General features: G+C 50.6%; 4 protein-coding genes across 4 annotated transcripts; 3 read left to right on the top strand and 1 right to left on the bottom strand.

Moving 5' to 3' along the window:
- Positions 1 to 22,573: 22,573 nt before the first annotated feature.
- On the top strand, positions 22,574 to 27,036 carry CCN5 (cellular communication network factor 5). Its single transcript, XM_086474894.1, has 5 exons — positions 22,574 to 22,633; positions 25,027 to 25,243; positions 25,858 to 26,109; positions 26,289 to 26,482; positions 27,013 to 27,036. Exons 1-5 carry the CDS (start codon positions 22,574 to 22,576, stop codon positions 27,034 to 27,036), a joined length of 747 nt encoding a protein of 248 aa, XP_086331020.1.
- A 5,434-nt stretch (positions 27,037 to 32,470) lies between these two features.
- On the top strand, positions 32,471 to 33,526 carry LOC104346806 (P2Y purinoceptor 1). Its single transcript, XM_009951674.2, has one exon. It carries the CDS (start codon positions 32,471 to 32,473, stop codon positions 33,524 to 33,526), a length of 1,056 nt encoding a protein of 351 aa, XP_009949976.2.
- Positions 33,527 to 47,059: 13,533 nt separating this feature from the next.
- KCNK15 (potassium two pore domain channel subfamily K member 15) lies at positions 47,060 to 51,575 on the top strand. Its single transcript, XM_086474686.1, has 2 exons — positions 47,060 to 47,342; positions 50,662 to 51,575. The coding sequence occupies exons 1-2, from the start codon at positions 47,060 to 47,062 to the stop codon at positions 51,573 to 51,575; spliced, it is 1,197 nt and encodes a 398-aa protein (XP_086330812.1).
- Positions 51,576 to 63,664: 12,089 nt separating this feature from the next.
- On the bottom strand, positions 63,665 to 115,152 carry RIMS4 (regulating synaptic membrane exocytosis 4). The gene is made up of 6 exons (XM_086474687.1): positions 115,056 to 115,152; positions 80,159 to 80,300; positions 66,967 to 67,079; positions 66,209 to 66,310; positions 65,813 to 65,952; positions 63,665 to 63,883 (listed from the first exon to the last, which is right to left on the bottom strand). Exons 1-6 carry the CDS (start codon positions 115,150 to 115,152, stop codon positions 63,665 to 63,667), a joined length of 813 nt encoding a protein of 270 aa, XP_086330813.1.
- Positions 115,153 to 123,812: the final 8,660 nt, after the last annotated feature.

Below are 123,812 nucleotides of genomic sequence, written 5' to 3'. Positions count from 1 at the left end.
GGAAAATGTCACACGATGAACCAGCGGCTCCGCCCGGGGGACCGGGACGCGACCTCGGCTTTGGTTGCAGTCTGAATCCAGTGCAACGGTATTTTTTTAACCTAAGAAGGACTTGATTGTTCAGCTCAGGAGTGATCGTCCCTCAGCCCCTCTCCTGCCCGCAGAGCTGCTGCTTGGTGCCGCACTTGTTCTGTCCGATGGCTCTTCGGACCTGTTCGGTCCACCATACACCTGCTTTCAGCTCCTGCAAAGTCATGCCCAGCATTTCATTTCTTATTTTTAGTGACCCAGACATGTTTTACACCGCTCCTGTGCCTCCTGCCTTCCTCCCCCATAGGTGATGATGCACATGGCAGCCCATGCCGTTGAGGGACAGTGGGGCAGAAAGTGCTGCTCCTCCCTGCCAAGTGTGGCTTCTCGTGCTGGAGAAAGCAGAGCTTTCAGGCGCTCCAGTCTTGAAACACCCCCAAAGGCACAACCGTTTAGCTAAAGGCAAATCTAGAGTGAGCTTTGAGGAACATCCCTTGAGGCCTGGCACTGCCCCAGGGTGAGATGAGATCCGAGCTGCCTGGAGGGCACTGAGCAGGCAGGTGATGTTTCCAAAATCACTGCAGAGACGGCAGGGCACAGCTTCGTTCTGCATGACTGGAGTTCACCTGCCCAGGTGAGGCTGTCCCCAGACTGCAGGCCCTGTCCGTGGGGAGCCTTGGAAGTGGAAATCACTATATCAATGTAAAATACTATCGTCACTTGTGCTGGCGTGTAAGCAGAGAAAGTGCTTGGGGCTGTAGGCGTGAACGCTACCACAAATAGTTGGAAAATAAAAGTTTCTTCTTCCCCAGCTGTGTTTACACCAGAAGGACACTGTTTGTGGAAGCTGGCAGCAGGGTATTAGCTACGCAGGAGCCCTGCCCGCGGGGACAGGGAGGGCCGGGCGCTCCTCCAGCCCTGTGCTGTCACAGCCCCGCTGCCACCCCAGCAAGGTGACACGAAACAGCCCAAGGGAGCGAGCAGCCTTGAAAGCAGGGGCTGCAAGCTGGTGCTGGGCACTGCTTAGTGAACACAGGACATGCTACAGACTCAGTGCTCCACAGGGAAATGTCACCGGCGTCCCTTGTCACTCTTCCCCAGCTTTACCATGAGAGCAGTGATGGAATTTCTGCCCCAAAGCCAAGTAGGCATTAAGAAAACAGCAGTTTTTTAGCTCGAATCCCAAGGTCATTTGGATACGTGCACTGCAGCGGAGCCCGTGGGAAAAGCACATGGCTTGGCTGGGGAGGAAAGTTCATCAACATGTTCTCTTTTATTAAGCACCACCTTTCAGAGATGCCCTGACTGCATCCATACTGTAGAGACAAAAGCACATTAGGCGCAGTTAACTGGTAAAAACATTCTTTACAAAATAGCGACTGTCAGGGGAAAGCGTCTGTTAGCTGCCAAGCGCGGTGCCAGCACTGGTCAGGGCTTTCTGTGGGATGGAGCAGTGCTACGCCAGGCTCATGGGGAATCAGTGGGAATAAGCAACAGATATTTCATGTGCTAAAACTTGTGATTTCTGGAGCCACAAAAAGGTGAGGTTTTCCAGGCTCCCAAAGCTTTGCAAGCACTGAATTTGGGTAAAACTCGCCTGGGTGTGCACAGAGGGTCTGGGCAGAAATAAAATGCTTGAGTGTGCAGATTAGTGACTAGGTGTGAAACTGTCCCTGGGCAAGGTGAGCTCTGGCTCGCATGGGACATTTCTTCTCTACATCATGGGCTTTTTTTTTGCAGCCACTCGAAAAATACCTATTTTGCCTGGAGAATGTCCCACAGCATCACATATTTGAGGTCTGACTTCTGATTCAAAGCATCTGTGGCATAAATGGTCCCAGTATGAACACGTGATGATTTCTAATGGTCTTTTGTGGGCGCAGCCTTGCTCGGTGTGTCATCTACACTATGATGAGGACAGAGGTCCCTCAGAGCCTTTATTTGAGATTAAAGGAAATTACAGGGCAAAAACCAGCATGTGGGTAATTTTCTGCCAGGAGAAGAGTTGTTAGCAAAGGTCAGAAAGAAGCAAATGGAGCTGAACTGGCCCCACTGACTGGGAATGGTGCAGTAGGGGTTTTTTGGTGTTTTTTTTCTGCTTAGCAAATACATGTGCACCGCAGACTCAGCTCTTTCCAGGAGTGTCAACACCAGGACGGCATAGCACATCCATTGCACACAACTGTGTTGCAAAGCCTTAGAAATAAGGCTTGGGCTGATTTTCATTGACCTGACCCTGATCCACTTTATCCATCTTTACCACTGGCTTAATCAGGTGGTTGCACTAACTACTGTGCTGTTGACATTAAATGGATGTTTTCCTTTGGAGAACATCCCATCTCCCTGCAGCCAGAAGGCCGAAGAACAGCAAGTCTGTTATTTAATGGGTGATGGTGACTTCCAACCTGGACCTCTGTTCCACCCAAACCTTGGATATTTGTGTCAGCCCAACACTTCAGACCTCATTTGCTTTCCCTTCCATTTTGGTCATAGTCACTTGTAAAGACAGACGGCCCTGTAGTGGGTTCAACTTCGAGGAACGGGGTTTTTGAAGTGGAGACGAGACTAAAACCCTCTGTCCCTTGTGCACGACAGATGCTTCCCGAATCCTCGCTGTCAGGAACAAGCAGCAAACAACAGCCTGGGAGGAAAACATAGTTAGGAAGGGCCCCGGTGTGATTTTGCTCACTCGGTTCATGTCGCTCTGCTGAATTGGGAGCCTCTCCTGAGCCTTGCAAGCAGGAGGAGAGGCAGTCCCAGGCATGCAGGCAGGAGGGTGCACATCTGGGCAGCTGCAGGAGCACCACCTCTGCTGCTTCAGCGAGGGATCAGCGCACACACTAACAGGGCTGGGGGATGCAAGAGGCACCTTGGGCTGCGTTACCATGTGTGGAAGCCACCACAGGCTAGCAGGGATGGTAAGAGGGACAGGGTCACATCTCATGCTTAGTACAAGGCACCACAGGAGGATGCTCTGGGACCAGCCCTGGGGGAAGTGCTTGCTCATCTGCACAGCCTGCCCATGGCTTTGGTCTCTGTTGACTGTTTATCTTTTGTATTTTTCAGAAAATTTTTGGCAGCAAAGTAGGGGTAAAACTGATCTTGGAAGCTCTTCCAATGCTTATTTCCCAGGAGCTATATTTAAACATGCTCCCTTTCTCTTGCCCCCACAGGTTAATACCAGCTGTGTGTCAGGGTTGCTGACACCTGCAAACAGCTTTCCAAAAATACTAAAAAGTGTGCTTATGCTGAGCTTAGATTTAAAAAAAAACCAAAAACCAAACAAAAAACCCCCACAAAACCCCCACAATTTTCTGTTTAGGTTTGGTTTTTTTTTGTTGTGGTTTTGTTTTTGGTTGGTTTTTTTTAACCAGATCCCAGAGTGTCACACTACAGCTCATTCTAAGTGTCTAAGGGAGGAAAAAGTGTTTGGATTAATTAATTCCACCAATAAGATGTTACAAATGCTGCTGTCGTGTATAAACATAACATACTGCTATACTGGTCGTTTTTGCAAGAGTAGACGCTCTCAGCCCAAACATCCCCTGGCTTCTGCAAAATTTTTGTTTTTGAGACAAAGCCCTAACTTATCTCAGCATTTCCCATTTAACTTCTGCAGCTTCCCCGCAGGGCAGGGAAAACCTCTGCCCTGGGATGAGCCATCACCAGTCCTCAGGCTGGAGTCACTGGTGGGAAATCAGCTGTGACCTGCTTGGTTCCTGCTGGGGATCACGGGACCCTGTGGCCAATGGGAAAGGCAAAAACCCAGCTGAGGAGCCACCCTGCTCCCCAAAGGGAATTCGTTTCCCTTCTGCTCCCAAAGGAGCTGAAAGCAGGCCTGATGCGGGATGAGCGGCCTCCAGAAGCAGGTCCTGCATCGCACCATGGTCCCAGGCAGACTTTCCGCTAGCTCTCCTTCAGCAGGGAGCGGGTGACAGGCTTTTCCTAAGGATATTCCTGCAACTGCAGCCCCAAGAGCATTAGAGCAACCACAGGGTGCCACCGAGCAACTCCTCGGAGGGCTGACAGCTACCTGGGGGCACCTGCCTGGCGCTGCTCCCGCCTGGCGCTGCTCCCAAGGAAACCACAACCCTCGCTCCACTAAATGCAATACTACCCTGAAAACAGAAAGACCTATTAACCTCCACAGTGGAACCCCCCCCCAAGATGTACCCTAGGGTAAAGATGAGGCTATCCTGCAAATAGGTTGCATTTCCCCATTCCGGGGCATTTTTGAGCAGCACAGAAATGCCCATCTGGCTGATGATAACATGCCCAGCACAGACACACAGGCACATCCCGGGATGCAGCCCCCAGCAGAGCCACGTGTGCTGCTGCAAGCCTGCGCTGATCCCCTAACCAGATTAAGACTGTAACACAGAGGGTCAATTTGCACCAAGCATCAGGCCAAGCTAATGTATTTCAACCTATTCGGAACATCTCCTGGACCAGAAGGTGTGCTTGACTTGAGCTATGGGGAAAAATCAAGCTGCCCCAGGGCCCACAGAACAAAGGTAGAGCACAGCTTTAAAGATGATACAGCACAGAAGAGGCAGAAAAACACAGTGCCAGTGCCTTGGGCTGTGGAAAAGATCTTCAGATCACAGGGTGCCGATGGACTCGGCGCCGGCAGGCGAGGACAGCACAGTCCCCGCAGCGTGGGGTGGCTTCGCCTTGGTGGGTGCACCACCCTTCCAGCTGCCCTGCCTGCTTTGTCAGCCTGTTTCACACTATTACAATCAAGTATACAAGTTCAACACCAAAGGTAATTATCACCACAAATGGAAGCAGGGTTCACCTTGCTGTGCCATGGAGATGAGGTGCAGACAACTTGTCTCCTCCTGAGCCCTTGGGCTCTGGCTGCCCTTTGGTTTCTCCTGTGGGTAAAGAGAAGGAGCAGACTCCATCCAGTGGAAAGACATAGCCCTGTCCTTCTTGTGTCAGTGCTGTCAAAAAGAGCTGAGAGAAATCTGAACCAGCAGCGGCAGCTAAACCAGAAATCTCGCTGGGATGTGACCTCTTCCCAGGTTAAGGCCAACATCATTATCAGGCAAGATCATCCTGAGGAGGCCAGGAGATAAAGGGGGGGGTGGGGGGGTGTACAAGGCTTCCCTGGCCAAGAAACCCACCAGCTTCACCACAAAGGGTGACACCTCAGGCACTGGAGAAAGGCTTTGCTGCCAGGGAATTAGTGAACCTGGTGCTATTTGCAAGACCAAAGTCACCTGCTCACCAGTAGCTGGTTGGGATGATGAGACGTCCCCTCTCCTGCCCTGCTGTCTGGGTCAGTGCCCAAAGACAACTGCCACGTGGGACAGGAGACCCTCCTGGTTCCTACACCCCAAGGGCGCCCAGCCCAGGCACACACCAGCCACTCCCTGCCCTGGTCTCTACAAAGGGAAACCCAGAGACAAAGCAAGATGTGAGCCAGGATCAGGTCCTAACAGGTCCCCACACCACACTGGGGCAGGTCCCAGCGCAACTTGGTCCAATTCCCAGCAATATGGAGGTGGGGACACGTTCCCCTGTTATGCTGTTCCTTAGATAAACACATCCCCTATTGAAGGCACTGGGTGTAATAGGGCTGGGACTCAGCGCTGCAGCTCTGCTGCCCTGAGCCAAGACTCTCCGGAGCGCTCAGGAGCCGAGGGTGAGGTAGGGCAGAGCCATCCTCACCGCTTTGCAGGCAGAGGAACCAACCTGTGAGGACAGAGGGGATTAGGACCTTCTTGCTTTGCAGGGGTCGCTGCCCTCCCTGTAGACATCATGCACTGACAGAGACAATGAGACACACACCCTGCACCCAGACTCAGCCCAGCCTGGCACTATATGCTTCTCCCGAGGGTTTTTAGCACCATCTCCAAAGGCACAGCTCACCTGCAGGTCAAAACCTCTGCGGGGGCAGCAGCACAGTGTCCAGGCTGAGGCTGGAATACAATCCCCATACCCCACTCAGACCTACCTGACCTCTTGTGCAGAGCTGGACTAGCCCTTCTGGGCCTGGCTCGAAGCATCCTAAGCCCACAGTGCAGCCCATCGCACTGGGACTTGCTGGGGAGGAGCGGAGTGAAGTGTGCTAAGCCCCATCTGGAACAACTCCCCCACGCACTCCTTCCTTCAGCACTTCTCTTGAGGAAATTCCACACCAAGCAAGGGGGTCAAGAGCAGCGCAGTGCGGATACAGCTCCGGAGGCAAAGCACAAGCCCAGCTGTGGCCAGTTAACACGTCTATTCAAATCCACTTTTTGAACAAGGACCAGGAGACACATGGGCTGACACCTCTGATTTTATCTCTGCAAGACAGGGCCCAGGAAGCCAAGGCTTGTGAAGTTTTACATGTACACAAAGCTTTGCAGCCCCAAACCCACGGTGCTTCCCAGCTCTTCCTCCCATTATCCAGGGCTGTGTTGGGAGCAGATTTCCATCCTCACAGGCCACTCCAGCCATGAAGGAGCTAGATCAGTTTTCACACCCTGTCCCATCGCCAAATACTGTCTAAAAGTTGCAGAGTCACTGCATTGGGGCAGAGTAACAAGGATCTCAAACGAATCCTCTGGTCGGGGGTTGTATGCACACTTGGCAGCTGTGACCAGCAAGAACAAGCTTCTCCAGCCCCAGAGAGACTCTGTGTGCCCAGGCTTCAGCTGCACGTGTTGCACTGGGGACATGCTGACCTGCCCTCCAGCCCCCAGCATAAGCAGGTAATTAGATTACAAGTGCTTGGCCAGACACTGCCACCTGGGCCGCTAAAGGACAGAGAGGAACTGAGGACAGCGTTTCTCAGAAGGGTTGTGATGCCGCAGGTCAGCACCACACACCCCATCTTCACTGCAACAGCAAAAAGAAAAAGAGAGAATGCCTTTGCCTAAATCCGACCTTCTTCGAGATACTTTGGTTGGGACTGAGCAGCAGAAACCAGCAGCATAATATTGCCCCCCTCAGACTCTTTCTAATATCACAGCCTCAGCTCATGAGCAGGATGCTGTCACAGCAGCCCAGCCTCCCCAGCCCACAGCACAGCTCCCCTGCCCGGGATAGGCAGGGCCCAAGGGGATTTGGGAGCTCCCAGCTCCTACTGAACCCAATGCCATGTCTCACCTCTCCACAGGCTGCCCAGGCAACACCTTCTAGAGCCTGGGTTGTTGTTTTGTTTTTCCCCCCAGGGAGCCATAGGACCAGCTTCGTGCTTCTTCAAGGGTTTTGACTGAGCTCACAATCCTTCATTACACAGTCATTTTGGGTGGGATTGGGGGAAGAGGGATAGGAGCAGGGCTGGTCAGCTGCTGCAGGGATGTGTGAGCCACTGCATGGGGCAGGTCACACGTGGGGAGGTGCTGCCTGTAGGGCCCCTCAGCACGAGGGGGAGAGGACATCCCACCTGTCCAAAACCTCACCACACCAGGGATTTAATGCTGGGTTATTCCACATGCACAGGCTCTGACCAAGCCATTCTGCTCACGCTGTAGCACAGCAGTGCCAGAGCTGGACGGGGTCTCTGGTCTTCTCAGCAGCACTGATGGACCAGGGCTGAAGAGCCCATCCTTGTCCCATACCTTCATCTCCACCCCAGTCCAGACCAGACATTCAGATCTGTGCTCAAACCCAGATGTTGGGCCAGCAAGGGGAGCAGCACAGACCCAGACGTGACAGCCACATCCAACCAAGAGCACAGATCACAAGGTGATATCACAGCGATGAGGCAAGTCCCAGGGCAAGCTATGAAGTCAGTCTGCCCGTCAGGGCCAAGATCAGGTCCAGGAGCACCAGGCAGGTCTGTAGCATTGGGGCAGGGCTGACACCAAGCCAGGAAGACAGTCAGCAGGTTGAGGTCAGGACCAAGGGCCCCACAGGCAGGCACCGCTGTGGCTGTACTGGAGCCCAGCAGTCCTCCAACACAGCTCAGGAGGAGCCTGAGGCCCTGGGCTGAGCTTAAATACAGCTCCTGGGCCCTGGGTGTGGGGTCAGGTGGGGCTGGTCAGGGCCGTTAAGGCCCATTAGTGTTCTCGGGGCTCTGACACTTGCAGTGACACACGCTGCAAAGCCAAGCTGGCAGATTGCTTCCACTCCCCTGCCACCCTGACCCCGGGCGCAGCAAGACCCTACGGAGCTGTTAAACCTGGCAGACAGCAGGGCCTGGGCCTGGCATCCGTCCATCCCTGCTGCTCCACCCTGCCTGTAGGTGGTTTTGAGTGATGCAGGAGCTATTTTCATGCACAGATTTAAGATCTGGAGAGTGGAGCAGTAATGTTAATTGTCCTCCCTGGTCCCAGCTCAAGGTTGCCATCCCAGGATGACCAGATCACCCACCTTGCAGTACCAGCTAGGGTCTGGCTGATCCCAAACTGAGGGTCACAGCAAGCACACGGGGGGCTCCTGGTCCCAGGAGACGTTCACTCCTCAAACTGGGCTTGCAGATCACCAGCAGAGGTATCAATGGCAGGGGCTATCGCATCGGGTGCTATTAAAAGGAGAAACAGCAGATAGAGAGAAGGGCAGGTGAAGGGGAAAAGCAGCAGAGGGAGAAGGGGAACAGGCAGGCGCTCCCACCCATCTCCCCAGTACTGGCTCCCAGCAGGGATGGTGCTGCTGGGGTGCACAGGGGGGGCTGCCTGGCTGCTGCTCTGGTGAAAGACGGCTGGAAGCCCTGGGGCAGACTGGGCATGGCCTCCTGCTCCAGCAAAAAATGTTTGAAGAGAAACCGATCCTCACTGTGTCGAGCTGGAAATTTCTGGAGACGCTTTAATTTATCTAATCCAGGGCCCTGACCCAATTAATATTCTATAGGATCTCCTGGAGCTCTTGTTTTGTTCAGTTCGTGGCTTCAAGGGCTGCAGAAGAAATTGAAAACAGATTATTGGGAAGAAAACAGCTTCAATTTTTAGACAGCTGTCTCTAGTGAAATTGGCTTCGTTTCCAACCATTCCCCAAGCGTGATGCAAGTCTGGCTATAAAAAGTTTTTCCCCAGTGGCAGTGGAAAAGCTTTGCTTAAAAGCGAAAGGTAAATATCCAGGAACGGTGCTGAGCGAAGGAAGAACAGGCTCGGCCAGCAGCCCGCCGGCCTCCCCCACCCCCCAGCGCCCGCGGGGACCGGGCGGGCACCCAGCGAAGAGGCAGGGCGGGGGTGCGGGGGGCAGCCGTGGAGCCCGGGGCAGGGGTGCGGGGGGGTGCGGGGCCAGGCGTGCAGCCCCTCACCGCGCCCGGCCGAGCCCGAGCAGAGCGGCCACGAGGGGGAGGCAGAGCCCGTGCGCTGCGGCGGGGCCGGGGCTGCGGGGGCTGCTGCGGGGTTGGGGGGCTGCTGCGGGACAGGGGGGGCTGCTGCGGGACAGGGGGGCTGCTGCGGGACAGGGGGGGCTGCTGCGGGGTTGGGGCGCTGCTGTGGGGCCGGGGGGGCTGCTGCGGGGTTGGGGGCCTGCGGGACAGGGGAGCTGCGGGGCCGGGGGCTGCTGCGGGGTTGGGGGGCTGCTGCGGCGCCGGGGGGGCTGCTGCGGGGTTGGGGCGCTGCTGTGGGGCCGGGGGGGGCTGCTGCGGGGTTGGGGCGCTGCTGCGGGACAGGGGGGGCTGCTGCGGGGTTGGGGCGCTGCTGTGGGGCCGGGGGGGGCTGCTGCGGGGTTGGGGGGCTGCTGCGGGGTTGGGGCACTGCTGCAGGGCCGGGGGGGGGGCTGCTGCGGGACAGAGGCGGCTGCTGCGTGGTTGGGGGGCTGCTGTGGGGTTGGGGGGCTGCGGGACTGGGGAGCTGCGGGGCCGGGGGCTGCTGCAGGGTTGGGGGGCTGCGCGGTTGGGGGGCTGCGGGTTTGGGGGGCTGCGGAGCCAAGGGCTGCGGGGCTGCGGGGGCTGCTGTGGGGTTGGGGGGCTGCAGGGTCGGGGGCTGCTGCGGGGTTGGAGGCTGCGGGTTTGGGGGGCTGCGGAGTCAGGGGCTGCTGCGGGGTTGGGGGGCTGCGGGGCCAGGGGCGGGGGGGCCGGGGGGGCTGCTGTGAGGTTGGGGACTGTGGGTCTGGGGGGGCTGCGGGTCTGGGGGCTGCTGTGGGGTTGGGGACTGTGGGTCTGGGGGCGCTGCGGGTCTGGGGGCTGCTGCGGGGTTGGGGGGCTGCAGGTTTGGGGCTTGCTGGATTGCAGGGGCTGCAGGGCCGGGGGCTGCTGCGGCACCGCCACCTCCCGCCCCGACTCAGACCGCAGCTGCAGCCGCCCGGAGCTGGGGTGATGCGGGGTGATGGGCCCCAATTCAGCAGGGAATGTCCCTGAGAGAGAACGCTGCCCACTGCCCCCCGGGACCTTCGGTTTGTCCTCTCGGCCTGGTTGGGGAAAGGAAGGTGAGCGTTCGAATACACACGTTGTGAGTAAAGTCCTTTGAAGGGCTGTTTTCTCCGCCGGTGTCAGCCCCAATGCTGAGGCTGTGTCCCATTCCCCCTTCACACCGAAGACATCGGTTGAGGACGGGAGATTGTGCAGGTCAGCAGTGGGACTGGACAGAGGGGAAAGCCTGGGAAGTCCCTGTGGTTCAGCCCCCATCTGTAAATCGGGACAGTCACCCCGCTGTGCCTTACAGAGGGACCGTGTTAAGTAGGAGAGGAGCTCACAGGGATGGGCTGCCAGTCCCCGTAGCTGTATGTCCATCCTCTTGTCAATTGTTCCGGTTCAGCCCCAGTTAACACCATGACAGGTTGCTGACCAGCACCAGGTGGGGTCAGGCTCCTGTTTCCACCACAGGTTTGGTGCCTAAATGGGCCTCAGAAGCACAGTCAGCAACGAAACCCCATCAGCAGGGGTGTCCTGTTAGCAGCCAGGCATGATCCGCCAGCCCACGACATTGTCACACTCTGCAAATCAATGGCCCCTTTGGATACTGCTGACACACCGCTGCTGAAAGACCTGAACATTCGCTGGCAGCAAAGAGACCAGGCACTGGTGGGACCAAACATGTCTGGCAGGGAAGAGGCAGCCAAAAAGCTGCAGAAGAGGTGTGCTGGCTACCAAGGGCTGGGGCTATGTCAGGGCCAGGAAAGCAGCTCGGGGGGGGAGAAAACTCAAGGAAGCTTCTTGTGGAGGTTTTTAAATATCATCATGCCATGTTCAAATGCAGACTTTCCAGTGACAACCAGGAGAACTGCCTCTCTGATACAAAAGTGGCCCAGACCGTGACTCATTATAATCCAGTGACACTTTAAACACCTAATTTCCAGCTAACCAAAGACTTTTGAAAGAACAACCTGAGGTCAACTCAGTAAGTTGTCACTCTATGGAAAACCAGTCCTTGCAATAATCAGCCTTTTGAGGGTCATTGCACGCAGGGTGGCACCTGTGGCACAGCAAAGCTGGTCCCCCAGTACTGCCAGCGTGCTCCATGTGCTCTGCCAGGCCAGTGCCAGCGACACTCCCAGCCGGTGCTTGTCTGCCTTGTGGCTTTCCAAGACAGACCGAGAGCCCAGGGCTGCCCGCTTGCCCCGTTCACCAAGTAGAGAAAGGAACAGGGAGGGCTGAGGAATGCAAACCAGGCCAGAGGACTCATTCATCCTCCCTGCGCCCGGCTTTGGCGCGTTCCAGCAGTCTTACTACAATGCAGCATTTTGTGTGCTGCAATCCATCCGTACACACGCCTGCCTCTCATCCTCTGCCAGGACTTACTCTCCCAAGGCACCTAGAGCTGAGTCTGTAATAAATCAGGCAGCAGCCTCCATCCAAGACACGCACACCCCAGTTTGCTCTGCTGAAAAATGAGCGCCTAGCTTTTCAGCTGAACACCTGCAGCAGGCACACAGTCGCGCTGACCCGGGGTGCAGTATTGCCTCCCGAATGAAAGGCACGTTACTGTTCAGACGTTGTCTCCCTGGCCGGTTTGCTGTGCTCTGGCGCTTTTCTTTTCCCCATACAGGGCAGGGATCTGGCTCCCACATCCTGATCCCTCAAGCTCTGAGTGTCCTGGTCTGGCTCAAGTGCTGTCAAAGTGAGTTTGAATCCATCAGCCTCTGAATTCAGTGGTGCAGGTGTTGAGTGTGGCCATTGCGCTTTAATGAGCTGGTGAGAGACCGGCAGCAAAATCCTCCCAATGCACCAATGGAGGCTGGGAGGGAGACCTGGGAATGGGCACATGCAGGGCATGATGGAGAGATGTACTCCTGCTCAGCCACAGGCATCTGGAGAAACGGCTCCAGCGGGAGAGGTGGGCGCAGGTGGATTTTGCTCCTGCAGTAGCACATCAGCAGATCCAGCCCCAGGTGTGAGCATGGCTCTGTCAGCTACAGGAGGAAAAGTTTTGCAACAAACAGCAGTGCTGCTCAGAGATGACTTGCTGCACTGGGACACTTAGGAAAGTCAGGAACGTGACTGGAGCCAGGATGTGCGGTGCAGGAGGGTGGACACACTCCCAGAGACACCCAGTGAGAGTGGCCAGGTCAGCAGCAGCAGCAGGGTCAGCACATGGTCCCACCGCAGCACGAAGCCTGCAGGGACAGCTGCCTAAGGTGGGGAGCTCACAGCCTCAGGCTCCCCATGCCGCACAGGAGGGCATGGCCCCCTCTTGGGGAAGCTGGAGCCAAGGTCAAACTCATCTGGCTCTGCTTTGCGCACTGCTGAGATCTTTTTTGTTGAGTTTATTTTCATGCAGATTCTCAGAATGCAGAGACAGGCAGGAAAGCGAGAGCTGAAAGCAAACAGGAAAAAGGCAGGTTCCCTTGATTTCTATTTTTAATAGTGCAAACAACATTAGTGTCATTATATTTAGAAAAAAAAAAAAAAATTCGGAGCGTTTCCTGCCTCCACTTTCAATACCTTCAGCTATTTCCTTGCAGATGTTTCCAGGGGCCTGGGCTCAGAGGCAGGAGGGGTGAGGCTGGGCTCTCACCCTGCAGAGCAGCCCAGGGAGGCAAAAGTCCTGGGAGAGGAAAGCTGGCTCGAAGCAGGTGCCCGTGGTCCTGCATGGAGACAGGGAGGACAACCAGGCTGTGGAGGATGTGGCCAGGTCCAAGCAGAGGCTGTGTGTCACTGCAGAACCTTCAAGCTGCCTCTCCATATGTTGTAGCACCTTTGGTGCCATCAAGGTGGCATAAGGGTGAGTGTAACGCTGGGGAAGGCACAGCGGCACTGTCACGGCACAGGTTTAGGGAGAGAGGCTGCAGCAGCCGAGGCTGGAGACGTGGCTCTGCCCTGCTGTGGGGACCTTGGGCTGAGCAGAGCATCCCTGGGCCAAGCTGCTGGACAAGGAAGCTGGTCTACAGCAGAGGTTGTGCCACCAGTCTCCTCTCATGCCCAGCACCACCTCTGTGATGGGAATCACATGCGGGACTGGTGAACAGCGGCAGCAGCAAAGTGAGATCTCAAAGCCAGGGTCGCACACAGAGGGTGGCTGATGTCCCTCGGAGCCAGAGCCTCTGCTCTCGTCACTTCTCCGCTCACACGTACCAGGCTGGCTCGCCTTCGCCTGCGCAGCTTGGAGGATCTTCCCCTTTGCTTTGACAGCTCTCGGCTCATTGCCTCATGCTCAAGGACTGCGGTTTGCAAAGTGTTTGTGTTTAATTCTCATACAGGCGATCCAGAGCGTGTTTTCTGGATGGCAGGCCAGCAGAGTGGCTTTGCCTGCGCAGGCGGCAGACCACATCTCAGCAGGACCAGGGGATGCAAAGAAAACCAGGGTTTGAATGCGGTCAGCTTCTGGCAGTGGAGAGTGCAGCCAACCGCTGGGGAAACGGCTCTCCTAACCCCAACTATGCTGTGCTAGATGTGGTTTCCAGCAAAATCACAGCACAGGGAGACCAGGATTTCTCCGTGTGGCCTGGGGAGCTCCCTGCCCCAGGAAGGAGAGAGATAATGTTGGAAATGTGGCATGGACAGCATGCATGGCAGCCAAAAGCACTTTAAAACATCCCCTCCAGCCTCAGCTGTTAGCGAGGGCTGAAAAGCAGCCTGGCTGTCCCACTCACATACTGCTTCCCATGCTCTAAGTTGCTGCCTTGGCAGTACCTGTAAGAGATGTTGCCCTTTATTGGGCTCAGCCGGATCAGGGAGAGCAGATGTCTGTCCTGGCCCACAGTGCCAGGGCTTCCAGGCTGCGTTTTCCTTCCCGGATCTTGGTCCACAAGAGGAACTGCCTTGTGAGATGCTCCTTGGGAGCTCTGGCTGACTCCAAACCAGAGAGGGAAGCTCCTGGGAGAAGCCAAGCCACAGTCAGGCTGCCATCGCCAGTCCTGGGCAACCAGGTGCAGACAGCCCCATCAGTCAAAACCTCCTTTTCTGTATTTCCCTCTCCAAAGCCCTGCAGCAGGTAGAAACCCAACCCTATAAGGGGTCTTGATTTGAGGACTACATGAAGGATACCCTGCAATTCCTAGTACAGCCCAGCCCATCCCAGTCCCCAGCATGGCTGAGGGCAGGAGGCAGTCTTGCTGCAGCTCCATCATGAGCCGCTGGGCTTTTTCCCAGGGTGGAGGTGATGGCTGCGGGTGGGAACCTGGCTCTGGTGACCCCCGGCAGGAGTTCCTGCTATTTTTCACTGGGGGCTGCAGGGATCTGGGCTGCTGTCAAGGCACACATGGTTTTCACAACACTGCCCTGCTTGCCTTGCCGAGATGTCTCTGCAATGGTCCCAGAGGTCTGCGGCCAGCTTGGCAGGGCAGCAATGCTTTCTGATGCTCGGTGGGCTCCTCTCGTCCCAGATTGTCAGAGCTCTCAGAGGGAACTCACCAGCAGGCTCCTTGGAGGAGTTGTTCCTGGCGGTGCAGTCAGAGCCAGGGAGATGCCGGTCTCTGTGCCAGAAACAGAACTGGACAGTTATGCAAGCAGAAAAGGCAAGCCGTGGCGAAAGGGACCAGCCCAGAACAAGCAGATGCTAATCCAGAGCCTGACACAACCCAGTGAGTCACAAGTCATGGATGGGCTTTTTTTCCTCGCCCCCCTTTTTTTTAAGAAAATTGTCAAAAAACTCTAGCCAGAAAAGGAAAAACTTCCAGAACATTCTCCCTTCCCATGGCCAGGAGGGCTGTGGGTGCAGGGACCCCACACAGGCAGGGCTTGCACAGCTAAAAGCCAATGGAGACTCATTAAATAAGAATCGAGGAGTTTTTCTGCAACTGCTAATCAAGCGTCCTGTGGGAGCGAGGTGGAGTGGCTGCAGTGCAGCAGCATCAGGTGGTGGCTGTAACTTGCAGCCTCACTGCCAGGTAAAGATGGAGCTGTCACCACCGGTGATGGAGACATCACCTTGTTTGAAGGGCAACTGCAGCTCTGAGCCTGCGGAGCAGCTCAAGGGCGACGCTGAAGCATTCACCACTCCAGCTCCTTCTGCCCTGTGGTGCCAGGGCACAGGTAGTTCTCAGCCCAGGGGCTCCATTCATCTTCTTTTCCTATCTCTGCCTCTTTGCCATTGTGGTTTCTGGGGATGCTCTCCTGAGAAGAAGCCTCGGTGGTGGGAGGCTTTCATAGTGGGGTTTTCCAGTCTCCCTTTCCTCACCACATCAGGGAAACCACCAGTTCACGGGAGAGCCCCATGCCCCAGGACACCATCCCCCAGCCTCTGCTTGCTTTCTCAGGAGGAAATTCCTGCCACCTCCAGATGGCCGCAGCTTCGCAGGGACTTGCTGCAGGGGATCTCCCAAGCTGCGCTTCCTCCTCCTGATCTGCTTTTGTGGGTGCAGTTCCCCAAGACACAGCCATGCCCTTGAGGAGGAAGCATCTCTCCCGTGCAGACACCATGCTTGACATAGCTTGGGCTCAGCCAACAAGAGGTCCGAGGACACTGTCCCCTCCAGCTGTCTTCCTGTGGTCCTGCAGGTCTCCAGCACCCCCCCTGTGCCTGTGCAGAGCCCCTGCCTGGGCTGCACTGGGTGCCAGCCCACTGAAACTTCCCTACACCGTAGAGGCCAGCATAAGCCAGCCTAGCTGTAAAGGGCCAGTCTTGGCTCTTGCTTTGAGATCAGAGCACAAAAGAAGCCCAGCCAAGCAGGCTGGTTGCTTTTCATTAGACTTGGGACCTGCGTGAGGCAGCCGCCTCCCTGTTCCTTCATGGGGGATTCTCATTAGGGGCCACCGGTTTGCAATTAGCACGTCGCCGCTCTCCCACCTCCCACGGCAGCAGGTCACCCTGCCCCATGGGCAGCCTGACAGCTCGGTGAGAGCGCGCCCAGCCAAACACCTTTTACAAATCATTCTGCATAGTTCACATTCTCGGCTGGTTTATGGGCGTTTTAGCTCCTCATATTGATCAGGGCTGGAGCCGAAGTAATTACATTCATCAGAAATAATTTCCCCTGATTTTGAGTCATATTTGAGCTGGTGCCCACCTCCTCCGCTCGCCCCGCGACACAGGCAGCTCTCTTTGCTCGCTGGTACATACTTTCCAGGCGACATCGCTGCTTTCATAACTGTAGTGAGACCAAGAGGTTTGTTTTTCTCAACTGGATCACACACACACACTAGAGGTTTCAGTCATGTCTTTATTGACTTGGCTGGGGATGTGGACAAAAGGAGGTGGTTTATGTGAAGTGCATGCTTGGGAGATGTCTCCAGATGTCTCTGGCATTGGGAGGGGGCATAGGGGAAGGCTGGGGGCCTGGGACCCTCTGCACATGGAGGCATCACTGGCCTCAGCCTTTTTAGTCTTGCTTGGGAGATGGAGAGCGAGCCCAGCCCTTGCTTTATTCCTTGGGGTGAAGGTAGGAAGCAGGACTCACCCCCAAAGCCTTTGGCATGAGCCCTGGGGAGTAGCAGCAAGTCCCCTTGCCAACTGTTTTTGGGTGGTGACCAGTCATTTGGGTTTTTTAAGTGCTGAGTGTGAACGAAGCACTGGCGCAAGACAGGCGAAGTGGTAGCTCTTCAGTCCTCCACAGACCAGCCAGCCACGCTGACGTGTCCAGTGTCTAAGCTGAAAGCTGCTCCCCTGCATGGGCCAGACTCTTTCCAATCAGCAAGGATGCTAAGAAGTGCCTGCTGCATAAGGTCTCTGGGAAGGTCCCAGCAACAACCAGGAGTTTGCAAGGAGACTGTGCAGAGCATCCACTGGAGATATGCCAGCCAAGGTGGGTTGTCTTTGCCCCAGGTCACTGTCCCTCCCCAGCACCATCCTATCCCAACACCATCACCCTCCCTTGCCTGCACACAGTCCTAGCACACTGGATCCACCCTGATCCTGCTCCAGCTCACAGTGCTCCTGCTGCTGGCGAGCCAAGACCAGCCCTGGGGGTGTGAAGGGCTGTGACATTTGGGAACAGGCACAACCCGTGTCACCCAAACCTCTTCCAGCACCACCTGCTTCCCAGGCACGACACTAGCTGCTGCATGGGAGCAACACTTAGATCCTCAAAGGTCTTCCCAGAGTCACAGACAGCAGGAAGGAAACAGAGATGTCACTTAAACTCTCCTGCTCTAAAGCAGAGCTGGCTGCCATTATAAGGTGAGTTTGTCGAGACCTAAAAGCTTCACTGGCTGTACCTTAGTGCATGCCTCAGTTTGCAGCCTATTCGATGCTGCAAGGATCATGGCAGCTGCGTGAGAACACATACCACACTTGAGCAAGACAAGAACTGAAGGAAACACGCTGTCTATTTTAGCCTGAAACCACAAGAAAAACAGAGATAGTCAAAAAGAATGAGCAATTTGATCAGGAAAACTGAGTTAGCCACGCTGCTCCATGGAAAATACCAAGGGCCTGTCAGTAACCACACAAGGTCAGGATCTGGGCTTTATATCTTGTCTGAAAGACAAAACTTCTAGTGAGATTTTTTTTTTAAAGAAGTTTATGTTTGATGATGTTTGATACCAAAAATAAATTCTCAGAGGATCATAATGTTTGATATGTGATGATTTCTGACACTGTTTTCCAAATAATAATGGAAAGACTCATCTGGCTGAAGTTTCCAGGCTTTGTTTTACAAAAGTCTTATTCTTTGGGTTATCTGAATGTTTAACTTAGGGGGACAATTATTAATTGCTCTTGTCTGGGCTGCAGCAAAAAAAAAAAAAAAATCACACAGAATTACTGCCCAGGCTTTGGTATGTCTATTAAGAAAAAGCATTGTCCTTTCACAACAAGGGTGGGCTGTACTAATGAGAAGCCCCTTAGTCTGAATGATGAGATCTCACTATAGTTTTGGCTAAGCAAGGCCTTTCTTGGTTGTGATAGTCCATTTGCTCCCCGTGTAATCGCTCAGCTCATTTCTCTTGGCAATGCTGGGATCTGAGACCAGAACCAGCACTGAGTCCCATTTATCAGCGCTTCGTTCTAACAAAATCTACTTTAAAATGCCTGGAAAATGGTGAAGGATCAAGCCCCCCATCCGAAAAACCCTTTCTACTTGGGAGAGGGCAATGGCCAGCTGTTGCTCGCTCCCTCGCTGCCCTCACCACATCGGCTGGGAGCTTGGAGGGGTCAGCTGGTCCCAGATGAAGCCGAGGTTTTCTGATGTAGTTGCCTGACCATCAGAAACTGGACGGCAGCCCTGAATTCTTTTCTCGTAAGTCACTTGGACGGGCCCCAGATGGTAAATACTTTCAGTCTCTCCTAGCCCGGGTCTGGGGTGGAAGCTGTGACCTCAAGGTAAAAGATTGCCTGGCCCGTCCCTCGGGGTGGCCAGTCCTCCCAGCTCGGCTCCGCTCTCCAGTTAAGGTGTGGGAACCAGAGGGAATAAAAATGGCCAGACAGGGATGGAAATGGCCATCACCACCTCTCTCGGCTCTTGCTGTTTGAAACTGGAGCCGAATTCATTCTGGGGAGGAAACAACTTTCCCATCCTGCCAAAAATGAAGGTATTTCAAAGTTTCTCAAAGCCAGGGTGTTTCCAAAAGTCTCATGAAAACCAGCCAGCAGCCACCCCAAAGTGTCCAACAGCTGAGGGAGACCTGAGACGTCTCCTTTTCGGCTCAAGGCTCTTGGCTTTTCCAAGCTGAGCATCTGTCTAGCTTTCCCACCAGTGCTGTCCTCCCTCCATGGACGGCCCTGCTCCCCTGAAGTGGGGATTTGAGCCATGAGTGCCCAGAAGCAAAGGGAATGTTCTCCCTGCCAAGGTACAGAACCGGGCTCACCCTAGACCCATGATTTCACTGTTGATACAAAGGGAAACAGACCCAGCAAGGACCCAGGGCAGCCTAGGTGCTCCCCAGAAAAGATGGATGTCCAGACCCTGGTCTGACTGCAGCCAGCTCTAGGGAGGATGTTCAACACACAGCATAGAGTAAGCAAGGGGAGAGTCCTGAGCAAAGGGGATGGAGGGAGAATATGGTCTATATCCACCACAGATGGATGCAATTTCAGCTGAGCAGGGTGCGCAAATGAGAGCTTTGCAGTGTTATTCACAATGGCACATTAAATGGCACAGACATGAAAAATACCAGCAGTCTAAAATGTAAATTCACTGGGTCAGTTCCCTCATTTCTATAGAAACAGCAGAGCTTGCCAGCGGCTAACTCAAAGGAGATGTATTCGGATCCCTGTATCAACTATTTTCTTGCACAACTGACCACAAGAAAAAAATACAATCCCCCAAAAAACCTGACAATAATACCATGGAAACAGCATAGCACAACATATGGGCTTAATTACTAGCTATGAAATCACATGTATGGTACAGGACACATACGGGGTACGTGCTCCAGGGGGGAAGGTTATAACTGAGTATTTACAAAATGAACTGCTGACGTGCTGCTCTCGTGCAGCTTCACAAATCAAAACCTGCAGAAGGGCTGTGTTGTTTTGCTGGGCTCTGCCTGCAGCCCCCATGCTGCTGGCACGTGGGACCGGGGAAGCTGAAGCCCATGTCACCGACAGAAAAGCCTCCTCGGGAAGGCAGAGTCACTGTAGACTTCGGGTACCCCTCCAGCCGGCTCCTCTGAGCACCCCAAAAATGAGTGAGGTACCACCGGGTGTTGCCAATGCCATCTGAAGTACAGGCAGCTGGCCAGGCACGGGATGATGGGTTTGTCACCTGTCTGGCTGCTTGGCTCGGTGCTGCAGCTCTCTGTTGCTGCCTGAGCTCTGCTAGCTTCCTGGTGATGTCATACCATCCCAGTGATGTCACTTTACTGCAGTGACATCACAGTGACATCAGGTGGGGGAAGCGAGAAGCAATGTCCCCTCTTGTCCCAAGCTGATGGAGAGAGTAAAGAAGGGATCCCCACCCCAAAGAACCAAACCTGTACCCAGGAGAGGGCAGGCAGGGGAAGGTCAATCGCCAGTGGGCTCCCCTGGGCAGCCCTGAGCCCCAGACCCTCAGGCAGTGCCCCCCTGCCCCCGAGGCCTCACACACGGGCTGTTGGCTGCTCCCAGAGATGCTCACTAAGGGCGAGGAGAGGTTATTATTTCCCTTACTAGACTGTCACCTGATTTCCAACTGGGAAATGAAGTCATGCCCATTAATCAGGAGTCCCTAATAAACACAAGTCTGGAATAATGAATTGAACTCGCTGTCGCCCTGCGGCAAGGCTGGATCAGCGCTTTGACGGCTCTGGAGCTGTTGCTGATAGAGGCACTGCAGCCGCCTCCGGGGTGTCTGGCTGAGCTGCGGCATCTGAAACGTGGTGGCCGGTGGGAGGGCACCAGCTCCAGGGAGCAGAGCAGAAAGCAGCAGCGTGAGATGTGGCTCTAACCTTCAGTACTGAACCTTCTGGCTTATAAGTGCCCGTCATCAGTAGGGCCTGAACGTCCCTGCCAGTGAGGATGGAGCAGTGTGTGGTCCTCACGCCTTCCCTGTGATGGGCAGGGCTTGGGTGATGCAGGGAGCTGGGGCTCCTCCGCGATGAACAGGGACTCCAGTGCCGGGACAAATGATAGCAACCTTTGGAAGGTGGCCTGGTACTTCCACAAGCTGCCATGACCTTGTTAACAGACTGATTGCAGCTAACGAAGCAAAACCAAAGTGGAGAATCGGGGTGGTAACAGGAGAGCTCTGACTGCACACTCCTCCCTGCTGGGCTGTGCCCTCCCTGCTCCGTGCCCTGGCTTCCAGGCTATGGCAAGTGGCGGAGCTGAGGTTGGGATTGCTGCTCAGGTGACTGAGGACCTGTTTTGCAAAAACAAAAACAAAAGGAAGGGAAAAAAGGGTGGATGGAGGCATGGGCATCACTCCTAATTGCATAATTTTTGTGCTCTGCTTATACAGCACCCAGCGCCTCCTGGGTGTTTGCCAATGTGTATCTTAATATATGGGATATAGAATCAGTTCTCGTCATGCTGGCAAGATATGGAGAGTCTGTGCACAGCCTCCAGGATCCGTCCCTTTGGCCAGGGCAGGAGCAGCGCTCCTGGCCCCCAGACCACGTCCTGTGGGCAAGAGGGGTGCAGGAAGGAGGCGGGGAGAGCTGCAGGGCATCCCTCATCCTTACGTGAGCTCAGGCCTTTCCTTCAAGCTCTGGACTCACAAATTGCCTTTCTTACATCCCGCGATAAGATCTGGGGGATGGGAATGTGAAGGGGCTCAGTTTTCTGAAGGTCTTGAGATGTTTAATTTTTTCTTTCCAAAGAGCCAGGCTTGACTGCCCAGACAGAGCAGCTGCAAGGAAAGTTTGCAAAGGGCAGATTGAAAAGCAATAAAGCATTGGGAGGCAAATCCTGAGCACCTGCTCCTCTTCCCCAAAATTGGATTTTAATTTCTCATGATCACTTAGGCAAGCCATAATTTTTCAGGAGCTGAGTGGGGTTTACAAGGCTTGAAATCAGCAGTGCTTCTGCAAGGGCCAGTCTGCAGCCCTCTCTGCGTCATGTACCCAAGGCAAAGATGTGCATCCAGCCCCCCTGCTCCAGCAGCCTCCCCGGGCAGCTGCAGCCCCACGCAGGACAGAGGATGCTGTGGTAGCAGCACCACCACAGCAAATCCCTTTCCAGCTCTCGCTGTGCCGGAGGAACGGAGAGGGAAGCTCCCCTGTAGTGCCTGGAGAGCTTGCCTGGCAAACTGCTGCAGGCTCAGCTGCTGGCAGTCAAAAGCAAGTCACGCACTGTCCCCAGCGACAGAGGGACGGGCTCCTGCCCTTGACTTCAGGGCTCTGCACAGCACGGGCAGCTCACCCCTCTCCCACAGCCTGCCATGCACTGAGCTTAGCTTAAAATATAAAGGTGGGTCCCCTGCTCCTGCTTAGTCGTGGCAATGTCCCAGAGTAGATGGTGGCCCCACCAAACCCTTCAAAACCCGGTGGGAAGACACCGGCTTTGTCTGGGCAGGCCTTGATCAGTAGGAAGTGGCGTGGATCTTCCCTCCCAGCCTCAGCTTGCAGCCAGGGGCTGGTTCACCCCACCAGCCTGGCTCCCCAGCCCCTCTCCTGTGCTCCCCCAGCAGAGCGTCCCTTCCCTTCACTTGCTGCCTCGGTGGGCAGCTCATTCTCACCTTGAGGGGAGTGGAAATGGCAGCTGGAATGTGGGCTGGAAAAAAAAAAAAGAAAGAAAGAAAAAAAAAAAGAAAATCTTGAGGCTTGTCCAAACCTGCTCATGTTTATATTGGAGCCTGTGAGTGACATCAGAGCAGGGAGAGTATAAACACCAGCAGGACCTAGTCGGGGCTTTAAAACCTGCGAACACGCCTCCGCCTCCAAACTGCCTGGGGGGTGATGTGCTGAAGTGGCGGAGGGGAGAGCAGCATGAGGCTCCAGCTGGAGAAGCAGCTCCTCTTCCTCTCCCTCCTCTGCATCCTCTCCAAGGTAAGGCAGATGGGGCCCTGGGGTGGCTTTAGCCTTACTGGGGGAAGCACCCCGTTCTTGCAAAGGGAGATGCAGGGAGGACTGGGGTGTTACAACGAGCCGGCTGGCAGACAGGCTGTGTTTATGCAGTCCCACCGGGGCAGAGCTGTGATCGGGAGAGACATTTGCAACTAAGCAGCGGGGTCTTAACATCCACGGGCCAAGGGCGTCCTTCGTGCAGGAATGACAGCAATGCGCTCTGTTTGCTCGCCCATCCCTTGCAGCGCTCCCGGGGCTGTGGTATGTGGCCCTGCGAGCAAAGGAGCAGCAGCGGAGGAGCAGCAGCTCGGTGGTAGCAGCTCCTGCAGACTCCTTGGTCCTTGCCCAGGCTCCCGAGGCAGGGGGCCAAGCAGCGAGCACCAGCCCCAGCATTACTCAGCTCTCCCCCTCCCTGGGATGCAAAGCCAATGTCTCCGACAGGATTTGGGTTGTCGTGGTGATTTATTTTTCTTTCTCTTGGACTCTGCGTGAAAATAGTTGCCTGTGCAGAGAACAGGAAAGTTGAAAAGTTTGGGGTATATCTCAGCTCCAAGTTCTTCTAATTGCTGCTTGAATCCCAAGGCAGACCTTCTGCAAGCAGGGACATCATGGCAGCATCGTGCCTATTTGACTCCTTTCCCAAACAGTTAAGATCTCTGACAGGAGCCAAATTGTCATCTAAAGACAAGCTAATTACAAGGAGCAGGGGGAAACGGAATAATGGAGCTGGCTTGGCTAATCTTCCTAAAACATTGATTTGTAATAGCAACTTCCTGAAAGATGAAAAATGCCCTTGGCTGCCTGGGTAAGCTGTGACAGAGAAATGACTCCTGCTTCGGGTGCTAATGAGTGCCTGGAGAATCACCAAGGGCCCTCGTGCCTCCAGCCCAAAGCTGGCCACCCCAGCCAGTCCTTTGGTCCCTGCTGTGAGTCTCTGGTTTCTCCCACACTAATAATGCTGCTCATTGATAAAACTAGAACAAGACCCAGATTGCCCAGCTCATTTCAGATATATTTTATTTCCTGGCACTGACATTTCTACAGGGCCATAAAAAACCAAACTGAACCGCTGCAAAAGGGGAACAGACAGCACACGAGTACCCACTTTCTCTGTCTAACTGGTCATGTCAGACCTGACGCTACTGGGAGAAACTAAAAGAGAAAAACGGTCTAAAATCCACATGGTCCAGCTAAGCCCATCGATCTCTTGGCTGTCTCAGCAGACACACCACTATCTGGACCATCACAGGGCTGAATTTTCTGGTTGCGCGTTCGCTGAACTGCTGCCTGCGTTGCACGTGCTGGCTGTGGGGCGAGCAGAGCGGCAGGGCTGCCCGAGAGCGGCTCGGAGCTGCTGCGGGGGGCTCACACGTGTGCACACGCTGTTAGGCCAGTACTGGCAAAGAATTCACCTCCGAACTGCAGAGCCAAATCACTTGGCTTCAGGCCCTATATGCAACAGCCCTGTCAGATACGACATGAGGGGAGCACAAGTGCTGCCTGCAAAAGCTGTTCGTGCCAGGGTAATTGTGCAAGCAGAACGAGCCGTGGATATAAACACCTACCTGCCTGGGTGAACTCCTGCAAGGCACATCCCTGGCAAACAACCGGCTGAGCAGGCCAACAACTGCGGTGTGCAGCTCTGCCGAGGTGATTACTCAGTCTAGCTGGGAGGGGAAATGTAGCTCCCTGTCCTCAAAAACGCGGGACAGGTAGCACAGCGGGTCAGGCCAGGCAGAGGGTGCTGCAGGCAGGGACAGGCAGAGGAGGCAGCTGGACCAGGAAGGAAAGCAGTGATGTTCACTTGGCTTCAGTTCCCTCCCTGCCCATGCCTTGCCCGGTTTCTTGGCATGAATGAGAGCTGCTAAGACTGTTCGGCATGAGGTGCTGTGCCCTCACCGTGTACATTCAGCCCCTGCAAAGCCACGTCTCCGGCTGGGCACAACCCGCTGCCTCGGTGGCAGGCACAGGGGCAGGCTGCTTGCCCTCCCTCCCGCAGGGCTGCTTAGGGCAGCATGCAGCTGCCTCTGGGGCTACCAGCCCCATTAAATAACCACCACTGCCTGGGATGTTTGCCTCGTAGCTCCATCCTCCTCCCACTGTGTATTCAGAGCAGTGGTGCGTTTGCGTTCCCATCCTGCGGAGTGCTGGGGACCCCTGATTCTCCCTGGTTTTCCGTAGGTGCCCATCATACTCTGCCCAAACAGGACAGCAGATTTCCAGGCTGCTTCACCATATTCCTGTGGATTTGCAGAGCTTCCCTCCACCAAAAATCTGCCCTCATGGTTGAGAGGTTATCTGGCTGCCCCAGTGAAATAGCAGCCGTTAGCCAAAAAACGGCCTGCGTGGAATCAGTGATGGCTTTGCCTCTGCAGGTGTGTGCCCAGCTGTGCCGGAGACCATGCTACTGCCCATGGGTGCCACCCCACTGCCCCCGTGGGTCCCCCCTGGTCCTGGACGGCTGCGGCTGCTGTAAGATCTGCGCCCGGCGCCTGGGAGAGCCCTGTGACTTCCTCCACGTCTGCGACCAAAGCCAGGGCCTCGTCTGCGACTACAGTGCAGCGACCATGGGGACAGGAGCCACCTGCAACTGTGAGCACAGGGGTGTCTGCTCCCCCCGGGATGCCCCTGTGCCCCCAGCCCAGCTCCAGCCAGGGCCCCGGCCAGTGCCAGACATCCCACAGCACTTTCAAGGAAGCGGTTAAGGCTCCAAAAGCAGCTTTATTGAGGCTGATGCACACAGCCTGGCCATGGGGCTGTGCTGCAGCTCCAGCCAGCTCTCGTGCCATTTACCAACTGGGGATTCAGGGTGGTTTGAGCAGGGATGGACATGGGGGTCCCAGGGTTGCCACAGTTACCCTGCTGGGGCTGCAGCCTGTGGGTCCTGCAGAGAAATTTCAGAGAAAGTTTTTCTAGCTTGAAAACCCTGAAAAGCAGGGTCAGAGCTGAAGGGCAGTGGGTTTCTTACCAACTAGTGAGCTGCTGCTTTGAAAAAACAGAGATCAGGAGAGGAGGCAGGAAGGGGAGGAGGTTGAGTGATGCACACACTGCCGCAAACCTGTGTCTGCCGCACACACCTCTCAGTCACTTCTCTTGCCCCCCTGTTCAGTCCCTTCGTGCCAGCCCCACAGTTTCCTGCAGCAGTCCCCTCTGCCATCCACATCTCTCTGTCACTTTGTCCCTAACGGGCTCCCTGTCGCTTGCAGTTGAAGACAGCGAGGAGGGCTGTGAGGTGAACGGCCGGGTCTATCGAGATGGGGAGGTTTTCCAGCCCAGCTGCAAACTCCAGTGCCGCTGCCTGGATGGGGGCTTCACCTGCATCCCGCTCTGCCAGGAGGACATCCGGCTGCCCACCCCGGACTGCCCCTACCCACGGCGTGTGGAGGTCCCGGGGAAGTGCTGCCCCGAGTGGATCTGCGAAGCCCAGGGCCAGCACCTCCGCCGGGATGCTGGGACAGGTAAGATGCAGGACATGCCCACGCAGGTCTCTGGGGATGGTCCCTTCACGCCAGACAGTGAACATCAGCAGGCAACACCTCACTGCACATTTCTCTGCCATGCAGGGCCAGGCCCGCAGGGCACGCTGTACAGCGCCTGGCTCCAACCACCCTTTTTCCCCTCATCTCTTTCCACCCAGCCCCCGGGGCAGCGTCCCCGCCACTGCCATACCCCTGCCAGGAGTGGGGCACGGAGTGGAGCGCCTGCTCGGTCACCTGCGGCGTGGGCTTTTCTACCCGCGTCTCCAACCAGAACCGCTACTGCAGGCTGGAGACTCAGAGGCGGCTCTGCATGGCCAGACCCTGCCCGGCTCTGCCGGCAGCATCCCCAGCGGTAAGTGAGGGCCTTGGTGAAGCTGGTGCCCCTAGGCAACAGGTTTGACTGAGGGAAATGCCAGCCAACGTGAGCCATGGGACCCCCCCATCACCTGTGGGCACCCCATCACCCCGCCTCAGCCATGTGTCTCAGCGACAGATAAACCCTCTCCTGAAACTTCACTTGGGAAACAGCTGTTGGCAGGTTCAGACCTGAGTTTTGCAGTCTCTGGATGTCTGAATCCAAGAGCACTGTAGATCCCACATAACCCTGAGCCACACAGGTGAGCTTGACCTGCCCCTATGGCCAGAGGTGCATTTGCAGCTCCTGCCTGGCTCCCTGGGAATGCCTGAGAGGTGGCTCTGCCACCCCTTTAATTAGCCCGGCACAGTCCAGCGCAGACATGGTGCAAAACTGCCTTGCTCGCATGCTGCCTGCGCTTTCTGAGGCCAGGCACTTGCAGCACCACATGCCCCTGCTCCCTAGATGTGGGGGACACACGACCACCCAGCTCCACCTCCCCATCACTCTCTGCTCTGCCTTTCCAGAGGGGAAGAGGAGGTCGTTTGTAGCTGTGCCCACCCTGGTTGCATCCCGGAGCCAACGCCTCATCCCGGCAAAGAGTCTGGCACAAGCCCACGGCACTGTGGTTTTGGTGGAGATGGAGGATGTGTCCCTTGGGAAACTGGGGAAGAATTGGTGGACTTTGGCTGCAAAGGAGTGTGGAAATAGAGAACGAGATCCCCGTATCACCCACCACCTGCGCCCTCTGTGCACCCCACTGCCCCAGGCAAGGTTACTGGGCAGCATCCCTGAGTTTCTTAGGCTGAATGAAATGGGAAATGGGGAAACCCTGCCAAGGTGAACCCCATCCAAGAAACCAGGAATTGGTCCTTTCCTGGATCGGTGGGGCTTTTGGAGAGGTGATGCTGCTCCTCCACCACGTCATGCACACAGCTCTGCTCTGCAGGGGCTGCGAGAGAGACCATCTCCAGCAGCTGGAAGCCCAAATCCCCAGGGGGAACCCTCACACCCTGCCCCGCTGGGGAAGGAGCTGCACACCACGAGTCACCACCACGCCAGGCTGAGCAGCTCGACCGTGCACAAGCTCAGCCATGCCACGATATCCACCCTGCAACCCAGCAGCCACCTTCCTGGGCATGGGCAGAGGCATCCTCCTGATGGCAGCTCTAATTCACCTTCCCCGCATCTCTCCAGAATAAACACGAACCTTCCTGCTCCGCCTGGCCTCCTCCTTTCCAAAGCGCTGGCGGTTTGGCAGGGCTTCGGCAAGCGAGGAGCTCAGACGCAGGAGACACCGCTCCGCAGCACCAGACATACCGCCTGCCATCCAAGCACATACCCCGCGAGCCAAGGCCAAAAGAAAAGCAGGAAAAAGAGAAAACAAATCGCAAAGATGAGTCGGGGCCGTCTCCTGATGGGCTGGAGCTGCTCCAGCTAGGCAAGAGTCAGCGCAGGAGAGCTGCTTGGCAGCTCTGCCTCTACTTTCTCACAGCAATAATCCTTCTGGGTGATCGAAAAATGAAACCCAAATGCCCTCTAACGGCCTCGCACAAACGTGCAGAGGGAACGCGCGTCCCACGGCGGGGAGAGAAGGGCAACTGGAAAGGAGCAGTGGTTTAGGTGATGTGCTCAGATGAGATCTGGACAGTTGAGATGTGTATTCGTGGAACTGAAAATAAAGATGTGCTCATCTAGGTGTGGAGCTTGTCTGGGTCTGTCTGGGCAGGGTGAGCCTGGCTCCAGTGAGCCCTGCTGCTCATGGCCAGCTTGGCTGCTGCAGGAAAGTCCTCCAGCTTGAAGACAGCCCAATTCAGGCTGTTTAGAATAAGAAAATAAAAAAGAAAATAAAAAAGTGAATCAAAGCACTGGAAACATCATTACAGTATATTGTATCCTGGATTAAATTCCGCCCCTTTGCTTTTACCCAGCCGTAAGCTCCATCTGCTCTGCCGATGGGACCAACCCTGGCCGCAGTGGCACCTGGGTCTCCACTTGTTGCCAGGTTGTGTGGGAGAGCACAGCGTGGTGCTGGCTGTGTTACTGCTGAGTCTGCAGCCCCAGGCACAGACCAGGCCATGCCTCTTCTCAGCCTCCATAAAAACCAAAGCCCAAATTCTCCCCCTGTAACTCATCCCTCCTCCCGCCAGCCCCACACCTCCTCTGCTCACCCCAGACCAGGATTTCCCCAGCATCTTGCCACCACCATCACCATCTGACTGTCCTCCCAACCCAGGCCAAGGCAATACCAGGGCAGATTTGGGGATGCAGGGGCAAAAGGCTGAGTGGCAGAGGGAGCTCCCCTCTCCTGCCCAGGGGAAAGCCTCTCCACAAGCAGCAGGAAAGGCAGCAGGGCCAAGGCAGCCACTCACCCACTCCCCAGCCCCTGCAAGTGCTGAAAATAAAATTAATGTCAAGGATGCTTTTCAGTCACCTCTTGGGGGAAAAAAAGAAAGAAAAATAAATCTCACTGCTCATGCAGTAAAATATTGCTTACAAAGAGAATTATTTACTGTGATCATCTGGTGCTCTGCCTGAATACAAATCGTTACTTCAGTTTGATATGGGGGACGTGGTGAATCTCTGGCAGGTAGCACCTCACAGAATGAATGTGGGCCAGTCCTGCAGCTTTTGCTGACTTTTTTCACTTCTGCAGTGGCCATGCCAAAAAAAAACGGTGACATGAGCCTCACGTAGACTTTAAAACCATAACGTTCCTCGACTGATGTGGGTAAGACACAATCTGTGTACTGAAAATCCTTGGTTTTAAGCCAGTTCTTGTTTCAGCATGTTGGGACATGGCCACCAAGGCTGGGTGAGCTGCTGGCAGAGAGTGCTGCCAGGGCTCTTACCCCCTTCCAAATCCTGCCCAGACACCTCTGGGTGATGCTAAAATTCAGAAGGTCACTTTTTAAGCAGCAATCTGTAATTCTCATCTCAAATAGAAATGACTCAACACACCTCTGCTCTAATTTTCTTTTTTTTTTTTTTTTCTGCAAAATGTCATTTCTCCCTGATTCACTAAGCAGAAAACATCTAAATAATGAATTAATAAATCTAAATAAATCAGAGTTACTTTTCCTTAAGAATACAGGGAAATCAACTCTTGCAATTTGATTGCCAGGCTCACCATATTTGCTCTTCCCTCTAAAGCCCTGCTACCCTGGAGGCCTGTGGTTATTTGAGGATCACATTTATTGTGGTCTCCGATACAGCGGGTCCTGGACTCTGCCTGCTCTTGTGGGACAGTAGATAAATACTCTGCCATCCACAGATGATTGTGGTCACCTGTAAAGATGAAAACCCACCAAAACCAGAAAACAATTCACTCCTGTCCTCAGGACATACTGCCCTTCTGCACACATAAATGGCATGCGATTTGACAACCATATTCCCGAACCAGCAGTGAGCAACAGATCACAGCTCATTTCAGCGCCAGCACACGCAGCAGCTGAAGGAGAAACCGTGCGCTACTGCATGAGCAAACAACACGTATCAGATTCTTTTTTTCCAAGCCATTCTCATGGTTGATGATTTTTAAAAGCATGGAGTTGGCTGAGAAAAGGCTGGATGAGCTGCTCATTAAAGCTAAACCTCCCTGAGCACAAGAGTGCAGTGGTAAATAAGTAGATCAAGGCCCTTTTTTAGCTGTTGGTGAAGAGCCTTGAACTGGTTGCCTGAAAGCCCATCGCTCAGGCTACGTGTTTGCTCCTCGCAGGAGCTATCCCAGCCCTGTGCTCCCCCACTGCCCTGCACACGCTGGCAGCAGCATCACTGCCATGTGCTGGAGCCGGGCACCGGAGGGGAGCAGCCTGATATGGGATGCTTGGGCGAAGCTGGGCAGTAGCACTTCTATCACGAGTGAAATCATGGGTCAAGTGAACACCTTAAAGACACGCGAGCCATGCATGAGAGAGGAACCAGCAGGTCTGTGCCACCAGCAGGCCCAGGAGGGCACGGGCTGCAGCCAGGCACGGGCAGTGCTCCCTGTGCCCTGCTCTGCTCCTCTCTTCCTATGGCAGGAGGCACCCAGCCCCAGGCCATCATTTTGGAGACAGAGAAAGTTTTGCCCACGCTGCTAAGAGCAGCTTGTGACCCTTCCCACGATTACAACAGCCTCACAGCCAGCTGCTGTCTCTGCCTCAGTTTTCCCAGTAGTGGATGCCCTGGGACAAAGGGGACCACTCCTCGTTCCTCTCTGCATCTTGTTCCTCTCATCTCGCTGCACTTCCTCACCTCCCTAAAGTTGCTCTGCAAGTGCCACCCCAACCCCGGGCTGCAGGGGCAGCTGAAATGCATGCAGGTGAAGGGCGCAGGAGCAGGGCAGCACGGAGGACTGCCTTCCTGAGGGGACAACCCCCATGGATCCCCTCCTCTGTGGCTGTTAATCCAGGAGCACAGACACACCAGAGCTTCTACAAACTTCAGAAAAGCCATATCCTAACCCCATGGAAACAGCTTTTAAGCTTCACTTCTCAGGGCACACCTGCAGTGGCTAGATTTTACCATGTAGGAAGGAAATTACAGCCTTTCCCATCATTTATCTGCCCTAGCAAACACTTTTTGGAGTCAACACACTGACACAACAAGTGTTTACCACCATCCCATGGCCTGGGCTTCCCTACGCTGGCCCTGACCTGCCGTACCTGAGCATGGTCCAGCAGAGATGTCCAGCTGCTCCCAAGGAGGGAAGGACCGCCAGGATGGCTCAGCAGGACTCCCTCCCTTCTCCCCCCCACCCCCTGTTAGATGAGGTATCAGCATCTTCACACCCCCTGCCCTAGGTTTAGCTTCAGGAAAGCAGATGGCCCTTTTGCCAAGGTCATTTCCCTACGGCTTGCCAGTGTAAACCTCCTCCCTTCTGATTGTTGACCTGTTTACTCCTGTGCCTAGAGATAGTTATTTTTGGCCTCATTTATGCTGTATCAGCTGCTCAGCTACGCAAACAGGGGCTGTCTTTCCTTGGGGGTCCTCTTTGGGGGCACTGGTTTTAGCGCTTGCCCCAACCTCAGAGTATCTGGGTGTCTTCTGCATGACATCCCCTGTGACAGGGAAGGCAGGAGAGGAAGGTCACAGCCTCTCTCACAATTCTTCCCCGCATGGGTCAAAACCGTGCAAAGGGGTTGGGGCAGGGAGGATTTTTCTGTCTGGGGAAGGATGTAGAAGTAGGCAGCAAGAGCAGGTTACACCGTGTGTGGTAGGGAAGGTGCAGCTGGGGATCACTGCTGCCTGCACTGGGGGCAGGCACCCGGGCACACCTCTGCCTGCGGGCACTGTCTGCGGCACCGGCTGCCTGCTGGAGCGGGGCTGGCAGCACGAACCCCACGGAAAGCTGCCAGGCTCTGCCTTACCCCCACTCCCGGCATTTCTGGACGGACAGCACGGTCTGAGCAGTGGGGCCAGGAGAAAGGCTGTCAGCAGTGGACGTGAGGGGCAGCTCATGGGGTGCAGCCTTCCAGCCCTGAGTCTGGAGGGATGGGGGGGTTTCTCTCCACCCCGAGTGGGACAGAAGCAGGCTGAAAGCTTTGGCCCCCATCATCAGACATCTCCCACCCGCCTCGAGGCAGAACCCTTCTCCCGCCCTCCCTGCTCCCTTCCTCCCTCCAGGCACGCATGGTGTCTGAAATAGCCGGGGGCCTGCGTGTCCCTGGCGCCCGGCTCAAAATATCTCAAGTGGGCTGGCGGCAGGCGCCGAGGGAGTGGCGGAAGCCACCGGACACCGAGGCTCTCCGCTGAGGCGGCCCTCGGCACATCCTCCCCACGCTCCGGGGGAGAGCCCTGCGCCCCAAACCCCCCGGCCGGGCCCAGCAAGAGCAGGGAGGCGAGGGCAGCCGCAGCCTGCACCAGGGAACACGGCGCTGCCCCGCATCTGCCACGAGGGACGGGCACCGCTTCCCCGGGGCACCGGCACCTCCGAGCGCTGCCCCGACCAGCACCGCCCCGGGAGCAGCCACCCCAGCGTGGGCAGGGCTGCCGCAGCGCCCGATGGCCACGGAAGGTCTCGCCCCGCGGCCCAGCAATGGCAGCGGGGCCCTGTGCCCCGTGGACGCCGCCTTCGCCCAGCGCTTCCTGCCCGTCGCCTACCTGGTGGTGATCCCCCTGGGGCTGGCGGGGAACGGGCTGGGGCTCTGGCACCTCTGCACCGGGCCCCGGCAGGGCGCCCGCCATCCCCTTGGCCTGCTGGTGGGCAACCTGGGCCTGGCCGACCTGCTGTACGTCAGCACGCTGCCCTTCCTCGTCAGCTACTACCTGCGGGGCAGAGTGTGGCTCTTCGGGCAGGGCTGGTGCCGGATCACCCGTGGCCTCTTCCACCTCAACCTTTACGCCAGCATCGGCTTCCTCACCTGCATCAGCGTCCACCGCTACCTGGGCATCGTGCACCCGCTGAAGGCGCGGGGCAGGTGCCAGGGGGCCACCTCTTCGGCATGGCTCAGCACGACAGTCTGGGCGTGGGTCATCGTGCAGGTAGCTCCTGATTTCACCTTCAGCAAGATGGACGACACAGGGACGCGGTGCCACGACACGACGGTGCACGAGAACTTGGGCATTTATTTGCCATACACCGCAGCCATTACCGTGACTGGGTTTGTCATCCCATTCCTCATCATCATCGGATGCTATTGCCACGTGGTGGTAGTGCTCTGCAGGAATGACACTGTAGACCTCAGCCTCAGGAGAAGAAGCATCAAACTGGTGATTGTTGTGATGGTCATCTTCTCCATCTGCTTCCTCCCCTACCACATCTTCCGAAACCTCAACTTGTTGTCTCGAGGCTGGCAGTTGCGAGGGTCCTGCACACAGGCTTTAAAGAACATCTACATCTCCTACCAGGTGACCCGGGGCCTGGCCAGCTTCAACAGTGCCCTCAACCCCCTGCTCTACGTGATGACCAGTGAAGACTGCATGTCACGTATGAGGAACATCTGCCAAAGAGCCAGTCAGTCCCTGGGGTCCACCTTCAGGACGAAAAGCTCGTGCCAGTCAGATGAGAAGAAGATGACCATCATTCTTTGTGAAGAGGAGGCTTCTGATGAGCTCTGAGGTACCTAACACCCCCTCCAAAGAATGCACCACTCCAGTTTGCGTTTGGCTCCTTCTCAGGAGCAGTCCCCCCACCTTGATGCCTGTTTTGCAAAGAGATGGTCACCAGCTCCAGTCTCACACTAGAGACAGGATAGACAGGACTGCTGTCATCAGAGAGCAAACTGGGACCAGGTTTTAGACCAAAGCTACTCAACCCAACCATTTTGCCTACAGAATGCCTGGAGGTGGAAAGAAATAAACATTGTGTTTACTCCAGTCCTGAAGTATTTCTCAGTCCAGTCTCCAATGCAGCAGTCTGAGCTGGTTAACAGCCCCCTGGCTCCTTGGCCACTCATCGAGCTCCTCAGTGAGTGAGGGACAGGGGTGAACGATGCCTTGTGTCCCCCCCCCGCTTCATCCCCTCTCTCCCCCTGGACATGGGTTTGAGACAGGATTCCCTCCTTCCCCTAAGGAGAGGGCATTGGTAATTAACTACCCGGGTCGCAGGACAGCTGAGAGGGTGAACTTTTGCAGGGGCAGAAGTGCTTTGGAAATGGAAATATTCATAAAAATATCAGGTTTTAAACATATGACTAAGCTGTGCCAGTTCCTGGGTTAGTTGTTCCTGGGTGACTGAGCTGCTTCAGGATCTGTGTTATCCTCTACTACCCACCTCCTTTCACAGAAGAAAAAGGAATTTTAGCATTACTCACCCTCTTTTGGAAGAGCATATAGCAGACAACAACAAATTGGCATTTTAAAGTATCTGGAGGCTGTTGGTTGAGGGTGGCTTTTTTGCAAGGCGAATGGCTGCAGTAGCCTGGACTGCTGCTTTCAGCAGGCAAATCCCAGGAGAGTTCTGAAATCTTCAGGTGGGTGGCTGCATCTTGCTCTTGCATTCAGCCTTGTGAGGGGATTAGACATGTCTATTAAAACTCAGACATTCAAAAAAAGAGAAGCAACACTGGTTCAAAGGCTTGCGAAGGCAAGATTGGATGGCGAGGGCAGTCCGTCTGTCATCGCTGCGGGGGGTCGTGGGGATCCCTGCTTTGGGGAGAGCAGGGGCTCCCAAGCAGCAGTTTGGTTTTTGCTTTTGGTGCTCCCCACCATGAACGTTTTGCTCCTTGTGAAAGGAGCACTGTGATTTGCAGCAGCAGATCTTGCAGCTCAGCTGAAGGAAGTGGATTGTGAGTTAAACTCAGCCCGCTCTGGGAAAGTGTCGACCTATGGACTCTGCGCTCTTTGGACCAAAGCCCGCTATTTATCATGGTCAGCTGCTGCTCGCACAGACCCACCTTTGCTGCTGCGCAGAGGGAGCCGCGGCTGGCTTTCAGACAGAGTTAATATGTCTAAAGAGCAAATAAACACCTAACGCTTTCGGTTGTGAGCCGTCTGGCTGGTTTTAAAGCTTTATAGGAACACTGGAGCCAGCTGGCCTGCGGGCTGCAGCGGGGGCCTGCCTGCTGCCGGGAGCGGTGGTGAGTTTCCCAGGGCTCTGCAGATGGGGAGCTGCTGGGAGTTCTGCCTGGCTGCATGGCAAGACTGCAGGCAGCCGGCGGAGAGCAGCACTGGGCCAGGCATGCACTAAGGCAGGTCCCCAGAGTCTGCTCAGCACCTAGCAGGGGTCCAGCAAAGCCCTGAAACTTTCAGCCCCCACCTCATCCAGAGGAAACCCAATGGCAGAGCTTGAATTCCCAAATGAGGTGCTCTTCTATCTCTGCAGTAGGGAAGATCTTTGGGAAGTTAGGAGCAGGTCTGGCCTCTGCTGCTTGCACTCCCCAGATCTGGGCTTCTCCAGAGCTCTGAACTCTTCTGCTTTCCTGAAAAAAATACCCACGCCTCCAAAAGCTGTCCAGCTCTTCTGCGTTCACACATGGATCCCATCCAAGATTCTACAGCTCCCCACAGAACCAGCCTTGGCTTCCCACAGCCCATGGGAGCTGCAGCACCCCATCACTGCACCTACTTTGTGCATGATGGATTGAAATAAGGCATCACGGCATCCCCAGGAGGGAGAGCCGCGTGGGAAGTGCCAGCAAACTCTGCTCTCACCCCCTGCATTGCTGTGACCAACTCTGTCTTCTCCAGTGCTCCCTCATGTCATTGTTAATGATGATTTAAAGATCTGTATTCTGAGAAGAATCTCTGAGCCCCAGGGACAGTTGCAGCCATAAATCTGGTCATTTTTCTCTGTCCTGCATCTGTCAAACCAGCAAAAGCCATTAAGCATCCGTGTGTTGGGATGATGGCCCTGAGATAGGGGTTTTTTTGGTATCTCAAGTCCCCTCGATTCTCATGTTGCTTCCCCTTGTGAATTAAAGGGATGAGCTCCTTCCCTTTATTAGCTGAATGTGTAATTAAGGGCCAGCTGCTGGCACATGAGCCTGCATGGCGGGCTTCTGAGGCTGGTGATGGAGCAGAAAAGCAGCCCTCCTTCCTCCGGCCCTGGCTGTCAAGGGAGGCTCCTTCCCTTGCAAAGAGCGGCCGCTGCTCTCTGTGGGACACTGCAGGTGCATGGTCAGCGCTGGGGATCACAGGATCACAGAATGTCAGGGGTTGGAAGGGACCTCAAAAGATCGTGTAGTCACACCCCCCTGCCAGAGCAGGATCTGCCCAAAATGTGTGGGCACCGCTGACCCCTCAAAACCTCCCCAGCATTCTTTACCCCCTGGGACCAGAGGGGTGGGATCGTCCCTGGAACAACCAGCATGGGCAGCTCTTGCTCTGTGCCGGTCCCCGCTTGTGGCGCGGGGAGGCAAGGACATAGGGCACCTTTAGGCAGTGGGTGAGGGGACAGGGAAGGTGGGGAGCTGCCATAGTCCTCCTTCCCCTTCTCCCAGCAGCTCTGCCAGACATTGGCAGGGCCATGCACGAGCATTTGCTGCTGGCAGGAGGGGGTCAGTGCCCGCTGGAGCTGCTGTGCCACGGTTGCATCCTGAACCAGGTGTCAGCCTCGGTTCCTGGCTGGCACAGGAGCAGGGAGAAGAGCTGAGCAGAAGACCTGCAGCAGCGCCTGGGTCGGCACCCACCTGCTCAGGGGCTGGCTTTGAGCAACATCCTTTCCCCTCGGCTGCAGAGACCTTCCAGCGCTGTCAGGTGCCTTTACACGAGCTGCACACCCTCACAGGGTGAGACGGCTCTGCAGGAAGAAATAAATTAATTTCACCTCTTTTGGGCTCCCGGCTGAATGTTCCTTTTTCCCTCCCCTGGCTATCTGTTGCTGCACTTGAAGATGCCTAAAACCAGGTGAGAGGAATCCCACCTGTACCATCTGCTTTTCCACAGATTCTCTGGCACAAAGAAGTGGAGCAGCCAACTTGTCTGAAAATCCAACCCGAACACAGATTTTTAACTCCCTTACCCAGATTAGACCCAACCAACAAAGCAAACACGGTGGGAACTCTCCTGCTGACACTAATGAGATTTGGATCAAGCCTGGAAATTTGGCACCATTTCTTGCTTCATTAAATAAACCCCTCTTGGTTGAGGATTTATTGCAAACACAGTCAAGATTTGTTAGGTTAAAGAGAACTTTTGAGCTGACAGCCCCGGGAAGCCGTTCAGGCAGAATTAACAGGCACACATACAGATGCACAGATGCACAACCGCTTTCTTTCCTTAAAATGCAAAACCATTTTTCTTGACATGCAAAACACTACACGAAGAAAATATCGCTATCAGCAGCAGCTAAATGCATAGCACTCAACTCTGTTTAATTCTTTATTTCACTTTGCAAGGGTTTCTAAAAAGAGGTGGTGTTTCCAGAGGCACCCAGCAAAGCAAGGGGGTGAGAGGCTCCTGCCTGTGAGCAGTGGGGAGCAGGAACAAGCACCGAGTGCCACAAGAGCCACAGAGACTCCCTGAGTTCAGCAAAATGATTGCCAGGCCTTGTTTGACGGCTGCTGGCTGCAGAGGTGCCAGATGTTAGCCCGCTGGAGGAGGAGGATTTGCTCTCACTGGTCAATACAGAGCTCACGGTGTGGATACATGGCCTCTGGCTGAAATCTGTCTCTGACCAGGCTGCCCACCTCACTTCAGGGGGGTTGGTATGGCTGGTAAAGCCCTGTTTGCCAAACACGCGTGGGTTGGCTGCTCTGCGCTGAGAACCTGAGCTCACACATTTGTGTCAGGGATTGCCACAGCCTGGGGGAGTGGGAGCTGCTGCTCGGACAAGGGCTGGGGGTGCTGAGGACATTTCTGCGGGACTGAGGAGGCGCACAGGGTCCCCACCATGCAAACAGGGCATCTCCATAACGCGAGAGCCCCTGGGCCCAGGCGGAGGTGTGAAGACCACGTGCGAAGCTGGAGGAGAAGCAGCGGGAGCGGGAGGCTCCCGCAGGTCTTGGCTCCCCGTTACGCCTGCACCAGGCAGTGGGACTTTGTGGTGCATCTTTTACAGCGAGGTGGGAGGCTGCAGTGTGCACACAGAAAGGGATGAGTCACTCGGGTCACTAATGAAAGGTCACAGCATCCTCAGATTCAGCAAGAGGCATTTATTTCTTCAGCAAAACAATTTCATTGCTAAAGTACCTTTGGCTACAGGGACAACAGACCTGACAGGTTATCTTATTTACCAAGGATATTGATCAGACTGGGGAAGGAATAGTAAATGCAATTACTCCAGGTAACCTGGGAAAAAATGGTAAATATACCTGGGACTGGGTGCCACTGCTGAAGATTTTAATAAAAGACAAAAATCTGAATCTTTGGCTCTGCTATGCAGAGTGTTTTGGCATCTGGGAGACCAACAGCTTGTGAAGAAGAGCAAATCACATAAATAGAATAACATCTAGCGTGACTGTGTGAGGCCATCAGTCTAATATTATTCCTGCAGTGCATGCAGTTATAAATAGGTGATGCCATGTAGCGTGGGACCTGGGGAGGGCGAGAGCTGAGGAATGCACTTGCAGCTCGGCAGCAGCGGCACTGCGCAGCTCCAGCTGTAACACGCATTTGTATGTGCGTTACGGAACGACTGCGGCTGCACCCTGCAGGCAGGGATTTGTCCTGGAGTTCTTGGTGAGCCCAGGCTTAGAAGAGATGTGCCATTTTTCAGAACATCCCTTTCAATATCCCCCAGCAGCAAGCCCTCCACACCCCTTGCCATCAGTGCTGCTCGTTGCTCAAGGCAGGGGTCAGCACAGAGAGCAAAGCAGTGAGACACCTCTGGGAGCTGCCTTGTTCACCACGACCTTGTCTTCTGGGCAACCTGGGAGGAGATTATAGTTTGAATTTCACCCAACACCTCCGCTCTGCCGTGACCAGGAGATACTCAGGTCAGATCCAGCTCCCTGAAGAGCCTTTCGTGCCAGGACGCAGCCCAGCCAGCATGAAATTCTTCTGCTTGTTTGGGCACATGGGCAAAAAGTTTACCCTAAGGAGCATCAGAAAGCTCCCAGGCTTCTCAGTAGCACTACACTCACGCTGTGCAGAGGACATCCAAGGACAGGAGACAGATTAACTCCATCCTGGCTGCCTTTGCTCTGACGCGGAGATGCTGCTCAGCAGAGGTGGGGGAGAACCACACACCACAGCTCCCAGTCAGCTCTTACCGGCCCAGACCACCCTGCAGCAATGCTGTGCCTCTGGTCCAGGCCGTTTAGGGTGAGAAGGTCCCATGGCAATGGGAAGCTGCTGGCACAGAGGAGATCTCAGAGGTAGGTTTGGTGGTGGTAATGCCAAGTGCCAGGCACTCTCATTGAATGAAGGGTTATTTGGTTGGGGAGGCAAAGATCCCCCTATAAAAGGGTGTGCAATGCTGGGATGGCAGCACAGTGCTGTGCTGAGAGCCCAGAGGAGCCAGGGACACAGAGAGCTCTTGGGATGCAGCTCCTCCAGGTGCCTGGGGCTGCCCAAGACCCCAGCAGGTCTGTAATACCAAGTAGGAGATGCTGCAGCTTCCCCAGGGCTGCTGGGGAAAAGCATCCGTGTGCAATGCAGAAACAACAGTCCCATCACCATAGTCACTATTCCACTGCACCGAGCTGAGAGGTGGGGAAGAGCTCTGGCAGGTTTGCCCCAGGGCCAGCTGCAGAACAGAGACACCACGGGGCACGGCAAAGGAGAGGGGCCCTGCGAGCTGGAACATTGGGGAGAAGTCTGTGCTTTAACCCAGCTGTCCACAGGGATGAGCATGAGACATCACTCCATGGCTGGATTTTGCAGCCACAGCTGGTGGTGGAGGAACCACTCTCTGGGTGGGTCAGTGCCCCTTCCCCCTGCTTGCTAGGTCTCCATTTCATAACTCCTCACCCCAAGATTTACTGCCAGTAGCTCTGGTTAGTCCCAAGAGGAGCAAAGCCAGCAGCACGGAAGGCAAGAGGAGAGTTTATTTTCCTTTCCAGTGCCACATGGGTGAGGAGCAGAGGGTGATTCACGGATGAACCTGAGCAGCAGACAGCCTGGGAGTACGGGGCAGCATCCTCTCCCAAAGGCACAGCACAGGTGAGCGACGGACTTGCGGTCACATCAGCACCTGCAGATCCCAGGCTGGGGGACAGCTCGCAGCTCTCAGTCTTCCTACACAAGGGGGAACATTCACATGCGGTTCCCAAGCCAGAAACCCCAAAATGGCCATGCCCTGAGTCTGGCTCCTGGCCCTGTGTGGACATGCCCTGGGAGGATGCCCAGATGAGCATCATGTCCTGTCGCTGCTCAGCACCTCAGTTCCCACCCCAAGAGACACACAAACAAGGGACCTAAAAGTCAACTAAATATTTCAGAACCCAGAGAAGCCTCTCGTTTATTTTTCCATTTAGCTCAGGTGGTTTGCCTGCCTTCAGAAAAGCTTAAGTGTTAATTTGATTCCCCGTAACTGATTCATGGCAGATCTGGCGTCCCGATGCCCGGAACAGCTGCGATTCCTGCACCACCGTTTGCTCTGCCCCAGGGACACCACACAGTCCCTGAGCACGGCTGGAAAGAAAGGGCCAGGGCTGGGCAAACAGCTGGGGCCAGGCACACACAGGCAAACATCTTTGCATTTGCAATTCAGAGAGAATGTGTTTCATGTCCCCAATTAATCCTTCCACAGAAAAGCCTGGAGAGAAGCAGCTGGAAAATCTCTTCGTATAAACAAGTCAGTAAAATCTGCAATTTTGAGGTGGAGGAAGAAATATGTCCCTAACACGGTGCTTTCACCGCAAGAGAAAACAAATATTTTCATTTTGTTATATTCATTCCCCACCGGGAACCTGCTGTGCTCTCAGGCATGGCGCGTCTGGGAGCATTTCCACAGGGCAATTCACAGCTCCCTCAGCTGGGAAATCGCTTGTGGCCCCAAAGCTGGAGCTGCTTCTGGCCAGCGGAGTTTGGTGGGTGGGAACAGCCCACGGAGCATTGCTAGCAGGGAAAGAAAAATGCATCGAAATAAGTTGGTGCCTGGCTGGGAAGCTCAGTCAGCATCTCATTGCCGGTTTCCTGAGCTTCAGAGGCAGAACAGGAAAGAATGTCTTGAGTTTTACTAATAAATGCACTTTTCCCCAGTTGAAGTACTGGGACCAATTTGTTTCCTGCTGGGCTATTTTTAGCATCGAAACAAGCCATTTGCTGTAAACTGCCTGCCTGGGAAAGCCCCGGGGTGGCAGCCAGGGCTGCCGCATCTCCTGCACTGCCATGTCACCACGCTGGCTGCTGGCACAGCCAAATCTCACCTAGAGCACGGCTCAGCTCACCGGTGGGATGGGAGCCACCACCGTTCCTCCCTCAGGCACACCCAGGCAGGGCCGCACACGGCAGCCCCAGCCAGCCTGCGGTGCCCCGCAGAGGGACCCGCTGCCCTGTGGCTCCCGTGGGAAGGAGGGTGCCGTGGGACCCGGGCACCCGGTTAATGAGGACAGACACCTCTGGCACTGAAGCCACCCGCAGGGCTGCCAGCAGGGGCCACAGCGCTTACCGGGTGCCACGAGTGTCATGATGTGCCACACAGCGTGCCAGCATCCATCGCTCGCCCAGGGGTGTCCCACAGGAACCCTACAGAGGTTCAGGACCCATCCCCACAGTGCAGTGCCACCATGGCAGGGGCTGCCTTGCAGGACAGGGGCGAAGCTGTCACCAGGGCACCCTCCAAAAGAGCCTCGCATACTTGCCATTCATTCCCAGACCCTTTGCCTGCCCCCCCGCCTCGCCCTTCCTGGCAGCCCTGCGGGCTGTGTTGCAGAAAGTCATTTATAGCACCGCGAGGCTGCCGGGGCGGGAGCAGAGGCACGCTCAGGATCAGGCCCCGCTCTCCGCTTGGCCAAGGGTTTGACGTGGCCGTGTTTCTATGGTGAGTCTGCAGTCACGGCCATGGCAGCTCATCTCCAGGATAACCTTCTCAGGGAGCGGGACCCTTCTTCAGACATGTTCCCAAAGCCTCTCTCCTTTGTCACGGGGCGGGTCAAGTGGCTCCTCGCAGGGACCAGCCCACCCCGGCACTGGCGGCAGCACCATGGAGCCTCCCACCCCTGAGCCCCAATCCAAAATGGTTGCAAGCTCTGATTTAATAGGCTCTTAGCAAATATTTCCACAAATTATTAAGCAGGGGCATTATTATTTTATCTTACTATTTTATTATTAAAGCTAAGATACTCAAACCAAATAAATGAACCAACTAAAGCGTCTGAGATCAAGAACTTGCTAAAGCAGAGCAGCACCTTTCCCGCCTGGTTGCGGGCCAGGCACTTTATGGCAGGTACTTTGTGCCTGGCCGATGTTCAACTGACAGCTTTCCAAGCGTATAAAAAACTTATTAGGCTGAAAATAGAGTTTGTGACCATAAACTGTCAAGAGCACCGTCAGCATTTCCAGCCCAGGTCTGCTTCATGTACAACCACTGGCAGATCAGGCTGCCGGGGGGAGCAGGGCTGAGGAGGATTGGGGCTGTGCAGCCCCTTGCAGGACCTGTTTTGGGTAGGAAGGGTAAATGGGGAAGGCTCACTAAGGGGCCGTGGAGTATCAGGAGGAGGCATGGCCAAGGTTTAGCACGGCTGGTACGAGGCAAGGCGGCTGAAAACAGTCATACGTGGAGCTGTGTCCACCTGCCCTGGAGTTTGAGACCTGCAAGCCACATCCATGGCGACCACACGGAAGCATTGGCAACCAGTTTATACCCAACGCTTCATTAATGCCCTTGCTGAGCTTCCACATTACAACGCAGAGCAAAGCGCCTGCAGCCGTCTGAGCTACAAAGAGTCAGGGAGGGAGGTAGTGGGGAAACCCCAGAGCTGAGAAAGCCGTGAGCCTCCAGTAACCCCGAGCGTGGCCTGTAGGACAGAGACAAGTTAGCTCCTGCTAGCAGGAGGAAATTTTACAGGAAGATTTACGGAGTCATGGGGCAGAAGCTACATCCAGCCTGGATCCGGTCAGGGACTCTGTCCGCAGAAGAGGGCATCACCGTGTCTCCTCATGCGGGGAGGAGAGATCGCTCCCCGTGCCCGGCTCACAGTGCCACCTGGCTTGGGACAGCCAAGCGGTGCTTGGAGTCCCACTCTCCTCTGGGCAGCTGCAGCTGGTTGTTATTCACATCTCGGTATCTAATCCTTTTTAGAAATGAACTAATCCATCGCTTTAAAAATATCCTGTGGCACCACGAGGCTATAATCTCGGTATTAAATGGCATCAAAGCCAGAATGGCTGATGCTTTCACTAAGGCAAAAGAAAACATCTATTTGGTCTTTAAAAATAACCAAAACAAGCAGAGCATGTCAGGATGGTCCCCAAGCCCCCGGAGAGCTGGAGCACCTCACGGCCGAAACCTGGGGAGGGGGGTGACGCCTGCCAGAGCCCGTCCTCAGCCCTGGCTGCCGCCCGTGGGTGGGTGGGCAGCACGGCCGGAGGTGCGGCAGCAGCCGGTACGGCACGTCCCGTCCCGCTGACGTTGACCCCTCTGCTTGGCGACCAGGAGCTGCCTGCGCAGCCCAAGGCAGCGCCAATGCCTGAAGCAGCTTGAGCAAAGCTGGTGGGATGCTCCCACCTCTCCCCAGTTCGTCAGGCTGTGGGACCAACTCAAACACACCCACACTGCTGGTCCCTATTTAGCATCTTTCATCTGAGACGGTTAAGCAGCTTTGCTTATTTCAATCCATTAAAACTAGAAAAGCTTTTTAATAAATTCCCTGCCAGCCTGGGATCAGTAGATGTGGGCCAATTAAACACATTAATTAGGCACTGATTTAAACACAGATGAGGTTTGACTTTGTTTACCAACCTCAGAAGCAAGCAACTTCTCAAAGTTCACCTCCAAAGGACTGAACAAACAAGGTACGTTCGTTCCCGGTCACAAACACCTTACAACAGAAACACATCACTTTGACTTCTATTTTATTTTCAGAGCTCTTGCTTTTTCTCTGCCTCCCCATGCAATAAAAATGAGACATTTAATCTCATAACGCAACTTCTCACTGGAAATCAATGATAAAGTACATTATCTTGCCTGGCCTGATCCTGCGGCTCCAGCCTGACCTTTCTCAAGCACAGTGAAGTCGGGGGAAAGACAAAGGTTGAATGGAGGGAGCTTCCCAGTGGGGAAGCGTGAAACTTTCCTCCTCCCTGCACAACAGCGCTGTGACACAGTTTGGTCTTGCTCGTGCCCCTGTGCTCGCTGCGTGCAGGAAAAAGCAACGTGTGAGCAGCAAGACCACAGAGCTGGCTGATTTCAGCACTGTCTGAATCATGGAGCCCACGACCCCATTCAGAACACGAGGCTGCGTGTGCTGCTGCCGCACAGTCCTGGTTTCATCACCACTGAAGTTGTTACTGAGGGTTTCCTGATTAGGAGATGGATGCTGCTGTCCTCGTTCCTTCGGAGCAGCATTTTTTCCACAGGAGCCTGTGGCCTGCCTGAGGTCAAAGAAAAGCCCCAAAGGAGAAACCAGTGATGTCCCAAGCCCCCGTGGCAGAGATCAGCAGTCGTTTCATCGTGGCCATTGCTGAATGAGAGCCTCTTCCAACTCTGCTTCATCAATGGCATCCCCATTTCCAGAAAATGGATTTGCCTGAATCTCTGTAACTCCCGACACAGCAGGGAAAGGCCATGCCAAGGGAAGGCCTCTGCCACAAGACACTGCCAGGTGAGGATGTCTTCTGGGGTCGGCAGAAGACCTCGGAGCCAACCAAGGTCGACCCACCACAAGACCCAAAGAGGACAGGGCTAGCAGAAATCACCCTAGGAAGCACTGAGAGCTGTCCATACTCCAGGAGTGGAGATGGCCCCTCCTGCCCCAAACAGCCCCAGCCACAGGGAGGGTGAGATCCCATCCACAGACCCCCTCCCTGTGTAGGTGGTGCTTTGAGAAGGCCGTGCTCTACCATCTCTGCCCCAGCACTGCTGGCTGTCATCACAGACATGTTTGGAAACAAACTGGAGGATTTAGGTAGTCCATGACCATCTAAGATTGGTGCTGCTGCTATGCAAGTAGCTCGTGCCTATCTTCACCCACGGCTGGAGAGCACCTCCCATGGTTTTCCTTGAACCTGCACTGGCATGTTGGCCCCACATCTGCACAGAGCAGCTGGCTTTGGATAACACGCTCCAGCAACAGCTTAATGCTCCAAATATTACCTGGAGACCCCAGAATTTGACCTGCAAGGCACTGGAAGCCCCAAACCTTACTTAAAAGAAGTGTGACAGGCACATGGTGATGTGAATCACCATAAGGTCTTCCTCTGTAATGAAACCAATGGGAGCTTAATTAGGAGCACTGTGTCTTGTCTTCAAGACGGGAGGTCATTGCTGACCAGTGGAAAAAATTACCAGCAGCTGGACGGCAGCAGGTGAAGTGTATCTTCTCTAGCAGGCGGCCCCTGCACTGCTCTGGGCCTGGAGGTTTGACAGCATCCCAGGCCCCGTTAGCGGGGCCACAAATGACACCATGGAGAACATAAACCAGACCCATTCCTCCAGTGAAGGCTTTGCCACGTGATTTAGGAGGCTGCAAGTGCTACGATGTCGAACAGCAATCCACCGACAGCTTGTGCTGCTGGTGATGGATGCTGGAGCCTGCGTTTTTTTCCTTAATAACAACTTTCACTAATGGTGCTGGCACGGAGGCTTGGCAGGGAGGAGGGAAGTGGCAAGCGTCCAGGGTGAAAAAGAGTTCACGATTACAGCAGGAAAGGGCACCGTGTCCCTCGTGCTGGCCATGGAAATGCAGAGGACAGGGCTGGAAGGGGCTGCAGGAGGGCAACGAGTCATCCCCTGCTCGAGGAGAGCATCAGCTGTACCCAGAGCACTTTCAGCAGACATCCAGACATCTGCATCTTATTTTTAAACTCCTCCAGTGACAGGGCTGCCACAATCTCCCCAAGCAATCTGTTCTGGCGTTTCACTGTCTTCATGGTTAAAAAGTTTTTCTGTCCAATTCAAACCTCCTTTGTTGCAATTAAAGCCCTGAGCATCTTCTCCTCTCCAGAGAGGGAAGAGAGATGGATGAAGCGGGATGTAAGCCTGCTCGTTGGTTTGTTTTCCTTGTTTGTTTTATTCCCAGTCAAAAGAGGGAGAGTTTATTTCTTGAAGGAGATACCGTCTCCTGCAATATATAATTCAGAGAAGTATCTTTCTATTTTTAAAAGTGAAACATAAGGGTTACATAAAAGCCCAGGAAACCAGTAATGAGAAACAGGGGCTTCACCTTGCGGGCTCTGCCTCCTACCACAGCCAATTTCCCCGCACCTCAGAGCTGACCTGGGCTGCCCGTAGCGAGCTCCGCTCGCTGCCCCCCACGCCAGCACAGGGCTGGTGGGCCCCGCATCCCCCCGCGCCTGCAGCCTCTGATGGACACGCCAAAGGCACCGGCAGAAACGCTGCGCCTGGTTATTCCGCTCCTTTCTGCTCCCTCAAAACAGCGCCGGACCCAGCAGGCCGGACCGTCCGCCCCGGTGACCGGCTGGGACAAGCAGAGATCACGCAGAGAACACGCACCGCGGGGCGCTCCTCGCCGCCGGGGCTGTGCGGCCGCCCGGAGCCGGACGGAGCCGCGGAGGCGAGGGCTGCCCGCCCGGGGCCGGCCCCGGGGCTGCGGGAGCGGCGCCAGCCCCCGCACCCCAAAGGCCCCCGCGGTCAGGCCGGGCAGGCGCTGGCACAAGGAAGAGCCCCGGCCGGGGAGCACCCAGCCAGGAGCGGCTTCGGGGACACGGGCCGCTACTAACGGCACCGCCGTGGGGTGACGCGCGGCCTCGCTCGGGCTCGTCCGCAGCCCGGGACTGCCGGCGCCGGCCCGGGGCTGCCTGGCTGGGTGGGCTCGGGGCGCGCAGGAGCCGCGCGCGGGGCGAGCGGGATCCCGCACCGGTGCCCGGGGAGACGGTGCCCGGTGCCCGCAGGAGCCGGGGCGCGGGGCGGGCGGCGCGGGGGAGGACGCGGGGCGGGCGGCGCGGGGGGGGACGCGGGGCGCGGGGCGGGCGGCGCGCGGGGGGGACGCGGGGCGGGCGGCGCGCGGGGGGCGGCGCGGGGGGGGACGCGGGGCGGGCGGCGCGCGGGGGGCGGCGCGCGGGCGCGCAGGCGGGGCGCGCAGGCGGGGGGCGGCGGGCGCGGGGCCATGCGGAGCCCGGGCTGAGGCGCGGCGGCCGCCCCTCGCCATGAAGCGGCAGAACCTGCGCACGGCCGCGCTCATCCTCTGCATCTTCTCCTACCTGCTGGTGGGCGCCGCCGTCTTCGATGCGCTGGAGTCGGAGGCGGAGAGCGGCCGCAAGCGGCTGCTGGAGCAGAAGCGCGGGGAGCTGCGGAGGAAGTACCGCTTCTCCGCCGACGACTACCGGGAGCTGGAGCGGCTGGTGCTGCAGGCCGAGCCGCACCGCGCCGGGCGGCAGTGGAAGTTCGCCGGCTCCTTCTACTTCGCCATCACGGTCATCACCACCATCGGTGAGTGCTGGCACCCCGGCGTGCGTCCTGCCCCCCGCCGCCCCCGGCACCTCTCCACCCCCGCACCCCTCAACCCCCGCACCTCTCCATCCCCGCACCTCTGCGCCTCCACAACCTCCCGCACGCACCTCTGGGTGCCCCAGGACGGCCCGGGGCGGGCGTCGCCTGCACGGGAGAGGCAGGTCTCACCCTGGCAAGGCTGGGACATCCCTTCGGGCCACCCGCCGAGCTGACCCTGTGGGACCCCCGGTGCCCAGCGGTGGGAGAGGTATCCCGTGGGCGGGCTGGGGGCTGCCCGGTTCTGGGGGGTGCCGGGGGTACCGCTATGGCTGGGGTCACGAAGCGTGACGTGCACGTTGTCCCAGGGAGGCGGCACCACGGGGTGCTTCTGGAGGCACCTTTGGGGCAGGCAGCTGCCGAAGTTGGCCGGGGGTAGGAGAGCAGAGGTGGGAGCCGCGTCCGTCCTCTGTGCGGTGTCGTAGCCAGCCAGCCAGGGCGAAGAGCAGGGCAAGAACTGTTGGCTGCTTTGCCAGCTCGAAACTCTGGCTCTTTGGCTGTACGAGACCTGTTTCAGGGAGCCAAGACAGCCACCAGGCACTGAACCCCGCTCTGCGTGCACAGGCGCCTGCAGAGAGATGGGTGTCAGTTTGCTTGGAGGGGAGCGATTGAATCGCATTAAACCCGCGTGTAAACACACTGACCCATACTAAAGCCTGATGCCCTGAAGTGGGGTTTGCCCACTTCAATTTTGCAAGAGAATGAAACTAAATTGAATGAGGGTTGTCTTAATTCTAGGTGAGATTAGCCACATGGGAGTTGAGCGTTGTTTAATTAATCCACTTTGATTCATCTGTGCCCCCTGAGCATCCCGTGGAGGCAGACAGGCATGGGATCCTGTGCTCGTGTCACTGCTTGTGCTGGGATTTCAGTCAGCAGACGTGTTTTGGAGGCAGGAGCCCTGAGGACAAATCCTGCCCTTCCACAGCCAGCAGCCACCTCCTCATCTTTAGGACAGGGCTCAGCCTCGCTGGGGGGCTTGGGATGGGTGCAGTAGCTGGTAGCTGAAAGCACTGTCCCTCAGGACAAGGGCTGGTAGGATCAACTGTGCTGCGTTACTCAGGGACAAGAGGTAGCGGAGGGGCAGGTACCCTACAGGCCCTGCCCAGGGGGTCCCTGTGTGCCCCTGCGAGATGTGGTGTGGGGTTTGTGCAGCTGGCAACGCATGTGGGCAGCAAACAGCAAAGGGTTCAGGGCACAGTTAGTGTCAGACCCCAGCAGGGGGGTAAGATGAATGGCTTCTGTGAAAATCTCCATCATCTCGTGACAGGTTATAGCTCCATTTACATTATTTTTCTGTTGACTGTGACAAACAATTGCTACACTTACCACACACCCCATGTGATAAATAATTTCAGCCTAGGTGCCATATTTCTAAAACGCTGGCAGGTCTCTTGATATTGGGCTGTGCTCCAAATCTCAGTTTTAACATTAATGTAGCTGTGTTTACTCTTTCTAATTCCCTTTGTCATTTTGAAAGCATCAGTCAAATGCTCTTTCAGCAGTCTCTCAGGGTACAACAACTGTTGTTCCACTTACTGCTCTTCTGAATCATTATATTTACCTCCTCATTGCTGTCATTGTATTATCTTGTAGCCTAGGACCTGATAATCACACTCAGTTATTAAGCTTGGATCTGAGTGGGTTTTTTTTTGCCACTGCAGTCTCACGTCTGCTCTGTGTTCTGTGAGATGTGGCATGCAGGCATTAAGTTTATCATTTTTGATTGTGTGGGTTTAGCAACAGACAGAGCAATTAGAAACCGGTCCCCTCCTGCCTGCTTGCAGTTTGGAGCACGGCACGGTCGAGGGTAACGCTGTCCTCAGCCTCCCAGCCCTGTCCCATCACAGGAGTTCCCTGGAGAAGGAGGTGTGCTCGGGAGCCTGGGACGTGGTTATCATCCTCTGGTCTTCCCATCGCTGCATGCCAACAGCTTCTCTAAGAGTCCTGGAAATCCACTGGCAGCAGAGACAGAGGTGAAGCCAAGTCACAGCTTTGAACTGAGAAATAAAAAAGGGGGGGGTTCCCCCACATCTTCATGCAAAAGTCACATGGCTACCTGGAAAAAGTGGAAATATACAGAGCTGTTTGCAGAAGGCCACGCAGCAGTGTGGGAAGGAGCTGATGCTGTTCTGCAGGTGCCTTCGGGGATGAAGTTTCCAGCCCTGGTAGTTTCTCACAGGAACTCAAAAGAAAGGCTTGGATGCCTTTGGATGCCATTACTCCCCACACTGCGTGACTCCCTTGCACTGAGTTAGTTACTCATCCGCTTAGGTCAGAGGCCATGGATTTCTGTTAAGCTCGTGTAATTAAGTGAGGTGGGTGCAGAATCACTGAAGTCCGGAAGATTGCGGTGAATACCTCATTACGACTCACGGTATAATTGTGTGTGTCCTTGAGTCACAGCTCTGAAACTTGGAGCAAGGTGGGGAAATTAAATCTCAGAAGGCGTTCAAGGAGAACCGTGTCCTCCTTGAGCTCTTTGTCCCGAGGACAAGGGCTGACAGGGCTGCGGTGGCATAAATACTTCCCTGCATTTAAAACAGTACAACCCCTCCTCCCCAGTGATCCAGCAGTGCTTTAGGTCTGACGCTGAAGTTGCTCTGCAGAAGTCCTCCCAGACTTAGCTGCTCCTGCAGGGCCTGATCCTGTAGTGCAGGGCCCTATAGCTCCTCTCCAACAGGCCGCGCAGGAAATGATCACGCAGCCGGGAGTCAGAGATGCCCGTGACACTGGAGGGGTCAGGGGGTGGGAGGGGCCGGAGCAGGTGACGATGGCCCTGCAAGGACAGTTGTGGACGGGACTAGCTGGGCACATACCTTCCCGCAGGGTGACCTGGCGCTGTTGGTCTCAGCATCCTGCGGAGCCTCCGTCCCCCCTCGCTGAGGGGACTCAGGTTTCCCTGCCGACCCTGGCACAGCATCATTGCCCAAAACTGCCCGTGAGCTGCGGAAGGCTTGCAGACCCCAATCCAGCTCTAGGGCTCCGCTTGGCCTCCATGATCTCATACAAGCTCAGGGGCTGTCAGGAGGATACCTGCTCTCTTCAGAGGCCAAATGAAGTTCTGCCCACATGATACTGCGATGCGCCGTCACCCCAAAGGACGTGGCATGCCGTGGCCCCCTTAGCATTGCCTGCAGATCTGTTACTGATGCGTGTTCCATTTTCCTCCCATTCTCCTACTGCTCCTTTTGGTCCCAGGGCAGCCTTACCGGCAACCCCAGCGAGGGCTTGATGCCTGCCTTTCCTCTTTCCTTCGCAGGCTATGGGCACGCCGCCCCTGGCACGGACGCTGGCAAAGTTTTCTGCATGTTCTACGCCATCCTGGGCATCCCCCTGACGCTGGTCATGTTCCAGAGCCTGGGGGAGCGCATGAACACCGTTGTGCGGCTGCTGCTCAAGAAGATCAAGAAGTGTCTGGGCATGAGGACAACCAACGTCTCCATGGAGAACATGGTCCTAGTCGGCTTTCTGTCCTGCATGGGGACCCTGTGCATCGGTGCAGCAGCCTTCTCTTATTTCGAGGGCTGGACTTTCTTTCATGCCTATTACTACTGCTTCATAACCTTGACCACTATTGGCTTTGGAGACTTTGTGGCTCTGCAGAAGAACGAGGCTTTGCAAAAGAAGCCCCCGTACGTGGCGTTCAGCTTCATGTACATCCTGGTGGGCCTGACCGTCATCGGCGCTTTCCTCAACCTGGTGGTGCTGCGGTTCCTGACGATGAACTCGGAGGATGAGCGGCGGGATGCTGAAGAGCGTGCCTCACTGAGGAGAGCCCGAAACAACATCCACCTCAAGCCAAAAGAGGACAGCCGGAGCAGCAACACCATTTTTCTCCCTGTGGAGGACAGGACAAGCCAGATGAACCTCATCCCACTGATCCAGGAGGACGCGGAGAGGCAGCGGCGCCAGTCGGCCAACTCGGCGGCCGCGGTCCCCTCCTTCTGCACGTGCCTGTGCTACAGACCTCAGCTGTGCGGCAGCCCCGTGCCCTCCCACCCCGAGACCCTGAGCTGCCACACCAACCCCGTGTATTACAACTCCATTTCCTACAAAATCGACGAGGTCTCCCTGAGCACACGGGGTCAGACCGGCTCTTCCCCAGGGAGCACTTTATCGTCCAACAGCCCTCGCTGCCGGCAACACCCCCGGCTGCGGAGGAAATCCATCTAGGAGCGTGTGCCGAGCCATACTCGGTGCTTGAGTCTTACTGTGATGACAAATTATGAACGGAGTTGTCGGGTCCTTCTTACTGCTCTCATTTCTTCTCTTCCTCTCCCCTTTCAGCTGACAGCCAGCCCCATGCAGGGTCCAGCAGGAGCCTTTAAACTCTGTTGAGAAATAATCGTTCCTTTTTGCAGGCACTGAATGACATTGTTAGTTTTAATTTGCTTTTTCCTCCCAAGTAGGTTCAAGCATCTGGGTCTGGCAAGAGGCCCCCCAACATGAAGGCCAGCAAGCTGTATGTTTGCTTTCCCACCTCCCTGCTCCCTAAACGGCGGCGCTGCTGCTCTCCCACCTTGCTTAACCTTGGCTGTGGCCGCTGCCAGCACATGCCTGTTGCGACATGGGCTGGATTGCACTTGCTGGGAGCGTAGGAAAAGCAAAGCCCGTGTTAGTGAGCCCTGCGGGGCTGGGGATCTTTAAGTTGTCCCCTGACACCGGGCGCAGGTAAGTCGGTGCCACGCAGCAGGTTGGCGGCTGGCGGGTGGGCAGGGAGAGGCGGGCAGGAGGGGCTGGACTGCAGTTCTGCTGCTCAGCACGCGGGGACAGCTTCATGGCACCGCACCTCCAGGTCTAAGCCCAGGCTTGTGGCTCGTGTGGTACTTTTGGAAGCCAGAGGTGCGTACACTTGCCCAGTTACCCACCAGCGCACCTTACCTCGCTATTGGTAGGTCCTCCAGGCTGAGCTGGATGGTGGGATGCATTCACAGGGGGAGCTGAACTCCTCCAGCCCTGCTACAGCCCTCCTCTCTGAGAAGCCCAGCCTGGGCCAAGGGCACAGCCCCGGGGAGAGCCTCCCTGAACCCTATAGAGCCACCTGCCAGGGGGTTGGTCCTGATGAGTTCACTACCTACAATCACCCTTCACCACCTTGCATCCAGCTGGCAGCCCAGCCAGTGTCCTCCTCCCAGTCCCCGCAAGCCCATGGGGTTGCTGCTGGGGTTACAGGAGGTGGGGTGATCCCATCCCAGTGTGTGCCCCCAGGCGGGGTGTGGTACCTGCACAGCCCCACCTGGGAGGCTGTTTCCAGCTGGTGCCCCCCACCCCCGCGACATGGCCTGCATCCATCCTGCTTTGTCTGCAGGAAAGCAGGACTGGGCTCTGACAGCAGCAGCAGCTGTTCCACTTTTTTCCCCCAATAAAGGGACATTTCCACTCTTAGTTCTACCTAAAATACCCTCTGAGGGGTTTTCCTGGAGGAAAAATCCCCTTTTCCTGATGGGGAAGGCATGCAGAGTGGCAGCATTGAAAAGGCCTCAGGGCAGGCTTTGCTGTCGCCTCTTTTTGTTCTGGGCAGTTTAATAAAAGGTGAATCCAGCTGATGGTGGTTGGTTATTTGTCAAGAGGGGGAGCAGAGGGATGTGTCCGAGCCCCAAACCCCAGCCCTGCCCGGCTGCAGGGGTACGCCAGGGCTGGCTCCCCTGCCACGGGGATGTGGGCAGTGTTTATATCCAGGGGTATTATCCCTCCCTGTGGATTTTGCTGGGATGTTGGAGGGCATTGGAGGGAGGAGGGGGGCTGGAGTGCTGTCCCAGAGCTGGGAAGCAGCTGGGTCTCATTGCCCATCGTGGGATGGTGTCTTTGCCCCCAGCACAGGAATGCCCTGGGTTCCTCCACCCTCCCTCACCAGTGACCTTCACCTTTCCAACCTTTCCCTGGTGCTTGGGCTTCCCTGGAAGTAGCTTTGAGCTTTGATGTCAGCCCGAATCTGTGCAGGCTTGTTACAACCAGGACTTTCTTGTTCCAGTCTGTAAAATAGCAGGGATTTGGGCTTCAAGACAGGTCATGCCCAAGCAGGGAAGTACAGGGATGGGGTAGGACTTCACAACCACTCTTGGCGTGCGACATGGCCGCAGTAGATCCATCCTGCCTGCGTCCGGGCAGCACGACTCTGATGCAAGATGCTCAGCCCTTCCCAGCCTCAGTCTGTCCCCTTGTCCCATGCGTGGGCAGGGAAGGGACAGTGATGGGGCCAGGAGCACAGTCCCGGGCTGCGCAGCCTGGGCCACCCAGGCCAGGAGGGTGGCGCAAGTGCTGCTGGGCTGGTTTGCGAGACCTCCTGGGTGCTCCCCAGGGCCCTTTGGGGTGTGTGGCATCTCACAGGCAGGAGGGCAGGGGGTGGAGAGCCTCCCACCGCCAAAATGCCCTGGCTGCAGTTCCTCCCCGGGTGCTCAGCAGCTGCACCACTTTGCACCAGTGGCCCCAAATCTGGACCAGCTGTGGAAGCCTCAGTTTCAATAGAAAGGGGAGGAGGTGGGGAGAAAATGAGCTGTGAGCACATAGAACAGGCTTAAGAATGAGGCTTTTGCTGCCTCCTCAGCTCCTCAGCGCTGTCATTTCATGCTGAGCCCACCAGCTCAGCCCCTTTGTTGCCATGTCCCATCTCCCCCAACCCTCACCAAGGCTGTCAGCCCGAGGCTTGGCTGTGCTGTGGTGCCCTTGCCATCAGAGCCCTGCAGCAGACGGAGATCTCTCCATGTTGAACCCGGGACACCCTCCGAGTGGCCAGGATGGAGCTGGCACCTCTCGCCCTCCATCCACCCTCATGGAAGGAAACAGCTTCAACTCCTGCACAAGTCAGAGCCCACGTGGCATCACCACCATGAAACCCATCTCTTGTGGAGCTGGAAGTGGGAGAACCACCACAGCTTGGAGGCTGAGCCAGCTTTGCACTCTCTGTCTGGGTTCAGTGCGGCGCTGCCCGTGCTTGGTGCCCCCATGCTCACACCACAGAGCCCCCCAGGCAATGATGCAAAGGCAAAGCCCAGCAGAAGCACCGGGGCCGGTGGCATGACACCTGCACCGCGGAGCCTGGCTCAGGCGGAGGATGGAGCTGGTAACGAGCTGCCGGCTCAGAAAGCAGGGCACCCGCTCGGGTTTATCGCTGCCTTTGTGCATCCCGAGCTGCCAGGCAGTGCTGCTGGGGAGCTTAGTTGCTTAGTGACTGCCTTGAGCCCCATCTTGCTTTTGGAAGCTGGTGATGGTCTGAGGGTGGGAGATGCCGTTCATCCCCAGCTGCCACGCTGGGCTGGGCTGCCCCGGCCTCCCAGACACTCGTGCCACTGGCGAAATCCTCCTCCTCCTCCTTCCTCCACCACTGCTTGCCCAGGGGCTGTAGCTGGGGTGGGTGGGTGGCTGGATGGGGAGCTGCCCTGCACCTCAGTCCTGCCCTGATGACCTGCAGAGGGAATTGGAAGCATGAGAAAGACCTTTAAGAAATTCTCAGTGAACTGGAACTTTATGATCCCTCGTAATTTCCACGGGAAAAGGGCTTGCAGCAGCTCCCCAGGGAATGCTGCCTGCTCTTGCCACCTCCTCCTGCAGACCCCCGCAGCAGGAGTCACACCAGAGTCCCAAAGCTCCCCACCTGAGAGCTCACAGCTCGAGGCCATCCAGGACCAGGCAGTGGCCGCACACCCAGTAACACCCACGGGACTCCTTCCCCAAGGGTCCCCAGGCTCCCCCTCCACCCGCACTGACTCCAGTGCTCCCAACACCTGGGCCAGGCGTAGTTTTTTCTGCCAGCAGCATCTCCACCTCCAGGGTTTCAAAATCAACCTTGAACAGCCAGTGTTGACCCTGAAGCATCTTGGGAAGAAAACAGCAGGAGCAAGCGGCTTCTGATTGGGGTAGCGAGCAGAGCACGAGCTGAGAGCAAGCTTAGCCCTGTGCCTGGCGATGCCCATGGCCAAACTGCATCTGGAAACAGCAGAGGGAAATGCAGCTTTGAAGGTGGGGTTGATTCAGAGAGGACCCTTCCATGGAGAGCACTGGGAAGGAGCCTGGGACAAGGCTGGGACACACCAGGCTGAGCTGCTCCCATTCCCCATCAGCAGGAGAGGGGATGGGCCAGCTGAAATCTTAGGTTGAAGATAACGGTGGTGGCAACGGAGAGGGCAGAGACACTCCACAAAAAACCTCCAACACACCATAGGAAAAAAAAAAGTTTTATTATCACCATTATCAACGTTTTCATTAGCTTAACACTGAATTGTAAATCACTCAATCATTACATATTGTCTGAATAAAACCTACAGACAGGAAAAAAGTACAGCAGAATCCTCTCCCGACTACGAACGAGCTGCCGGCATTCCACCGGCGCTGCCGGGACGGCATCCCACCTTCCACCCAAGGCAGCCCACGCACCTCACAAGCGACTCGCTACAGCGGCAAGCAGGCTGCCCGGCTCCACTGCCTGTGTTCCCCCTGGCTCCGCGGAGATTACATCTCACCAGATGATGTTAAAAACCTCTACAAAATTTTGGACAGGGTTACAGAGGCCAAAGAGAGCAGATCAGCTGCCCCTGCTCCTACAGAAAGGCAAGAGAGGTAGCAACCATACAGTGCCCCTGCCAAGCTATCGGTTTTCATGGAGCAATTAATGAAGTTAAAAGGTTTAACCCCATTAAAGCGGATTTCCCTACTGTGGCCAGGCCCCTGGGCAGCGGGGGCACAAGGCGGAGTGCCGGCACGCTGGCGCTGGGGAGGTGAGAGCGTGGACGGGCTGGGGGGTGGTGGGTCCATCCTCGAGCAGAGGCCAGCTCTGCAGCACCGCCCCGGGGCGCCCCGCGGGCAGCGTGGGATGGATGCTTCAGTGCAAAGAGATGCTGCGGGCAGCCTCGGTCCCCTCGGGTTGGAATAAGGCCTCATACCGAGAGGGAAGGGAGAACCCATGTCGGGAGCGACAGGTGCAGGGGAAAGCAGAGGGAAGCTGGAGGAAAGCTTGCTGGGAGCTCCCCTTCTCCCTGGCCAGCACAGAGGTGCCTCCCTCCCCGTCCCTGCCTTCTCCTGGCCATCCGTACGCACATCATGCCTGCGGGGGCTGCGGAGCCCCCGCAGAAGACCCCAGGCTCCTACCAAAGATGGGAAACGAAGGACCCTCCCGTGGTCTGAATTCAGGACTGACACAAAACATGGGGAGGACACTGGCATCCCAGGTGGGTGGCAGGCCATGGCAGTGCTGCGTGAGGGAGTCTCGGGTGAGGCACCGCATCCCCAGGATGCCCTTCCCAGCCGGCGCAGGGAGCAGCCTGCAGCTCGCAGGAGGAAAGCAAGCCCAGCGCTGGGGGAACGTGCCTTGGGTTCACTCTCCAAACCTCACTCTTCCTCGCTCCAAAGCGAGCCAAAACCAGCTCCAGGTCAAGGAGATGGAATCACCAAAGCAGAGGCCAGTGAGCAGCACTGGGTAAAGAGCAACAGCCCCAGAGAAAAAAACCTGCTGTGGGATTTAAAGTTCCAGGCTGGTGTTTAGGGGGATCTGAAGCCCCAGTGGGCAGCTATCCCAATCTGTGGTGCCCTAGCAACTACAAAAACCTAGCTCCTGGAAAGCTTGTGGGCATGGCTTCAGCAGAAGGTGCGCCTCGATTCTTCCCTCGGGTTGTTTCTGCCCCCATCCCTGCTCAGTGAGCAGAGCTCACTGCTGCCCACACCGCGTGTACCCCCACGGCCTCTCTGCAAGACAAAACCCTCTCCTGCCCGTGCATGGGGGTCTCAAGCCCACAGGAGGCGCCCAGTGTGCAGTGTAAATGCAAAGGCCGCCTACTGACCCAGCAGAGCGGGGTTTAACGATACAGCTTTGGTTGCCATTTTAGCTACTGGAAAGTCACGAAGGTAAAATCGTTGGGTCGTCGCCTGTTTGCTGGTGCTCTGTAAAGGGCTGGTGCTGGCTCCTTCTCAGATTCAGCCGCTAAAGTGCAAAGAACCAAATGCTACAAGAAACTCTCCCCGATTCCTCTCCTCCACCAGGATGAGAGCAGCTACCACGGGCAAGGGAGGGCAGAGGGGCGTCTACAGCACGAGAAGAGCTGGAGGCTCCCCAGGAACAAGTCTGATGCTGCTGTCGTGGGGGAGCAGCTGGGACTAGCGATGGATGTGTGGCTGCTTGGTCATGGGGATGGTGGTCACTGAGCAGAGAGGCGTCTGGCAGTGTGAGTCTAAGACTCGTTAGCCACAGTTTGAGAACACCTCATCACTTGCAAACTCCGTGGGGAATTACCACGTCCCCAGACGCAGGCTGGAAAGCCAGGCAGACCGGCAGACACAGGCAGGGCGCAGCAGCAGCACAGCTCCGGGGCTCTGCCACGGTGGGTTTCACGAGTGTCCCGCAGACTTGGCTGCTGAGTCTTGCGTGGGCAAAGGGCTCACACCCAGGAAGGAGACACTGACTGCACAACCAGCCAGCCCCTTCCGAGGGATTCCGCCTCCCTCGGGGAACCTGGCTTTCCCGAAAGCGTTACCGTGCGCTGTGTGCCTGTGTACACTTGTACAGACACAGACACACGGACATCCACAAACACACAGGCCTTGGCAGGTGTGCACCGGGGTGAACATGAAAAGGCTTTCACTGATCATCCTCTTTTCTAAAGGTTTGGCTCAAATTGGGTAGCTGCAATTACATTTTAGACGCTTGCTCCAGGTCTCCATACGCCCTGGACTTCTCTACCAATGGCACTTTGCATTTACACATCTCTTTTTCTTCTCATAGCATTTCACAAAAAACGGTGAATTATTTCATCATTCACCAGGGCTCCCAGCATCACCGGGCCAGTGACCCGCTGCCTGCACGGCCAACGGACTGGCAACCTTGAGAACAACACGAAGATTTTTCCTATGGGAAATGCTGCGAGAAATCCACAGGCAATGAACTGGGATGCTGTTTTGAAGCTGTTTTATTTTATGCTCCGCATCAACGATAGAGCTGACTTAAAATCCAATATCCTGATCCTGCCATTTTGGAAAAATCTTTAGATGAGCCCAGCAGTAGCCAACTTCTGGCGAACGGCACGGAACAGCCTGTTCCTGTTTTATACGTTCATCTCCCGTGATCCTCTGCGAAGGTGCAATCTCTCTGCCTTGGGTGGAATTTTCTAACAAAATGGACAAATACCACCTATAAAATGGACAAAATAACCCACAAAGCCTTTAAAGAAGAGCAGCTTAATCTGCTGCTCTGAAAAAAACCCCTCCCTTTAGCTTGCCCCTGGTATCTCGAGGAAAACAGGCAGCTGTCAGGCAGAACTCATGTGGCCCAGAGTGCAAAGGCTTTTTTGCGTTATCAGGGCTACAGTGGCAGTGGGAACCATTCTCATTGAGTTACAAATACTAGATAGCCTAAGAAAAACAGGGAGATTGAAACAGTCATGAAGTTTATATTGAAACTGGTTTTTACCTCTGTAGTATGAAGTCACCTACAGCTGTTTCATTCTTCACCTAAGAGAGATTTCATGTCGATGGGCACATATACTCACAGAGAAGTCTATAGGATGAATATATCTCACAAGGCAACAGCCCAGTCTTTGTTTTTTTACCATCAAAGTTAATATGGATCTTTTTCAAAAGTGACGTCATTGAGATTGAAGACAATTATAAACTGTATCAACAATATGTACTACAGCCTGCAAGTCACAATCTGTGCACACCCAATGGAATATATTATTGCTTGTTAGCCTATTAGACTTTCTTTATAAAAAGATTTTTATACAGAGTACAGGATTATGACAAAACTAGCTAAGTAGTTCTCATCTTGAAAATACAACATCAATTCTTTCAACAAAGGCTTGAATAGTAGCTGAGAGTTAATGAACGATAACAAATATTTACTAATAATTTTATGGCCAGTTTGAACAGAATTTCTTATAGGACTCTTTTCTGGTGTTTATTTACATATGCCTCTTTTCTTTTGGAAAAAAGTTGATAAAATAGAACAAGGAACATAGAAATCAAAAGAATGAGTAAACTTCATACCAAGAACATTAAACATTTTTGAAAACACTAAATTATGTTATCTGTTAAAAAACATACATCATTTTGTCTTTAAAGAAAAATATTTTTTCCTGTTTTAAAATATTACCAACAGCATGTAATAAACTAACTTAAAATGAGTTTCATAAAAAAGTTGTCTTGCTGTCTAAACATTGCTAAACATGCTTAGGTTGAGATTCTGTTAACTGCCTCAACATCTTAAAAACGGCTCCTTTAAAGGAACCTGTGATATTCATACTCCAGAAGACCTGCAAATTTAGCACAGTACGTTGATAAAGGATCCGGTAGCTAGAAACAGTAAATAAATATTTTCATTCCAAGCAAATAATTCTGCAATGTCCTTTGAAACAATCCATGGCCAAGAAGTGGGGATGTACTTGGCGGAACAATAAAGTCACCTGGCCCTCACCCTGCCTGTGGACACAAACGCCCGTGCAGTGCAAAAGGGATGCTCCAGCCCAGGCGGCTGCAGGGTGAGGACCCATGGATTGAACTGCAGAGTGAGGACCTTGTGTCGGCTCTGTGGCACCCCAGCTGTGTTGGGGCAAAGGGAAAGCAACACCAGGAGACTGGGAAAATATCACATTTTTTGCCTGAACAAACCAGGACTAACCACGGTCACGGCTGCTTTCTGCTCAGACCACAAAGAGGACAAAGCCGCGTGCAAGGCATGGTGTCAGTGCTCTGCTCTCCCTGTCTGCAAGGGATTCCCGCTGGGGAGAGACCATTCTGCTCTCAGGGACGCTTCAGCATCAGGATTTCTTTGTTTTCCATGGTAACAGTAACGCAGGTAACATTTAGGGACTGTGTGTCCTGGGTTTTTTTGGCATTTCATGCACAAGGAACAGGGAATGAGCCCTGAGCTGGGCAGGTATTTATCTCTCCTCAGTCTCATCCCTCACCATTGCTCACAGACCAAAAATACCATGATGCCTTTAAAACTTTATTTTTTAATTTTTTTTTTTTTTTTTTTTTTTAAGTCTCCTGTTCTTCCTCTCTCTCCCCCTCCCTGACTATAACAAACAGCTGGACTCAGACACAGGAAAACACTCAGGACTTGCAAAGGGGACCAAAGTTTAGTTTTCAGCTGCTCACCACTCTAGCAAACTGCTACTTTTTACACGATGACACTGGTAATCCCAACTATCAGATCACATCACTTCAGACAGAAACCGGCAAGTCAAATTTGGGGGGGGAAGGTTAGGCTTTATAAAAATAAGCTATTCTAAGCCTGAGACTTGCCTTCAATGCTATAGTGGGAGTCTTTAAATTGATGGACAACTAGAAGACTCCTTTTTTAACTATAATACACCATGGTCAGTGCAGGAATTACGTGCATGAGTGAAGCAAGAATTTAAGACTGTAGGGTACCATGCAACTCTCCTGGCCTCACTCTGTGCCCCACGGGTGCTCTCAGAAGGGCTCCTGTGAGTCTGGTTTACAAAGGGAGATCATCTGCACTAGGCAGTTCGCGTGACTCCGCTGTGCATGGCAGCCAGGGGTTGCACCGTTCGCTTACTGGGGAGAAACAGGACTTGGAAGTGAGTAGAAACAAAAGCGAGAACCACTGGATTACAACCAACCATGTAAAAAATGCAGAAGAAAACAGGACGGAGCAGACTGTTAAAACTGCCTCCAAATTTCAGAATCTGAGACGTTAACAAAAATAACAGAAGTAGAACTGTAACTTTTTTTTTTACCCTGACAGTGACCTTTTAGCATGATTAAAAACATAGGGAAGATAGTCCTCAGTGTTAAGTAGTCCTATTGCACCTAAACTGATCATCATTGAGCTTGCAGAGCGTTTGGAGGGGCAGGATAGAGACACACGTGGCATTTGCCAGGCATACAGAAACTGAGCTTTTCAACAGACAGTCATTAAACAAAGTGTTCGGGGGGAATATTTTTGGTGTATATAGTCTCCTACTCCCCATTAAAGACTACAAAAATGTTGCATTCATCTTACTGCACACAGGAAAACCATGATTAACTAGCTATTACTGGTAGATAATGTCCAAACTAAGTACCAATATAAAGTTTTCGGCATAACTGAAGACAGAAGCCCTGTTACGCAGCTTCCAGGTCTGGCATGTACCTGGAGCTCCCCACGGTCCTTTTAAAGACATAGTTATTAAAAGATCCTGTGCTACAAACCACTAAATCTACCTAATCTATTCTAGTTCATACACATATTGTACAATATTGCCTAATACTCACTACATACCAAGAGGAAAAGATGCTGACTTGAATTACGGTAAATGTGCTTTTTTTAATTGAAAAAAAAAATAAAAGAGAGCGCCACAACATATTTTGACCAGCATGCAACAAACTTTCTTCAGCTAATATATAGAAATTTTCTAATACGATTAGAAAAAATAATTAGTGAGAGGCCAGAGACTTATTTGATCAAGGAAATTAAGAGATTTATCTAAAATGTTGAGGCTTTTGCCACTAAAGACTCAAAAAACTCTTCATTCTATGTCCCTTCTCCTCCCTCCCTCTCCTTTATATTATATAATTTTTTACAGAGATTATTGTAAGGCCTGTTATTTTTGCACCTATCCTGTTAATTTATCTCAAAATAATTTAAAATGCCATAGACAAGCTAGGACCAAAAGCAACTGCTTTTACCATCCACTCAACACTCATGCTTTTATTCTAACAAAGCTGAGGTCCACGTGCAGAAATAAATGTTCAGTATGCCTCTACTACAGGTCAAGAATCTGCTCATTCCTAAACGTAACATGGGACCTTCACTTTTAAATCACAATTAAAATACCTCCAAAAGCTTATTTTGAGACAGCAGTCATCAAATCCTCATTAAGAATTATGACAAAACCTAGCCAAAACAGGTCTATCAACAGAAAATCTTTGGTGATTCTCTGTGATTTTGGATAGTAAGTTGTTAATTGTCTGAAGGATCTAGCGCGCTCACGCCAGCACACGACTCTGCTGACAACTGCTGCTGCAGCTCAGAGAACGTGTTTCACTGGCTTCATCTACAAGTCTCGTTTACATCAAGTGTTGCACTTTAATTAACAAAATATACATGCGGTGACCACTGCATCTTCAGATTCCTCACCCACTACTTCGCCATACTTCGGGGATTGCATCTCCTCTTGCAGGACACTTGACAGTGTTTGGGTACTACCGAGACTGCCTAAAGCACCTTGCTCTCCACAAGGAAGGTTACATGCTCTCCAGCACCTTCTTGCCAGATGACAAACCGAGGTTTCTTTCTTCTGCACTCCCAGAAACCTCAATCTCCTCTCCCATGGCAAAATAAAACAGTCCTGTTTCAGGTCAGTCCACAGCACAACAGGAAGGGCAGCATCTCCAGCAGATATGTACCAGTACAAAGGAGATGGAAGAAAAGCAGGAGATAGAAGACATCGTGACTGAATGACGCACAGCAACAAGTAAGGGAGTCAGTAAATTGTAGAACATTGTATCTGACAATACAAAACATATCTGAAGCTGCAAGTCTGATGTTCAGCTCACACTTCTAGTGTTTGTTTTTTTCTGAGCAAAAATGCAGTTAATTAGCCTGCTAAATTCAAACTCTGTTCAAACTGTCTGGTCTAAGTAGGTGCTACTTATTCTCCCACCAAGTATGCTTCATCAGCAGTGTTAGACAAGTAATGCAGTAAAGACACTTGCTGGTAATTTGGCACAGTTTGAAAACACAGCGACAACAGTGTTACAGTTAACATGACTCAGTGATAGGGAACTGGTTCTAAAGAAAGAGTTGCAGTCTTTCTTGCTCTTCCTTTCAAGAAGAAAGACCTTCTAAAAAAAAAAAAACAACCAACCCTAACGCTTCCTCTTAAACTTTCTGGTCCTACTCTTTTTAGGTCAGAAATTGGCCTCCGAATTTTTCAGGTACTTTCTCGTGAACAAATCTGTGTTAGAAATTCCCAAGATGTACAGTTAAGAAAAATACCTTCCTTACTCCCTGCAAATGCTTTCAAACGCTGCAACCTTCCAGAGTTAATACTGATCTGAAACAAGGGTCCAAGAATGACAGCGAGAGAAGTGAAACAAGAGGTGTATGTCTAATTTGACAACTAGGACTCATGCCCCACGGCACCTCCTCCTTGGATGGAGAGGGCACAGCGCCCTCCCCCTCGTCTTCTGTCTAAGGTCACTGGTTTATCCTCCTCTTCCAGCTCCACAAGAACTGATTGAACATGCATTGCGCTTGAGGTCAGAGTTCCAGCAAACAAAACCTTGACAGCATGTTTAAAAAACAAAAGCAGTTCCCCTTCCTTTACTCACTAAGACCTGTCACAGCAGGGTCCCACTGTGCTCTCCAGGGAAAGCTGTGAGGACTGACGCAGGAGCGGGCCTGTAGTGGGATCTACCATCGAGGAGGTTGGGAAGAGCTTGTACCAGCCGATTGCTAAAGTTGACAAATCCAGTTCTTCCAGGAGGACCCTGGCGACTCCCATGAAGTGCTTGCGCTCCATGCGTCCATAGTTTCCCCAGACTATCACCTTAGGAACAAGAGGGGGGAGCACAGTTAATCCTCCAGCTGGCACACTTGCTTGGGAAGCACAAGCCTGATCAATCCTCCTTTCTACTCATCCAGCTTCCCGGGGCTTTACTACAGCTCGAAAAGAGCAGAAAGGTTCACGCTACCATCAGGTGACGTGAAGCTCTGGCTGATGATTTTATTTTTTTTTTTAAGCAGTTTTACAAATCCTAATGCTATCGGACTTTTTTTCTCCCTCCATGGAAAAGAGGTGAATGTGCATGTGGATGAGACACCATTCTGCTGTTCTACCTGCTGGACGGGGACAGCACCTGCACAGAGTATCCCCGGAGCTGCAGCTCCAACACCCGCAGGTAAAACCTGGTCCTGGCACAGTAACAGGCCTTGGACACCACAAAAGGTGGCCTGGGGCAAAAGGGCAGGAAGGGCTCCTGATCTGGAAAAATAAACTGACAAAAAAAAGGCGAGCAATAGCTTGGGTCAAAAGCCAACAGTTGGAGGAAAAGAGCATGTCTTAACTTCTGCACTCGGAGCTTGTGAGGCAGGGCAGACGGAGACAAGGCACAGCTACTCACCTGGAGAAAGGGCAGGAGCCGTGGGGTGGCAAGTGGGACTGGTGACGCAGGGGGCACGCATGGAGTGGCATGCAGGGGAAGCAGAACAGACTGCCGAGAAAGGCTTGCAGACGCAGAGGAAGGTCTAATGAAAGAGAGCTGGCAGACGAGCAGGGAAAGCTGAATCACACTTACAACACGATGGAGACCAGTGGGTGGAACAACAGATGAAGTGAGGGTCATGGGCTTAGGCATGCTGGAGGTCTGCGCGCGACCAAGCGGCCCTACGTGGCTCAAGACAAAGGTGACGACTGACTCCAGAGCGAGTCCGTGTTCTGAAGAGAGGACGAGTACGATGGGTTATGACAGTGACTAGTGATCCCTGGCTAATCCTGACAGCTGCTTTCCCTAGGCTCCAAATAACCAGAATATTACAATTTTCTGTAAAATGAGGTAGGAGAGACAACAGATGTTGACTAAAAGACAAAAATTAACACCCTATGTCAGCATGAGATGGAGCAAGCCACTGCACAAAGTTGGTTTGGTGGCACGGCCGCTGGCAGAGCGCCAAGCTCCTCATTTCATTCTTTTGGAGTAAGTGCCTTTCCTGGCAGCAAGGCAGCAGGTAAGGAAACCCATGCAAGGCAAGAGCAGCCCAACCCAGGTCCCACCCCATTTCAGTCAAAAATGGGCAGTCTCATTGCAACAGGGGAAAATGCTTCTCATCAAGTTAAATAAGGAAGAGTTTGGTAATGAGAAGGATCCAGCAGGTTAGCTGGCAATTGATAATGCCAGTGGAGGTAAGCAATAGAAACTCACGGATTAATTACATCAGTATCACCAGTGGATTTTAGCCAGGCTTTATTGGACGGAAATGATTTAGGTATGAATTAACAACGCACATCACTCTCTGCTCTGGAAACATAGGTGCAGAATTGAAAATATGAGTATTGCAGAAAATATATGGCAGTAAAAGAGGTAGAAAAAGGTAGGATATTTGATTGGGTGATGGCCAAAGCAGAGTACTCTGAATATGTATAAACACAGAAGAGGAGCTATGCCACAAGATTGTTTAGCATCTATAGATACTACCTATCTCCTAACTGGGCAGGGAAAAAAAGAATTAAAAAAATAAAAATCAACCTTTTCCTGGTAGGCACTCATGTTACCTGGCAAAGTGTCAAATAATAATCAGTTTGAGTATGAAAAAAAGGTTTTGCTTTCCTCTCGTTACGTTCAGATCGAGTGCATTTGGTTCAATGAAAACATTGGCTTTTTGTCATCTAGGTTAATTACCCAGCTCCCTTGCCAGTCATAGTATCTTCCAGCAGAGGTGGAAGAGACAGATGGGCAGACCTGAGACTTGCTCATCTTACCTGTAATACTTTGCCCTGGGGACTCTCAGCAAACAGTAACACCTGATTGTACAAAGGGTCTAACGATTTGCGAGCCACTTTTGTCTTCTTTTTCGCAATGCACACGCCATTCTCTAGCAGGTAAGCTTTGATGTAAGCAGCTGGAAAAAATAAATATGGTCAAATATGAAAAAATCTTCATGCTCACTTTAGAAAAGACAGAGTGCCATGTCTCGGCTATTTCTAAAGAAGGCAGTTACAGCAGTGAAAAGGTTTGCTCAACCAGCCTTATTTTCAACACCGCATACAGACTGCTTTTTTCTGCAGAAGCCAAGCGGAATTGAATTTTTTCCTATTCACAAGCATCGCAGGAGGCTGGGCCTCAGTGAATTACTCTAGGAGGTCAAAGCATACTACCTGGCAGTGTTTTGGAGCCGGGTTTTGGTGTCAGTCCTCGAGCCTGAATGATATCCACTTCTAGCTGCCCATTTCGCTCTTGCAAGCCAATTTCCACATCCCCTAAAGATGTCAAAATAGACAGAAAACATTCAAAACAATACATCTGTGGGCTACTAAAATGTAAAAAAAAAAAAAACCAAACCAAACTTCATGTCACGCCTCCTACAAGCTGTAACACACTGTAGGCCCTGAGTGCCTGATACCCTCCTGCATTACTCTGGAGCAGCTCTGCAGTGATTCAAGCCCGCAGTTTCAAAAGCAATCTCTACTGTGAGCCCTCTAACACGGCTTTGGTGACTCAGCCGCACACTCTTCAGGGCAGCTAGCCTCTCATCTCTCCCAACCTGGAGTACCTAGAGTTGCAGGCTGATTCGGAAAATGCAATTATGGTGGACCACAAGAAAATCTTTAGAGAGCCCTGTGGGCCTTAGAAAGCAAGAAAAACATGAAGACGCACAGGATGCATTTTCAGGATTTAGCTGTATTTTAGTCTATGCCTTTCAGACCTGACATAGGAAAGCGCAAAGCTGGTGCTCTCCTACTAATGCCGCATTCGCAGCAATCAGCAAAACCTTTCAGCCAAGCTTACTTGATTTAACAGAGAAACGGAGCTGGGGAGTGGTAGAGCAGCAGATGCTGGACACATTATTAGGTGGCTGTAGGAGCAATCTGTTCAAGATCAAATTAAAGCCACCTAACATCTTTGTGTTCCTTACCCATCGAGGTGGTGGCCAAGGTCTGACGCCCAACAAATTGTGCAGGGCCCATGCTCCCCAGGAAGTCGCTGAACTGCCCAGCAGATGCCAGATGGACTCCACTGAAATTCAAGCTGCAAAAGAAATTGATTTTGGCAAGTGGTTAATTTGCATTTTAAAGCAACCTAGCAACTAAAGAACCAGATATAATACATCCTTGAAATGAATGACATCTACAGAAGCCTTTTTCCCTTGCAAAACTCACTGATTTCCATGCAGTTTAGTTACATGGAATCTGTTTAAAATCCCTTTCCTCATAGAAAAAAAAAAAAAGAGCAGTAGTGGTTGCAGTACACAGTTGGTTAATACTTGTTTAACTATAACTAGTTGACTGCAAGGAAAATCTCTGCGATCTCAGGCTCATATGCAGCCTGTCGCCTCTTACAGGTAGCATTATAGTCTAAGCATATTCCTAGCATAGCTTATAGGGTCTCTCCTGGTAGCTGTCCCTTCCCAATCCTCATTTCTGGGGAGGAAATAATGCATCTAGAACAGCAGTTAAAAGCGAGATGAGCAATCTCCTTGGGACTCAACTCCCTATTAATTTATCACACGCACACAAAGCAATCCATCTCCTCCTTGACCAGAGGGCCCCATTTCCTACCGCTCAGCACCAGAAGCATCCATCACATCCACTGTGGGGTTTTCATACCTGCTCCCATGACTGGGCCTGAAGTGACCACAAAGAGGACCTGAACACTGGTGCAAGGCTAAAGGGACAACAGCCTCGAACACCAGCAACGCCTCTGCCACAGTCACTACAGCAAAACAAAAGTTGCTGGGGGGACAGAGCCTCCCAATCTAGTCACCAGGCACCTGAGGCTGGTCTACAGCTAGGCTACAGGTGCTGGTCGCTGTGACACGGGTGAAACAACGCAAAAGGGTCAAACCCTGTGGTCCAGTGATACAAACCATGATTTTCCCATCTGCACCCTGATTTACGCAGCAGTTTCAGAGGTTGTGGGAAAATTCGCTGCGAATGGTAAGGAGGAGGCTTGGGGCCACCACTCGACACCTACGTTTGTCCTGCAGGCATCTGCCAAACCATGACACAGCTGCTGAAACACATGTCAGGAGCTTTGTGCCGTGGTACCCACGTACCGCACCGGGTTTTGCGCTCTCCATCTGGGAAAGCCGCTGCATGCTAAAGTCAGACACAATTACGAACCTTCTGCACTTTTCCAAATACCCTTAGAGGGGGACGATTACCCATGTAATGATACAGCTCCCTGCTTCCCCAAATTCGTTTCTTAGAAAGGATGCCACAAGGAGGCTGCACGTTTGGTACAAGCAAAGCCAGAGAAGAACCTTGCCTGCAGGGCGGGCTGGGGACCACAGGCTCTCAAACAGCCTGAGTCAGCCACAAAGATGCATTGATTCCCCTCTGCAAGAGAGCTGCATTTAAAAGACTTACAAAAAAATAATTATTTTTAATATCCCATTTAGCCAGAAGAGTGCTAATTTCAGGTTGGGATTTCAGCGCTCATTAGCTATTTGCAGACCTGGTCTCAGCCCCATAGGAATATTTATTTATTCAGATGAGGAACAAGGAAGCCAGCACACACACCTCAGCATCTCGCCACCCATGGGACTGAAGAGGACGCGTGACTAGCACGTGTCCTCATGACAGGTTCACGGGGTGGCTCAGCAAACTGTGACAGGGGCAGTGAATTAAACAGCCAGACTTTTCCACGGAGCTCTGCACCTCCCCCCTACGCTGACCTGGCTCTTTGAGAAACCTGGTTATTGCTGCTACACAGGTAACTGCTGAGCCATCAGCATGGAAAAATCTGCCCTTGAGCTCCTTACAAATGTCACCTTTGTGGAAAGGGATGAGGGAGGAGGGTGTCTTGGCATCCTTAAGACAGGCTTGGGAGGAGCTCTGCACAGGGTGGATTTTCCCTGGTTTGGTGTTTTTTCACCCTGCATCCACTGTTTGCACAAACACTCCAGGTGATATTTTGAGATACAACAGAAACAGCAGGATTTATATTTGGCATTAATTGCAGAGAAGGCTTAAGATGTTCCTCGGTTTTCAGTGTCATCGACTCCTCTGAGGCACAAAGTGCATCCCCAGTGCCACCGTCCATCCCGGGGTCAGAGGAAGCATGTGGCTGTGCTCTGCTCCCCTAACCCCACTGCTGTCCCATCACCCAGCTAGCATCTGCCTGCCCCGATGGGGCAGTCCTCTCTGGAGAGCAGCAGCCCTAGCCCAGGACCAGGGCAGAGATGCTGGATGTGCAGCCAAGCTCCCGAGGACAGACTGCCCACAGAGACAACCCCACGGCTGGTAAATCTGCAGGGACAGGGACATGTGACGGAGAAAGCAGGGGAAGGGGGAACGCGTAGCCAGACAGGCTTTATCAAGCTCATGATTTGCCCATAGAAGGAGGGAAGAAGTGAGTCCTGGTGCACACAAGGACCAGCAAGACTCCTTGAGCCTGCTGGCTCAGACATTTTGAGCTGCCCACAGAGTCAAAAAAGGATGAAAATTAGTGCTTACAGAACCCAAAATAGTTCAAGAAAAAGGAGACTTGACAGAGAAAGACATAAGATTCAGCAGAAGATGAACAGACCATCAGCCAGAAGGTAAATGTTTTCTTTATTCTCCTCAACTCATGGAAGATAAATGGGCCAAGCTCAGGTCTCACTCCTACCCTGGGGAGTATGTGACCTGAACGAGCACGTAAATAACAAGCTGGCAAGACAACTCACAGCCATTCAGGGAAATGTTCACTGCTGTGCTCAAAACAGATGCTTGGGCTCATTAACAAGATGCTGAGCATCAGGACAGGGGAGGGGAAGCCCAGCACTGTGAGAGTCCACAGCACACCCAGAACCATTTCTCAGAGCCATCTCTCTCCAAGGCGAAGTCTGGCCATGTCACTGCAGTGGGGACACAAAGCTGGGAGAAGACCACCCACACAAAAATCCACTCACTGCAGGAGAGCAAAGAAAAGAGCCCCTTGTAGCCCCTGAATACTCAAAATGATTCACAAAACCTGCCACAGAAGACCATTTCCCCTTACCTGCTGGGCAAAGAACCATGCTGAAGGCTGATGCCAAATATTTTTCTGTGCTTGATGCTCGCATGGAGTGAAGCCACCCGTGCTCTTGCACATCAGCTCACCCCTCCTCTGGGCAACGCTGCTCCCAAAGGCTCTGCCCAGCAGCTGGGGCAGCTCAGGAGCAAACAAAAGCACCTGCTGATGCTGCAGCCTACATCAATGATACTCCGTTGTGAAGCAAAACAGCAGGACAGCACGAAGAACAGCGTTAAAAAGCACAAGAGCTGTTGGGCTAAAGGTGAACCAATAGCAACTGGAAGTGTTTACAGCAAAGCAAAAGTTGCTGTTACCTCCACACAGGTTCAGAAGTCAGAGGGCTCGGGATGACCTCAAAATCATAAACGCTCCTCAGTGCAAATTACAGTGAGAGGGCAGGACATTGCTGCAGGGACGCCAGGGCTGTGCCACGAGCATGAACCCTCACAGGTAGAGCTGTGGAACAGCTGCTCAAATGAAGCTGCTGCTTGGTAGCACCAAGGCTGAGCAAGAGGAACAGCAAAAGCCCACTTAAAAATGCAGGCCAAGGTCAAGGCTCCGGCAGTTTGGGTAACAGCCTCAGTTAATAGGTTTACTAGCACTATATGAAACTCAATATTGAGTTAGACAATTAATGTCCCCTGTTGTTATATTTGACTGGGAAGAGAAGATGTAGAGAATTAATTCTTTATTAGATTATGCCATTAAGTGGTGGGACTGTCTGCTATGTTGCACACAGCCTGACCTTTTGCAGTGCTTTATTAGACATTGGAAGCAGCAGCTCTAAATCAGGCTCCTTGGCTTTCACCGATTCCTGGACATATATTTGGGTATTGCCAATAACTATGGAATGGAAACAATTTCTGTCTGGAAAAATCATAAGCTACCTCCAAGAAAGCCACTGCTGCTCCCTTGAGAAGAGGGGGAAGGGGAAAATAAAACTGCAGAAATTTAGTATGGATGTGAATTAAAAACAGCAGGAACATTTAGCTGCACTGGCTAAATTTAGGATGCTCAAATCCAGCTCAGTGAGCTCTGTCTGTCAAGTACTCAGAGAGAAGCTGGGATGCCGAGGTGAGGGGGCTGTGAATGGTGTGATTCTGAGATCGGTGGGACAGACCTTCCTGATTCACTCACTTGCTTTTCCTGCAGCTGAAGCAGGAAAAGAGCTCCAGGGACTATTGCAAGTTCTTTCAGGTCTTTAAACACAGCCCTGGTGCTCCCAAGAGCGCTCTCCTGCTACTTTGCCGCATGCTGCACACTCAGCACACTTTTCCCGCCTGACCTCTGATGAAACTGAGCCATTTGTCACCTGCCCTTGATGCAGCAACGAGCTGTCCAGCTGAACCACCAGAGACTGGCCGTGCTGGCAGGGAGATGTCCTCCCAAGGGGATCTGCCGCAGGTGACAGTGGCAGCTCCACCCTGGGTGACAGCCAGCAGATGGGTTTCACGTGCACTGGGGCAACCCTGGAAGGCCCTTCCCCTCCCATCACCAAACATGCCTCTCCCTTAAAGGGAGAAATCATTACAACCTGGTTATCACCAATACAAGAGGTCTCTTTTTTTTATTGCCATCTAAAAAGAAGTGCTAAAAATAGCTGGAGGAATAAAGAAAGAGCATGTTGCAGCTGACTTGCAAATAGGAACTGTCATAACCAGCAGGGCCCTGGGGACGGGGGCTGTGGCAGGACCATCTCAGGCTGACAAACAGCCACACGCAGAGAAGATTAACAGGTGACATTTGTCAGCCTTTTGTCTAAAGGGCACAAATCCTCTGCTGAGTGAGGGCAGCATAGCCTTTTGAACAGGGAAGAGAAACTAATTATCTCTTCTCTGGCCCTCTGCTTTCACTAATCATGATTCATGGGCTCTGCTTTGCCACAACTGAATGAGAATGATCTTAACAAAGTTAAAGATTATGGGGTTTGCTGCGGAATTGGTTGTTAGTCGAATGTGACTCTGTTATTGACCTGGAGGCACAGGGAGAGCACAGGCAGGTCAGTGACACCTCTGGGGTGTCAAGGACAAATGAAGGACATTTTGCTGGAGGACCTGCAGACCACAGCTGTAGGTAAGCCAGCAGAGCACGGGCAGCAGCAGGATGACACTCTGGGTACTCCTGATCCTGGGGTCTCCACCAACGCAGAGCAGCACCAGCAGAAACCCTCACGAACATTAGTTTTGTCCGCACAGGTACCAGCTCCGCCCCAAGGCTCAGACCAGGCTGCGAAACCCACGTCAGGGGCACGGATAAACCAGCCACTTCTAAGCCCGAGCTGTCCCGGGCACAGCGGCCAGGCAGCAGACACACCTCCCCGCCAGGCTGAAGGCAGCACGGACGCACCTAGGGACGGGAGGGGACAACCGCTCTCGCTGCAGTCGTTTGGACACCCGCGAGAGGGAGACAAGCCCCCGCAGACACGGGCGTGCGGGGCGGCAGCCGGCGGGCAGGGCCGGGCAGGGCCGGGCAGGGCCGGGCCGGGCCGGGCAGGGCAGGGCAGGGCAGGGCAGGGCAGGGCAGGGCAGGGCAGGGCAGGGCAGGGCAGGGCAGGGCAGGGCAGGGCAGGGCAGGGCCGGGCAGGGCAGGGCCGGGCAGGGCAGGGCAGGGCCGGGCAGGGCCGGGCCGGGCCGGGCCGGGCAGGGCAGGGCAGGGCCGGGCAGGGCAGGGCAGGGCAGGGCAGGGCAGGGCAGGGCAGGGCAGGGCAGGGCAGGGCCGGGCAGGGCAGGGCCGGGCAGGGCAGGGCAGGGCAGGGCCGGGCCGGGCAGGGCAGGGCAGGGCAGGGCAGGGCAGGGCAGCGCCCGCCCGCCCCCCCACGCGGCACACGCACCTAACGACCGCTCCCGGCTTCAGGGGAGAGGGGACTGCATCAGCAATTTGTTACTTTGGTGACACGTTTATATCCAGAATAAAACTGTGCGCTCACTCAGCCTTACGGACCGTGTGCTCAAACGGGGGCCGAGATTGCCTAGATGTTCTTCTTTTAAACACAACACTCATAATCCTGATTATTTAGGAAATCTTTGCAGCAGGCTCTGAAGACTGTGCTCCTGCGTGGCACGCTGTACGTCAGGGCATATGAAATCTGTCCTCTGTAGTGTAATTTAAGAGCGGCTTAAAGGCTCTTTGCCAGCTGCTTGCTTCTCTGCTCTTTCACGGTGGCAGCATCTCCTGACCGACCCGTTGCAAAGATCGGTGCCCTCCCTCTCCACACGCAAAGCATCGTGCAGTTGGTGAAAGGATGCTGCTCTTCGTACCTCTTCGTATGGAGAACTAGCTTTTCAAAGTTTGCTTGTAAACGGACCAGGATTTGAATGCCTAAATGGACAATGCCGACTTCAATATGAAATGGCACACAGAAAATGCAGGGCACCTCTGCTCATCCCTCATACCACGTCTGTGGCTCCGCTCAGCCTCTCCCACACCCCCACCCATCCTTCGCTGCACATTATCATGCAGAGCATGTTAACAGCACAGACACAGTTAGGGAAAACGTATCATTAATTTCTTTTCCTGTCCACACAGAGTTTGTCTGACCTCTTTTTCTAAATCTATTTTTAAATTGCTTCTGGGACTCTGGATGCCAGGTATACCATTACGCTGCTGCAAGCATTTGCAGAATCAGCTTGTCAAAACCTTGTAAAACTCTCAGGAAATATGGTAAGAAGGTACCTCCACAGGTCACCCAGTCCACACCCAGGTCTCAAGGCCAGAGCAGCCTTATTTATATAAGATGACAGCTGCTTGTCTAACCTGTTCTTAAAATCCCTCTCCAGAGAAATCATTCCTGTGCTTTGCTTTACTTTTTCCTTCCACATTTTTTCCCAGTCCTTCCTCTTTGCATATCAGTCCTTAACACCATTCATGATTTATCAGTTCAAAGCACAGACCAGCATAAAATTAAAAATCAAGGGCAAAAGAAATGAACTATCTTACAAGACTTTGGGACTGGTCTTGATTGTACCAACTTGTAATGGCCACACGCTGGCTGCTATGTCTATGCAGAAGAAACACAGAGCAAGGTATTCCTCTCCCACTCCCTTTGCAGGCTGGGCATTACATCCTTTTGTCAAGGAGCTCTGTCAAGAAGAGGGGTACTCTGAGAAGACCTCATTTGTGTCCCCCCTTGGACCAAATCCCCATTACTGCCTCTCTATTACACTTGCACATCTTGACTTCTGGAGACCTGCACTGCTCCACTGCTGTGGGTTCAGCCAGGTGGAGTAGCAGTGAAGCCAGATAGCTTCAACACAGCCACCCCTTGGCACACCCAGAGAACAGCTATTTTCAGAAGATACCGTTCTGTCTTGTGCTTTTCATGGATTTACTCACACTATCCACAAAACGGCCTATTTGCCATCAACTTGGGCCTTTGAAGAATACACTCTTAAAGAGGTGCTCCACTGTGTCTAATATGTACATGGCATGTGTTCGGGCCCAGAGTTCAAGAAATTACTGTTCTGTTCTCATAAATATTTCCTGAAGACTTTCTTTTTGTCCTCTTAGGGCACAAAGTTGCAATTAATAAGCAAGTTGTCTAAACAACATGCAACTGAATGGTTTGACTTGCATAGCTGATCTAATGGATTTGCTGTAGGTCTACATCTAACACATAGCTAAATTCTCCACCTCTGTCTTTAAAAACCAGGGACAGCAACATATACCTCCTTCGTCCAGAAGAAAGAGGAAGGGGGAAGTCTCCTCTGAGACTGATAATATATTTGACAGTTATTTTATTTAAATATAAAAAACCCCCATCAGAACTCCAATTTCAGGGAGCAGTAATGTACTATATAACAATCACACTCATCCATATTGCATGTTAAGGTCTTTTAAATTGCATCTTACATACAGAAGCCAAGGAGATATCCATCAACTGAGGAGGAAGGCAGAACTGGTTAATTTTACTTCTCCTATCTGTAAAATATTTATGCTGCACATAAGGATTTATTAATGCAATACTCAACATCAGGGGACCGGGCACACAGCCCCTTACCCTGTGAAAGTTGATGTGAATGCAGGAGCCTTCACTTTGGCTGGAAAGGCTTTCTATCGAGCATCTATCCCTGCAGAACCCAAATCCAACCTAACCCCATTGACCACACACCTCTCCTCTACCAGGCAATATCCCCATCTCTGCCTCTCAACAAGCTCTGCTTCTCTCCTGGCCACTCCACTTTCTGTAACATTTTTAGTGCTGTGACGTGCTGTCTTATGTGCTGTAACATGCTGTACTCTGCTCGCGTATCCGATCCTTCTGCTGTATGAATTCTGCCACCTAAACGGTGCTATAAAAACTACGCAGTGAATTATGTACAAAGACCTCCCCCATTCCCTTCCCCACCTTACCAGGCTAGCTCCAGTTTTAGCAATCACTAGTCATCTCAGATGCACTGAATAGAAGATAGCTACCTGCCTTTAGGGAGCAATTTCGCCTGTTCCCAAGCCATTGCTAAAGGTGGGATTCACTGTATATACTGCTGTAACTACAGCTCTCAAGGTCACAACCTTTCCAAGCCATGCTGGGCAAGCTTAACAGCACAAAAAGATGTGCTGTTACTGAACAAGCTGACTAATTTCTTGGCTTATTACAGAAAGAATCTTCATGCCTTTTCCACTTTCCATCTCGAAAGGCCTTGATTTCTCATAGCCTGAACTATACTAACAACACATTTCATTACATTTTTTTAAAAGGACTTGGATAAAAGGTGATCCCTAAAGATAGTTTGCTATAAAGAGTCTAGAAGTCCCCCCACTTTGGATACCAAAAAGGAGACATTCAGTGAATAGCTGTGACACGAATCTCCTGAATGGTGCATTTAAGAATCAAGTCTTTTGGTAATTCTGAAATGACAATCGATAATGTTTGGTAAAGGAAAGTGAATTTTCACATGGCCATGTGGTCACAGCCCAGGACAGTATTTTCTCCAGGTTCCTTTCAGTTACTGCTCCACAGTGAAGCAGAGAAGGGCAGGTGGTTCTTCTAGCCCAAGCCCCAGCAGTGGTTCACATCAGCCCTGTATGCACAGACGGGAGAACTGGTACAAGCTGTACCTTGCAGAAACAGCACGAGACAGAACAAAGCCAAGAGGCACGAGATGCCCGTGCTGGCAGCACACGTGCCAGGCCGTGTTCTGCCTCCAGCCCTCATCACAATGGTGGCTTCAGCAGGGCTCGGGCTGGTGCTGCCCTCATAATGGGAAAAGAGAGACGATACAACTAACAACAAGATGCTTCCTCGCTGGACAGGCAGACTCATCTCAGGCAATACAAGAACAATCCTTTAAGTTTTTTGCTAGTCATCACCTGCTGTTCTTTTCCAAGGTAAAAATCACCCTAGCTCTCCATAACTTAATCATCTCAGCAGCAGCCAGCAAGAACAAAAAAGCTGACAAGTACCACTGACTAGGGACTATGGCAGCTAACAGTCTTTTGTTCAAGGTCCATTTTTGTCTTTCTGCTCCATTTTCAGAAAAAGTGGCTGGCAGGAGTAAGTTACACACAAGTCCAGAAGCCATTGCTTTCTGAACGTTGTAAATGGTCTTGTGCAGCTGCAGCAAAGCCCAGCCAAAACAAGAGGTGGGTCATGCAAGAGCCAGGATAGAGCTGGAGATCTCTGTTGAACCTCAGGAGTTTGTTTGTGAGTTATTCCTATATTCAGAATTTTATCCTTGCAGAAATCTTGGTGTCCTGAGACTACCTGGTAGGCACTTGCCACAGTGGGTAACTGTCCTGTCATGGAGATTTTTTAAGTACATACATAGAAGAAAATATCACTGCTGTAAAGATTAGTAACCAGGGCTAAGACTGGTCTGGATCACTCACAAATGGAAACATCTGTGTGTGCAAAAGCACAACCAACCTGTCAGCAGCAGACCTGTCCTTTGATGAGAGGAGGACAACAAGGTTAGAGAGCACACCACTTCCATAGCCTCTCTGAAGGCAGACTGTAGCCATAAAGATCCCCCAAACACGGAAACAAAAAGGTAGCAGCACTGCTTAAGATCTACAGAGATCAAGAAGAGCAAGACCCCAAGGTGAAGGATCACTCCATAATAACAGCTAAGTCCTAGAAAGTGTAGGGAAAAAACCCCAAAACAGCAAAAAAACAGTCCAAGAGCCAGTCTGTTGTGAAGAACAACTCAGAAGACATAGCGAGGGCTTGACAGATGGTGTCCCTGGTCCTCCCTGCAGCACACTACCAAGCCTGGCTACAGCACCTGGATGCACAAGGCTTAGTGCCTGCACGGGGCGATGAAAGCACGAGTGAGTGAAACCTAGAAGTGTGAATGACTGAAAACAGTTTTGTTTAGAATAAATATCACCTTTCCCTTCTATAAAGTCTCACATTGAGTTTTATTATATTAATTTCCTACACTAGTGCACAACCACTGTGCAGTATAAAAGCTGAGTAATATGGTTGGGGGACTTTTGTATGGCAAAAAATTAAACGAAGCAGTGTGTTGACACTGTCAGCGCTTACTGGCATGCTGTACGAGCTTAAATTCCAGGAGACGCATCTTTTAGACCAGCTTCCTATCTTCAGTATACTTCATCTTCAGATAAAACCCTAAAGGGAATTTTATTGATGGAGGGCCTAGTACATCTGAGAAGTATATCCCCACAGAATAAGCCTCTTAAAAAAAAACAACAACTGGATTTCATGCACTCTGGTATTCACAGGAAAAGCAGCATTGCTCAAAATCACGCACCACAGAAAATTCTTTGGCTCGATAGTTTGCACTGGCACAGAGCAGCTGTAGCTAGCTGTCACCAGCTCACCACAACAAACATGAAAGCAGTCAATCAGCATCGCTTTCTCAAAGCACGTTTGTATGACTGAGAGGAGGTATTTAGGCCTTCTGCAGCAAAGATTCACCAAATCTTTGATCATTTCAGTGTGCCACCTTTGAAAGTTGTCCTTTTAGTCCTCAAATTGAAAAAGATCATAAAAACATATAGAAGTTGAGAAACAAGCCCCCTTGGAAGACAAGGGTTTGAATTAATTTTCTTCCCTGTGAGAACATACCAAGGAGATGCATGGGGAGGAAGAATTAGGGCAACCTTGTCTTGCTGAAAACTGGGTTTTCAAGAGTCACTGGTGAGAACTAGGAGTATCTGCAGTCAGAAACCCAGCATTAAAGGGAAAATAAACTTGCCACAACTAACAGTTGTGAATCTTCATTTTGCCTCCCTGTGAACACAGCTACAGTGAACAAGAGAAGTCAAGAGAAACCTGATTTAGGAGAATACATTTCTGTCCCTCAAAGCTTTTCCCAAACAATTCCTTTCTTTACTGCAGGAAAAGAAAGCAGAGAAACTCCCCTCCCACCATGTTTCAAGAGAATAGAGCCCTCTCAGTTCTTTGTACTCTCAGCCCTGTTTGCTTATCACTTGTGGCTCAGACAGATAGCTGCAATTCCCACTGGCTTTCCAGAGGAGATCAATTATTCCACCTAGGAACAAAGCGCCCAGGAACCACTTAATTACACTTTTCAGAGAAGTAGGAAGAGAAGCCATCCCACCCCTGGCAGAGGGGCTGCCGAGGATGTTCTGGCAGTGTTTGAGGTTGGAATACCAATGTTAGGACTTGTTTTAATAAAGACATTTGGATTGCAAGACAGGATTTTTCTTTCTCTGTTGAGCTGATATCTACACAACGCCTGCCCTCCGGGTAAAACAGCACTTGTATGGGTACAATATTTTGTTGGCAGAAATACTCTCTCTCCAGGAAAGCCCAGTCAAAGCAGCCAGCTCATGCAATGATAGGACACAGACCTTTCAGAGAATCCTACCCCTTCCCAGGAGCATAAACTAAGTAAATATAAGAAGAAAAGAATTCTATTCTGCATGAATGCAGATTCTTGCCCCACATTGCCAAGGGACCAAACTTAATCACTAATCCTCTGCATCTCATAGTGGAGGCAGAACTCCAAGCCACAGGACTGTGCTGGTGTAGCAGGAATATTTCCCTGGAGACAGCAGCTCACAGAAGAGATAAGGTACATCACAGCTTTGGAGTGACAAGATTGCTATCGCAGCCTGTGCCTCATTACTATTTCCAACCTTCAGCACAGATCTATGATGCCTTTCCAGGATTAGCCTACTTCTAAAGCTAAAGAAAGTCTCGCTTAATTTACAGCCTGTTACTTATTTAACACTGGGATCACATTAATTGAGAGTGCCTTTGGACCATCATAGCATTTTAGCTGTACAGTGTACTTGGAATATCACGTAGGACTAGAAAGAGTGTACGGAGCGATGCCAAGTGTGGCACTTGGCTTAAACAAAGCACATTTTAGGTACACAAACATTCTGGCCTCACACCTAGAAGCACGGAACCTCACAGTATATATTGCCTCCTTTTTTAAATACTGGTGTTTTTTTTGTCTCCAAAGATTCCCATGAATGATCATCTTCATAAAATTATTTAAACCTCCATATACGGCTTCAAATAATGGAAATACAAACACCAGAATTGGAGACAAGTCAGCCCCCAAAGTTCTGGCCCAAGGATCCCCTGCTTTGCATTCTGGTGTAAAGCCTAAATGCAACAAAGCACGTTCTAAATTTTCTTGGGGTCAAAGACCTTTTCTAAAATACATTCCCTTAGGACACTAAGTCAGACGAAAGTTTGTTACCAAAAGTATAAACAGGCTTCTAAATACGTACTTTGATATCAGAATGATTATTTTGCTACTTGCATCCTTTTCATCACCTTGGCATGCCCCTCCCTCAACAGCTATTTTGAAACAGGGGAGATGGTCTATTGTGCAACACTAAAAAAAAAATCTACAGGCTTATAATTTATCACCAGTAACGATCCTCAGCTATTCACCCTGAATTATTCTTCTAAAGGCAAAGTGGTTAAAAGCAATGGGTATCTGCTTCAGCTCAGAATAATGAGGACACCAAAGAAAAGTGTATAAACAGCTAAGTATGTGCCAACTATGCAGGCAGAGAGATCCACTCTAATTGAATGGGCAGTACACCCGCAGCACAGGCAGGTCAGAAAAAGCCATCACCTATCATGCTGGAGGCAAATTGACAGGCACAAGAAGAACAGTGCATCCCACAAGCGATTACCCAGCTTCCTTTCAATGACTTACTTTCCCTCTGATCCATAGCTGTTCATGCTGTCCTCAATGGACTCATGGCTGGCTTGACGGACGGTCCGGCTAGGCATTTCGACAGCCAGCCCAGTTTCTGTGCTCCTTTGGATGGCTCCTTTGAGTCTCCGACCATCCCCATCTAGGAACAAAAAGGGGGAAAAGGCAGTTGGCTTTTATTCACAGAGCCTTTCGCAATGACAGTCAAGGAGAAGCAGAGAAGGTCTTTCAGAAGATCAGCCTGGCACCTGGCAGCCAGGCAGTACTTTGCTCTCATGCAGTGTTTTGTTACTCGGTGCTGCTTCAGCAGCAGCTCCCAGTCATCTCTGGAACAAACCCAGTGCTCCAGCAAGGCAGGGCCCAGCAGAAACTCAAAACATACATACCACCCTACCTACTCCGACCACTTGTACCAATTAATTATGCATCAAGCGCAGTTGCATGCAGGCACACAAGCTGGCTATACGTGGAGCTACCCAGTTGGGGAACACAGCAGCAGGACCCAGGGGCAGAGCTGAGGCATACAGCCTGACCATGCCTCAAAACGCTTCCTAAATCCCACGTTGCTGCCTCAGATTGTGCAGAGCAGCAAAGAGCTGCAGCTCCTGGGGAGCATCAAGGCAGTAAAGGGGAGGAAAAGGCAGCACCAGAGAGGCTGCGAAGGCAGGAGCCCTCCCAGAAGGGCCATAGGGGAATAGTTGGGCACAGTCAAAATGTTCCCTGGTGGCACCTAGAAAGGCACCAGCAGTGGAAAACCCCAGAGAGGACTATTCCCCTTCATACACGCCCTCGGCCAGAGCGCAAAGGGAATTAAGTAGGTTCTGTTCCTCCTGGGTGCAGTCTTCAGAGGCTCAGCCCTCTGAAATTAACGGCTGCTATTTTCATCCTCCATCTCGAGCAGTCTGTCTCTCAGAACAAACCAGGTTATGTAATGAATATGTAATGAATACCATTACTATTAATTGCTTTAGCTGGTGTTAGGAAGCTCCAGATTTCATCCCACATAGAGCATTCATCCTGAAACACATCTGCTACAAGCTTTCTGAACAAAGCAGACTTATCTAAATCCTTTAAAGACGCCCGCCTGTTAACCTGGATTCAGGCAACAAACCCTTGACCCACGGTGCTCTCGGAAACCCACCAGCTTTTTGAGTACCGCCCTGAAGAAGAAATGACCCCGTTATTGAGTCTAGAGAACTCAAGATCCCCAAATATTAAAGAAAACAAATCTTTCCCAACTACTTTGGAAATACAAGGATATCGGTATGAACCTGCCTAAAATAGGCAAAACATTACTATTTGTGTAGCAAGCCCTTGACCTAAACCACTTTTGTTTGGATCCTGGTGTGAACAGTCACTTAAGAAATAAAATAAATCAGTTAAGACATCAGAAATGCTTCTTACCCTAATTCTCAAATTATGCCTACACTGAAATGCAAAGGCAAAATTTCTGCTATAAATTAAGCTATAAAGTCCCTTTTCCTCTGGTATCATAAGGTTCCAACTGGGTAAACGTGTTGGCCCCCAGGCTCTGTACCAGCTGCTGTCCCCACATATGGTGCAGCATGTGTAAGCATGTCCCTATGGGCTAAGAGAATAGAATATGCATGTTCTGGGTTAACATTAACTACAGTTTGTATTGTTCATGTGCCTAGAGCAATGTATGAAGCACGTCGTATAAATCAGGGAGCTAAAACGTAAAACATATTTTTAATGTCCTTTTGAAATCCAGACCTTCGGGCAAGAATAACAATACAGGCATCAACAAAAGCAAAGCCTCATGAAACGGCCTTACCTATTTCCCCAACCACTGCAGAACAGTTCCCTTTGATGCACTGTCTACAAGCCTTGTACAGCTTGCTGGATCCTCTGATGGGGTTGTAGGTTCCTTTCAGAGAGCATCCCACAGCCTTGCGGGCAGACTTGATGGTCTATTTAATCTGTCTTGCATTCACCTCCGCAAACAATCTTTTAGTCATCTACATCCATCAATGCCCATCCCTCCTTCACATGTGCACTCTCAGAACACTCATCCTTCTGTGCCTTTTAAGTTAGTCCTTACCAGAGCCTTGGTAGGCAACCACAGTCAAAGCAGCAAATTACATAAATGTAGGAAACAAATCAAAAACACCCCATTGCCCAACAATGCAACATCTGTTTAAAAAACCCCTCTTATTTCACCAATCTAATGAGACACGCCTGGAGACATTCATACTTAGAAGACTATGCGTCCACATCGGGCAACAAATGAGAGGCTTGGGACAGAGCAAGGCTTCAGAGCAACCCAAGGTGCTCAGTGCTTTCTCCTCCTGATTCAAAGCTAGTGACATAAAGCAGAAGGGCCCAAAGACAAGGGAAGGCAGCACCGTGGAAGACAGGCAGTACCAGAGCACTGTACTGGAGACTATTCAGCTGGCACAGGGCAAGTTCAGCTGTAGCACCACGTGCACTGCTTTGCACAGCTGGCTTTCTATGAATGGGTGGGTTTCTGGTATTCCTGATTGCTTTTACAGCTATGACACATGGATATTCTTATGAAAAAAAAAAATCAGTTATAAATTGAGAAACCCTGGAAAAGAGATGACAGGAATAGATTACAAGAATCCTTCATTCTTCCCTCCACTTCCAGACAGAGATGCACAGCGACTCCTGCATCTCACAAACCATCACCCATTATTCTGGAAAAAGCCCTTCAGGGTCTTTTGACAGAAGTTTCCCTTGAACAGATGGGAAAAAACAGTAACCTGTTTTGCCAAAAAGGCAAGCTCCCGAACCACTGTGGCCAGAGTCAAGAATGAAACAGGGTAAGAGATCACCAAAAGCACCAGAGATGACATCAGAAATGGGATACGGGCTCCTGAACCACCCACATTAGCCCTTTAGCCAAACTTCACCTGTAGTTAGCATGTAACAAAAATACAGTGTTTTAACCCCCTCAGTTGGGAGAGAAGGGCAGACCAGGAGTAGCACACCTGGAAAGGGTCAGCGCAGAAAGGAAATAAATATGGGCAATGCTGCACTGCTTGTCTGTGGACCAAAAACATTTCACAAGCAATAGTCACCCCCCAGCAACCTTCTCCAGTCAGTGTGGAGCATCACATAGGGGCTGTGCCTCCTCCCTTACCTGCAGTCTTGTGCTTCAGCACCTTTGCAAATCAAGAACGTAAATGATATGCGTCTATGTGGGTGTTGCCTGGCAAAACCATTTGTCTTAATTAAATTGTCAGCGGTTTCTGGAACAAGTAAGAGTAGTATTGACGTTTTCTGGAGCATCACCAGATTTATTCCCTGCGCCTTTTCCAATTAAGCAGTAAACGACAAAGGTTAAACAGCCAGTCAAGCCCGTAGTGCAATACGCAGCTAAAGAGCAGATTCTGCTTCACAATGACCTTGGGAAGAAGAAATTTTTTGCTCAAATATCCAGTGCAAAGATACACAGCACCTCGCAGATGGCAAGAACCAGAAGGGACCAGCAGACACTACGCCAAGTTCTCTGTTGACAGGCACTTATATTTTTCTCTGTTCAGCCAAATAATTTACATCTGGCTAAAGAGTATCTTCTAAAAAGCTATCCACTCTGGATTTGAAGATATCAAGAGGTAAAGAATCTGCCATTTGCCTGTGCAGTTTATTTTACTACCTGACATTTAGAGATCTGACTTAAGTTTGTCTGCTTTCAGGTTTCACCCATCAGTTTTTTTAATGCCCTTCTCCACTGCAAGCGCTGCTCTGTGTTCTCACTATAAAGACTCTTCTGCAGCATAATCAAGTCATGTCTCAATCTTTTTTGATAAATTAAACAGACTGAGCTCTTTATGTTTCTCACACTCTGGCATTTTTTTCTCCTGCCCTTGAAGCTTTTTAATGACCTCCCCAGGTTTTAAATGCCCTTTTGAGAACACGCACAGCAGAACTGGATACTGCATTTTAGTGCAAAAACATGTACAGAGGTAAAAATCAGCTCGTACTCTCATCTTCACTGCTTCTGCTTCCACCTCCCAAGACCTCAGTAAGCTCTTGGTACAGCATCACACCTCGCCTGGACACTGTGCAGTCCCTGCCTGTCCTGCTGGCACAACCATGTAGAACATTATATTAAGAAATACGTAAGAAAACACATTTTACCTGAAGAGAGAGAGCAAAAAGTCCAGACTGCTCTATACAATTCTCCCACCCTCAATACTATTTCCTATCCTTCTAACGTGCATGTCGCTTGTCAATTTAGTGAGGTTTAAACTCATGCTTGTTCCAAATCAAATGAAAACGCTGAATAGCACCAGGCCTTCTAAAGCCTCTGCTTTTGAGGCTTTTCCTTGACAACTGCTTTTTGAAATGTGAACTAAGTTTTTAATCTATTTATCACTATCACATTTTTAGGGTCATGTTGTTCTAGGACAAAACCTTTACATATATATCACATTTACCCAGATACCTTCTTCTGCTAAAACTTGGAGGAAAAAAAAAAAAAAGATGTCTGACAAGACCCATTTTCCCTAAACCCTTCTTGACTGGTATTAATTATATTCCATCATTTTGTTATTTATTAACTGGATCTCATTATGTTTCCCCTAATTGTGTCTGTCAGTGACATCAGACCAACTAACCAGACAACCCAGTAATGGACGAAGAGGAATAAGGTGACCGTGCAGGTGCCCTGCACAGCACAGAACATCCTTTGGAGAGTTCACTTCCTTAAATACATTTTCAGCTGCCAACCACATCGAGAGGCAGCTCTTCTCAAGGACGATGCCACTCCTGTGGCAGAACTGACTACCACCAAGAACTGTATTTGCCTTAAACTTTGGGGGCGGGAAAAATAAGAGCGGCATTGTCCCCTTCTCTCCCTCAAGGAAAGAGTCACCAATTCTCACGTCCTCTTCTACATCAGTCTAACACACGACTCTTCAAAGCCCTTCCTCTCTGCTACTGACAAGTCTCTCCACGCTCAAAGGCCATCAAGTCTTGAAAAATCTATGCGAGTTCTGCAATAGCTCACCACAAGGTCATGGTTACATAATTATTACTCCTACACAGAATTACTCTATGACAAATGTTCACTGAGTTGATGTTTCTGAGGGACAGAGCGTGCCCTTTTCACTGTTACACTTAGACTACTTCCTCTCTTGTTCCTTCCTTTTCCCCCACCCAGGTCCCAGGTGCTCAGTACCTTCCTTCTCCTTTCCTTTTTGTTTTCAGTTTCCCCCTCACGTTCACTCAGTTTGCTGGATGCTTCTAACACAAAAAGAAACCAGCACAATGCATGATGGTACAGACCCTCCCATACTTTAGAATTAATTGATATTGATTTAAACCTGAGATGAGCAATTGACTGAATTCCAACTCGATCAGCTTTGCTCCTAAATTAACCAACTGCTTCCAAACACAGAACATGTTGGTTACCCAAAGCACATGGCCAGGCAGCATCAACGCAGGCCACCCAATTCACACCAAGGGTCTGGCAAAACAGCCTGGTTAGTTTTCCTTCCAAACTTCACCTTGGGGTGCAAGGTGGAAAGGAAGGGAAATCGGCTAAGACTCTTGCTTTCAGGTTACATTTGTTCCTACTGCAAAGCTCCGGACAAAACACCCTTTTCTATTTTCCAGGAAAGACCAGTCCAAACCTGAGCAAAAAGACTGCATTTCTGTTGCTTTTCTTACCCAAGCCAAGCAGCGTGCATCAATTTGTATCCACACATGATGCAAGGTATCGACTGGGGCACACTCTGCTCTCTGGCTTCACACCTGGGTTCCTCGGCAAGCAAATCATTTGCTTTGCTCCAAAATGAGGCCCAGGTACAAACCAGCACTTATGAAGCATGAAGAATTGACAACCCCAGCAGGGAAACAGAGAAAAACCCATCTGACAGAGGTGACGCACCCTTCGGAGCACACTGCAGATCTTGTAGAAGCAGAGATGGGTCGGGGTGAGGGGGATGAGTCAGCATCCAGGGGTACCAGGGGCACGTGGCCGGGTGGGACAGGACCTGACTGCCTGCAAAGGAGATATGCCCTGAGCTACGCAGCAGTTTACGGCAAATCTGCCTGCTCTATCCTTGGTTCAAAGATGGTTTTGCAAGCCTTTTCATTTCCCACAGCCACAAACTTCACTCTTAAGGTCAACAACAAAGAGCTGATTCTTGCTTTCCTCTCCATGAAGATCTGCCCCACAGAAAACATGATTCATGTCAGTTTGGGGTTGAAAATGAAGAAGGGAAAACACCAATCACCCATCTGGATATCATCACCTGCTGAAATTAGAAAGAAGGTCCCCAAGTCCAAACACTGGTCTGTCGGCAAAAAACAACAGTGGGAGTCTCAGCTCAGCACCCTGTGAGACTGCTGAAGCGCTGACCATTTTACCTACTACTTCTTTTCAAATACTCTGAGAAAAGAGCCAACACGTTAGCTTCTCTGCTTCAAACTTTGTCACTGTATTGTTGTTCCTAATGGGTTTAAAAATAAAATATTGTTTTCTGATTAGTCAGATGCTGAATTGCTACAGACATGTGCTAAGATTCATATGCCATGAATCGATTCTGAGATGAATAAAATAATTCCATTGTTCAGCTTCAAAGGGAAAGAAAGAAAAGTCTTCCCACAGCCTTGCATGAATATCCAACACCTGCGACAGCCTGGCACATGCTGAGCGGAGCGGCTGTCGGGGTGGGCACTGCAGGCCCTTTTACATCGGGATCTGTGTTCGGAGCAAGCCATGCTGCTCTCCTAAGGAGATGCTACAGCGGAGGAAAAAAAAATATAAATACTGGATTGTCACTTCAGAATGCAGTTTAACGAGATGAACTCAATCTCTTCATGCCTGGCAAGCTCTGACATCCTGCCAAGTATTCCCTACATCGACATCCTAATGGAGTGTGAATTATGAGCACCTAAAGAGAGGCAGTTTGTACTGTGCTCCAGAACATGCCAGACTATCATCACAGCCTGAATAATCCACCAGAAATGACAGAAAATGGCTGGGGATAAGCAGGGGCACTAATCAGGCTGTTTGCTTCGTTCCCCCTGTCCTAGTTTTCAGACACTAATAAAATCACACCCTTTCTTTCCAAATCAAGCAGAAAATCTGCTACGGGATGTAAAAAAAAAAAAAAAAAATCAACATGTTAATTCTTAATCTGTGCAGATTAAGTACATCCACAGGGTTGAGAAAGGTCAGTCAACTCCTCTTGTGAAAGCAAGAAAATAGTCAAATTAGCAACTATTTGTATTGCTGTGAGAGCTACAGACCCCAGCTGACTGCAGAGCCCTGCCAGGACACCCTGCCTGCACGGGCAGCCTATGGAGATGCCAGTGAGACCCGTAGTTACCAACATGTCCCACTGCTCCTGGGCCACTATGGTATTTTAGCACAAAACCCCCTTTCTCTTACCTTAGTGTTTAACCCTGCCTTTCCTCAGATGCATGCATGTCACATTAACTCCCACCTGAACCCATAATTTTTTTCTTCTTCCTCCTCACCATTAAAAGAGGACCAAAAATCATTCACAGGGTTATTTTTATTAAGTAGGCACCTGGCAGCCATCTCAGAGGCTGCCTTCCCTTCTTTACCTGCCAAGCTTGAGACGCACAACAGAAAACTTCCCCTGGCCCGCAGAAGGGCAACTCATTACACAGCTGTGCACAGCACAGGAGCTCTGCGAGTCTTCATAAAGCAACAGCCCTATTTTTAAAGCCTAACAGTAGCTTAATTTAGGTAGCACAAAGCTAACCTTTCTCTTCCTTCCTATAAATACTAAAACCAGAACACAGCTCTGACACTCCCCTGCAGAGCCTGTCCTTTCCTTCCACCACCCCAGCAAGACAACTCTGGCAGAAGAGCACTTCATCCTCTCCAGCCCCACTGGTGCAGGCAGGGGAAGCACCAAACCCCACACACGGATTTTTAGGCTTGCCTGTAGTTCCTAACAACCCCACAACCCAGCCCACATCCCCAACTCCTCAGTCACTTTTAAAGCACCAAGTGTTTTCTCCTCCAAGCTGGTCTGAGCTGCAGTTTGTTTTAAATCCACTTATGTCTGGATTTAAGCAAGTCTCCATGCCCGGTAACACGTTACCACCTCTTGTAGGCTGGGTGGAGCACTGCTAAAGCATTGATTCTGCTTCCTATCTTCGTGAGATTCATTTCCATATTTTAAACTAGGAAAGTGTGATCTATTTTTTTCTGCTCCTTTTGAGGTTAAAACCAAACAGTCCCCATGATACTATTTTTAATTTTGACCTTTTTGATAATTCATCTATATAAAAAAATTAAATGGCCAAAATTTTAATTTTAAAATGTCTATAAAGAAAAAGTTCTGCAACTAGCATGGAGCCAGGAAAACTACTTCCAGAATTTTTTCCTTCACTGAAGAAGAGAGAGAAAGCTAACAAACCAAAAGGTAAACAAATATATTCTACTGTCAATGATTTTAAACAGAATTTTTTACTACCATGAAAAATTGTTTAGCTTTTCACCATAAAAAAGTTTCAGCACCATAACACTAACAAAAATGTTCATTTCTCTCAGAGTATTTCGTGGGAACTACATTGCAGCTAGATCCAGCTCTTCAGAATTCTTTCCCTGTCTCTGTTTTGTTTGCAGCAGCAGGATCCAAATAGCTTCATCTGACGGCTGCTTCTGCATTTTTGTAAGAAAATGGAACACGTACCCCCTTCTCTTCCCCCAGTCTGCCGTGCTTTGCAGGAGAGTCCGATGAAACGACATGTCCGTATGCATACAGGAGATTCACTGCTGTAGGATCTCTTCAGCAGCCTAGCAATGAAACCCGACCGCTGCCTCGTCTGCAGGCCCAGGTCTCTAGGGACAGACAAGCACGGGACTGCTGATGCTGCACCAGTCGTCCCTGGCCTTTCTCCACCTTCTGCTCTTTTGTGATTGGGCAAGGGCTGATGACTTAAATTTAAAAAAAAATCTCACTATGATATTTGTAATGCAATAAACCGCATATATGTGTACACACACACACACACATCCTGACTGCACAGCAACGAGGGGATCCAGTCTTTCCACTTCTTGGATTTCATGGTTTAAGCCTCACTAAGAGTTTAACTCTCCCTCTTTGACGTTTGCCCACCTGGGAGGCCCTGGGGGTCTGCTATCTGACTATATGCCAAGTCAAGGGAAGTTTAGCTGATGGGCTCAGGTACATTTGGCACAGCCACAGGCAATTAATAACAATAACTGATTTTATTTAAACTACTACATTGTCATATTTATTCCCTAGAAAGCTGGGGGCTATGTCAGGCGTAGTTCCAACAACCACAAGTGCTTTAAGACAAGATGTTCTTATTTCAAAACTCTTAAAACTTTGCCAACTATGAAGACCTGGGCATCAGGAAAACATCAAAAGGTGGGTGGCTGGTTTGTCCGCCAGGGCCATCCCAGGGCTTTCCTCTTATTATTTCACAAGAAGGACCAAAGATGGAGCCGATTTGTGTCCCTGTGACTGGAAGTCCTCCAGCTGATCAACATAAGTTAAGAAAGCCAGGTCAGCATCTCTATTTAATTCTAAGTGAGTTGAACCAGAGCACTCTGTCCTAATTCTGCTGTCCATCTCACACTATTAATAACTCTGAGGATGTTGCTTAAGTCCAGGATCTAAAATATAAATGAGCCCGAGCTGCAGAAAACCTTTCAATTTAGAAGAAGATCACAAAAATGAGGTGACTTCACAAAAATAAATCAGCTAGAAAGCGTCACTGTAAGAGAAGGATGGCATGAGATGAAAGACCTGCCCTGCCTACACTTTGCTAAGCCACGAAGCTCTGCACAAGGCTGTTCTGCCCTTCCTGAGCCCTCTGAACATGCCTGCTCACTAACTAGACCTGCTGGAAGGGCCCACCTAGGAATGATGGAGAAAGGGGAGAGGGCAAGGGCAGGGCTCTGGTTTAAGTATTGGGGAAATAATTGCCTCCTGCAAATGCACAGCTAAGGCAGGTAAAGTTTAGTTTTGGTACAGACAAAATTCAGGGAGAAAGAGCTGACAAGGCCAGATTTATTAACAAGATTTGTACCTTTTCCTCTGTCCCAGTGACGCTCTTTTAAAAGCAAGTGGCCCTGTCAAGACCACGCATGAGTAAACACAAAGAGCAAGCAACAGTCTTGGCACAGTGAATGAATCATGCAACCTTTTGTTCATTCGCTATAAACACAATTAAAAACACAGCCACATTTCTCTAACAGGCATGAAGCCACAGAACCCTGGAGTCATTCATAAACTAGAATCATGGCGAAGAATCGCACTTAGAATAGCATTTGATTTGTGTTTAGCTTGGGTTGTAATTACTTCATCATAGTTTCCTTAAGGAAATGAATGATCAAATTCACAAGGAGTTGACTTTAATTACACACGCTGCTTAATAACTTGCGTCCGTTTGGAAGCAATTATTTGATCCACTGTGGAAGCAGAGGAGGAGATGATGGTCTGGTTTCCAGAGAAGTCAAACAATTTCAGGTATTCAGATTCTCATTCCAGTTGTATCATCTGGTGAAATCACCTATCTGCTTCAGGCTTCACCAAAGATGCTCCCACGTAATACCTGTAGCAAACACTAAAGGAAGCAAGCAAGCCAGCACATTTTTCCCTCTAATTGCTTTGACTCACAGATACATCCTTTGAGAGGTCCACGGCCGTGCAGTGCCCCTTGTGCCAGGCAACTACCGCATCCCACCATAGGTGCACTGAAGGGAACCATTTTCTTCCCAAGTGGCACAAAGAACAGGACAAGACCTCTGCTTGCGGCATGTCTGCGATGCTGAAGCGGCGAGCAGGGAGAGTGGCTGCGTTTCCCAAAAGCTTGGGGAAGAGCCCTGTGCTTTCTGGCAGGTGGAGAGAGGATCTAGCAGAGCAGCAGCCCAACCTGCTCACCAGCTCTTCCAACCTGTAAGCAAGAGCTCTGCTCTTGCAAACGGATCCACTGCACTCATACTGGTTCTCTCGCATGGATCCCTTTTCAGGATCCAGCATCACTTTAATGCAGACCAAGTGCCTGGTTCTGCTTGGGTGGAGTGAAAGCACCCTGCCCTTCAGGACCATGATAATTTGGCTTCAGGCATCTCTGAACAGCTGGAAGAGAGGGTCAGGCTTCGGTGCCCAGAAGCAGGACATGAGTAGCAGTACCTTATGATGTAAAGTGATTCATGGTGACTAAGAAACCAAAGTGGTCAAAACACTGGGTGTCACCTCATAGCAAACAGCCCTGCCAATCGTACACCACAGTATCTTCAACTGGTGACAAGTCGAGCCGTTAAACATGGAAAACACCATCCAATACCAAAAAAAGAGGTGCTGAAATTTAACTAGCAGCCACCAAAGGAAAAAAAAAAAAAACCACCAAAAAAAAACCCCTACTCAAGCAAAATTTTCACAGCCTAAGCCCTGAAGAGATGCATGCAGACTCATCTGAATGATAAACTCTCCCACAGACAAACATGGCAGACACATAACTGCCTTCTCTATCTGTTTTCTGCATGCACAAAAGCAGTGCTCAGCTATAAAAACACCTCAAAATATTTGAAATCCATTGGGAAATTCAGTTCACCGTTTGTCTATGCAGAGTATTGAGCTTTCAACAGAGGAAAAAAGTGCCCTTTGACCAGAGCCGGAAAATAGATATAACGTCTTCACCTCTGCTGAAAGATACTGGAGAACAAGGGAAGCCAACCAAAGTATCATGCCCGTCCAAAGATTACTGAGGATTAGAGAAAAAAAAAAAACCATCAATGCAGCAGATTAATACATTTTAGGAACAATACCAAGATCTAGTTTTCTCAATTACCGACCATTAGATGCAGGAAGAATCAGTCCTTTGTCAAGAAGAGACACACTATGGTGTTCAATATTGTATTGAATGCAATTTGTGTTCATCACTCCTAGTGTGAAACAGCCACACACTAGCACAGCTTCATGAGAAGCAGATGGCTGTTTGTCGGATGGCTACCCCGTGACATATACATGGCAGCAAGTTTACCAAAATCCTGTGATTCATGCCAAATATTTCTAAATACATTTTGTAGAAGAAGCAAGTATGAACAAAACGGTTTAGAGCACCTTGCCGATTTCTCTCTAATATGAGAGCAGAAAAGAGACCAGATGAAGAAGAAATAAAGAGAACTACGGACTTGTCATACAGCCAGTATAGATCTTGCAGTCAACACTGCCAGTTCAGGAAGATTGAACATGCATTACAGAGCATGTTTAGGAGTGAGAAAATAGTTTTAGCATTAACAAAAAAGAAAAAGTTTAATGGGAACCTCTATAAGATGTGCAGGCAACAACTGACCAACACTAATGAAACAAGGCCAGAAGAGGACACTGCATTAACCTTGCTTACCAAGCACCCGCGTCCGCATAACTTGCTTCCTTCTTACACCTGCAGTTAACTTTTACATTTCTGTTCTCAAAGACTGGGCTGACACAAGGAGGCCTAGGGATGTCTCAAGAGGGCACGGGCAAGGTCAGAAAAGTACAATCCCCTTCCATCACCGACAGCACGCCGAGCACTCCGTTTCCCTCCGCTACGTACGGTAACTGCGCTAGCGGCCTGCGTGCGTACAGCCACCCACCCCACGTTATCAGCGCGGGGGTGGAGCTGTGCCACCAGGCTCCAGCCTTCACAATTAGTTCAACTAACACAGAAACAAATGTAAGGAGGGAGGACACACAATTTTGAAACTTCAGAGGGAGACCCTCAGTCCCAACACATTCATCGTCCCTGACCCCAAGTCAAAAATCACAAAGCAAGCTCAGTAGTGAAATAACGTCTTTTCCTCCTCCTCCTGCCTGCGAGTTCAGGGCTCTGTTTCCTTGGCAACAAAAAAGAGCATCACAACAGCCTCCTTGCTAGAAAATGGCACACAAAAATGTGTCATTTTTTGCTCTCCGGTGTCTTTCATCACTAGGGAATAAGCCTGAACTCAGAACTCACCACTCAGCAAAGCTGGAAATAGATATCCATTATTGCTATTTAAAATGTATCTTTGGAGCCTTTCAGCTTCTCCAGACATAGGCAGCAAGTAAGGTATTAAGTTAAACAAAAAAAACCCCTTGCTGAAGTTCACCTTTAAAGACAAATTATAGAACTTGAGGAGTTTGGGGAAAAAAATGCAGCTCATAAATTTAAGATCTGTATTTTAGATTCTGTTAATATCCACTTTTGAAAAGCATTAGAAATGAAATTACAAATTTAATAATGTAACACATGGAAGGAATTATCCTCCTCCCCATATAAAAAGGCAATTTGTTCTTGCCTATAAATTGACTTTCTATTACTGTCATTAAACCAGCATAACATGCTAAAATTAGGGTCTGCCCCACCACAGCCATGAAATCACCATGCCAACAACTTAGAAGACATCCTAATGGGGCGAGAGGGGTAGCAGACATTGCTTGCTGACAAGGAGTGGATATCTCCTTGCTGCAGGACTTTGTGGTGCTGCTGGACATTAACAAGGCTTCAAAAAGCAACTGAACAAAATTAATGAGGAAAAAAAGCCAGGAGCAGAGGAAGTCCCTAAACCACAAGTCAGTAAAGGCTGGGCCAGCATCCTGAAGAAGCATTCTAATAACTCTGGACGGCTACTGCTTGCTGGGTTATAAGGTGGGCACTCGTGAAAGAGGTCAAACTGTCAGCTGGCAGCAACGAGGCGCTCTGGGAAAAAGCCATGCTTCTGCTTTCAGGTTTCACCGCCTCCCATTTAGCTATGCATTACACAGGGATGGTGGTTTGCTGGTGATCAGGTCAGGCTGATGCCTTGTCCCAGTACTCTTCTCCCTCACGGGTTTCCTCCACGCTGTCAGACTCTTTTGCCATCTCCCTGACTTTCTCCAGACATCTTCGCAGACATGAAAACCTCATACTCCTTCCATTTTGCCACAACACAGAGAAGCAAAATCAGAGTCCTAAGACCGCAGTAGCTTCTCATTCACTTGCTAAGCTGATTCCAAGTTTCCCTCCTCTGCAGCTGGTGCAACAGGTTTAATGATGTTCCACATCGTCTCCCTGCTCCATCTGTGCCCAGCCCACCAGGGCAGGCCCTTTCCAACCCGCTCCTCCCCTCTCACTCAGCATGCTCATGTCTAACTCCACACATGCCTGGACCATCAGGGATGATGCTGCAATGCCCACATGAGAACTTACTTAGCAGCATCATCATTAAAAACTACATTCAGTGGTTTCCTCAAACAAGCAAATACATACAAAACAGCTCCACTGAAAGAACACTAGAATTGTATTGTCGAGTCTTTACTGCGCCATGTCCCCCAGCTCCTCTTCCATCTCGAAGTCACTGATGGGTTAGGGCACATCTCTGTAATAAAAGAAACCTCCTTGCCACTTCTCAGCAGTGGCACCATTCCTCCCTTTCACCAGTCAGGCTGCACATTAATTCTGTCATTTGCCCTTTTATTTTTTTTTTTTCCTTAACCTGTTTCACCCATACTTTGCAGCAGGCAGCTAGAAGACTTCCTCACATCTTAGATACTCCTAGAAGAAATCTAAGCAACTAGCACTGGGAAAATGAGTTTATAGCATCTGCTGATGGTTCTTGCCCTTCCTTTGCTCATGAATTGCCCCAAGTTTTAACAGAAAAGAAGCTGGTGCTTGTTCAAGATTACCAAAGACTAACACTGGTCAGCACACCCAGAAGGTTCCCTGTTCCTGAGCAAGCAGGTTGGCAAGCCAGGCCAGCACAGGACCTTCAAGTACTAATGTGTGGCTTTGACCTGAAGTGCCATTCACTCCATGACAGGTTCTTACACTGCCAGATTACTCTCACTAAGTGCAGTCATCAGTATTTGCTTAAAAAAAAAAAATCCTATTTACCCAAATATTCATTCAAAGAAGCTTAATGGTTGGAAATCAACACGAAAGGGACTTGTGATAACCAAAGCAAATCCATTTGCGAGTCTGACATGTGCACAGAAAGCACTTTGCAGTCTCTGGCTTTACTCTCCCTGCTGAAGCAGCTCCCAGGTCATAACACATGCAGATCTTTGGAGGTCTGTGCTTTGTCCCTGTCCTAATTTGGAGAAAGATCACATTTCAATCAGAGTAAACCACAAGGCCACACTTGATTTTGAAGTCACTACTAAATTTTAGTCTACTGGATCAATGAATAAGTAGTACATCTTTCTGGTATCCTGCAAGCCATATTCCTTCTCCAAGTGTCCTCCTGTTGTATCCTTTCTCCTTAGAAATTTCACTTTACCAAGCATGACTTGGCCCTTCTGAATATTACACAATATTTGTCTCTTTCATGTATTTTCCGCTACAGATATGTGACTTTTCCCGCTGTATTTTACTGTTATATAAAAGTGTTCCCTTTCAATAGTCCCCCCTCTTTTGCACAGCTGCTTAATTAATTCAAAGTGTGACATTTTGTTTTCCACAGTGAGGTATAAAAGAAGCTGTAAACCATCACTGTGAGATGAACTAGAAAACACAGAAGGCAGCAAGCCGTTCCCACTAGTCAGCCAGTTCTCTCAACAGCACCCACTATACATTGCAAGACTCAGCTTGTACTCTACTCATCAAACATCACTAAACAAATCAAAGTGTCAACTTTAGGAAGTACATACAAACTTCTATACAGTTTCACAAACCCCAAAGAGATTCTCTCCTTATTTTTGATACTCGATGTGCTATCCCTACCTGGCCACTTGGATGCTCTGCTCAAACAACAGTACCAGGATCCAAGTGGATTTAAAGCCTAGAAAGACTTTCCAAGCACTGCACAAATTCCTCTGATGTCGCCCACGCAGGAGGCTACAAATTGGCACCAGTAGTTGTCAACATTTTGTTTTGATCTTTCGGCAAACAAATCCACCCTCTCAAATGTTTGCAGGATGCAGAGATAAAAAGCAATAATTAATAAAGACCAAAGAAGTTTGAAGGGTTTATTTTTACCGAGTAATCAATACCTTCTGGCAGCCTTCCTCCAGCTCTAATAATACCAGCTAGGACACTAACCCTTGGCAGGTTTTGTACATCGCGCTACAAACATTATCTAATTAACCATCACAATGCACTTCTGGAAAAAAAAAAAAAAAAAAAAAGAAAGGTCTGAAGTTCTTCTACAGCAAGACAGAGAGGGGATGAGTGTTGGGAAGGGATACCGATAGACAAAACGAGGTTATTGTTCAGGAGCTCCAGTTCTTGCACATCCAATCTACTAACCACAGCGTCCCTCTGGAGCCAGCTACAGGGAAATGGTGTATTGTTCACACAGTATGTGCAAGCGTTTGCAATCTGTGCTTCACGCAACCCTTGGTTTCATTTTGCTGTGATAAAGCTTTAGGACAGCTGTCCGACCCAACTCATTAATAAATCAGACAACAACAAAGCAGTTGGAGGGAGATGAATTATTGAACTCAAAGCAATTGAGTGCTCAGAGACAAAACTAAACGCTACGAGCTGGGAGCTACTGAACATGGAGCCTGATTTCCCTCAGAACAGTTTTAATGACATGCTGTAGACTGCCAGTCCAGTGGAAACCTCGAAGAGGAAACACCATCTTGTCTCTTCATTAAAACACGGAAAGCAATAGCAGCCATCTTCTCAGGGCAGTACTATCCCTTTGCAGTGACTCTGGATACTTTTAAACAACCATTTCCCCATCTTCACTCCACAGGAGCCAAGAGGTGGATCCATCCCTGAAGCACTAGGCAGTGGACCACGCTGGGCTAGCATGAAGTGGCTGCAGAGCTGTACCACCCTGTTCTTGCAAAGGCAGCAGTGTCATTGCCCTGGCATCCAGCCACAGTAGGGCACATGTGGCACTTCTCTACTTTCCAAGTGCAGCCTTAACACCTGGTTTCAGCTCAGGAGGTTGGAGCTCCTCCTCCCAATACGGCAGATCTGTGGTCCCATCATTTATTGATCTCTTTTCCATCCAAATTCAATTTATATGACTAGCCCTGCATAAAAGCCAGCTGAAATTTCTGAGATAGAATCTAGTCCTTGGGATCTACTCTTCTCCTTTCATAGCCAGCTATTCCCATTAAGTCCCATTGCAATGCAGCACAGGCATACATATCCAGGAGAGAAACGAACTCTTCTAAATCCTACCTGCTAAAATCAAAAGCAACCTGCACAGACTGTTATACTACAACGGAAAGATTTTCCTACTGAAAGCATTATAAATAAAACAGCAGTTGTATTCAATAAAATCTTTTTTCTTCCACATTTGTGCCCACCAAACAGAGAACTATACTCAAAGGTCGCAATTATAAAGCAGGATATAATATAAATCCATTTAGTCATTTGTCCCACAGTGACAGAATACGTTTCATGCTGATACATTTTATATAGACCATTTTATCTTTGAAGATTAATAGATTCCTAATACACACCTCTAATAATGACTTCACTGACAAGATGAAAGTCACTGCAGACATTTTACTCAGAGCTAATTATTTACTGCAGCTTCAGATTATTTGCACTTTACACCCCAGGCCTCTGACTCCGTGAAAGGTCTGGAGCTCTCCGAGGTCCACAGCCTCCAGGACACTTGCAGGATTCCCACCATGGTGAGCGAGGAGGGCTCAATCTGCCACAGCCCCTCACGCCCTGCAGGAAGGGAAGGGGGGCACTGGCTGCCTGCACACATAATGACATCCCCCAGCCTCTCACCACTTGCAGTTGAAGGCCAGACTCTTAAAGATGTTTAGCCTCTTGACAACATAGATACTGAATCGGTGGGAATTGGCTCTTTAAGTGCACTTTAAGGCTCTGGGCACCTGAATACCTTTGTAAATCGGACCCTCGCTCTAAGCACACAACCCAGGTGCAGTAGTTTCCCCCCCCTCTGCAGAGCAAAGTTAACCTTTTCAACATAGCTGCCTCTGGAAACAAGACTTGTCTCTCCTCTCTTTCCTTCCTCCGTAACTTCTGAACCTTTGAACTACACTAGACATAGAGGTCAAGTTTCAGAGCTAGCGTATTCCCAAAGATTCATGAAAACAAGCACCCACGGACAGAGGAGAGATTTGAATTAGTGTCCCCAACAAAGGAAATGCCTGCTGCAGTTCAGCCCCTTATCTGCCAAAGAAGCAAGAGCCAGGTGACCGGTGAGGAGAGATGCTCCAGCTATGCCCAAATTACAGCCTGCACATCCAAACAGGCCGTGGATGATGGCAGGAGCCGGCAGAGCCCCGGGGGGGGGTGTGTCTGGGAAGCAGCGGTGTAATTAGTTCAGCTATGCCTGCCACAGTCCTTAAAAGGCAGGGAGGAGTGCCAATTGAAATGCAGACTTCCAAAAATGAGTCAAAAAACAATTAAGAGTCCTTAATCTGTTCCCTTCCCACTCACACATTATTCCAGTTTCTGTGATCTTACAGTCAGATTCACCTATTTGAAAATTCTTCTCTCTTTTCTCCCAACACGGCACAAAAGCCCTCAAAATACAGGGGGCAGAATTTCTCACCTGCAAATTTTCTGCAGGGAAACAGAAGGAGTGTGCTCCTGCTAAAGAAATAAGAAACTTGTAACAATCACATACCATTACTTACATCCAACTCTGTTGTCAAAAATAAGCAACAACAGGAAAAATGTTACTTTTGATAGTAACGAGATTTTGTTTTAAAAAAGAAAAACACCACACAAAACCAAAACAAAAAACAAAGAAATTGCTTCCTTCAATGTTGACTGCATCCTTCGCAACAAGGAACAGACAACAGATGCCCTCCATAGCTCCCTGCCCTCTGGGAAGGACACACACCACACATCAAAGGTTAGAGAATAATTTCACTGGGGCTCCACACCACAGTATTAACAGCAACTGTTCTTCACAATAGCCAAAACCACACACTCAGCTGCTTTCAAAATTTTCTTATCCTGCAGCTCTGCTTCAATGCTCCCAACGGAAAAATTATGTCAACCACCAATCTTTGGTCAAAGCATCTCAAAATTAGGATGGCACGTTCAGTTCTGTTGGCTTTTATCAGATCAAGACAAATCTTGAACTTTAGAACACATTACTATACAACTCTGTTTCCTCCAAGACACAAAAAGCAGATCTGGGAAGGCTGTAGGCCCAGACTGAAGGCAAAACATGGCTAGGAACAATGCAAACACTGATCCTAAAACAGCGGAAAGACCCACGTACTATAGAAAAGATAAAATTCAGAGTTTGCTTGAAGTCCTCAACAGTATATTTACTAAACACATGGAGGAGTTCAGTACCTCCCTGAAAATTAGAATTTAAGATGCAGTGATAAGAAACCAGAGATAAAATCCAGGCCCGTACCAGGCATTATATAAAAGACACGACAAAGTCAGTGTTAAGACAAAGAGTGACACCCAGAAACTCCACATTACTGAGAGCAACTCCTACTTTCTCCTCTGAGCACTGTGGAAGTTGCACCTTCTTCAGATTCCTTTTGTATACACAAACCAGTTTTGTAGCAATAAGAAAACCAGTTCCAGTACAGATATAATTTCCTTTACCAGCAGATAAAGAGCACCAATTGCTTATGTGACACCAGACAGTTTTGGTACTTCCACGTGTACCCAGGTTCAGAAGAGGAATAAATTATCTCACAGCATTTCAGTGGGGTACCTGATATTTTGATGCCTGATCATTAATATTAAGCATGGAAGATGAATCTCAGGGGATGCTCACCTTGACCTAAGCGAAGTCTAAGAAACAGGTCTAAACCTGGAGTCAGTATATGTGTCGACATAAATCCACTTCTGGAGTCGTCTGAACAATTTTCTATCACTTTGGGGCAGCCATTACAGAGTCACAATATTTAGTCAACCTTTTACTCCTACAGTCATTAATCATGCACCATTTAACTACTGGTTTGTCATTTATTCTCCTAATCCTTTTCAAATCCTTCTGCTTATTTTCACATCTTTTTTTCAATCCCATTCTATGTGTCTTGCTAATTACACTCCTTCACTGTCATAGGCTGTTTCAACACAGACATGTTGAGCCAGAGGTGGCTTGATCACTTGCTGTGTTATATGTTCATTGAATCATTTGCTATTGTGACATTTAAAATACAAACAGTGTTACCGGAAGATGATCATCTGTACTTAATTATCTGGACAGCTACTTATAACTTTAGGGAAGGAAGGGTGAATGACCATTTGGTGGTGTACTTGAAAACAATGTCTAATCTTGTAAAAAAGACCAACAAGAAAGGGGAATAAATGCCTACGATTTCCATGTTCTCAAAGTAAGAAATTTTGCTCCCTTGCTGGGCGGTACTGTTTTCAAAGGACTGTTATTTGCAATGTTCCTGCATCCTAAGCCAGCCATTCCTGCCAGTCTCAGGAGACTCTCCATCTCCAGAAGTCAGCACATGAGGCCAGCCTAAGAGTCGCAGGTCAGCAAAAGCAAAGTCACATCCAAAGGACAGACACCCAAAACGGATGACAGATGAAACAGACAAAGCAGACATCACCTGAAAACTTAAACACAATTGAATTATTCATGGCCAAAAGGAAGAGAAAAGGCTGTGATATATATAAGAGAAAAAAGGGAATGAAGAAACTGAGGGAAGTAGATGGATGATTGCTGTAAGGAGCTCTCAGAGGTACTAGAGCATTAGAAATCTCAGCCCAAATGTACATGTCCACAGATTTACTCACAGCGACAAGTCTGACAACTCAAAATCGAGCCAACGCCTCTCTTGAATCTCAGTTTTCATTTCACTTCTACAACATCTTGACCTATCATGCCAGTGATGTAAACCTTAAAACCGCACATACGTAATGCGGAGATGACTTTACTAAGAGCCTGGCAGAGTAACTGACACATTCACCCCAGAGGACAGTTAACAGAGGCTGGTGAGGACCAGTTATATGCCACCATCATCAGCTACTAACTCAGCATCTTCAAAGAAGATGGTAAGGAAGCAGTGAACACTTCCACCTCCTCTGCACCAACCTCCTCGGAGGTGGCTAACAGCCCACGCCGAGGAAAGCGTGCAAAGCTCAAAGGGAAGCTAAACTCAAGGCACTTAGTACAGCTTGGAGAGTACCATCTAGGCATGGTTTGCCACAGCACCGCTTCCTGTTGAAGCCAAAATGTTCAACTAAAAGAAGCGAAGGACGAAACACCTCCCAAAACAACACCAGAACTATGCAGGAATTGGTTGGACAGCTTCCACTTGCCAAGAAAAACACTGTGGACACAGTAACTCTCAACTACAGTCATGTTGTGTAACCCCATTAGATCAGCAGCTCCTAATTAATTAAGAGCGTGGATCAGTCCTCAAACACGTTTTGCTATCAGCAAGACCTACTGAAAGTGATGAAGAGGAATCATTATGCATAACACCCACAAGAACTTACTGTAAACACACTTGGCTACACAGGGAGGTTCCTTTATGGCATAATCCATTTTTATACACACCTAATATTTTCAGGTTTTCAACCGATTGTCAGTGTGTTTGTAGAGGCTGTTAATGAATCTCATTGCTAAAAGCAGTTACAATTCTGTAGCTATTAATACAACGTGACACCAGTTATGTCAGCTTCCGAGTGAATCACAGTTGCAAACTTGTAGGTGTTCGATAGCTCGTTGTCAAGTGGAAATAGAACATTGTTAAATATAATCCAAGTCTGTCCTAGTTTCGCAGCTCTTTTCCCCTTTCTGCACTGTAGCCTTAGTGGACTGAACACCTGCAGGTCTGAAGAGATAAGCACAAGAATATCAAGGGGAAAAACAGGTCGACTATTAGACCACTTAGATCAGCAAGTTCTAAAATGTTCACTTTTGACTGCAATTTCCTTTCAAATCTGATGACTATAACAGCTTAAGAGAGCAGGTCACTACATCTTTCATAATGTCTAAACCTTGTAAGATGCACTCGTATCAAGATGTTAAGCTTCCCCCCCCCTTACAAACTGAAATAAAAGGCTGCAAATCTTTCCTGATGTAGTATTTTAGCATTAGAGCAGGCAAAATTCAGTTTCCAAACCAAATACTGAATATCAGAGGCAAAATCCTGCTCTAATCTTGCAGAACACTCTTGTAGTGGTCAACCCATACATAAAAGCACATTCTCAACAAAAGTGACAGAAGCCTGGGAAATTATTAATTAATATTTTGATCAGCGAAACATTTTCAGGTCACCAGGTTGTCACCACTTCAGGATGCACTTCGCCCACCATTTTTCATGCAGCTAGTAACCTGCACAAGCGATCTTTGGAAACCCAGTCTTAGGGATCTAGAGGAAAGGTGTTTGAGGAAATGAACAGCTTTCTAGATTTCAGGAAATTAAACAAAATTATGCCTTGAAATAAGACTTACTGATTTTCACAGTCAATCTGTCCTAAAAGCTTGCTCTGTCTCTGCAGCAGATGGCTGCAGTGAACAGACTGTGAAAACAGAGAGTCAAATTCACCAACTAAAACGGACTGTAGATAATTTGCCTGGTATTATTCCTCGAGCAGCAAGCCAAACTTCGCCTCAACCGACCATGCAATATTTCATAGAGCTCTCTAGTAGGTAAGCCAGGCAGTACTGAGACAGAAATAGAAAACTATTGAAATAGGGACGACACGATGCCAGGTTTAGAGGCGCTTGGCTTGGGTCTTGGGAAAACCTGAGTTTAGGACGTAGAGCTGCCTCCTGTCCAGGAGCAGTAAGAGTGTTTCTGCAGAGACAGAGCAGACAGGTCACAGGAACAGACCTACTCCTGTTACTAGGCAGAAGCTAGGAATTCAGTGGAAACAGATGAAAAACAAGTTTATAGAAGGATAACTTGGGACTCTGGCATGACTCAAAGCCAAGCCCTGAGCAAAACAGGAGAGCTGAGAATTATTTTTGTGAAACAGTCCAGAAGTGGGTCCTGAGGAACAGATAGGATCAAAAGTCAAGTTCTGCTCCTTCCCCTAGTTTCAACCTGCACTTTCTCAAGTCTCACATTTATTGTCTCAGTCCCTTCAAGTGAAATACTTTAGACCAGATGCTAAAATCATAAGCGCTGTGTTTTATCATACATGATTCCTTTTATGCCACAGCACCGTTACGAGAGAAATAGCCTTGCTGTGCACTCACATATCTAGGTTGCTTATGCACACTGGGTAGGCAAATCATTTGTTAAATGATTGCCTCTTTACTCACACTATTTTCAGAACCTGCACATGCACAGTAACTAAACCAAGATCTCCCTACTGCTCTTACAAAGTACCATGCAGAAGTAAAAAACATGCGCTGGTGGAAGGGCCATGGACTGCCACACAGAAAACACCTTTACCTTTATTATTTCTTGCCAAAGCTCTAGCTTATCAATAAAATATTAAGAACAGCTTTCTCTATGTCAAGGGAAAAGAGCCAATAAATACGTGTTGCCTGCACAGTGGAAAAAAAACACCCATGATGTCGATTTTGGAATATATCACCTGGTAGAAATACAGAAATACAGAAAGAAAAGGAAAAAAACCCACAAGGGGAATACTGAAAATCCTAGGGAATACTGAAAATCCTAGCGGGACATTATTACTCCAGAGGTAGCAGCAGGAATTGAAATATTTATAGGCAGACCAAAACCATTGATCGAGACACGAATGAAAGCAGGAGCTAGCCATGGATGAAACTCTACCCAAAGACGTCAGGGTGCCGTCCAAAACCAGCCCCATGGTCCGCAGTGTCCGGAGCAGCTGATGGCTCCTGCAAAGGAAGGGGAGGATGGAGCAGACAGCTGTCGGGCTGCAAATGGACATCAGCAATAAGCTTTCTCCAGGCTGAAAGGATCGGACCCGAAACAAGACTGGAGTGTCTTCACAAATCAAGTGCTTTCAGAGCTGCCTGACAAAGAGCTGTGCAATAGGAGTGCAGGTGCCTCTGATGGCAGGTACGGAACGGCTGTTGCGGTGGGCTGTCTGATCACAGAGGGAAAGCTGCATTTTCAGCGCAGCAGAGAGCAAACCCAAGTGCTTGTAAGCTGAATTATGTGAGTTGCTATGCTAAAAGAAGGAATACTTGCCTTCTTTAAGACCCCCAAAAGCCCAAAGAAAGCATCTCTTCCACCCTCAGCCCCATAACTACGAGCAGTCGCTGAAGACATCTGTATGATCAGTACCACGGCATTCCTAAAGGCCCCAGATGGAGGAAGAAACTACAACGACGACAGCATGCACTGACACCGCAGTACAAGAACGGGTGTCATGGGATGCTAACGTTACCATGGAAATGTCCTCATACCGCGTAACATTTTGACACTGTCTGTTTTCTGAGAAGCAGCAATGATGTGGCAGCCTGCAAAGCCTGCATGAAACGGCTGTTAAGAGTTTTGCCACGGTTATTACTGCAGCCGGCAGCCAATTCAAACTGTCTGGGTATTGGATTTTGACCAATCTGGCAGCTCCGCTTTCTAAAGTGCACGAGGAAGCTTTTAACAGAAACAGTTCCATAAATCACCCTGATTTAATATGCACTGTCTGCCAGGCTGAGCACTGGCCTGCACGCCTACTTTCAGCACCACTTGCTCTGCTTTCCAGACCAGTGTTTTCAATGTTCCTTCATCAAGTTTTTAAATTGCAGAATCAAAGGGAGAGTCTGCTCCTCCGCTTGAGCTGGCTTTGCTTAACCAGAGCGGCAGAGTCTCAGCCCCATGCTTGCAGGGCTGCGAGGTGATTTTCTGAACTGCTGAAGGCAGGTACAGCCTCAAATCCCATTCACTTTCAACAAATACTAAGGACCAAAACTCACAGGAATTTCTGAAAATGCCCAACTTCGCATATTTAATATTTAAAACAAGCACAGACTCTTGTTGTCAAAACTATGCTTATTGCAGAAAGCTTGTTTTTATCTCAAGGCACATCAAGGAATACTACCTAACCTTTTCCTGTTTGCTTACACTGAAACAAAAAACCCAAACCTGGAAGGGATGCAACCGTGGACTATGTGATTCATGAAGGCAGATGTAGGAGGATCAACCCACAAGAAGATGTGTGATTTTTTGACAAACGTACAAAAATCACCATTGAAATCTAACATTGGGTTGTGACAGCAATTCCTGCAATTCCTTCTTGGGGGGAACTGGGGGAAAGCAGAATATTGACAAACCTCAAAAGTTCATCTGGACCACTATCTACTTCTATTGTAAATTTAATTAAAACTACTGTAAAGGTGAAGGGGCTTTGCAGAACCACTGCAGAGCAACTGCACTATTCCCGCAGGCCACTGGTGAGATTTCATGGCAGATAGCAGGGCTTCAGCCAGAGGGACGGCAGCATGAACTCAGCAGAAGATACAAAAAAAGCTACTGGGTCTGATTTGTCATGATACCACCATCCAGAAATGAACCTACTACAACAGCTGGAAGTCTGCAAAAGCCTTCTCATTTACTGTCCTGACAATCTGATTAAATCCCAAATATGGATATAAAGCAGCAACCTTAAAATCTTGAATCAAATTTTCCTAACTTTTCACTAGTGCTGTGATGTCACGCATCAAATACAAGAAAGGAAAGGTAAATAGTAAAAAATAAAAGAAAAAAACACCCACTCACACAGTCCTTCCAGGATACTGTGAAGTGCTAAACAAGGAGCTGGATTTCCAACAAAATAGATCTTAATCTTCTTAGACATCTTGGCTGCAACACAATTAACATGTTTTCCATCCAGATGGCAGGATACATTCCCTACTAACCGTAAATACGCATACTGCTGGTGGGCAGCTGGGAAAAGTCCCACACCACTGGGAAGCTGTCACCCTCATCCATACTGCCTATGGAGCTGAGCAAAGGGCAACTGTGCCCACACACTCTTGTCTATTGGTGCCATTTTCTTGCCAAGGTGGGTCATTCTGCAGGTCTGACCCCACCAACAGCTGAGCTGTGGCACTGAAGAGGATGGTCAGCTCCAGAGCGGGACACAATCCCGTGTTGCTTGCAGAGGAAGACTATAACCTCTTAAATCAGATCTGTCACCAATGTGAAGTACCATTAACCACAATTATCTTTATTCTAGCTATAAGTGGGAATGACACCGTGACAGTCCCTTGAACCAAGCATTGCAAAATGAGGTGATGAGAAGGTGCCTGAAAAAACAGGCCACTCCAGATGCTCTGAAAGCAAAGGTTTTCAAGGATGCTGCACTTCACCCATGGATCCTCAGTTACAGAGGATCTCCTCCACGTGCCAAAATCATCCACAAAACAGTGCAGTATTTCTGGAGCCCGAAGGACAAAGCACCTTACCACAGCCATTTACCCCACCTCCCAAACCCACAAACATTCCAGCAGCACAGGTCTTGCTAAACAACAGATACAGAATTCACAACGATACTGATGGGATAAAATAGCTCAATCCCTCCAAATCAATACAAGAAAATTCAATAAAGGCACATGTAAAAAGTAGTAACTTCAGAACGTTGAAAAAATGAAGTGCACAAATGCCAGAAAGGCAAGGAGTAGCCAGGCAGCAGTCCCGCAGAGAACAATCTGGAACGTGGCATGGATCACGCCCTGAATGCAAGTCACGAGCGGGGCCACTCTTGCAAAGCACTTGTGCATTTATAGGAATATTGCGCACAAAGTGTGGGAGACCATTACTCCTCCCTGCTAGAGGCCCGACAGCAACCAGAGCACTGTCCACACTGCTCCTCCTGCAACATCCCAAGTACAGCAATAAGGCCAACATGACGCTTGGAAAACTGCTCTATGCAAATTAAAAAAAAATATATATATTAAAAAAAAAAAATCAATCAGGATTCTTTGGTCCAAAAATCAAAAGGAGAAAGAGGGATGCCAGGCAGTGATGGTTGTGATTCCCTGGCTTGGGATTATCGGCACAGGGAAGAATAGTTTTGCAGCGTGAAGAGTTGCTCCGAAGATAGCAGTGATCAATTGTTTCCCATTTTCTGGGAGTAAGACAACAGTAATCCACTTAATTTCCAGGCTAAACTGTCCTTCTAATTAGGAACAGGTTAGTCACTTGGGGAGCAGACACCTCAGGACCCTTTCTACCTCTACATTCATAGGATAAAGACACACAGACATTAGCACGGGTTCCTCTCAGTCAAAAAACAGTTTTGAGAAAAATGTGACGTTTACCTCTGTACACGCTATACTGTTGAGCACCCAAACATTTTAGACTGGCTTCTGCAAGGCTGTACGAGTTCTCTGTGTACTGGACAAAGGCGATACAACACTCTAATGGCATGAATCCGAAACATCCACAGTGATTTAACTGCAGCTGGATTTGGTTAAAGATAGAGCTGCTTAGCTTTGCTATATTCCTACATCAATTTAGGCTGTTCCAGGGCTTCCCAGCCTTCACATGTGTGCGCTGTTTTGGAAAAGCAAAGCCACAGATACAACTTAAATGCAGATCCCAAGGCAAGAATAGTTTGACAGCGAAAGCAGAGCGTGCCTAGTTTGTGCATGTCATCAGCACACGATTTAAGCAACGGTGCCCACTAAGGCATCATTTCTGTTGCAGGATCTCTATCGTGACACATGTTCTCGTACAGTATAGCATGGTTTTCACACCCTCTTCCAGAAAATAAAACCAAACCTCAAAAGAAACATCATTTGGATAGACAGATATTCAAATTGCGTTGAACAGTTCTGCAGAAGACCAGAAATCATTATTCAAATATGCTAACGGTGCTTCACAACAGACGTCTGTGGGGAAAAGGAGAAGATAGTAGGGCTAAGAAGCTCGTGCGAGCCAGGTCTCACTGCCCCACTACAACACGTTAGCAACTTGCAGACCATTCCCTAAATTAAAACGTTTGCATTTCTAATCTAACTGAAGGCACTCAAGTATGACCAGATAGTGTGCATCAGCAAATAATCGCACAGATAAATTATTCCTCAAAACAACTACTCCGATCAAACTTAATTCTTCCCTACACAAAGCAGATACATACATTCTGTCAAACAGCTATGTTGAAGCAAAGTGGTTACAGCGTTTCACAACTTGTCCTGATGTAGGAACTTGACAGAGTAAAGATAATTTTTTTAGCCTGGAGAACAGAGTGCCTTTGAATTAATAAATGTTGCATTAGAATTAATTCACATGAAATAGAAGCAGTAAGAAAACAGTCTCTCCTAGAAAGAAAGCTTTCCAGGGACAGACTCTGCTATTTGGAAGTCAACTGACAACAAAATAACAGAAAGAGATATCCTTCCCCTGTGGCAGGCAGGGGTCACATATATAACCAGCCTTCTACAACTCCTACACCCATGGCTGGAATGCAACATCATCCTCCAAACACCTCCAACATACATCAGGCCAGACGCCGTCACCTTCGAGGGAAGGGGACAATATTGAGCTTTCCCACGACTGCAAGTGTGTGCTGCAATAGGGTGCTAAGGGGACAGCATGCTGCCACCATCATCAGACCCATGACCTCATCCACATCCCCTCTCCCGGATGAGGTGCAAATCCACTCCCGGATGACCACCAAGGAAATGTCTACGCAGCACATCGTGGCACCACAGTGTTTGAGATCCCAGGGCTAGCTGCTACCTCTCTTCTCCCCCATCCTTCATAACTTCAAACAATTCCCCAGCCTACAGCAAGCACCAGCACGAGGCACAGGTGGACACTCCAGGTTGGGGCATGCTGGACGACTTTGCCAGGGTGCCCCACGGGAGACAGGAGCGGGTGGCAGCTGGTGCCCCAAGAGGGCTGCCCGCCACGCTGAGAGCTGACCGACACCACGTCACCCTTCCCCTGCGCCCTCCCATCTGTCTAACCATACCCATCTGTTGGGTTTGGACGCAGACTGTAAGCTCTTTGGGACAGAGACTGCCACTTTGCTTCGCACTGCCACAGGCACAGCGTGAATGCGGCCGAGGACCACAGCTCCCGGGTGCGGCCGCAACACCAAGAACGACGCAAATGAGGACGAGGTTTCAAACCACTGATTCCTAGTGCTGACTCATTCACAGGGCTCCTGCTCTGCTCTGGTCTCACACGGCCACAGGAGAAGACAAGACCCGTCCTCTGTAATTGCAGGCTACCGATCACATACGCAGGCAACAGATCCAGAGAGCAGAAAGCTGCCTTCAGCGCACAGGGGATGGCAGGAACAGCACAGCTTGTTCAGCTCTGCCCCAACGAGGCACAGCCGCTGTGTAAGAGTCATTGTTGCATTTATGATCAGGATTAACTCATGACCGGGTGCGAGATCACCAGCCTCTGCAGGTATCATCCGCAGCACCTTCTTCTAGGCTACTGGTCCGTTTCATACACTTCCCTCTGATGAAAGACTGATTTGACACCAGCCCTTCTACTGTTCTCAATTTTAATCAATTTATAAAACAAACATCTGCTTACCTAGAACTAGAATGTGCCCAGCAGAGTGAGCAGCACTTTTTACAGTCTCTAGGATAACCTATGGCCAAGGCTACCCTACACCCCTTACTGTGCAAGAAGAGGGAAAAGCCATGGCTTTTGCTGCCTCCTGCACCAGCCAAGGGAGACGGCTAGGTCCGCAGCAGGGATTGGGCCACAGGCAAACTCTCTGTGTACCTGTATATTCCAAGACAGATTCAGATTAGTCCTGCAGCATCCCTGGGGTACTGCATTGCCAGATGAGCCCTGGAGTCTGTGTCTCTGCGGGGTTACAGGGATGAACTATCATTTCATTTGTAAATGACTAATAAGAAAAATAATAGTTAATATTTCAGATGTGTGAATAATCGCCCTTGTCCCCTCTACATTTGCCATGTGAACACAGTTACCCACCTAGCAAACAACTAACAAAACTGGTTAGAGGCTTACAATACTTCAAAGGTAACTCTGGATAAAGCAAAAACAGACTAAACACCAAAAGGACTTAACACACTTGATACATAAACATTAAAGAAAAAAAAAACAAACAAAAAACTGGACCTGTTAAAAGACTTGAATCATCATTTTCTTTAAAAATTTTATGTACCCCCATCCAATACAGTGCTGCAATTGAGAAATATCCATGGTAACATGAAAACACACATAGGGGCTCTCTCTATTTAAAAACTTTCTGAGGCTTTAACATTTATAGAAAAGTTCAATGTTTAAAATTATAGAGAAGTTCAATAGATAAAACCCGGACAAAAAGAATATTCTAAACTAAACTACTCATCCACAGCACATTCTTCCACCCCAACTTTTTAAACGTTTTTATTAATCCATTAAATTAATATTTCACATAGCTTCTCTCCAAAGTGACTGATTGTAACAGTGCACCTGCCAGTACTTGACGGCGTGTGCAAGCAGCAGCCTAGGCTGAATTTTATCTCTAACTCAACTCTTTCCTGAACAAGCAGCTGACACGAGGAAGGCTTACCGTCAGTATCCAGGAGACATTTTGACTTTGGAAACCATTTTCTCTCTGGCAGACACTTGGTTCCAGCTGGATGAGACACGAATTGATTCTGCCACCCTGCAGCCAGGGCAGAGGTCTGCCAAGCTGGACAGTCCCTGTGCTGGGGTCCTGGCCAGCTATTCTGTCCCTCGCAGCTATTCCGTAACTTCTCCTGCTTCCTGATCAAAGCATCCCAGCTCTTCACACTTGCATGGGTATAAGGTCCCTGTAAGGAACCCAGGCGCTTCCCCTTGTGCAGATGCTCAAGCTGTATCTGGACTTCAGGGTAGCTGCCTTTGCAATATGACCCATGGCTATAGTCTCCCAAACATCCCAATCTGCATCCCTGTCAGAGCACGTCTCAGATGCCTTCTGCCAGTGTAAGTGGGTGTCCTTCCCAAGAAAAGCAGGATCTAGCACGAAACAGAAAGGAGCTGGTGCATTACTGCAACTCACCCACTTAAGCCACAGCACAGCTGGAGCACTTACTCACCCAGGCCTGAGAAGCCCTCACAGATCCTGCAGTTTAGGTACAGGGGCTTAAGGAAACCCCTTCCCCTTCAGCAGTTTTTGGCATTTCCCTACCTGTGTTTCTTTGGGCGTAGCCCTTGTCCCCTGCAGTGCACAGGGTCCTTGTCCAGAAACTCTCACCTCTTCAGAGCCAAGAACTGCTTCTGGCTTCCTGACTCCCAGCAGGTCCGCCACCATTACACTGACTGTCCCTGCTACTAAAACCACCTCCTCTCTCCTGCCCAAAGCTCGCTGGCTTTTGCATGTGCAGCTCAAAGTCAGTTGCTTTGCTCTCTACCAAAACCTCACTTTCTGTTCTACTTTAGCCAGTTTTCCAAAGTTCATGCTCTGCACACCAGCAAGCTGGTTCTCCTCCACACCAGCAAACACATGCCCTTTAACCTTAAGGACGTCCCTCATCCGGCACTGGGCAAGGCTGTGCTAAGGCTGCTGTCAACCAAAGGTGGATTTCATGCACCCCATTTCACAATCCTGCAGTTTTAATTCAAGCTGCACCCAGGACTCACAAGCTGCCTACAAAGCAGGTCCCCACAGCCATCATGAATCCTCAACACCCTATTTTCAAACCCCAAGCACTTGCCACTTGGCAGTTTGAGCCCTTCCAACATGTCACCACATGAACACCAGCATACCAAACAGCTGATTCCAGCCAAGGCCAAGCATATAGCAGATCCTCAGGACAGCTAAGATTTGTGTTCACAGTTAGAAATAGGCACTGATTTGAGGCTCACCTATCTAGAAAAGTACCCACAAACAGTGCATGATTGACTTTTACCTCTCTTTAGTCTACTACTCCAAAACTGAAAAATTATCAGAGCTCAGGACAGACATTTGCATAAGTTAAACCAACAACTACGATAATAACTGCAGTTTAAAAATCCCTAACTTCACTGACATTGCTGGGGATCTCAATGGAGCAAAGACAGTGGCACTCAGCCAGCAGGATGGATGGCAACATTACCACGCAGAGATCAAAAGAGTTATTAACCCAGAGCCCTTACGCTACTGAGTGCGGACAGGAATTTCTGTTATTTCAAAGCCCTGCTGCAGCTTGCTGGGGAACACTCAATGTTTGCTCAGAGTATCCTCTTTGCATACGCAGCTGAGGAATGAAAAGCATATTATAGTGCAAGTCTGCATCCACCTTTTTGGAGAGACAGACACATGGCCTTATTTGCCATAGGGCACATCTGAAACTCAAATCACCCTCATGCTCTGGAAGCATTCAAAAGTGACCCAGTTTTTTGCTCCAAGTCCTGTGGCTGTCCTGCCTACACTGGCTGCCTACTTCTGCGCACTGAGATACAAGTGGGTATCATCTGCAGCCATTTCATCGCCTGGAACTCAGTCTGGACATCCCTGGTGGTGTGACAGGCAGAAGAGTTGTGGAAGATGAGAAGAGTCTCCTCATCTAATGTCCAGAAGGCGGACAGCAATGATGAACAAAAGGGTCACGGCAAAAAAGAAAGTATTCTAAAAGTAAAAGCATTTTTCAAAAGCAGAGCCACTTCTCAAGACTAAAAGTGGGAAATACTGGAATGCAGAGGTATCGTTAGCATTGGACAAACATGGCTAGCAATGTTTCCACATCATCATGGCTCCCAGTGTAGGCACTCCTGCAAATTTCCTTTTACACTCCTCTAACCTGACCCACCCGTGGTAACCTAAATGAAACACCTCAAGAATCTTTCTTGTTTGTCGATTTGAGCTCTCATTAGGCTGTTTTCCCCTTTCAGAGGAAAACATCAAGTTTCCTTTAAGCTTGGCCATTTATCAGCTCCTCTCCTTTTTCCGTAGGATGACTATTCTCTTAAAGATGTGGTTCTCTGCTTCAGACAAAATGGATGATGTGTCTGTTTGAAATAGGATTGTTTACTTTGTCAATGCTCGTGGGATCAATTGGTTGCTTTTTTCAGCCATCTCCTATGGAGAACATCTTGCCAAGTGCAGTATTCATCTCCCTAAATGAGCTATCGAGATCTATTTTTTTGACAGCAATCACACTGCAACCAAAACTGGTCAGAATCTCTCTCAATTTCAGAAGCATGCATGGGTATGAATAATACAGAATCTTGTCTGGCACAATTTCAGCACTTCTTTTATCATTTCTCTTTCATGACATTTATCTTCTTGAGAAAATTATACATTTCTGGTTTTAATGCAAAAAATACAAAGCGGCACGCATTCTTTCTTGCTGTTTGCTCATATGTGTCTGAATATACACTCATAGGCACAAAATACAGGAGCAATACTGCAATGTCCCCACTGTACTGAATGTTACCCCAAGCAGCTTTACTAACAGGACTAATTCAGGCAGGCAAGATCCACTAATAAGCTGCTGGAGAATGAGGTCTTAATTGTAGATTTATTTAATTCAGAGACAAGTACTTGTGTTGTATTAAGAGCAGCCTATTAACATTCATGCATGAGCATTCCGTAAGTGTGAATAAATACAATTCAGTGCAGAACCATTTTTCTAAGCACTGGAAGAGGAAGCATTCACTTAAACTGTCACCCTGCTCAGAGCAAGAGGGGTCAGACACCAGGGAATGAAACACTGTTCAAGGCATTGTGTCGGGTTCTCGTACTCGAGCGTGTCTCGCTATCAATCATTTCTGAAGCAACAGCGCTGAGACTTCCCAAAGCTCCCGTTATTGCCACGTACACTCCCCAGCATTCCAACCAAACATGAAGCGCAAATAAGTCATCAGCAAAAATTTGAGAATAAAATTTTAAAAAATACATCCCTTGGAGGATACAATCTTCTGCCTGACACCCCTGCACGATGCCAATGACAATCCTAGGTTAATCACACAGATGATGAATTTATTCTCACATCAATTCCTTTAAAAACAACAACGTTACAGGTGTAGCAGCTAGCAGGCTGATCTGCCCATGTATTCCTGCAGGCATCTGCATGTCTTGGGATGAGACGCTAGACAAAAGAGTGTGCCGGCATTTTGAGGGATGCAACCATGACAGACACTGTTAAAAAAATGCCTTAGTTATCAACTTTCATTATTTGCCACTCAGAAGATTCACCTATAGGTTCAGTCTCTGGTGCAGTGTGTACTGTGAAAAACACCCCTCATTTATAAGTGAGCTGCTGGGAACAGGCGAAGTGCTGATACACTGCTCTCCATCCACTCCCTCCTATGTCCTCCCTACCCACGCAGCTGCTGTGCTGCCCTCTACTCCCAGCACCTTCTCCAGCACCAAGCGTCCTTCCTTTCCCATTCAACCCAATTTCTTTCCCACTTTTCCTTTACCAACAGCCCTCTTTTTGAAGCTTGGTCTTATTTTACGACCACTGCCAACTCTTTGAGGCCACAAAGGTCTTTATGAAGTGGGAAAAAAAAAAAAAAAAAAAAAAAAAAAAAAATTGCTGCATCCGTTCCGAAAGGCTTTTGTACTTGTTTTCTGATCTACTTCACCCTCATCGAAATGGAAACCCTTTTATCCCTCTCTCCGAAAGCAGCACGGCGTATGGTGCTAACGACCCCTCAGAACAATCAGCCTGAGCGTTCACAGCGTGTAGGTCAGCGGCAGCCGGGACACCACGTCCAGCAGAACGGACACCTTCTCCCCGAGCGCTGCCCTTCACCACTTGACACGGCGCGGCACAAGAGGAGAACTGGAGCATAAGCCGCTCCATTTGCAAATACCCCGGGTTTGCTATCGACGAGGAGAGGGAGCGCGTTTCACTGTCAGAATAAATTCTCGCCTTTCATCATCGCAGGCACAACCCTCCCGCCCCCCAGCCCCGGGCACCCCGCCGCACCCACCCCACGCTGAGAACCCGCCGGGCAGCGCAGGGGGACCCCCGACACCCCAGCCCCGCGGCGGGGTCAGGGCTAGAGCCGACACACCGCAAACCCACCCCCCCCGCCTCTCCCACGGCACCCGCGGGTGGACGGACACACACGGGAGCTCCATGCCCTGCCCCCGGCCCCGCCGACACCCCCGGGTCTCCCCACTGCTTTGGGGCGCCCTCCCCACCCCCCACACACCCCTACCGACACCCAGCCCCACTCCGCGACCGAGATCCACCGGCCTGACTGCAGCGCGCCCCGCGGCCCCTCCGTACCCGCGTCCTCCTCGTCGAAGCTGTTCATGCAGGGGAAGTAGATGGCCAGGGCCTCGAAGGAGGCGGAGAGGCTGAGGCGGCTCTGCGACCGCTCCATGAAGAGCCCGGGTCCGGGGGCGCCGCCGGGGGCCTCGCCCGCCGCCGCCGCCGGCGGCGGCTTGGCCAGCTTGGCCGCCCCATTCTTCACTCGGAGCACGGCCCGCGGCGTCTTGGCTGCGGCGGGGGCCGCGGTGAGGCGGCGGGGCGAGGCGAGGCGGGAGCGCGGAGCGGCGCGGCGCGGCACGGCGCGGTACGGAGCGGAGCCACCTGCTACCGCTCGCCGCTCTGGGCGCCGCCCCGCCCCGCCGCCCCGCCTCACGCCCGGCAGCGCCGCCGCCGCCAATCGCCGCCCGGAGGGGAGAGACGGGCCGCGGCGGGGCCCGGCGGCGGGAGGGGACGGAGGGGAGGCTGGGGGCTGCTCGCCCCCGCGGCCATCTTCCTGACGGGGGAACGGGACGCGCCTTCCCCCGCCCTGCACGGGGCCCTGCGGCTCCTCACACGCCCCAGGTGTCCCCCCAGAAATCATCTTGAGATTTGCAGGAGGTTTCTTTCGGAAAGGGGGGGAATAAACGAAACTGATGTCATTTTAGGAGCCTTCCGGCTCCCCAGCCCCACAAACAGCCATCTCGGGGGGAAGCTGCTCCCCTGAGGCAGACGGGGTACAGGGGTCCTCAGCGCCCCACAGAGCGTGCAGGCCGGCAGCAATGGCGAGGTCCATCCCTCACCCTTCTGAAGGGAGGTTTCAGCCATCCGCCCATGTCAGAAGGCGCTCTGTCACCCCAGAGAAAGCTGTTCCCAACTAGGCCATGATAGCATTTAATTCCATGCATCAAACTTTCTCCCCTTTCCTCCACCCCATCCAAGGGTCTTTGTCATCTCCACACCCCAGCAGAACAGTCTTCCTTCCCCAGGTACCTCTCTTGAGGTACCAAATAAGCCACCACCAAATAAACACAAGCCACTGTTTGGAAGTATGCAATCTCCCAGGCAGAAAGCATGTAAACCAAGAGGTTTTCCTTGGTGGTTGACTGGAAGGTTAAATTGAATTGTAAGGCTGCTGCCTGTTCTGGCTCAGCATTTAAACCAGCTCTGCAGCACACTGTTCAATGGGTGCTGGTGGGAACTTGGGGTGCTCCGAGAGTGTGTTTTAGATCCTTCCCAAAGGCTAGCTTCATGTATTGCTTTTCTGACAGGCCTTACGGAGAATTACCAGCTCAAAAGTACCAGCTGCCCATAGATGCTGTCAATGGCATAAACATCACAGTATCACCCATTCCTGCTTTGGGGAAGGAAACCCAGTATATCCTCCTTTATTCAGAGCAACAAAACCTGGGATGTGATGAGACAGAGCATGTTTTCTGACAGCAACTTTATCTCCCAAGGATGCTGTCCCCTCAGGGCACAAAGGAAGATGTTCCTCATGCACTTGGTCTGTCCACCCATCATGATAACCAAATGCCATCCCACTGAACACATGAAGCAATAGGCCCATTTGTGCTATTCCAAAGATGCAGATTAGAGGCCAACATCTCTGTAAGGAGATTTCTCATACTTAGAAATACTGCTTTTGTTTTTATTTCATTTCCATGCACAGTAAGTAAGAATTACAGCCCATAATATTACCTGCAGTCTTCTCTCACACAGTTACTAAATCAATCCATTAAGAGTCTTCCATCTACTGAAAGCCCTACCAGAGCTGTAGTGTACTTGTGGCTGCCAGTGTCAGGAAGCAGCAAGAGCAGGGCTGCTCCCAGGGAAGGGGAGCCGGGAGCAGCCCCAGCACAGGGCAGGAACAACCCCACCGACCAGGCACAGTCCCATGCCATGAGGGGGGTAGAGGCAATGGGTCCTGTCAACACACCAGCTCCGAGGTCAACCAAGGAAGGCCAAACAGCAGTTCAGGAACAGGTCTGAGACAGACTCACCTGCAACACAGCCCAGGCGAGAACTGAAAGGCTCAAGGGTTCAAGGTTAAATGGAGCTCCTGGCAGAGAGGGTGAATGTGAGCCCCAGATGAGGCTTGTCAGGGCAATTAAAGCCTATTAGTGCACTCCCAGCCCTGACATCCAGAGTCTTCATTACTGGTGATGCATACAGAACAGCAGAGGTCATTTGAATATCAGATGCCAAGCTGAGTTTGCAGGGCTTCCCAATAGAAAATGTGGTTTTTAATTAAAAAACTAATCAAAATTTTCTCTGGAGTTAGTGAGTTACATGAATTCCTTCATCAAAGCTAGGCAGGGCAGGCAGTAAAGCAGAAGGAACAGAATGAACTTATTACAGACAATGATGACTCCAGGTCTGAGTTTTGAAAGTCAGGGACATCGGTGAGGAATGCATTACCATATGTTTAAGAAGAGATCTCAATAGCACCAATCAAGGCATTAGCAGCAGCTATGGGGACAAATCCGAGTGCATTAAAGCTGTTAAGACAGCTCCTGTCTACCAGTCCTGGCAGCATATTTGATCGGAGGAGCAAGAGGCATCTGTGAATCAAAATCTGCTTCCAGGTTCCCAGGCACAGGAGCTACCTAGAAGTACCGAGAGCTGCTTTCTATTCATTTAAAGCGTGCAAGGAAAAATTTAAATAGGGAATAGAAATTTAATCTCAACTTTATGCTGTGGTCGTCTAAATGTCTCTTGTTTCACTCCATCTGAAAAGCATAGTGATGGCAGAGGTACCAGTGCCTAATGGACAGCACAGGCCTGTGGTTTGGGTAGCTGATCTCTGTCCCTAATGCTCTTCTCTGTCTTTTGCTTTCTTCACTGGTGCACCGGGACTGAAGTCCCTTCTGCTTTGAGTGCTTTGAGATCTACCTATGAGGTGCTGAGGAGGACAATCACCATCACCCACATCACCGTTGTGCACCTTTCTCCATGGCCCATCCATCTGCCAGCTTCCTCTCCCTCTGCAGGTGCAGTTCAAACCCCTGCATCTGTGCAGCTTCTCAGCACCTCTTGGTCACAGCTTCTCAATGCTCCTTTTATGCATTTTTTCCCTCTTCACCATACCCGTGGGACCAGCCGTGCTTGAGTCCTTTCCTGCGCCCTTCTGCTACAGAGGAGCTTGGGCTGAGTGCTCTCAGCATCATCCCTTAGCTTTGGTGTCATCTGCCTCTTATTTGGGCACTTCATTTTGCTCCTCAGGGCAGGGACCTGCCTAATTCATGTCCTGCAGGGCTCTTTGATTACCAGTTGGGTCAAAGCATCCTAAACCAAAACCATCTGCCTTAAAGTGAGACAAAATGCGTTGACAGCTGGAAATCAGAGGGACAGTTAAAGGCATAATGCCCTCCAGATGCCTGGAGGAAATGGTTTGGTTTGGCTGCCTGTTTAAGGGAAATAAGGATTTGCAGTGAAGGTGGAAACTGTTAGTCCATGAGTGATCTTCTTCACTGATCATCATGGACAGAAAGATCCTTGGGAGAAACTTAGAGAAGTGAGGATAAACAAGGAGGAAGATTCCTGTGATGTTGTAAATAAGCTGAGAGTGCAACTGAGAACAAATAAGCTCAAAGATTTACTACCTCCAGAATAGCATGTCTGTGGCTGCTCTAGTGGAAGTGGTTAATTGATTGTTTCCCCAGTGAAGCAGACTCTGACTGATTGAACCATGGAAAGCTCTGATAGATTTTTCCTGCTGGCTCTTTCTCTTCCCACTAGTCATGTAGTTTATGTTTTTGCCTTGAGTCTTAGGTGTCTGGGTCAGCCTAGGAAGTTAATTTTTATATACTGTAGTGAGAGGATATCCTGCCCTCTCCCTCTTGTACTTCCCTATGTTTCTGTGTGTGCCTGTTTGGAAATAAAACCAAAGTCCATGGTTTGCGTATGTTGCACTCTCTGCCCTGTCTGCCCACTGCTGGCTCAAAAAGCAGTCCACGTGCTAGGAGCTCAAATGCAGCTGAGAAACAAACCCTGCTAGTGAGAACACATCTCATGTATAAATCTACTCAGAGTAAACACAGCATCCCTAAGGGCAAGGGGAGTTGAGTGCCTCCCTGGCTCACACCACCCCTTCCTTCGTAGGGCAAAGCTGATGCTGGAGGCAGGCAGCTCATAGTTGGTAGTACAGGATGTTCTCCAGCTCCCAAAAGCAAATGCAAACCTGATCATCCCTGCTCTCCAGGGCTCTAATTGACTCCGTTACCTGATTTGAGTTCCTCTTGGTCGTTCGGGCAGGCTGGAGGGCATGAGGTGAGGCATGCTGAGCATGGATACACATAACCAGTGAAGGAACGCCACAGAATGGCCTGGCATCGTCACCTCTGGTCTTGTGGCACTGCGTCAGTATGGGATGATGCTGAGAGATGCTGACTGACGTGCCCAGCTACACCAAGTACCACAGTTTCATTGGCCTTGGTTGTTGTACACTTGTACAGTTGCATTTTAACTTTTTTATTGTTGCTTGTTATTTGTGTTGAGGGAATATTGCAGACTGATGCCCTGAAGAACCAGGCACAGTATAAACACAGTGAAAGCCTTTCACTTCCCCAAGTGCTCTCTGTCTAAGTAGTCGAGACAAAGAACAGAAGGCAGTATAATTTTTCTTATACAAGTTCAGAGTACAAAGCATGGGAGTTTTACTTGACTTGCCCAAGACCACGTAAGGAAAGTCTCTGTTGGAACTAGGAAATGAATGCAGATTTCCTGCCTTCATCTCAGGACTACCTTCTGCTTTTCACTAGTACAAGCAATAGTCTAACCTTAGCAAAATTACATTGTAACTCAGACAGGCTTTTACAGCATCCTTTGCTGGTTGGGATCCAGGCAAGCCGGGAGTTCTCTGGTTTGTTGGTAGTCTGACCAGACACATGCCCTGCTGTGGCACAGCAAGTGCTGCCCTGAAGAGCCAGCCAGAATGCTGCGCTGTGCACAGTGTAGTTCAAAATACACTGCATTTATTTAAACCAAAAACCCCATCTAGATGCAGTTTTCAGTCTTGCTCTTCTTCCACCCTTCTCTCCTAATACCCTGTTGTCTTAGAGTCACATCTCCCTCTCTCCCTCTTTAGCTATCAAAAACAAGCCCACAAAGGTGCTAAGCCACCAGTGCAACAGAGCTGAGAGGATGAGTAATGAGATGTTGAGCCATCAGCATTGGGTCCCTTGCTAGCCCTGCTGCTTCTCACATTTGTCTAGCCAGCCTTTTCCCAAGGGTTAAGAGAACTCAAGGATTCATGGCCCATGTTGCATTCTGGTTTTACTGTTGGCATCTACTAAATCTGGATGGGTTCAGCCATTCAGTGGCTCCCAGCCCCTGGGAGCAGGAGTGTGGGAATGGGTTGGGCACTGCCATGGGGTATAACTCAGCAGACCATCTTCTATTTCACTGTGCCTTCCCAAATGTTGGGAGTTTGGTTGGGTTCATTTTTTTTTTTGTTCAGACAGCCAGGATGGGTGAATAGATGTTAAATCAGGATGATTCTTTTCTGATGACTGAAATGTGGACCCAGACTGATGAAGTGCAGGGTAGCGGTAATTTGCAGACATATGTTGTCTGTTGCAATATTCAGCCACAGCAAAAGGGAAGAGGAAACACCTGCATGTAGAAAAGGCTGTTAAGAGCAGGTATTTGCTTACCCACCTCCCTGATTTATCATAAACACACCACCTCCCCAGGGGCTGTGCTATTCCCCAGCTCTCCAGGCTGGGAAATGCGAGGCACAGTGAGGAAAAGCTTGAGAGACCTGGGAAAAAGAGGATGGAAAAGCAAAAGCAAGGAGGCCCAAAATGCTGAACTGGAGAAGGCACCAGAGGAAAAGGAAAGAATCGGGGAGTTTAGCCATTCAAAAGAAGTTTTGCAGCCACAGGCAAGTTCAAGAGAGTTAGAGGAATGGACCTGGGGCACATCTTTGTGGCCAGGAGCAAAAATGAGACAGAATCAGAGAATGGTAGGAGTGGGGGGGGCCCTCTGGAGATCATCTGGTCCAACCCCCCTGCCAAAGCAGGTTAGCCTAGAGCAGGTCACACAGGAACGCATCCAGGCAGGTTTTGAATATCTCCAGGGAAGGAGACTCCACGACCTCCCTGGGCAGCCTGTTCCAGTGCTCTGCCACCCTTAACGTGAAGAAGTTTTTCCTCATATTGAGGTGGAACTTCCTGTGCTCCAGTTTGTGCCCGTTGCCCCTTGTCCTGTCGCTGGGCACCACTGAGAAGAGCCTGGCCCCATCCTCTTGACACCTGTCCTTTAGAGATTTATGAGTGTTGATAAGGTCCTCTCTCAGTCTTCTCTTCTCCAGGCTAAAGAGCCCCAGGTCTCTCAGCCTTTTCTCGTAGGAAAGATGCTCCAGCCCCCTCATCATCTTCATAGCCCTCCACTGGACTCTCTCCAGTAGCTCCTTGTTCTTCTTGAACTGGGCGGCCCAGAACCGGACACAGTACTCCAGGTGTGGCCTTACCAGGGCAGAGTAGAGGGGGAGGATGACCTCGCTCGACCTGCTGGCCACACTCTTCATAATGCAACCCAGGATACCCTTGGCCTTCTTGGCCACAAGGGCACATTGCTGGCTCATGGTCATCCCGTTATCCACCAAAACTCCCAGGTCCCTCTCTGCAGAGCTACTCTCAAGCAGGTCGACCCCCAACCTGTACTGGTGTATGGGGTTATTCCTCCTCAGGTGCAGGACCCTACACTTGTCCCTGTTAAACCTCATCTGGTTCCTCTCCACCCGGCTCTCCAGCCTGTCCAGATCTTGCTGAATGGCAGCACAGCCTTCCGTTGTATCTGCCACTCCTTCCAGCTTCGTATTGTCAGCAAATTTGCTGAGGATACACTCTGTCCCTTCATCTAGGTTATTGATGAATATATTGAATAAGACAGGCCCTAGTACTGACCCCTGGGGGGCACCGGAGGAGCTCACGTACATGGACAGCCCATCTAGCTCCTCTAAAAAGCTTTGTAAGAGAAAAGCCCACCTGGAAACTCGATCGATAGTCGTAAGCATCTGTGTGTTATAGCAGCAGGTTTACTGGCCACAGATGATAGAGGGCTGCAGCTCAGGCAGGTGGGTGTCTGTCCTGCACGGGTGTGAAAATGAAGAGGCTGCTTTTGCAAACCAGAGCCTCGGTGTCTGCCTTCTACAAAGGAACCTGTAGAGCAGACATTTCATGGGAAATATCCCGAGGGTTTGGGAGAGCAGGGTGAGCAGTTCGTGGCAGAGTGAAGGCAGGGAATTGTGCAGACAAACCTCTTCCTTCAGTCCTTTCATTCACACCCGCTCATGGCATTGGCACTGTCACAAGCGGAGGCAATGCTGGCAATGACAGGTGGAATTTAGTGCATTTGAATTTTAATCAGCAATTATTGTAAAACACAATAATGCTTCAACTAGTGGGTAATTTAGCTCCAATTCCAAAAATATAGACTCATCCACTCTAGCTGTAAATTTCCAACCTCTTTCCTCCAAGCAAACTAGCATATAGAAACATATGAATGATAACCAAGCAAAGTAATGATGACTGGAGAATTAAGATGGTTCAGACTATCCAGCCAAATTACATAGCAATAGTATGGCACCCATCCCAGGCCGTGCTTAGAAAGATGCAGGCTTACTTCTTTCACTGACATTAAAAGGACTGTGTCTCCGCCTGATTCCCCTGTGCACACACAAGGGCATATGTTTGTGTGTGTGGAAGGAGAGTAAATGTTTAAATAATGTCACATCAGTATTCAGTGCCAAGACTGGGGAGTTCTGCTACCTGTGTGACTAGAGCATTTCCTGGAGGGAATACAGGAAACAGACAGCTCATTTTTTCAATATTAGCTTCTGAGTTTGAAAATGTGAATCTAGCTTTTTAGCTAAGGATACATTCATGAGCTGCCCCCACATGCTGGAGTTCGGCAGCCCTCCGTGCAGAACACCTCCCAGCCACCCCTGGGAAGCATCCCGTAGTGGGGACCACCCCATGCCCTGGGCAGCCCCAAGGCTCCAAGCCAGCTTTACAGGGCTTGGGTAGCTCAGCCCCTCATCGGGAGGCCAAGAAGCCCAGCAAATAAGGGCGTGTGAGCTCTGTGCTGCAGCAACTGGTGTGCTGCTGGTGCTCGAGCTCACTGGGAGCTGATTTTGTTTGGGTTTTGCTGCAGTCTGTGGCATAAACCTTCCCTTAGAGCAGATACGTCTCAGCAGCTCAGCAAATGGTAATTTAATTTAGATTTAATGTTAGGATTTGGGTCCTTTAGTTGCCAGAACATATAATCATGTGGATGAAATGTTCCTCGCTGCAGCATGCCTCATCTTGGCATTTCTGCTGCCTCTGCGGGAGTGGCATATTGGGGTCATCGATGCTGCCGGAGTTGGTGGCTTTCGGACTACTGTCCGCTTTGCACACACGCTCTCAGCCTGGGCGGCAACAGGTCTGTGAAATATCTTTTTTAGATGAGTCTGCTGAGTCTGTAATAACAAGAGGACAGAAATAATCCTGTGCATGGCTTCCTACAGATGGGCTTTAGTACTTGTAAAGGTTGTAGCAAATGGATTTGCTCCGGGCTTGGATAGACCTTGACAGATTTGTAGAATGAGAGGTGATGCAACACAGCGGTTACAGCAAAATTGCATCTTGGAGGGAGAAATCACTGCAAGCACTTGAGGATGCTTCAAACGTGGTGCCATCTTGCGCCTGCACCTATGCTGAGGCTGGTGTCAGCCAAAAAGGGCTTTTGTGTCCTGGAGTGTGGGGCAAGACCGTAGAAACCAATGGAGAAAGAGAAAAATGTTTTTTC

The sequence above is a fragment of the Leptosomus discolor genome, chromosome 17, assembly GCF_034619465.1.
Source record: "Leptosomus discolor isolate bLepDis1 chromosome 17, bLepDis1.hap2, whole genome shotgun sequence".
NCBI lineage: Eukaryota > Metazoa > Chordata > Aves > Leptosomiformes > Leptosomidae > Leptosomus > Leptosomus discolor.
Note: the sequence above shows the minus strand (reverse complement) of the source record. Positions and strands in the feature narration are given on the sequence as shown.

Coding starts and splice junctions, on each gene's coding strand:
- RIMS4 (XM_086474687.1), bottom strand. CDS start 115,152: ATGGAGCGGTCGCAGAGCCGCCTCAGCCTCTCCGCCTCCTTCGAGGCC. Junction 80,301..115,055: donor CTTCGACGAGGAGGACGCGG/GTACGGAGGGGC, acceptor TTTTGTTCCTAG/ATGGGGATGGTCGGAGACTC. Junction 65,953..66,208: donor CGGCTCCAAAACACTGCCAG/GTAGTATGCTTT, acceptor TATTTTTTCCAG/CTGCTTACATCAAAGCTTAC.
- KCNK15 (XM_086474686.1), top strand. CDS start 47,060: ATGAAGCGGCAGAACCTGCGCACGGCCGCGCTCATCCTCTGCATCTTC. Junction 47,343..50,661: donor CACGGTCATCACCACCATCG/GTGAGTGCTGGC, acceptor TTTCCTTCGCAG/GCTATGGGCACGCCGCCCCT.
- CCN5 (XM_086474894.1), top strand. CDS start 22,574: ATGAGGCTCCAGCTGGAGAAGCAGCTCCTCTTCCTCTCCCTCCTCTGC. Junction 25,244..25,857: donor GACAGGAGCCACCTGCAACT/GTGAGCACAGGG, acceptor TGTCGCTTGCAG/TTGAAGACAGCGAGGAGGGC. Junction 26,483..27,012: donor TGCCGGCAGCATCCCCAGCG/GTAAGTGAGGGC, acceptor CTGCCTTTCCAG/AGGGGAAGAGGAGGTCGTTT.
- LOC104346806 (XM_009951674.2), top strand. CDS start 32,471: ATGGCCACGGAAGGTCTCGCCCCGCGGCCCAGCAATGGCAGCGGGGCC.